A 144179-nucleotide genomic window follows, 5' to 3' on the forward strand; every position below is an offset into this window, starting at 1 on the left:
AGGTTGTTAGGTGTTTGAAAAATTAATTCTAAAGCACACTGCCTACAGAGTGGGGGTGCTGTACTCCCTTTTAGTGATTGTTCAAGAAATGTAGAAATGTTCAAGATGTACATCCTCTGATGTTTGTGTGCACTACTGATGTATGACAAGTCTTAAAAGCACTGTACCTGCTGATCCCAACATGCTTTGATCATGTCAATTTCTGACCGTCACTGTACACAGTAACTAGTCTCCAGTGTGATTGCTGCTCTTCAAAACAGCAGTGAAGGCATATTATTCTCAAAGGTAATGTTACGCCCGCAGCACAACCACAAGCACCTGGTCACAATCAGCGCAGCTGGGTATAGAGAGCACCAGTCCACCGTTCCCCAGTTGTGGAGTCTCTTAGAGACAACTGTCCCGCCTGTGTTCACGGCACCGCCACAGTGCCTTATCTGGCCTTTTCTGTGTATCTCCCTCCTTGTTCCCTCACCCGTCTCCTTGTCCCTTTTCCTGTCTCCTACGGCATCGAACCTCGCTTTGCTTCATTGACCACATCTTTGGATTCTTCTCTTGAACCATGTTTTCGCCTCAGATTTAACCATGCTTTTCCCCGACTACGAGTATTGCTTTGCTCCTTGTATCGTTGCAATAAACCATCCCGCAATTGGGTCTGCACCCGGGTCTCCAGTCTGCTCTATGCAACAGGTACATTTATGGAGCAGCAAAAATCCCAATGAAATCTAACAGGAAAAATATTAACATATATTATCAATATACTTATTAACTTTATTATTATAACATAATTAAAGATATAAACAATAGTTCCATATTATTTTGTCCTCCATATGATGGAACCTCAGAAGCTGCACTGAATGTTCGTTCATATTATTCCTGCTTCTCTGCAATGTTTGGCATTTTAACAGGATCACTTGGAGGCTGGAATTCAGGTGGTATAATTACTGTGGAATATTAACTTCCATTTGCAGCAATTACACCTTTTACTGAGGTAAACAGCTGAAGGGAGGCCCCACAATCTAAAAGCGGTACTTAGGGGCTCACACTAAAGCTAGAAATGTGTTGTTCTTTCTTTTAAAGTGCTTGTATAATTGAACTGTTTGGAGATGCCTCCCACACGGTACTTCTGCATTCAAACACAGTCAACGATATTTTATTACAACCGCCTTTGTGAGTCATGTCATGGGTCTGAGCCACCAATAGTAAAATTAATGCTCAGGAAATATGGCTGCTTCCTTTGATCTTAAACCACAGCGCCCCTAGTGGTGATACTGGTTATACTGTGATACTGCAGTAAAGTTTCACAGAGTTCCTGCTAAAAGCAATTCACAGCTACTTGCAGTCCAGACCATACTTTAATTCAGACCTCTGTCTCTCACTATGCATCATTATAGCACCTCCAAGTGATCCTAAAACAACATTGCAGTTTGAAAAACAATAAATCTTTGTCACGTAAGTTTCAGGTATATCAGTATATTCTCAGAGTACATAGAAGATTCTTAAACTTAAATTAAAAACCCACAATGGGGGGTGCGGTGGCGTGGTGGTGCAGTGGGTTGGACCGGGTCCTGCTGTCTGGTGGGTCTGGGGTTCAAGCCCTGCTTGGGGTGCCTTGCAACAGACTGGCGTCCTATCCTGCGTGTGTCCCCTCCCCCTCTGGCCTTATGCCCTCAGTTGCTGGGTTAGGCTCCGGTTCCCTGTGACCCCATATGGGACAAGTGGTTTAGAAAATGTGTGTGTGTGTGTGTAAAAACCCACAATAAATAACAATACAGAGACAGTCCATGTAGTGTTATCAGAAACATTTGTGTAAATTTTAAAAATCAGGCCACAAAGCTACAACTTTCTATGATAGCCAACCAATTTGTGCACATGATTTTGTGTGTTGAGTGTATTTTTTATGTAATGTTATTGAGAAAATCAGTCTCACTATGTATGTAAAGACATTTATTTTCCAGGGATACTGTCTGACTAAAAGTGCGTCAAGATACATAAGGGCTGCCTCATACATTATGTAACATCAAATGCCATAAACTTCAGTAGCACTTTTCAGTGTTATTTTGACAGAACAAACTAGCTCATGTGTTTTATACTTACACTTTATTACTTTGTTATGCATCAAGAATCTTAAACAGACACACACATCACCTGAAACCACTTGTCCCATACAGGGTCGCGGGGAGCCAAAGCCTAAACCGGCAACACAGTGTCTAAGGCCTGTAGGGGTAGGGGACACACCCAGGACAGGACGCCAGTCCGTCGCAAGGCATCCCAAGCAGGACTCGAACCCCAAACCCACTGAAAAGCAGGACCCAGTCAATCCCACTGCACCACCACACCCCCCCCAAAACAGGCATACTGGGCATTACAGACTTTGGGATTTTGTTGATGCATCAACTTCATTTTCTTGGAGATGAATACTGTAATTTTGCACTACCTTGTTTCACAGCACAGTTCAAGAATTTCTTACGTTTGGTTTTTAATTACTGGTTTGTGCATATTTGTTTATTATATTGGAAAGATGTTTTTTCTGTACTAGTAATGGTACAAAAGACACATGGTGGAAAAACGCATATGGTGGAAAGATACAAACTAACTGTACATCAGAATCACATGTCTGCAACTATGTCTCTTTCTCCTAATGTAATGCACAAATTATATTTTCTATGAGATGTAGGTTGCTTTGGAGAAAATCATCTGCTAAATGAGTAAATGTAAATGTAAATCAATGTATATGTAATAAAACAGTCAAGCAGTATGAGAAAAGCTGCAAGATTCTGGTGATTGTAGATGTTGTTTGTACATGAACAGTTTTTTAAACTGATAATGTAAAAAAATACTTAATCATATGTTCTAAAGAAAAGATAAAGGAACATCCGGTATACCTTAAATGATGAAGATTGCCATGGAAACGCTGGAAAAATCCAGCTTTCTTTCCATCGTCAGTGTCCCCATGGAAACGTGCACAGCATGCAGTAAAACTCAATAACTGCAGATTGACTCGGCATAGAACAGAGCTGAAAGAATGGCTGTGCCCCAAGCAGCGCCAGGAAGCAATGTTAATAACCATGACGTGACATGAGCATTTACCGCGGCACGTGCAAATAATAAGCCTTCTCATTCGGTCTCATCAAGTGCACCATGCAAACCGGCTGTTCCCTCATTTTCTGCAAGCAAGTAAGAATAACAAGCTCTGCATTTATTCACTAGCTAATGCCAACTCACAGAACCTTTACACAAATAAATCAGAATAATATATCTAAAATGAAATAATAACCAGGCCATTTATATAGTTCAATACAAATAATTTTTTTATATTGTGCTTCATCCTGAAGACAGAACACATTCACAATGTTAGATGAAGCAACTGACCAAGTAGGATGTCTATAAGAAATGTTACGTATTAAAGTAAGAACAACTAAGATAAGTGCTGAATAAATTAATAAATACTTCAGTAAACATACGGTTATTTCTGTTTATCTGTTTGCTGGATTTTAATTGAAGGATCTCCTCTCACAGAAGACCAAAGTAGTAAAAAAATATAAATTAGAAAATTTAGAATGAAATAATGAATTACAATATTTACATTAGTGTAAAAGATACAGCTCTGCAATGGATTGGCATGCTGTGCAGACTGTGCCCTGACAAACCTAGTGCTCTGTGCTTCCAAAATAGGCTCCAGTCTTTCACAACCCTGACTTAAGCAAGTGGTAAATGGAAGTGAACAAGTGAGTAAAAGGATATGGATCATATTTCAGTGTGGGACAATTCCGTTCTCAACATATCTGTACAATGCTAAATTAACAAGAAGAGCTAAATTGTCTGAAGGTGTGAATAAGATCAACAGGAAACAAGGTCAGCATCTCCTGGATAAAGTTACTCAACGCTGTGTCACTTGCAGTGTCACAAGAACAGCCCATATCCTGTTCCTTACAAAAGGCAAGGTCTCTGAGCTGCAAATAAAGGTGAAGGATCCTTTTAAATGAAATCCTCCACTTCCCACACAAACCTGTGTCCTTTTCCGCATGTATCTGTGGAAAAAAAGCACCACAGAGGTGTGCAGTGGAGCATCACTCTAACTTATGTCAAAAAAAAATACTATGAAAGAAAAAGACAAATGCTGCTAAGTTCACACTGGTTCTTCCGATTCTTTGCTCCCTTTCATTAACACGGTGTCTTCTGCTTGTTAGTCCAAAGTACATGTGTGACTCGTTCCTTTGTGTTACTGTACAGCACTGCATGACCTTTAGTTGCTGCATTTCATGGTTGCCAAGGAAACTCTTTCCTATTGCACCACAAAAAGTAGGTAGATGAGAAATTAAAGAAAGGGTGGGTTTGATTAAGTTATAACCAGACAGGAAGTCTTTGAAGTTGATCCAGATTGTCTTTGCAAACTTGCCTTTATCCTAAGATTATTGTATCATATTTATAATTATTTATTTGACATTTTTCTCCAAAGCACCATGAAGTCTTAAGTTGCATACAATGATTTATGTATACAGCTGGGTAATTTTTATTGTATCAATTCAAGGTTGATAAATGTCCTTGAAAAAGAGCACTGCAGCTGGCCCTACATATTACTGGATATTCCCACATATTTTAAAAAAATGTTGCCTGCAACAGTACCAACTGTACCTCAAAATAAACCCTGAGCAGAAAATGCTGTGGCACCATGTGAAAATTGAGTTACAATGAGGGCCCCTGGTATGGAGCACCACACTATTTGCATATATTCATTTAGCTGACATTTTTTCTCCAAAGCCACTTACACTGTTAAGCTACTTACAATTATTTAAACATTTACACAGCTGGGCAATTCTAGCAGAACAATTTAGAATAAAAACCAGGCATACAAGGGGGTGCAGCGGCGCAGTGGGTTGGACCGGGTCCAGCTCTCCAGTGGGTCTGGGGCTCAGGCCATCAGTCTGAGTCAAAGTTAAAACACAGCTGGGTGATGCAGCAAGACAATGATTCCAAACATTTAAGACAGTGAACATCAAAATGGTTAAAAAATGAGTTATGGAATTGCTTAGCCAAAGTGAATTTGACTTAAGGGTTGCATCAAAAGGGGCCACAGTGGCACAGCAGGTTTGGCTTGTGCCTGCTCTCTGGTGGGTCTGAGGTTTGAGTCCCTCTTGGGGTGCCTTGCAACAGACTGGCATCCTGTCCTGGGTGTGTCCCCTCCTCCTCCAGCCTTATGCCCTGTGTTGCCAGGTTAGGCTCTGGCTCCCTGCAACCCCAAATGGGACAAGCAGCTCAGACAATATGTGTATGTATGACCTTGCATACAGCTGGAGGCAGGTTTCAAATCCACAAGCTGTGGGTCCAAAGGCAGCAGCTCTAACCACTATGCTACCAGCTGCCCTATTGTGCAAGAATGTCATTCCCTTCTCACAACACTTTAATCCTGCAGATGCATTGCAAGTTGTTCTGAGCAATGTCTTTTATCTCAGAATTTAAGGTTACAAAAGCAAATATGTGTGCATTACACACACACATTTTCGGAACCGCTTGTCCCATACGGGGTCACGGAGCCTACCCGGTAACACAGGGCGTAGGGCCGGAGGGGGAGGGGACACACCCAGGATGGGACGCCAGTCCATCGCAAGGCACCCCAAGCGGGACTTGAACCCCAGACCTACTGGAGAGCAGGACTATGGTCCAACCCACTGTGCCACCACGCCCCCCCACTGTGTGCATTATATTTTATTTAAAACATATTGTCTTTTATGATTACAAAATAAGTTTTTGAAGAAAATTCTGCACAGAAGAAAATCTTCCGTTGTACAATTTTGTATTTGTTTTCCATGTGTTTGTTCTTATACTGCCATGTATGATGTTTTCATAATGTACATAGAGAATTCCAAAAGCAGGGACTCCACTCACCCCGCATACCACGTCTTCAAACTACCTCCCTCTGCAAGGCGATACAGGACAATTCACTCACACGCCACAAGAATGAAGAACAGCTTCTTCCCCAGAGCTGTGAAACAGCTAAGCACTGCTTAATTTTTATTGTATTATGTTGTATTATATTGTATTATACTGTATTATCTATTTATGTATTTATTCACTGTGTTGTTTCTTTAAACTGTTTAATTTTTATATTATATTGTTGTCTAACGAACTCAGGCAGTACCACTGTAATATACAATGACAATAGAGTCTTCAGTTCAATTCAATTCAAAATGTTTTGTTTTAAGATCCAACACTAAAAATTGCATTTTGTTTCAAAAATATCTATAGTTTTGATTACTGAGATATTTGAAGAGTGCTCAAACCACATAAACCTTTTCCATTAGTTCAAATTATTTCTTTGAATAACTAGTCCCACTATATGTCCTTTAGCTATAAGTCCAATCAACCAACCAATCAACCAATGTCAACAACTGCTTGTCCCAAGTGAGTCCGTAGCAAGCCGGAACCTAACCCAGCCACGCAGGGCACAAGGCCAAAGGGGGAGGGGACACACCCAGGACGGGATGCCATTCCATCACAAGACACCCCAAGCAGTTTTCAATACATATTAGCATTTTAATAAAGGAACTTCATCTATACACTTATGTATTTTTTGATTAAAAAGGCAGTATCAGGCAAACACTAGTTTAGCAGGGGCCTCAATGGCAGGGGTTTGACAAGCACGGGTCTATGGACATTGATGGTACTCCTGGTTACAGAGTGCCATCATCTGTCCAAGCAGTGTTACTGAAACAGCTTCTCTATAGCATGATTGTAGTTTTGTTGGCATATACTGCACCTACAAAACAGGAATATTAAGCTAACTGTTGTCCATTTGAGGGGGGCGCGGTGGTGGAGTGGGTTGGACTGGGTCCTGCTCTCCAGTGGGTCTGGGGTTCAAGTCCTGCTTGGGGTGCCTTGCGATGGACTGGCATCCCATCCTGGGTGTGTCCCCTCCTCCTCCAGCCTTACGGCCTGAGTTGCCGGCTCCGGCTCCCCATGACCCCATATGGGGCAAGCGGTTCAGAAAGTGTGTGTGTGTGTGTGTGTGTTGTCATCCATTGGCTACATAACATGAATACTATCTAATTGTTCATGAACTCTATAAGATCAAATGCAATAGATTTGCATATGCTTTTTTTTCTCTGATTTGTGTTGAGGGTACAGCTGACTCAATAGAGGCTTTCACAAACAAATCTGGATATGTCTGTCTGCCTCTGGCAGTCCTGTTGTCATGCATATATTTTAATTTGTATACAGTTTGTTTGCCTTACCATCCTGTGAAGCCAGGGCCCTTTTGGTGAAGCTTTATGCCTGGGTTCTGGATTCTGGGGAGGTCCATGCCTGGTTGTCCTGTTGGCTGGGGTGTGCTGAGATGGTATTACACACTTACACACACACACACACACACGCCATCTGAACCGCTTGTCCCATACAGGGTCATGGGGAGCTGGAGCCTAACCCGGCAACACAGGGCGTAAGGCCGGAGGGGGAGGGGACACACCCAGGACGGGACGCCAGTTCGTCGCAGGGCACCCCAAGTGGGAATCGAATCCCAGACCCACCGCAGAGCAGGACCCAGTCCAACCCACTGCGTCACTGCACACCCCCTGAGATGGTATTATACATTGCAAATTTGTAAATAGTCAGTTTGCCTATTGGACAAGAGCTTGGACATTTCTGTTATGTACCTGAACTTGTGTTATTGCTTTTTTTAACATTGCATTCTCTCTGTGGTTGAATTGACCCCAAAATTAAGTAGTGTTACTATCCAGGTTAACATAAATTTCTTCTGTTAATTTTTCTGTTCATATACAACCCATAAAACATATACACCAATATTAAACAGTACATGCAAATCATTTGTCATGCAAATGTCCTGTATTTCCAGTTTTTCGAAATTATTGGAAACATTGCGTTAAAAATTGAGATGGGCTGTTGTGCACATTATTCAGCCACTTGATACAGTGGTCTCAGCCGTTCAATGACAAAGAAAACGACGTAATGTATGTTCTAGCTGTCTCTGACACAAAATGCTGCGAAATACTCATACTGCTTCAGCCTTCAGGGTGGTGTAAATTCAGCAAAGATATCTGCCATCCACTTCACCGTAAAACAATTATCTAATCAGTGTTTAAATAACAGGAACCTAGTTAGTTTAAATGTAAATATGAAAATGTGTCTTCTTCTTGAGATTTCCGTTTACATGACTTGAAGCACAGACTTTCTGTGGGTTCTCAAACACTACTTGTGTTGTGTCCTGTTGCACCTCACCCTCTTTCAGCGACAAGTCAAGAAGCCGACTGTGACGTTTCACGGCGTTCATCTTCGTATAATACTGTACAGTATTCGTATGCAAATTTTCTACTACTTTCCACAAATTATTTTTCTTTGTACGTTTACTAATAGTTTACAAAAGTACTGTCTAATTAGCTCCTTTATACAATATCTGCGCTTTTCAGAGCACACCAGCAGGGTTATTTAATTCCATATGTTATGCTTACCCGGAAGTAGATAACTCGTAACTCTGAGTTCGCATTCGGGTGGCCACCAATTCGGAATTCTTTTAAACACAAGGACACTGCGAGAGCACGGGTTGTGTGCAGTCATGGCTCGGCTTTTGAGGATCAATTTTAGGGGATTTGTGGCCTCCCAGCTCAGAATGTCCTCGGATCAGGTAGTGAACAGTCTGTTACCGGTCTTGGAGCGCTTTTAGCGCAAAGATTTAAACGAAATAGTTGTAAATTTAGGCAGTAGCACCAGGCTGAATATACAGGCTTAGGCCTCTCCCGCTGTTGTTTGTGCGATGTTTTCAATACTGTTTTGTTTTCACACACTTACCTGGCTGTGATTTAACTTTCCGTGCTTTATGCCATAAATTATAGGAATGGCAGGCTGAGTGTCGCCGGTGTCCAGGAGAGCTGAGACGCAAACGCACGAAGTTAGACTGTGGCACATGAATTTTACACCAGTTTACTAGCGAGTACACACAGCGACACTTGTAAAAGACTCAGTGCACGGGGTTACATTTCAAAAATGTTTCTGAATAATAATAGACCTCCTAGAAATTCTTGTATTAGTTTTAGGTTTGTCTTTGTCAAATAAAAAATGTTCTGTCATTGATTGCCGAGACTACGCTTCTAATAAGATTCAGAATGTGAAGCACTGTTGTGTCAGTGCCAGTCCCTTGGTAGAAGCTTTGTTTTTCTTTTTTTTTTTTTATAAACCAACTCCTTAATCTTATGCCATATGCATACAATAAGTGATCAATAGAAAAGGAAATGATTTATTTGTGTGAGATGAGAAGCAGTAAGGTTATATAAACAAAATTTACTAACAACACTAACTCATCTTTTCACCTAGGACATTCAGTGACTAAGTTATTGAGAGTCCTCAGCTAAATATTTCAGTACAACATTTGCATTTATTAGTTTTTTGCTTTTATCCAAAGCAACACATCTCATAGAAAATACAATGTGTATATTACATTAGCAGAAAGAAAGACTTAGATCCAGATGTGATTCTAAAGTACAGTCAATTTGTTACTTTCCATCATATGAACTGATGTACATCACACGAGTGACTCCATAAAAGTTTATCTGAATAGCAACAATTCCTAACCACCTTCCTAAATTTTTTTTTTTCCCCTTCATTAAACAAACATAGCATGGGGGCAGAGTGGTTAGAGATGCCCAGCTCTTGAAAGAGACAAGTTCAGGTACTGCACAAATTGTATTTTCTATGAGATGCACATTGCTTTTGAGAAATGTCTGCTAAATGATCAAGAATACTACAGCAGAACATTTACATTTATTCAAGTTAGTTACCCTAGACTGACATAGTAAAAATGGCCCTGCTGTATTAAGTGGCAAATCAGTGCAAGTAAATCAATATTGTAAGTTGTTTTGGAGGAAAGCCTCAGATAAATTTTTTTTTTTTTTTTTTTTTGCACTTCACTGTGTTTTTCCATCTTAATATGGTTGGTATGCCACTTGTTTACACTGCTAAGCTGTAGCACTGTGCTATTCTCTGGGCTTCAGTTGGGTGAGCTGGGTAAAGGAGCAGGAAAAGGAGGTGGTGGAGGTGGGGCAGTAAGGGAGGCTGGAGGAGCCTTGGGCAAGAAAGGAGCAGCTGAGGAAGAGAGATATTTTAAGTAAGTAGATATTCCTGCATTTTTATCTTTGAACTTGACCAAAATCAGACACTTCATTATAACTTAAATAGGGAATTGGGAAATTCCAGTTAGTAGATCCACTCTCTGGTGTTGGTGCATAATTCAAGCCTGCTCAGAAAGCCCATTTCACCCCTGCAGACGCAAGGAACAGGAACAGCTGGCTGCCCTCCGGAAGCACCACGAGGAGGAGATTGACCACCACAAGAAGGAGATTGAACGCCTACAGCAGGAGATTGACCGTCACAAGGGCAAGATCAGGAAGCTCAAGCATGATGACTGAGCTCTTGAGCAGCCAGCACACCAGGCTCTCTGTGTTTGTCCTTGCCAATAGCCTGTGCTGCTGTCTTCAACACTGCACTTTTTGTGTGATTGTACATGCCTGAATTAATAAAAATAACTTGTACTATTTTTGGGAAACTGCAACTATGTTTTGGCTGTGATTCTCCCTCCCTCCCACCGAAGATTCTACTGGAGGAATGCACAGCTGGCAAAAAAAGTATGCTGGACTGGAAGTCAAAAGTTTCTGCCTATTTTGTAAAAGACCTTTTATTAAAAGGATCAAAGTGCAAAATAAGCAGTTTTTACCTAATTTTGAACACCTTTGTCGTTTTTAAAATCGTTGGTATATTCAAATTACAGGTCGTGTCCTAAGGCTTAGGATTATATGAAACAATGTTACTTATTTAGTAATGTTATATTAATTTGAAAAAAAACAACTGGAAACACTTGCTGCGCCAAGGCGTTCAATAACAGTTAAGAGGTAAAACGTGTTTTCCTAAAACACATAACTTTCCCTCAGTTTCTTGAACACTATCTGCCTTGAGTTATGCTTTTAAGATAGAAACCTTGCAAAGTCCCAATTAATCAAGCCGTAAAACCGTCATCGAAACTCGCTAGTGGGGCTACATGAGCGTTCTCGTCCAACGCGTAGCCTCGTTACTGACGCATGTTCGCATACTTGACGCACTGATCTTCAGCCCTGGCGGTGAAGTTGACCCCTCCGCCCCCGGTTCGTCTGTACGATTATTTTCTCCACGCTATTAGGTGCAATAGACGTGAAGGGTATCGACGGAGTCGTTCCTGCTGTGAAACACCGATTACAACTTTCCGTTTTTTTTTTAGGCAGCGGCCGACAACCTGAGTGTTCCAGAGGCTACCTTTTGCTGCGTCTCATCCAGGTTATTTAACGGCGCGGTGTACGCAGTAATTTTAGCATCGTCGGATATCCCGTGTAGTGTTCGGCGGGGGTGCAGACTGCCGCACAACTCGCGCTTTAAATTTCTGTCGCGAGTTTAGGTTCGCTCCTCTAGCTCGTTCAGAAGTGTTCGGTTTCTACTAGCACCTTGGTGTTTTTGTAACAAAAGCGTTTTGTTAAGCAGTGACTGTTCCCGAGTTGTCTGGCTTAAAATCAAAAATCAAATGTGCTCGTGTCGTGATGTGTTATGTGCGCATTATCATGTGATGTTCACGTTAATTTACCTTCTGCTTTGACCCTTCGAGCCTTCGTTTCTGAGTTACGTGGGAATTGACTTTCGGCTAAATTCGTTACCTAAACGAGTCCAGCTGTTTTGTCAGATGTACTTCTGCAGGCCTCAGGGCGTTATCGACGGTTCTGATTACAGTGGGGTACTATTATGTTAGATCCCTGCACATCGATGCTGGTGGAAGGCCTTCCTGTTGAACAAATATATTACATTGACATTTTTTTCATTTACCTCAGGACAGACTAGTCCTGATCACCTTCCATTAGGCTACTTTATATCTCAACCCTCTGCATTACAGTATGTGACACTAATGCTGAATTTGCATTGACTGGTTTGTTAATTGTTTGATATTCAAACTTGTACTTTTTGGATTACTTAATTGGATCATATGAAAAGCATGATTTGGGATCTTCCAGGAAGTCTTTGTAGCTCATTGGCAATGTAGTCAGATATGATACAACCTTTATTTTTAAATAAATGTTATACTTTTTCCTTTTACAGAATATTACTTGTTACATAGCTTTTTTTTCCCCTACAGGGCACATATTGTTCATCTTGTGTTTACAGCTGTTGCGGTAGGAACCTGCGGTCAAACTACATTCACAAGGCCTGCTATTTTCTTTGCTATCTATGCAATTAGTAGGACTGTAATAATAGATATGGTGGGGGGCGAGGTCTGGGCCAGACATCCCGCTCACCTAGGGAAAGTGCTCGCGCAATAGATTGTGTCTCCTTCCCAGTGTAGTGATCGCCGTGTGGCCATTGTCTGGCCTGCCAGGCAGGAGGTTCCTGCAAAGGGCCTCTCCTACACTACTGCGTCTGTAGCAACACCTTCTCCTCGGTCCCCCCCATTTTCATAGAGTTTGTGATATCATGGCATGACCGAGTGTTTGGCAGTATAACTAGATGTGCAGGCAGGACTCGTTAGCCTTGGTTGGCAGCCAGCTTAAGAGAAGGACAACTCTGACTCCAAACCCAGGCAGATGAAGCTTGTGAGCCCTGTCAGGCCATCCATCTAGGAGAAGGACACTCCGATATAACACCTACGATCCGGGGACCCCGCTGTCACTGTCCCAGCTTGCTAGACCATGGCAGATGAACCCCAGGTGTAAAGGCTGGGGCCAGTACTGCACACACTGCACTCCACCTAAAAACTCCACTGCGCAAGCTCGAAGGGCACACCCGCATCCATGAGCAACATCATCAGGCTTGCAGCAGACGTGGGCAGCCCCCTTCCTAAATCTTTGTTTGCGAAGCCAAACAATGAATAATATATTATATGCCTGGATTTATCCACTGGGTAGGTTCTATAGAAGTCTTGGATATAGCTATAACAAAAAAATAATAACATTTATTTAACTTACTACCACTGAACTCATCTAGTTCAGTGAGGAGGGAGCCCTCTGTGTGCTTTGCTACTTCATGGAGAGTGACTTGTCACATGTACAGGTGTTTTCTCCTCCACTGCCTCAATCTGAGTAAAAGAAAGTTTAAATTAGTAACAATTGTTTTTGGTCTTGCGGTACTGTGTTTCTCTTTCAGAATAAAAGTAGTTTTCTTTGTGGTGTCATCAAAACATACAGGGAGAGAGAGAAGCATGGGAGCAAAGAGCAGGAGTCTGCCAAGGGCCCCCATGAATCTAAAATAATGGTGAGTTATGGTCTTGTTGCAGATGGGATGTTTCCAGAGCCGAGGGAACTGCTTGGAATGCTCTCAGAGACACTCTTTGGAAAAGCTATGGCCTCTAGAGGAAAGGTACATTTCGCTTACGGGTTGTTGTAAGGTCTCTGCCAGCCTAGATCCTGATGTCATCAAATGTCACACTTCACCACAGGCTCTCCTGGAGAGAACAAGATATACCCTGGATGTCACCACTGGACAGAGGAAGTATGGGGGACCCCCATCAGAGGCGGTGTTTTCAGGGCCTGTGGAATGGGCACTGAGGCAAGGCGTCACATTTGAGTGGTGTTTCATTGTTCAATTTTGTATGAATAGAAGATTCAAGAGTCCTCTCTGGTGATGTCAGTTTTCATCTGTCATTTTCCTAAACAGTAATAAAATAACAATGTGTCTTTTTCCCGACAAGATGCCTTAATTCAGTTTTACCTGACTGCAAGAGGGATAGTTTTTGTTCATATGAAGTACTTTGTTCAAGGTTACTAAAGGAAGGACTCCAGACTCGCTTAGGGTTGGGAGCATGTCTGCAAATCATAGTTCGTCTTGTCTTTATGACAAATTAGTTTTTAGCTCTGCCCATGAACAATACAGTATGCTCTCTACTGAAAGCAAAGTATCTTAACTTCACATACATTTTTCAGCAGAGCATTAAAAATGGCATTTGCATCTGTGATAAAATTTAGTTTTTGACTTTTTTTTCCTAATTTCTTGACTGTTTTGCTTTGCTTTTTATGTAGGTATTTATGTGAAAGATTCCAAGGGATTTGTATGAAGAGGAGTTGGTTCCTGTCTTTGAGATGGCAGGTCCCATCAGGGACTTGTGCCTGATGATGGACTCGTTGTCCAGGGCAGAACCAGGGATATGCCTTCATCACGTTCTGCACCAAGGAGGCAGCTCAGCAGGCTGTAAAGCTTGTAAGGACCAGGGCCATAACTATGTGGTGGCCATAGGTGGCCAGTGCCACCCCTAACTGAAGCTTGACCACCCCTCTGGCCACCCCTGCTGGCCACCCCTGTTGTGCAAAACACTCTGACCACACTCACAGGTGACTTTTTTCGCCGCTCAGACTTGTATGACGCGCATAGTGTGCGGTGCTATTAGGCTGAAGAGCTGCAAACCGCCCGCACGGCACAAACCTGTGTGTGTAGAAGCGGTAAAATTCAATTTCGGTACCGTTACTCTGGCCATGTCCAGCGCAAGTGAGCAACGCAAGAGGATACGGTGATCAGGAGAGTAAAATTTGTTGTTTACCTTTTCACTACCATTTCGTGAAAGTTTGTTGAAGTTGAGGTACTGCAATGTTTCATCATGAGAAATAAATGTTAGCTAATATCGCACAACTTAGCTAATGTTAGCTAAAATTACTGCAGCTGCTAACTAGCTAATTTTTAAAAATAGTGTTACCACATCAACGTTACCACATCATACGCTTACATTATGAGCCTGTCGCTGTTTTTTTGTAAGTATCTATTCATGTAATAATAATAAGTGCTTCTTGATAGGTGTGTTTTACACTGTAGAGCATGAAAAAGAAAGCAGGGGAAGATAGGAAGATACTTTTCTTTTTTACAAACTGAGGACTAGTAGCAGTAAAACTGAAAATGACAAAGAGGCAGGGGAAAAGAATGGTACAGAGAGGGAAGAAGCAGCGGAAATGTGTGCTGCTAAGAGAGACAAGGAGGAAGCAGAGTACAGTCATAGAGGACCTTGTGGAGAAGCTCTACAGAGACGAACACACATCAGACCTGAATCAGAGATAATCAAAAACACTCATGTAGTCAGTCATTGCCCACCAGGTTTGTAGGTTACATATGTTGTATCTGCAAACAAAAAAAAAAATAATTTCCAATACCCAATTTACATTATCGAGAAGATTGGTGGTCTTTGTAGCTTGGGTTGTTGATTGAGGTGTTCAGCAGTTTGTGCACTGATGATGTCACCTCGACTGGTGATGAAACGTTTGCAATCTAAATGCCAAGCTCGGCGAACTGCTGAACACCTCACCCAATTTACATCATTAGCATCTAAATATACAAATAATGTAGAATAAGGGCGGTGGCGCAGTGGGTTGGACCGCAGTCCTGCTCTCTGGTGGGTCTGGGGTTCGAGTCCTGCTTGGGGTGCCTTGCGACGGACTGGCGTCCCGTCCTGGGCGTGTCCCCTTCCCCCTCCGGCCTTACGCCCTGTGTTGCCGGGTTGGCTCCGGTTCCCCGTGACCCCGTATGGGACAAGCGGTTCTGAAAATGTGTGTGTGTGTGTGTGTAGAATAAGGATCGTATTAAATGATATTGTAATGTTTTTACAGACATTTCTAAGTACTGTCACTGTAATTTCTTGTGTACATTTGTAATAAATTGTGTAGAATTTATAGAATTTGCTTTTGGTATAGCATGTCATAGTCAGTTATAATATTTTTTTTTTTCTGGCCACCCCAATGAAATCACTGGGTTTTACCTGGCCACTCCTAAAAAAAGTTCTGGCTACGCCCCTTCTTAGTACTGACTCAGACCTCTGGCATACATACCATACATTAAAATTAGGGGAAGAAGTAAGCAAATGCACATCTATGAAAACCACATTTTTAAAAAATTACTGACTTATCTGTTTATATAGTTATTTTACTACTGAAATTTTAGTATTTTCGGCAGGCTCCCTCCTTATGCTTAAAACAGCAACGTTTAGGTTTGAAGTCTATGTGCTTAACTACTGTGCTGCTTGTTGTAATGGTTGATAGGTTTAGTGTTATTATCCATTTAGCCTTTCTTTAACTTCCGCTGAAATTGTGAGCCTGCTCTCCTGAATTAACTCCAGCATTAAATCATCTTTTCTGTCCAGTCTTCTTGTTTTCAGTGTGATAATTATGAAATCCTATCAGGTAAATACTTGGTTGGGTGCATCTTCATTGCAAATTAATTTTTATTTGCTGGATCAATTCCAAAAAACAAGACCAGAGATATGACCTTGGAGGACTTTGACAAAGTAGCAGGTTAGGAAATAGTTTAGTACATTTACTGATTCATCAGAACAGCAAATATTGTTGGGCATACTAAGACATTTTCAGCTGAGCTCAGTTTGACAACACAGCAGGTTTTTGGGTAAATATCTAGATGAACATTGGGGGTCTTTGCACAATGATAAAAACCCAGTGTATGTTCAATACACCTTTCGATTTTAGTGTGTGCTTCCAATGTAGAAAAATCTCAAATTGCTGAATGAGCCCTGCAGTGCTTGGTTTTCTAGTAACATTAATAGACAGCATTCTTATTACAAACAAAACCTAAAACAAAAGCTGCAGCAGTACAGTTGCAGTGCAGCAGTTATCACTACAGATATATCAGTGAGTTTGAAAGTCAGCTTACTTTTTTACAAAACTAAAAGCAGCTGTGGCAGGGTAAAATCTCCATGACCGGTAGGTGACTACATGCTAGTGTCTGCAGGTCTGTACATATACATGTCTCCTGCCTTTCAGAGGGCCTGGTTGAGGTGATCCTGTACCAAGGATCGGAAGAAGAATTAAAACCGTGGCTTCCGTTTCCAGGACGGGAGTATGAGGACCGCAAGGCAGCTGTTGAGGCCCGAAGCTACCTCATGAGTGGCAAGGTCAAGGTGTGGGAGAACCCAGTTACTGTGGAGTGGGTTGACCTGATCAAAGGCCTGGAGATTATTGCCAAGGTGAGAAATTTACTCTTTTTCTGTATTGAGGAATGCAGCATATATGCCCAATAGCCTGGTTTGATGCATACCTCAGTGACATTCTTCTTGGGAAAGCAGTGCTTGTATGGATTGTTTTGTTGATGTTTTCAAAGAGTAGAATCTTTAGTAGCTTGTGTTCATATGGGAAGAATATCACACACTGGTATACTATTAGTGTTATCCCAGTTATACCGTTACAGTGGTAACATTAATGCTTTTACTCTGCTGATGTTCCCAGAAAGTATTATTTTATATATAGTTCTTCATGGGGGGTGCGGTGGCGCAGTGGCGCAGTGGGTTGGACCACAGTCCTGCTCTCTGGTGGGTCTGGGGTTCGAGTCCCACTTGGGGTGCCTTGCGATGGACTGGTGTCCTGTCCTGGGTGTGTCCCCTCCCCCTCCGGCCTTACGCCCTGTGTTACCGGGTAGGCTCCGCGACCCCGTATGGGACAAGCGGTTCTGAAAATGTGTGTGTGTGTGTGTGTGTGTATAGTTCTTCATGAGTCTTTCAACTGATACTTTTCTCCAAAGCGGTTTACAATATTAAGCTACATACAATTATTTACCCATTTATACAGCTGAGTTATTTTACTTGAACAATTGAGGGTAGGTATCTTGCTCAAGGGTACTACAGCTGCATGTGGGATTCACACGTGCAACCTTTGGGTCCAAACCTAACAGCTCTAACTACTATACTACTAGCTGCCCCTTAATATTCAATGTAATTCAGTTTATTTTTATAGAGTGCTCTTCTCACACAGGACACAGTGCTGAATAATGGCATAAGGCAAAGAAAGAAAGATGACAGTTGACTGCACACTAGTGTAATACATTATCCATGCATTTATTAAAGCTATACGTATGCCTACTGGCCATGGAGGAAAGGAACATAAAACGTCCAACTGAAAGTTAAGGGAGAAAAAAAACCCCTGGGGGTCCAAGTGACTGTGGTTGCACACCCCTCCTGGGCATTCTAGATTAAACAAGACTTCTAAGTCAGTTTACAACAAATAATATCATTGTTGATGGATGTTAACTTGATTTCCCAGTTCACGTAGACACGTCTCGTCCATCATGATGGTTGGTCATCGGCTTCAGTCAGCATGGGGTGCTTGTGTGACGGCCAGCCGGCCTCCTCAGGTCTTATTGTAGGGAAACAAGAAAGAAATGAGTATATATTAGTTTATAACTTAAATAAATTAGACAGTGTAATACAGAGGGGAAAAAACAGAAACAGATGCATGCATGCATTTTCAGAACCGCTTGTCCCATACGGGGTCGCGGGGAACCGGAGCCTACCCGGCAACACAGGGCGTAAGGCCGGAGGGGGAGGGGACACACCCAGGACGGGACGCCAGTCCGTCGCAAGGCACCCCAAGTGGGACTCGAACCCCAGACCCACCGGAAAGTAGGACCGTGGTCCAACCCACTGCGCCACCGCACCCCCTTAAACCCATTTCATTATTCACAATTCCTAGTGGTAAACATGCACTTGAAGGAAAATAAGAAAGTCTTGCAAGCATACAGCAATTGATTTGGAGATTAAATAAAAAAAATAAGGAGGTATGAAGATGGACAAAGTTTATTGTCTATAGCATGGGAACCAATTTTACCCGTATCGATTATAAATATGATGGTGAAGGATGCTGCACGTATAAAGGAGCACGTGATGATGCTGAATGGTGTGGGAGGAGGGGGAATCTGACATTTGTATCTTTTGACTTGCTTAAGGGGTTGAACGGTTATTTGCATCAGCTGAGGGGTGTCTGTTTGGGAACAGTTTGAGATACTAGGATCTTTTCTAAAATTTTGGATGAAAATGGTAGATTAGAGAGAGGTCTGTAATTACTTGGGTTATTACAATCAATTTGATTTCTTTAGTTCAGATCTAATAACAGTGACTTTAAAAGTGTTCAGAACACAGCCATTAAGTAATTACATATTAACAATATAGACAGTAGGTTCCACAACAACAGAAACTGTGGCTTTAAGTAATTTAGTAGGGATTGGGATGAAGGACAGGTAGTACCTTTCATCACGCAAATTAGCACGGTAATTTTCTCTACAGTTATTATGTCGAAGCTACTGAAAACAGTGTGGACAGCATCTAATATTATCATTGCCAGAAGTGCTTACACTGGCCTGGACCAAAGTAGAGAGCACGATGGACTCCCGAGTATTCTCTAAGTTATTATTGAAAAATGACAAATTCATTTGTAATAAAAGCTGAAATACATCGTTTGTCTTGGTGTTTACCAGTTAAATAAGCAATAGTATTAAAAAATTATTGTTCCGATTTTTATCAATAACCTTTGCGTAGTATTCGAATCTAACATTAAAACGTGCTTTATATTTTTTAGACAATTGGACCAGGCAACATAACAAACGTACAGTTTAGTTGAACGCCATTTACGCTCTAATTTACAACGTTCTAACTATAACACCAGTTGATTTGTTGACACACGATGAGTTTCTTAAAGTTCGAATAAGTTTAGTTTTTAGTGAAGCCTCAGAATCTAAGGCGAATGCAACATGAGAGCACACTGAATAGAACCTCCAACAGCGAATTTCACTACAAAATTATACTTAAAAGCAATTTGATCTATATCTGTGCTCAAAATCAGATTTGCTCATGTAATCGATAAATTTAACAATACTGTTTTGATTAATGGGGGGTGCGGTGGCGCAGTGGGTTGGACTGGTTCCTGTTCTCCAGTGGGTCTGGGGTTTGAGTCCCACTTGGGGTGCCTTTTGACGGACTGGCGTCCCGTCCTGGGTGTGTCCCCTCCCCCTCTGGCCTTACGCCCTGAGTTGCCGGGTTAGACTCCGGTTCCCTGCGCCCCCGTATGGGACAGGCGGTTCTGAAAATGTGTGTGTGTGTGTTTTCATTATATGCCGCACGATTTTGTCTTACTATTATCAAACGGCACCGGCAGGTGTAGATCAAAGGTTAAGTAGTGATTGGAAATAGTCTCATTTAAAGGAATAGTATTTACATTACGAACATTTATGCCGTAAGTTATGACGAGGTCAAGCGTATGGTTAAGGGAATGAGTAGGATTGTTAACAACTTGAGTAAAACCAACGGAATTTAAAAGAGACAAACTATTAGCGAGAGTTTCCGACATGTCTATATGAATATTGAAATGACCCATAAAAATAATTTTGGCACGAACAATGACAAAATCGGTTGTAACGTTGCTAATTAGAACTTCAAATTTCTGGGAAATTACTTGTAATCTATTATCAACAAGAATAGACAACTAGAAGAACAACTCAACTTCCATAATGCACAGACCGAGATTTATTGAAATTTTTATATCCCTCCGAAACAGCTTCAGTATAGCGGAATCATATCGGAGTCACGGAGCCAGTTTTCGGTAAGAAAGGAGGTTTACTTGTGAGTGAGCAAATATTTAACAGACAGCATCTTAGACTACTGTTTGGCTCCGGTGGTAATTTGAGAGTATTTGTTTTAATATATTTTAGGTTTCTGTTGCAAGCGCTCTTATCTCTAAGTCTAGTTAAAAGCTGTGGTCTTACTAGTTTGTGTTTTTTGGCTGCAGTTAACACTTTTATTTAAAATTTTGAGGTCACGGAACAAGAAGCCCCATCACATGAGAAATGGCTAATGGTACCATAACGAGTAACAGACCCATCCATAAACACAGCTGCTAAAAGAGACGGTCCATGGTTGAGTTATTCCTGCAACTTGCAGGCCAAGTTCTGGGACAGTACAAACAATCCCCTCCAGCTGGGATGTACTCAGACCTGCATGAAAAACCTGGACCTTTCCCAGAAATCATCCCATCCATCCATCCATCCATCCATCTTCCTCCGCTTTTATCCGGGGCCGGGTCGCGGGGGCAGCAGTCCGAGCAGAGTACTCCAGACTTCCCTCTCCCCGCACACCTCCTCCAGTTCCTCTGGGGGAACCCCAAGGCGTTCCCAGGCCAGCCGGGAGACATAGTCTCTCCAACGTGTCCTGGGTCTGCCCCGAGGCCTCCTCCCAGTGGGACAAGCCCGGAGCACCTCCCCAGGGAGGCGTCCAGGAGGCATCCGGAACAGATGCCCGAGCCACCTCAACTGGCTCCTCTCGATGCGGAGGAGCAGCGGCTCTACTCCGAGCTCCTCCCGGGTGACTGAGCTCCTCACCCTATCCCTAAGGGTGCGCCCAGCCACTCTGCGGAGGAAACTCATTTCTGCCGCTTGTATCCGCGATCTCATTCTTTCGGTCATGATCCAGAGTTCATGACCATAGGTGAGGGTAGGAACGTAGATCGACTGGTAAATTGAGAGCTTCGCCTTACGACTCAGCTCCCTCTTCACCACAACAGACCGGTACAATGACCGCATTACTGCGGACGCCGCACCGATCCGCCTGTCAACCTGCCGCTCCATTTTTCCCTCACTCGTGAACAAGACCCCGAGATACTTAAACTCCTCCACTTGAGGGAGCAACTCCCCCCTAACCCGGAGGGAGCAATCCACCTTTTTCCGACTGAGAACCATGGCCTCGGATTTGGAGGTGCTGATTCTCATCCCCGCCGCTTCGCACTTGGCTGCAAACCTCCCCAGTGCACGCTGCAAGTCTTGACTTGATGAAGCCAACAGGACCACATCGTCCGCAAAAAGCAGAGACGAGATCTCGCGGCCACCAAAACAGACACCCTCCGTTCCCTGACTGCGCCTAGAAATTCTGTCCATAAAAATAATGAACAGAATCGGTGACAAAGGGCAGCCCTGGCGGAGTCCAACATGCACCGGGAACAGGTCTGACTTACTGCCGGCAATGCGAACCAAGCTCCTGCTCCGGTCATACAGGGAACGAACAGCCCGTAGCAACGAGCCCCGAACCCCATAATCCCGAAGTACCCCCCACAGGATGCCACGAGGGACACGGTCGAATGCCTTCTCCAGGTCCACAAAACACATATGGACTGGTTGGGCAAACTCCCACGAACCCTCCAACACCCTAGTGAGGGTATAGAGCTGGTCCAGTGTTCCACGGCCAGGGCGAAAACCGCATTGCTCCTCCTGAATCCGAGGTTCGACTATCGGTCGGATTCTCCTTTCCAGTACCCTGGCATAGACTTTCCCAGGGAGGCTAAGGAGTGTGATCCCCCTGTAGTTGGAACACAATCTCCGGTCCCCCTTCTTAAAAAGAGGGACCACCACCCCGGTCTGCCAGTCCAGAGGCACCGTTCCCGAACTCCACGCGATGCTGCAGAGGCGTGTCAGCCAAGACAGCCCCACAACAAGACAGCCCCACTCCTCCGTGAACCGCCACCTTATCGTGGTGGAGGGGTTTGAGTGCCTGAATGAGTCCAGGAGCTATGTTGTCTGGGGCTACATGCCCCTGGTAGGGTCTCCCATGGCAGACAGGTCCTGGATGACAGACGAGACAAAGCGCGGTTCAAAAACCCCTTATGAAGGAAAAATCAAGGCGTCCGTTTACCCCGCCCGGTATGGGGTCACCGGGGCCCCACCCTGGAGCCAGGCCTGGGAGGGGGGGCTCGCATGCGAGCGCCTGGTGGCCAGGTCTATGCCCACGGGGCCTGGCCGGGCTCAGCCTGAAGCCATGACGTGGAGCCGCTCTTCGGTGGGCTCACCACCTGCCGGAGAAACCGTAAGGGGCCGGTGCATTGTGATTTGGGCAGTGGTCGGGGCCGAGTGCCCGGCCGACCCAAACCTCGGGCGCCAAGAAATCATCCCAGTTGTTGACAAATGATATGACAAACAATATGTGATTAAAGCGACACCATGTCTCCAACCACCTGTTAAAAGACACCAGTACACTGTCATCCATGAAGAGTCTAGGTATAGGACCAGACAATATTAGATTCCGACATTTCCTTTTGCCTTTATTACATATAGAAATAAAGTGGCTCTTTAACACCTCAGACTGCTGATAACAATTGTCATTACTGCCATCATGCACCATAAAAGTTGACACTGAATTATCGACCAGAGACCTGAGACAAGCCTTGACATGTATTCATGTGGAAAACACTTCGCTTGTACACTTTTTGATTCCCAGGCCCCTGAACCTCATCATCATCATCTTTCTCCGCTTATCAGGGGCTGGGTCGCGGGGTCAGCAGTCCAAGCAGAGTCCTCCAGACTTCCCTCTCCCCGCACACCTCCTCCAGTTCCTCTGGGGAAACCCCAAGGCGTTCCCAGGCCAGCCGGGAGACATAGTCTCTCCAATGTGTCCTGGGTCTGCCCCGAGGCCTTCTCCCAGTGGGACAAGCCCGGAACACCTCCCCAGGGAGGCATCCAGGAGGCATCCTGAACAGATGCTTGAGCCACCTCAACTGGCTCTTCTCGATGCGGAGGAGCAGCAGCTCTACTCCGAGCTCCTCCCGGGTGACTGAGCTCCTCACCCTATCCCTAAGGGTGCGCCCAGCCACTCTGCGGAGGAAACTCATTTCTGCTGCTTGTATCCGCGATCTCATTCTTTCGGTCATGATCCAGAGTTCATGACCATAGGTGAGGATAAGAACGTAGATTGACCGGTAAATTGAGAGCTTCGCCTTATGACTCAGCTCCTTCTTCACCACAACAGACCGGTACAATGACCGCATTACTTGTTACCGGTGGGCGGCATGGTGGCACAGTGAGTAGCACTGCCTTCTCACAGTGCCTGGGTGATGTGAGAGGACATGGGTTCAATCCTCACTCAGTCTGTGTGGAGTTTGCATGCTTTTCATGTGTCTGCATGGATTTCCTCTCACAGTCCACAGACATGCTGTTCAGGTTCACCCATAGTGTGTGAGTAACAGAGGGAGTGTGTTCCACTGATGTATGGATGAGTGACCCATTGTAAGTAGTATATCTAGCATTGTAAGTCACCTTGGTGAATAAGGTGTGTGGGCTGATAATACTACACAGAGTTTATTGGAATTTGTTTTGGAGAAAAGCATCTGCTAAATAAATGTAAATGTTACATCCAGAAGGGGCTGCCCCTGGGGGTCCAGTGTGATAATCATCATGGCTACGGAGGACCTTCCCAGCAGAAGAGGGGCAGGGGGACCAGGGGAAAACGATTGGGTGATGTGGGTACGAAGAGGAAGGCTGATGTGAATATAGATATTGTATTATGTTGAACAGCCAGACTCCAGATGACAGCAGTTTGGCAACCAGCAGAACTGGGGGCCCCAATCCATTGCCTAATAGCCTTTGCAGCAGGGTGCTGACTATTCTGGTAACTACGATTGCTGTAATGACAGTTTTGCATTTTCTCAGGATTCTTATGGCCAAGAATAGGAGTAGACACACGTAAGGCTGTCTGGCACCAATCTCGGATTGGCTTTATATTATTCATTTTTCATGTACAAATTAATTGCTATGGAAAAAAATCTACTGTTTTCATTGGTACCACAGTGTTTATTGGCTGGAGGTATATATTGACCTAATGATGAATGTATATCAGTTTTCCCTCAATCATTTTCTTATACACATATTTGGGAAAAGTCTCACAAAGCAAAAATATTTTTACCTTTTTTGGTTGGGATATTTTTTAAAGTGAACATCTTACATTTTAAAGGTGGAAACTTCGAAGGTTTACAAAGATAAAGTCATGAGTGTCCTGTTCTAGACTGAAACATTATTTTCATAGAGATTTGGGAAAATCATTTAAGAGAGGGGAAAACAGAAATTTTGTACTAGGAAATGCAGTTACTGTGTGTTCTTGTAGGTAGGTTGTTCCTATATGTACTAAAATCTCATCCTCAATATTTACCATTGGGAATTTGGTTTGGCCTACTCTAAGGAACACTAGTCTCTTCTGATGTTTGTATTTCAAATTTTGATTGCTGTATTTCAATAAAACTCAACCAAAAATCATTCAATTAGTAGCTACATCCAAATCAATTTCTTAAAATAGTTATTGTGCTATGTTTTTAAGGACAGTCTTCAAGTAAAAAAAAAAAAAAAATTGTAGGAAGGTTATCAGGATTCGTCTATCCTGCGTTTTATGCAGCTACTCAAGCGATGAACATCGGTGCATCAAGTGGAAAGTAACAAACTAGATTTACTTAATCACATGTCTGCAACTATGTTTCTTTCTCCTAATGTAATGCACACATTTTTATTTTCGCTGAGATGTCGCTTTTGAAAAAAGCATCTGCTAAATGAATAATGTAAATGTAAGTAGATATACATAACTTAAGTGATCCAGTTTATCCATAATGAAGAAAAACCAACTGAAGGCAGTTCAGAATTCAGCTTATGATACTTAACCAACTTTTTTACAAAAAAATATTAAACCAATCAGAATGACTCACCCAAGCCATTTGATAAGCAAGGCACATGATGTAGAGGATTTCAATAAAGGCATTTCAGGCCCTTTGCTCTCATATTAAGTATGCTGTTCAGATGGCATTTGTCTCATATGAAAGAACTACTATGTGATGTTCTAAAATGCTGATCTTTAAAGCTAATCTTTATTTCAGCTGTTAGTGTAGTGGTTAGAGCTACTGCCTTTGAACCCAAAGGTTGCAGGTTTGATCTCCACTTCTGGCTATATTATACTTGACCAAGGCACTTACTCGGGTCATCAGAGAGTCAAAGCACGTACATGCCCAGAGAATCCACAGTCACTTCAAGAACAGTGGTGACACGCAGCTCGTGCGGAAGGACATCCAGGCCATCGCCAACCACAGGACAACATCATTGACATCAACAACAGTGATGCCCCCCTTCCAGATGCGCTGGAACAACTTCTACACTCAGTTTGAGACACAGAATGACGTGGCGGCAGGAAGACTCCTCCCAACAACCAGGTGCTGCATCTTACCATGTAAGGGAAAACTCTACGCAGAGTCAACCCACGGTAAGCTGCTGGACCAGACAACATTCTTGGCAGAGTACTCAGAGGATGTGCAGACCAACTGGCAGATGTTCTCACTGATATCTTCAACATCTCCCTAAGCAGTGCTGTCATTCCAACATGCTTCAAGGCCACCACCATCGTCCCTGTGCTAAAGAAGTCTTCTGTGTCCTGCCTCAACAACTACCATTCCATCGGACTTGCATCCATCGTCATGAAGTGCTTCGAGAGGCTTGTCATGAGGTACATTAAGATCTGCTGCCCCCCTCACTGGACCCCCTGCAGTTTGCGTATCATTCCAAGAGCTCAACAGACGACACCATTGCCATCACCCTCCATCTTGCCCTCACCCACCTGGACAAAAAGGTCATGTATGTTTGAAAGCAGTTCATAGACTTCAGTTCAGCATTCAGTACAATCATTCCTCAGCACCTGATTGGAAAGTTGTGCCTGCTAGGCCTGAACACCTCCCTCTACAGTTAGATCCTAGACTTCCTGACTGGGAGACCTCAGTCAGTCTGGATTAGAAGCAAAATCTCCAACACCACCACACTGAGGACTGGGACCTGCCAGAGCTGTGTGCTCAGTCCACTGCTGTTCATTCTGCTTGACTCACGATTGTGCAGCAATGCACAGCTCGAACCACATCGTGAAGTTTGCAGACGATATGACTGTGGTGAGTCTCATCAGCAAGAACAACGAGTTGGCTTACAGAGAAAAGGTGCAGCAGCTAATGGACTGGTGCAGAGCCAACAACCTGTCTCTGAACGTGGACAAAACAAAAGAGGTGGTTGTTGACTTCAGGGGAGCCCGAAATGGCAACTCTCCGCTGAATATTGATGACTCCTCCATGGAGATCAAGAGCACCAAATTCCTTGGTTTTCCCGTGGCGGAGAACCTCTCCTGGTCCCTCAACACCAACTCCATAGCCAAGAAAGCCCAGCAGTGTCTCTACTTTCTGTGAAGGTTTAGAAAAGCCCATCTCCCACACCCCATCCTCACCGCATTCTACAGAGGGACTATCGAGAGCATCCTGAGCAATTGTATCACTGCCTGGATTGGAAATTGCAGCGTTTCCGACCGAAAGACCCTGCAGCCGATAGTGAGGACAGTTGAGGTCATCAGGGTCTCTTCCCTCCATCACAGACATTTACACCACACACTGCACCTGCAAAGTCATCAGCGTTGCACATGACGCCACGCACCCCGTACATAAACTCTTCATCCTCCTGTCATCTGGCAAAAGGTACCAAAGCATTTGGGCCATCATGGTCAGACTGTGTAACAATTTCTTTCCTCAAGCCATCGGACTCCTCAATACCCAGGATCTGGACAGACACAAACCCACACACACCCGTACTCAACTAAACACCGTTCCATGCACTTTGCAATTTTTTTTTACAATGATGTTTACATTTTTACGGCATTTATTATACTGTAAGGTATAGTTTTTTTTGTAATTGTATATTGGAACATATTGTTTTATGTAGCACCATGGTCCTGGATGGACGTTTCGTTTCACTGTACACTGTACCAGCTGTATATGGTTGAAATGACAATAAAGCCACTTTGACTTGACCCTACATTGCTCAAGTAAAAACTTCCCAGCTGTATAAATAGGTAAATAATTATAAGCTTGTAATCCTTAACATTATAAGTTGCTTTGGAGAAAAGTATTAGCTAAATTAATACATGTAATGTAAATGTTTTTAAGAATGAGGCTTTACTTTATACAACTTCATTGTGATCAGTAACAGCTAGGATCCAACTTAATGTCAAATCAGTTTTACAAAATTCCGTGCCTGTGGGTGTTGCTTAGCTTTTACTGAATGTTCAACAACTGGTTTTCAGTTCAGCCCCATATACCTCCTTTCTTGAACGCCAGAGAGTTTAACCTCTTATCCGACATTTGACAGACTTTTCATGGAAAATAGACATTGTCTTGTGTAGCGAAGAATGAAGCACATGTAGCTTGCTTTTCTTTCTTTGGAGTTTTCCTCACTTTTGTGATGGACATTCTGTGTATTAAACATGGCCTTTTATTCCAACTCACCTGGTGTCAATAGAAGAGGGGAACTGCTAGTGAGAAGAACACATCTCTGCTGCATTCTTACTAAAGGGTGCGCTGCTTTACCTCTTTGCTGCTGGAAGTGGCCGCCTTTTCCCGTTGGTTGCAACTTCACATCTTCACTCTGATCCTGTCCACTTCAGTTACTAACAGTTTGAACCAGGTGCTTGTATGTATTTTGCAGACAGTAAAGTTACTATGAATGGAAAATATATTTGTTCAGAAAATCTTTGTAAATTCTTTGGCCCTTAGGCAGTTGCCTGAGAAGTATGTGTTACCCATGTCAGTGGCCTGACTTTTGCTTTTGTCTTCTCAAATAAATGTTCTGCATTACTACATGTTTAATGGATAGATTCAAGATAGACAGTCTCTTTACCCCTCCCCTCTCTGACCTTCTGAAATTTGTCATTTAGAACTCTCCATTCTTGAACTTCAAACAGTAGTTTTTTTGGTGTCCTGACTGGCTGTATAGGTTGGCTTTGTTGAATCTGTAGATTGGCCCTGCTGGTAAGCAGCTGAAGGATGTTCAGGTTCTGCTGCACTTGCACTTGTACTTACACACTGACTGGATTCCCCTTGTTTCCCCACAATGCTTTTATCCCATGTAAGATAAATGTACAGAGTCTACCAACAAGACCTTCATTCATTCTGAGTACAAGGAGAATTTATACATCCAACAACTGTTTCTAATATCCTACTTATGGACTTGTATTGGTGTAAATATTTTAAATACTCTTTTGTCAAAATTTGCACATCTACATTGTGCTTATATGTAAGCAGGGTTTAAATGGTCTGAATAACAATTGGCCATTAACTGGAATGTATTTAAAAAGCTACCGACCTTGAAAATAGCTTAGTGGGTTCTGGATATTCTCAGTATTTTAAGGGCATATTCCAAATGCCCTGTGTGCATGATCTGACTTGGAGAAATGATTATTTTTACATGTAAACTGAGATACTCTTAAGGTGCCAAAAGGCATGTGTAAGTTATGATTGTGTGTGTATAAAGTCCAGGACAAAGATACCTGTGGTCTTACCTCTTCCAAAGCCGTTTGAAGACTGTTCCTGATCATCTTTCATCTTTCAAGATCAAAAACATTAGGAATTTATTGTTCACAAGTTAGCATTTGTGCATCGCAGAATTAGGATGAGACTTCAGCCTGGATTAGTAAGACAGAGGACAGCTTTTTCCAAGGATTGCTTTTTATGATCATTACTTTTTATTTTGTTTGCTTATAGTTACCTAGTCCTAAAAACGTAGAAATTGGACAAACGTATGGCATATGGTTTCTGCATCTGAAGAACTGGTACAAAAGCTGATGTAGAACTGTAGAGGTGGTGAAAGGAAAAGGACAGAATAAAAAATGTAATGGTCTTACCTTGTCAATGAAAAATATGGGGTAACTGTCTGCAGCAGAAATTTTAATGTCCAAAATGTGTACTGTATGTACGTGTAGCAGTGATGAGACCCAGACATAATGTTCAAGTGATAAATTATTAAAACTGAAATGCTGAAGTTTGTTATTTTTGCTCTGAATTAGCCAAAAACATACATACACATACATACACTTTCTGAACCGCTTGTCCCATACGGGGTCACGGAGCCTAACCCGGCAACACAGGGCGTAAGGCCGGAGGGGGAGGGGACACACCCAGGACGGGACGCCAGTCCGTCGCAAGGCACCCCAAGCAGGACTCGAACCCCAGACCCACCAGGACCCGGTTCAACCCACTGCACCACCGCACCTTAGCCAAAACAGTCTGTTATTAATGGTACTCTCATGTATGCTTTCTGTCTGGCAGATACTTGAATATGGTACAGCTATAAAAGGTGTGCTCACTTACAGGCCCTGTTACACCTGGTTGTATTGTGGTTTTCCTCTTATGTCAACACCGGAAAACACCTTTGCACAAATGAATGGTCCAGCAATCCTTTACATTGTGTAGTTCATAGAAATATGATGGAAATTATGTACATTTCAAGTTGCCTTTTGTACATTTTTGAGTCATATGTTTCTTTATGTTATTAGGAATAAAATGGAGCAGTTACAAACTTTTAGATAAAATAGACTTTTTCAGCCTTCTATTCTAAGTCTGATAAATTTCATCCTTTTTTTCAACTCCCTGAGAATGTTTCCACCTCTAAATTTGTACTACTTTTTGTCAGTCAACTTGTACATTGATTATCAGTTCAGCTGATTATTTTTCATAACATTACTTAACAGTTGTTAAACTAAGTTCCATTCGTGAAAATGTTCTTTCACAAAGAAGACATTTATTTAGTTTCACCAAGAGCATAATTCACTGTATTGCAGTTTCATAAATGACATTTTATGACAGTGTCTGAAAATGAGTTGACATAACATGACATTGCAAAGGCAAGTTCCGCGTGTGCACACAAGCCAACCTACTTGAAGGGGCGAGATTAAAAAACGAGCCATCAGTCAGACTGGAGATGCAACAGCCGAGTGCCAGATATCAAGCCCACGTCTCTCTACTCTCAGCTGCACAAATGCAGACAACCTGCTGTCATATTGGTTCTGAGCCCTTTTCCCATCATTAGTTTAAAGTACAGTAACATAAGAACAGGAAGACAGCAGGTGGTGTAGTGGATAGAGTGGCTGCATTGTGCTTACAGGACCTGGGATTGAGTCCTACCTCCTGCTATAGTATCCTTAGGATCCATCCTGAAATTATAGTGGAAAAGTGGAAAAAAAAAAAAGGTTGGCAGGGTCTATGCTTAGTTCCAGGCACAAATTTGTTGCAATGATTAAATAAAAGGGTAAATGTTAGGTGCTGGGGAGTGGGGGGAGACATATTGATCACTATTCAAGTTCAGGCATGTTGGGTTATCTTCGGGCATAATCATGAAAAAATGTATGTGAATATGTACACTAAAAGTGTAAAAGAGCATAAGAAGCAAAAAAAAAAAAGTAAATTATATTTTAATTAAAGTGCTAGCATTATCCCAAATTAGTTCCACTGTCCCCTGGGTAACCTGCCCAGCGGAAATGATTGCGCGATGGAAATACGTAATGATCCGGCGACACCGGCTGACCAAATGACGTCACGTGCTGCGGATTTGAGCCAAGATGGCGGCTGCGGGTGGAGAGTCTGGGCTTTTAACTGAATCGATGGACGACGCATTTCAGATATTTTATTCCGAGGTAAGAAACATAACGGATTCTGTAATGACAATGAAACGTCTTCGGTTTGTTTCCTAGAAGGCGGTGAGGTTTAGGCTACATCTCGGGGAGCCGGAGGTCCGGTCGGGGAAGGCTGGTGGAGCGAGGTGCTGAGCAGCTGCAGTGAGGCTGAGGCCTAGGGCCAGTGCCACTCGCAGTGGAATACTGTGTGTATCGTTTTGTCCATGTAGCCACACTGCAGCTACAGAGTAGCGTGAAATGGCTTCAAAACTGGTCGCCGACTGCTGCTGCCATCGTCCGTGTGCCTTGTTGAAGAAGTGTCGGTGTGAGACTGGGAAGTTCAAGTTGTTGTGTGTGTTGTCTGTTGTAAACATGATCATCATGTTAATTGCGAGGTTTTTCTGTCCCCAGGTGAAGCAGATTGAGAAGAGGGACTCGGTGTTGACCTCCAAGCAGCAGATAGACCGACTGCTGAGACCGGGATCGTCCTACTTCAACCTAAATCCGTTCGAGGTACGTGTGAGTGAGAGTGTGTTCCACTGATGTATGGATGACTGGTGTATCTAGCATTCATTGTAAGTCACCTTAATAGGTATGTGGCCTGATAAGAGTTCATTGGAAGTCGCTTTGGAGAAAAGTGTCTAAATATAAATGTGTGCGTCTCCTCTTATTTGTACTTGCAGTGAACGTAAAACCTGAGTCTTTATACGCCCCCTATCTTCCCATAATAGGGTTCATTTGAAAATCTTTAATTTTGTGGGTTAATTTGAAATCATTTAAATGTGACATTGTTGTTGTTTTTTTTCATAACTTTTGGACACACTTTTTTAATTTTTGGAAAAATGTCACCTAAAATTCATTAAAATACCAAAAAAGCAACAGTTATCAAACAATTCCACCAACATATTTTGTTATCTTTACTTCCTGTGTGTGTCAGAGTGATTTAGGGTAAGCACCTTACTCAAGAGTACTATAGCAGTACTACCCTTTTTCAGCTGTCATATTTTTGCCCTAATTGAGGGTTTATGATTGGCTGAGTCTTTCAACCAATGTACAGTGCATACAGACTGTATATAGGGTACCTTGTGTTTGTAACAGTTGTTACATATTTTCAAAAGTAAAGTCCAGTTTGTTTCTAATGTATTTTAAAAAAAATTCTGCTTTTCCACCTTCTGCCTATAGAATAGCAAAACCCTCAAAGAAAGTGTTATGTTAAGTGTTATGCTTCCATGTTTTGCCATCACATCAAGGTTGTATCCTGTATCATGCCTGCTTCCTGGGTATGATGCAGACTGTAACTCTGCATTTGTTAAAGGATGGATAGAAGTCTTTTTTTTATTTTTTTATTAAATGCTAGAGTTCTGTCTTTTTACAAGATATGAAAAGGCTGGTCAGACATATTTATGTATTGTTAACATTTTATTTTATTAGTTGTGTTGAATTATAACCCTGTTGTGTGAATATTCTCAACCTGTTATTGCAGTTTATTGTACAACTGCCTATTGTATAAGAGCTGAGTGTACTTTTCTGCTGAAACAAAATATCCATCACATATAATTTTGTGCACTATTGTGAAAAATTAAGCTGACAGTGGGGATTATTTGCACAGTACATTTATTACATTGGTTACTGCACACTTTTGTTCAGCTATTGCCTGTTGTTTAAGGTATTGCAGATTGACCCAGATGTTACAGATGAAGACATAAAGAAAAGGTTCCGACAGGTATCTAGACATGTCAGCTCTTCTTTTTCATAGATTTTTTTAATTACTTATTGAAATAGTCATATCACTTAATAGTATGTATGTTTTCAAAGTTATATTGTTTTTCAGCTGTCAATTCTAGTCCATCCAGATAAGAACCAGGATGATGCGGAGCGAGCTCAGAAAGCTTTTGAAGGTATGACATTTCAGTATTTGTATTAGTGAATATCAGATGAATCAATACTTTTTTTTGCAGTACTACTCTAGTTTATAATGCATGTAAAATTAATTATATGTTGGATTGCTTATTGTTGGCTTCTAGCTGTGGACAAGGCTTACAGATTGCTTCTGGACTCGGAGCAGAAGAAACGTGCTGTTGATGTGATCCAGGCAGGAAAGGAGTATATTGAGCATATGGTGAGTTCTGAATGATGATTTTTTTTCAATCAAAAATTATTTCTAAGGATATGTCTGCTGGGCTTCACATTTACTTATGTCTTATTGTCGATTGCATTTAGCACATATTTTACTTTCCGTTTTTTTGTTTTGTTTTTTTTTTTTTTAAAAATCGTGTGTACTACCCCAGGTAGGATTTACATTACATTTATTCATTTAGTTGATGCTTTTCTCCACAGCAATTTAATGTTATGGTACTTACAATTATTTACCTGTTTACACAACTTGGTAATGTTTTTGGTGCAATTTATGTAAATACCTTGCTCAAGGGTTTGATTAGGACCTTTGAGTCCAAAGGCAGCAGGTCTAACCACTACACTACCAGAGATTTTGACATATTTGAGATCATGTTTCTCATACTAAAAGGTCTGGATTCAAATATTTGTGTTTTCTTGTGTAATTTCTGACATATCAGATGAAGGAGAAGAAGAAACAGCTGAAGAAGGAAGGAAAGCCTACAACTGTTGAGGAGGACGATCCTGAAGTGGTGTGTTACTGTTAGACTTCCACATTGGGCTTATCACCCAACAGCTCTGGTCAGATTCACCTCATCAGACAGTTAAATAGAAGAAATCCTGGACCTGCATTTAGAGTTAATTTTTCCATGTAATGTAGGAGATCAGAGCATTATGTATATCTATAGAGAAAGAAAGGATTTTAAGATTTAAAGTGTAGCAAATTAATGGCAGTATAATTCTCTGACCTGTGCTCAGGCAACCAATGCTGCGTTGTTGAAGAAAAAATTATAAAGAATGTGGCTCTGTTGTGGTCTTATTGTCCCTTTGGTCTCTGTCATTCTCAGTTCAAACAGGCAGTTTACAAGCAGACGATGAAGCTTTTTGCTGAGCTTGAGATCAAGAGGAAGGAGAGGGAGGCCAAAGAGATGCATGAGAGGTAAAGAACTGACCTAGTAATTACAGATAATTACTCTAATAGACCAGGCCTCAACAACATGGTTTGGTGAAGATTGCGGTGCATTGAGGGTGTGAATTGGTGACTCGGCTGTGATTTATGACTAGTGGATGTGAACATTTTAAAATTTAGAGCTGTACCAGGTGTCAGTGCAGTGCAAAAGAAGGGGACATGCTTTCTAGGTAGTGGAAGTACTTCCAAGTTTGTGAGTGATAACGCAGGGATTGGGTTTGACTTTGACTTCTGTAAAGTCAGTGGTGTATTACAAGCACTGGGGCAGGATTGTGGTAAAGTGCACAGCCATGGCTGCCTTCAGTGTTAAAAGGCCTGTGTGCCCAGCTTGTGCATCTGCATTCAGCATCCGTGTTTCCTTGTATTAATGAAAGCAGTATACTGCCCAGCACTTTTGTACAGCATAACATGAGGTGAACATTCATTAATATGTACAATATCTGAAAACAGATTTTTTTTGGCTTTTTCTAGGAAACGACAGAGGGAGGAAGAGATTGAGTCACAGGAGAAGGCAAAGAGAGAGAGAGAATGGCAGAAGAATTTTGAGGTATTTTCTCTTAAGATCATTCAGTAGCAGCCTGTTTTGGAAGGAAGCTATTAAGAGAATATATTTATTTATTAGTTTTTCTTTTCACATGGATGATGCAGTGGAAATTTTTCTAAATTGCCTGACTTTGGTTTTAACGTCTAGCGTTGCACGACGGTAAAGTGAGATATATTTGAAGAATTTCAAGTACTTGGAGTAAATGAGTTGCGACTATGAATGGGATGCAAGATACTGTGGCCATCTGTTTGTCCAAATTATATATATGTATATATGCAGTTTTCTGATGGTGTCATACTGTTACATCTGTGTGCTCATCAGGAATCAAGGGATGGACGGGTAGACAGCTGGAGGAATTTTCAAGCTAAAGGCAAGAGCAGCAAAGAGAAGAAAATGCGCTCCTTCCTGAAACCTCCAAAAGTGAAAATGGAGCAGAGGGAGTGACTTCCAGGCCAGGGGTGGGAAGTGTTTGTTAGGGGAGGGCAGGTTAATGGTGGCTTTGGGGTGGCAAAGTCCTATTATAGTGTGAGAAGGATCTCACAAGACTATTCCTGTGCTGTACTATATGGCAGAATCCATCAGATAAAGTATAGTCCTGTCTTCAGACAGTGTGTAGTGTGGTGTTTTTTATTTGCTTGTATTTATAATAATCAGTTATCTGACTCAGTGCACTGTCTCAGTAGAATAAATACAAATCTTACCTTTTTTGTTTACTGTTACTTTGTCTACCACAGCCCTATCTCATAGTAGACTCCCATTCCCCTGCACTGATTCTGTAGTTTTCCTTCCTTTTCCAGTTGGTCGGGTGGGAGTGTACACCATCTCTCGCTGTTCTTTTTCTATGAACACAGTGAAGGTGTGTGAGCAGATCCTGTGCGTGTTATGTGCTGCTACAGAGCCCCAGCTGGTACAAATACTGTCAGCATCTCTTCTGGACATCATCTCCCCATAAATCAGTGATGTCTTTCTGGTTCCTGAAGTTCCACTCTTCACCTTTTTGTGTTATGTTAAATGTCAGATTCTGTAACTCATGCTATATTAATAAAAAAATTACATCTTTTCTTAAGTGGCTTTTGGTGTGTTTTATGGTGGTGGTTAAATGTCCAAAGAGTTTCTTTGTAATCCGTTGGTTCAGATCTGCTCAAGTCATGCATCTGTAGCACAAACAGCACAGTGACAACTTTTTTCAGGGTGAGACTTTGGGTCCACTTGGGAGATGTTCTTAGGACAATTCTCTCATGTCCACTGGCATTCTGTCTCTTAAAGGGTAGTCTTAATATTTACATCTTGTAAGCATTTTGGGATAAAACATGTCGTACTTCTAGCTAATAATAGTCCGGAGCAGCATCTTGTCTAGCAGCCCAGCTAAGAGTTTATTTTTATTGCGCATACTGAACACAGTAATTGAGCACTGCTTCAGCAGCTGGCAAAAATAGCTCAAGTAAAACCTGTTCGGCGTCCTGCCTTCACTCGAACCCCATTGGCCGGTAGGCATAGCCGAATTTTTCTACACAAAAAATGGTTGGTCAACCTACGGGACGTCGATGAAATATTATCCCTCCCTTTTTTGCGAACGGCTCTGATGTTCGTAATATTAATGGTTTATTTCTCCTTCAATCACAATGAGCGACAGCTGCCTTAGATCTGATTGGCGACACGAACTGCCAGTCAGCCCTTTCCGTGCAATACGTCGAGGCGTATGGAGCCTGCGCTAAAGCAAAGGAGGAGGGTCTTCTTTGGAGTGTTTTTATTTATTTCTTTGTTTCCGGAGAAATAATAATAACAGCGACGTATTTCACGCTATACTGTATTATTTATTTTTGCCCGTGTAAGATAAAAAGCTGGAAGAGGTTCGCAGAGTGTGTGGAAGACCCAAGCGAGAGGGAGGAGGATGAAGCGGCGCAATGCGGACTGCAGCAAACTCCGACGGCCGTTAAAACGGAACAGAATCGCTGAGGGTATTTATGGCAGGTACGTACAGGGAAGCGAGCAGCGGGCTCGGCTAGAGCGCAGACACGGACACTGTAACTCACAGAGACACGTTGCGTGGCCCGCGCGGGGGGTGGGGGTCCCTGTCACACAGGCCGAGCTCGGCTCCTCAGGTTCAGGTTGCGGTGCGGGACAGCTGCTGCCGGCTGGGCCCGGGACAGGGCCCACAGCTCGGGTCTGGAGTCCTGGCTGCGAGCAAACCGACAGCTCGGTGAAAGAGCTGGAACACGCAGAGCGCACAGAAACACCGACTGGAAACACAAACGTCTGCGAGCGGGGGACGCGCGGGACCCAGCTGCCACGCGCTCTGCGTGGTGGAGTCTGGAGAACGCAGGGGGGTCAGGCGGGATAGATAGTCGGACTGGACTCAAAACCATTCATAACAAGTCATAACGAGCTTCTGACACGGTGTGTCTCCGCTAGTCTTCCTGCGCCTCGGGAGTCGCGCGCACGACTGAACATCCGGAGAAGTTTCTCCGCCTTTGAGCCACTTGGGGAGAAACGCCCAAGTATGTGCTATATGAAACAGTGCTTGGACCCTTATCGTGCTGCTGAGCACGTGACAAATTCATGTCAATGACAGCACCGTACACAACGCTCCACACCAGGGAAATTTGCAGTGAAACACTGTTGTCACATCTCTCCTTTCAGGCTTCATTCACATAGTTCTGCAACTGACAGAAAGATCTGGTTATATTTAATGTCGAAAGCTGCAAAACCAGATAAAATTGGAAGGGGGGGGGGGATACTTTCACAGCACTGTACTTGTGTTTAATCCCAGTGAGTCTGTCCTGCAGTGCAGGGGGAACTGGGTTTGTTCACTTCAGTAGTGGACCAAGGAGTTGGTTTACATTTCTGTTGGAAGTTTTTATTTCTGAAATCTTTATCAAAGGTCTTGACACCTGTGGGAGTTGAACAGTGTGTTCTCCACCCCCCCCCCCCCAGGAAATAACCCAGCGACGACAGCTGTGTGGAAGGTTATATGATGTGCAGATTGAATCTGTGTTGTAGGACATATGTGAACAGCACACGCTGTTCCTGCTAGAGAGGGAGGAAGTTGACAGCGCTCCTGCTGGCCTTTTTCATGACCCCTGATTTCGTAGCCGTATACTTGCCCTGCTGTAGCTGTGGGTGCTCTCTTAACAAAGCCTTGTCACCTGAAGGTTATAAAGGGTGCCAGTCAGTCAGAGTGCAATCTCTTTCACTCTCTCTCTCTCTCTCTCACACACACACACCACAGGTGATTCAGAGTCATCAGTCCACCTAAAACACATATCTTTGGGCTGTGGGAGAGAACCAGAGCATGAGGGTGAATTGTTTTGTATAAATATTAATATTCTTATTGCACATGCTGAGGTTTCTGCCAGGTGTTCAGACCTTCATCCTATGCTCTGGGGAATGTGTGTGAGATGTGGATGTCCTCTGGGCTGTTTCTCACTCCGTTTCTCTCGACTCTCTCAACAGCACCTTCCTGTACCTCAAGTTCCTGGTCGTGTGGGCGCTGGTACTGCTAGCAGACTTTGTGCTGGAGTTCAGGTTCGAATACCTCTGGCCCTTTTGGCTCTTCATTCGCAGTGTGTACGACTCCTTCAGATACCAGGGGCTGGTAAGTGTCTCTTCGCACACTTGGCCTGAAATAGCATTGGAATGTGACTTGTTTTCCTGGGCTGTCTTAAAGAGTTGGGCATCCAGATGGCGTAGTAACAGTGCTGTAGTGTACATTAGTCACCATTATCAGCCTATATGGGAATGGCGGAGGGCCTGGAGACAAGGAACCATTTGTAATATAACCTGTGTTTGGCAGCAGATTTTTGTACAGGCTCAGTAATGGGGGGGGAAGTTCACTTATTCATTTACAACCCTAGGCTGTATTCATCATTTCAGTGTTTTTAAAATAAAACCTGAAGCAGAATAAAATTCATCCAGTTATTACACTGCCACAGTTCAGCGCACAACTAAAGAAGGTTTTTAAAAAAAAAAAAAAAAAAAAAAAAGACTGTGGAGAGGGGAGAACAGCACTTCTTGGTGCTGCACAGAGTTCTGAACTGGAGAGATTTTAACTCAGGCATTTTCCATAACATCTGGTGTAAAAAGGACAAAAAATACTTGCAACCAGAGAATGGGGGCTCTACTCTGTATTAATCCAGGTTAAAATGTTTCTTCTGAGGGAAACGGGGTGCTATTGTTAGAGCTGCCACCTTGTGCTCAAAGCACCTCTGTCATATAAATAACCGGAGAGTCATCTTTTAAGCTGCTGACCAAGAGTACAGCGAGCACACAAGTAACCCACCGCAACCCCAACAATGGAGGTACAGGGCTGTGGGATGGGCATGGGGCCTCCAGGGTTTCCTTGTTCTCTGTTGAACCTAACCCTTGGTTACCGTGTGGATTGCTTTACCCACTTGGCAGTTACGTGTCTCCAGGAGGTTGAAGTGTGCAAGTAAAGTGCGCTGTCTAGTGTCTTGGAATCCGTCCCCATGACCCTTTAGTAGGACGGTGTAGACAGAGGTACAGCTGTCTCCACTATCTTCTCAGTAGAGTGTATATCTTCTATCCAGTACTGTTGTGTTTTTTTTTTTTTTTTTTTTTAAATTTTTCTATATATATATATATATATATATATATATATATATATATATATATATAAATAAAAAAATGCTGTGTGGCATTTTTGCATTCCTCTAATTGGGATGCCTTCCTGGGATCCATGTCCTTTTGCTGGTTTTGTTGCAGCTGAGCAGCTTCTGAAGAAGCTCCACTGTGCTGTTTCGACTGCCATCTGAGGGTAACTTGACATTTCCGTCAAGAACAAAGAGAATTTACTCTGTTCATTAACACTGAAGGAAACATGTTCTTTAAGTTTTTTTTGGGGGGCTTTTTGTGCCTTTTGATAGGTTTTGCAGTTTTGCATCATGATTTGTTTCTTTTTCTTAACCTGTTGACTATTAATATAGTGATTTATTGTATTTTGGCTTTATAGTAACTTAAGCCTTTTTCTTTTAGGGACAAAAATGAGACAAGACCCTTTTTTTTTTTTTTTTCTTCCTCAAAACTTTTTCCAGTATAGACATGACTGTTACTCTTTTACCTGTAGCTTACATTTATTCATTTAGCTCATGGTTTTCTCCAAAGCAACTTATATTGCTTAGATAGTTATAGTGATTTACCCATTTATACAGCTGGGCAGTTTTACTGGATCAATTTATGGTAGGAGATGGGATTTGAACGTGCCACCTTTGAGTCCAAAGTTAGCAACTCTAACCACTACACTCCCAGCTGCCCCCAGTGTTGCCAGCTTCCAGCACTTGAGAGGTCTGTTCTCTAAAAAACAAGTTGTTTGGCGGTAATTTGTAGTGAAAACAAGCAAACGGAACCCCACAGGATTTAGAAAATCTGTTCTAACTTTTAGCTGTGTTTAATTCCCCTTTTTCCTCAATATTGTTTACAGTATAGTATGTGCGTAACTCGGTGCAAGTAACAAGAGTTTCTCCGTTGCTGTGCCCTGCAGGCCTTCTCTGTGTTCTTTGTCTGTGTCGCGTTCACGTCGGACATCATATGCCTCCTGTTCATCCCCGTTCAGTGGCTGTTCTTCGCTGCCAGCACATATGTTTGGGTGCAGTATGTGTGGCACACAGGTGAGTGTGGTGTTCCTTTCCTCAAATTGGTGTTTCTCGCACCCCGGTGTCAGTCTCGCTGTGTCAGGTTGGCAGGAAGAAGGATGTTGGAGTTGTCTGCTTTTATTTGACGTATCAGAACCAGAATGCTTCCTCTGACATGAATTAAAATGCGCAAAGATTCTTTCTTGGAGGTTGAGCTGTGAACTGTGGCCCTTTTCATCTCCCCTGTGCAGAGCGAGGTGTGTGCCTTCCCACGGTGTCACTATGGATACTCTTTGTGTACATAGAGGCTGCAATCCGATTCAAAGATTTGAAGAACTTCCATGTTGACTTGTGTCGCCCGTTTGCTGCACACTGGTGAGTAGACCCCCCCGAACGTTGCTTTGACCCTAAAAAAAAAGTTTACGCCATGTCGTTCAGTACTGCGTGGCACTTGCGGCATTCTGCTCTTTGGCCCATTATTGGATGTAATTCAGCTTTACTTCACTAATGTTGTGTGTTTAACTGTCTTGCACAGCATTTCTCTACTTCTTTAAGTGGATTGTCTTCAGCAGTAATTTTGAAGCAATGGATGAATTCATGAAGTTAACTGTTTAAATAGTTACATACAACGCATCATGGATAAATATACAGTAGGCCCTTCAGCTGACCTGAGTAAAGCTTTTGCTGTTCTTGTCTTAAAGGAAAATGGGCTCACTGGGTCAGAAAAATTACTCTTTAAAAGGATTTGTATTTGAAGTCAATTGCTCTACTTGCTGCGTTAAAAGACAAACACTGTACCAAACTATCTAAAATTCAGACCATTCAAATCATAGTTAGAGGTATGAAAGGTGTATAATTTTTGTGCTTCATCCTTACTGAACTAATTCCCTGAATCTATTTATCAATTTTTTAAAGAAAAAAAAAAAAAGGCGGAATAATTTTCATGGCTACCTGCAGCCTTTATCCAAAGTAATTTTTCAGTTTACCTTTTGTACTGTACTAATTTACACAAGTGCCCTTATCCACAGTACAGCAGCTCATACTACAAGGCTATGTCCTTATCTGCTGTGTTACCTGTTGGATTTCTGTACACCAGGAGGAAAAAAGAAGTCAGTGCTCTCTAGATCCTGTGTTTATGCATATTAGCGCAAGACTAACCCTCACCTGGACCTGATGGTAGATCTAACCTCATGTGACATATGTAATAGATTTTACTTGTCATTAATGTTCAACCAAAAATAAGTCAACATGTGGAAGCCATACTGTGTGTGATAAAGCATGCTCTAGGACTTAGAAGTTTTGGGAACAACTTTTAGCTACAGCAAACTGGAGTCATTATTTCCTCTATGAGTTTATCAGTAATTGGGGATCCTGCCCCACTCTTCAACAAAACTGCTTTGTATCATTGAGGTTTAAGGTCTTGCTACATTTCAGTGGGATTGAGGTTTGGTCTCTAACTTTGTAACTGCAAAATGTTGATTCTTCTCTTTTTGAACTGTTCAGTTGTACATTTAGTGGTGTGCTTAGGTTCCATGTCCAGTTTCATGGTCTGCTTTCAGTCAAGCTTTGGCTGTTGGGCACATGGTGCCACACTGTCCTCTAAAGTACTGTGGTACAAAGCGGTGTTCATGGTGGATCCAGTGATTGTGAGGTGTCCTGGGGCAGCAACACAGTGCTGACTCATCACCCTTCCACCACTAGGCCTGACAGTTGATGTGAGGTTCTTATGGTGATGTGCAGTGCTCTACATTACACCAAAACAACGGGTCTTGTGTGTCTGGAAATCATCCAGGTGTGTTTTGCAAACCTAAGGGATGCTGCGATGTTCTTAGAGACAAAGTCTTCTCTCCTGGTTGCCCTTCCTTTCAAGTTGTGTCTTTTCTTAATAGTGGATTGATTAACTCCAATATTTACTGTGTTTGCTGAGCCCTGTAGATCCTTGGATGTGGCTTTTGGATTCTTTACCTTTTTCCTGAATATTGGACAGTCTCATCTTGGGCTGAGTTTGCTGGAACACTCCCTGCTGGGTGCTCTGAACACCCCATTTGTAAATGATCCTTCTCCCTGTGGATGACAAACTCATGTACTTTGTAGCTCTTCCCGCACTGAGGTGCAGCAGTGGGAGGGATCATCGGTTACCCTTTGTCCTTGAAATGCTGAGTAAACACCAACCTGAACCTCTGGACCAAACTCTCATCGTTTCTACTGACAGAAAAGGGTCATAACCTCCTGATGACCAACTCACTGTGTTCACTTGCCTGGCAGCACTTGATTCTTATTACTTTCTTAATGGATGTGGGTGCACTTATTTTGGTTGAATACAAAATAACAATGTAAAATTTGTTCTGGCTCCCCCCCTCCATGAGTTAGATTTGTAAAGCATTAGGTCTTGATGAGGACTTGGGTGAGTTATGTCCTACACTGGAAACTCGGTGTTAGAGTTGAAACCAATGAAAGATAGTTGACTCTTTGTAGATCACTGTACTGAGGGCTTTCTCTCAGAATTGTGTAGTCCAGGTCCCCCTTCAACAGTTTTCCACCACCCCTCCACAGCATCGGCTATCCTGTGGTGACGCTGGGCTTTGGCTTTAAGAGCTACGTGAGCTACAAGATGCGCCTGCGCAAGCAGAAGGAGGTGCAGAAGGAGAACGAGTTTTACATGCAGCTTCTACAGCAGGCACTTCCTCCTGAGCAGCAGCTGCTCCAGAGGCAGGAGCGTGAGGCTGACGAAGGTGAGTCCGCTGCACAGGTGAAGGCGTCTTCAGCAGCCCTGCCTCTCTCTTACTGATTGGCAACAGATGAAGTCACTGAGCCCATCTTGATCTTGTGGACGTGTAGGTGTTGGTAGGTTGGGCTTTGTCTAGTGAAGGTTCTAACGAGCCTAAACAATGTGTCTCTACTGTCCTAAGGGTATGTTTCAGACCTATATGGGGTTCCAGTTCACTGGAGAGCTTGGCTTGGTAACCAGACTCTTCTGAAATGACCATCACAGCTGATGTCAGTTTTTAAAATGCCATGTGGTCTGGTGATGGTTATTACACTCATTTCTCCCATTGCAAGGTTAATTTGTTGTGAGGTGGTCAAATCACCTTCATTTCATCTAGGAAAATAATAGCTTTCTGGATGAAAGAAATGATATATAAAAACGTATTTTTTTTGGTTTATTTATTTCAATTTGCCTTTCTCTGACTTTGCAGTCCATTGAAAAAGCATTAAAAACACCTTATTTTCAATTACTCTAGGAGACATTTCAATAATTTGGCTCAGGATCCTTATGATATAAAAAGTAAAGTTCACAAGGTTATTCATTTCTTTCACTCTGCAAGGCATACAGACACCATGCCGTTAGAGGGGACGTTTGGAGTTACTGAAAAATGTTTGTTTGGCACAAGGTGATCTTTATTTGATCTTGAGATTATGATTGACAGTTAAAAACATCATTGATCCAAGATTAAATGAAAGCTTTATTCATACTAGTGGTCATTGTTTCCAGGGTATTGTTGAGGTCAGTACCCCAGATTCAGCTGGAAAACTGCTAGACTGATGCCACAGAGGAACCAAAGCATTTTCAGTTTGAGAAAATTGTGTTTCTCTCATCAAGCTTCTTATGCAAATATAGTTGCAAATATTAAAATACCTGTTGTACAAGCGAACTGACCATCTAACTGCGAAAATGTCAATGTCATTGAATTGGGAAAACTTGTATGAAAATGGATATTATATTTTCCTAAGCTGTTTCAGCAGTTGAGGGTAAGTTTTTATGATGGTTATTTACGTGGAAGTGCGGTGTTTGACTGTGCAGGCCTGATTCATGTTGCACATATAGCACATGGTGCCTAATACAATCGTAAAATATAATCCTTTAATCTCATACAATTCATCCACGTGAAGACAGCTGGTAGTGTAGTGCTAAGGACTACTGCCTTTGGACCCAGAGATCACAAGTTCAATTGCCACCTCCGACTATAGTACGCTTGAGCAAGGTGTGCATAAAATTGCTCCAGTAAAATTACCCAGCTGTATAAATGGGTAAATAATTGTAGGACTGTAAGTTGCTTTGGAAAAAAAGTGTAGCTAAATGAATAAACGTAAACTTGGGTGACTGGATATTGGAGTGACAGTCCAGTGTGTCACAATATTAATTTTTAAATATTTTTCCATATATATGAAGCGTTCAAAAATTAATTGGCAAAATTACACCTAAATTGCTAAAAAAAAAAAAAAACACTTTAAATATTTGCAGTAATTTTCAAGCATATTTCAACTCTTACTACATAACTTAAACGTGTTTTTTGGAAATCCATCAGCCTCCACTGTCTCTGAGATTTTTTGGTAATTTTTCTCTCTAGCCGTTGGAATACTGGGCAAAACTAAATACAATTTGTGCAAAAGTAGCTTGAAATAAATGTTTTTCACATTAGCAATTACTTTAACTTACACATTTTGTGTACATGTATAAAAATAATTTAATAAAACTCCCTATTCGTGAGCTGGGTGTGGGTAATTAACAATTGTCCCCCCCACCCTCAAACCACCACAGGTGTGTCAACCAAAGGGGTCTCGGACGTGGACATCCCTCCCATCTCGCAGAATGGCGCTCCTGCTGGCAAGAAAGCTTTGCTGCCAGAGCTCGAGTACCGGGATAAAGGGAGGGAGCACAAAAAGCAGAGTGTGGGCATAAACAATAACATCCTGCAGGCAGTGGACTCAAGGCTTCAGGAAATCGAGTACATGGAGAACCAGCTGAACAGCAAGAGACTGAATAACGAGCTGGCGGGCAGCACTGAAAGCCTGCTTCTAAAGGAGGAGGTGGCCTCTGGAAGCACTGCCTCCAAGAACTACAAGAACTCTGCTGGGGGCATAGCCAACTCATCGCCCCGCGGCCACAGCGCCAGCAACGGCACCGTGCCCATCTCCACCTACTCCTCCTCTTCCTCCTCCTCCAACAAGAATGAGAAGAAGCAGAAGTTCCCAGGCAAGGGCCTGGCACCCCACAGGGACGTCATGGAGAACTGCATCCCCAACAACCAGCTGAGCAAGCCGGATGCACTTGTACGGTAGGGAGCCCCACCCTTGTCTCCGTGCAGCCTGTCAGCAGTCGTGTTGCACTCTGCCATCCTCTCTCAGTGCTGGGGTATTTGCAGCCTTCAGTGTTGTATTTCTACATGTGCCATTTCCTCTACTCAGTTCATGTTTGTATTGTGTAATTTATTCTGCATGTGCTGTGTTCTCCTGAACCATTGAGTCACATTGTATTTACGTTGCTTTTTTCCTAAGTTTGTTTGTGGTCAGTTAGGTTTCACATTTCAATATGTCAAGTGTTCTGTAAACACAACGAACCAGTCGCTTCCACCACAATTGCACTGGATCCTCCTCTTATGAACACAGAACCTGTTTCTAACTCTGTTTGTTTGTAACTTCACAACCACTTTTACCAAAGCTCTTGACACCTGCAAGAGTTGCTGATCCATATGCTTATCCACTTCTTAACAGGCTAGGTTCCATCAAAACTGCTTAGAAAGCTATAATGAATAAAATGTATACTCTGTCACATTTGAATCCATCTATCCATTATCCAAATTGCCTGTTCTGGATGATTAGACAGCAGTTACTGTGGGGTTGTGTGTACGACAGCCGCTGTGCACTGAAATGGTTATTGAGTGAGTGGGGCGCTCACTCTGCTTGTGTCGTTGTTGCTGTGGTGTCGGGTCTTGTAGGAAGCGCAAAGATGAGAGTGACTGAAAAGGCACACTCCAGTCAGTTCTCCACCATGACTGTGTGGGCGGGATTGGGGCTGGGTTCAAGAGTAAGCTAACACCACTATGGTTCTGTCCAGTATTTGTGAGATACTGTGTTCATGCTGATTAGGCATATTGCACTATGTTGTGTGTTATGAGTTTGTGCAGAAGTTATGAATGTTTTAACGCCTTGCTTAGTAAGTTAATCTTGTGTCCATGGCGCTTCCTTCAAAGAAAGTTTTGTGATCGTGAATTTTTAACTTAATTTGTTGTAAAAAGATTTCCATCATTAATCTGAGCTGATATGAACTGATGTTGTATACTTTTTGGTTTTACAGCCAGAGGGTATGTATTCACATACATACATGGTCTTCTGCACACCCTAGTCCGTATTACCATACCCCAAGATTTAATAGATCCCCTGTTGAATGTGATTCCCCCTGTTGGACAGAAAGTGAGTTGGCTGAAGCTGTAAAGATGAAGGAAGAATATGCCTTCGTTCAGCGTTCTTTGTCACTGTGTAAGAATAGTGCTCTATAAAAATGAATTGAATTGAAATACTCTCACTGAACATCTCTGTAGCACACAGTGTTAAAACCTTGTGTGGGTGGTGTCGGGCAGATGGTGCGATGTGGCTTTTTTTTTTTTTTTTTTTTTTTTACAAGACATTTATTTTTAAATCCACTGCTTCCTTGCAGACCCTATTGCTGACTTTGTGCTGCTGTTATGTACTTTTTTTTTCTTTTCCTCCCCTTTCCCCACCCGGCTTGGTGGTTGCCTTTTGCTCAGAGCTGTGCTAGAACTATGGTGGGGAAAAATGCTGGTGCTGCTGCACACTTTGGCCAATGAAGTGCAGGCCAGTAGTTCTCAAATGTCTCTCTGGGGATCTTGTGAGGTAATAATGGGGGGGGGGCTGCTGCTGTGGGAAGTGATTATGTACATGTGGTTCAGTTGTGGGACCTCACCCCAGTGGTGTCCCTAACAGGTTAGAGCAGGACATTAAGAAGCTGAAGGCAGACCTGCAGGCGAGCCGCCAAGTGGAACAGGAGCTGCGCAGTCAGATCGGCTCGCTCAGCAGCACAGAGAGGAGCGTCCGCTCAGAGCTGGCCCAGCTCCGGCAGGACAACGAACTGCTGCAGAGCAAGTAAGGCTGAAAGGAGGTGGGGGCAGGAGGTGGTGGGTGAAAGGGCAGGTCACTCTGCTGGAATGACTTCCAAAGTGTGATCTGTGGAACTTGTAAATGTGCTGACACGATCTGAGTCATATTATATACCTCCTGGGACTGGAATCCTCATGGGACATCTTCCTGTCATTCACCCCAATAAAATTAGTTTTTCCACAATTGCACAACAGTACAATATTTTTTCTTTATATATTGTCCAGACTTAAAAAAAAAAAAAAAAAACAGTTGGAACACAAATTATTGAAAAGAATTCTTTATTTTGATATTTGAAGTGATTTACTTGCATTAAACTTAATCATGAAATTTTAACATGTTATAAATGCAGAATTGGTAAGGAGGTGCTGTAAATGCTGTGCCATCTTCCAGCATCAGTCGTTAGTTATTTTTACCTGAAATCATTGAATCAGCAAAATAATACCCAAATTGTTTAAAAAAAATCCCATAATTTAAATGGAATTTAATAAAGAAAAACCCTTTTATGTACATATTTTTAGATTATATATGTACTATTTACATATAGCAATATTACTGTTATGTCAAAATGATTAAAGATCACATATGACCATTCCTCCCCCATCAGTGTAGTAGGGTGAGGTACACATGTGTAGCCCACGTGTTTGCATGGTGCTGCAGTCTGACATGTGACATGCTGCATGTGTCCCCCCCACCCTTCATGCAGACTTCACAGCGCCGTTCAGGCCAAGCAAAAGGACAAGCAGACCATCAGCCAGCTGGAGAAGAGGCTCAAGGCTGAGCAAGAGGCCCGTGCTGCCGCTGAGAAGCAGCTGGCTGAGGAGAAGAAGCGCAAGAAGATTGAGGAGGCGAGTGCCGCCAGGGCTGTGGCCCTCGCAGCGGCATCCAGGTACCACAGTCCACCTGCAGTCTGCTCACTTACCCATGATGCAGTGCTGCTGTATTGCTATGGGCTTTTTTTTTTTTTTTCACGTTTATCAGAGGAACGGCTCAGCCCCAGTGTCACCCCCATTTGGTGCTTCTTAACCAGTAGCTCACCATGACAGAGTGGCTTGTTACAGTAAACAGTGAAGTTTAAACTAATGAGTTGTTTGAATGTATGGTCCCATCTTTTTAGGCTCTGAACAATTCACTTACTTAAATTGTAAATTGAACAGTTAAAATTTAGATGACATACTCTACTGCACTTTTTGTATTGTTCTTTGTGATTTACGTTGCTTTGGAGAAAAGTGACTGCTAAATTAATAAATGTAAATGTTCCCATACATGCAGTACCTAATTTATACTTAAAGCAAATTCCTTTTTTTTGATAATTTATTAGTATAAACACACTAGGAAACCATTTGTATCTTTGGAGGTATCATGTGAGATCATCATGACTTCCATTTTACTTAATTGAAAGCTTATCAGGTTCACTGGAACCTTGTTTGAGTTATGCTCTTTTGTGTATGTCAGTTATCCACTAAACACTTGAAACAAAAACAGCAGAAACTCGACATCTTCAAGAGCTGCATTTAGAGTTGCTCTGCTATATATACTTGTCAGAAAATAGTTTTTCCTTTTTATAAACAATAAAACTGCAGCCCCTTCAAGAAAGTGTCCTAGCAGATGTCTGTGTACAGTGTATAAGCACAGTGAACGAGCGGAGCTGGAGGATGAGTGTGCTGTGTTTTTACACAGAGGAGAGAGCTCTGACGTGCTCAGGGGCCGCATCCGTGAGCTGGAGACCGAGTGCAAGAAGCTCAGCGTGGACATGAAGCTGAAGGAGGAACAAATTCGGGAGCTTGAGGTGAAAGCCCAGGTAACACTAAGGCTCTGGTGCCTCCTTGGTTTCCCAGAAAGTGCTCTTGTATGACAAACGCTGTATCGCATTGCTTGTAGTTTCACCTGTCACTCATGGCGCTGATATTTTTGCTGACGCAGTTTCAAGCCGAAGTGTTTTTCTCAAGTGTCCATCAGTGGTGCCCCTGCTGCATTCTGAACTGCAAGTGTTTTGTTCACTTTTTCAGTTCTCACCCTTAAATTTGCTAAGCTGCAGTGTCCAGATGAAACTGATAAATTGTATGTATGTTGCTTGTACGGTTCTGATAAGTTTAAATGGTAACATGTTGTCTCTGCTAGTTAGTGGTTTATAAAAGTATTCAGACCCTTGACCTGTTCTCTGCACTACATTGTAATGACCCTCCAGTGGTCAAACAGAATGAATTTTCTACTGGGGACAGTCAGTTTTTCACTGACTAAAATGAATGTTAAGATTCTTTTTAAGAATGATGTGTAAGAAATTGTACAAAGGTACAATCAGGTAACAGAGATGGAGGCTTACTAAGATATGGTGGCAGCGGGGCAGTAAGTCCGCCACAGTCCTGACAGCACCTGTTCTGATGTTTCTCTCATCAACCTCTAGGAGCTGCGCAAGTACAAGGAAAATGAGAAGGACACGGAGGTGCTGATGTCGGCACTCTCCGCCATGCAGGACAAGACACAGCACCTAGAGAACAGCTTGAGTGCTGAGACTCGCATCAAGTTGGATCTCTTCTCTGCACTAGGTGATGCCAAGAGGCAGCTGGAAATTGCCCAAGGTCTGATTCCTTCTCACCAGTGTGATCTTATTGTTTATTTTTGAAAGCAACTTCAAACAGATATTTCCAGATGTACCCTAAAGTCAAATGGATTTCAGCTGCTGGGGAGGGGAGTTTCTCTGTACAGTCTGGCACATATGTACTAATGTACTAATCACCTAATGCACTGTTCCTTCATCTGACAGGGTCCTGTACAATGAAATACTGGCGGGGGGTGTGTGTGTGTGTGTGTGTGTGTGTGTGTGTGTGTGTGTGTGTGTGTGTGTGTGTGTGTGTGTGTGTGTGTGTGTGCGCGCGCGCGCGTGTTACACTCACACATATACACACACTTTGTTTCAAACAACAGGCTTTTTATTCAGTACAATGGCACTTTTCCCAGTTGACAAGGTAATTTTAGATCCACAGCAGGTATTTTCCTTTGCCTATCATGTGTTTCACTCTACAAATCACATGAACGCTATTCTTATTATGTAAAAAAAAAAAAAAAACTTCCCATCACATTAACAGTCTCAACCAATTACAGCATTGATTTGCATATGGTAAAGCAAGCTCACAGTTAAAATAGCAGGGTGGATTTCATGGAACAAAATATGACTTGGGTGTATATATTGTGAACACAGATGCATATTGTAAGCACATAATGTTTCAGGTACATGTTCTTTATGGTGATGCCAAAGACAGAAGTTCCCATCAGGGTTGGGAGGATCACCCCATCCTGTTTTGTTTGGCATCCACCTTGTGATGGCATCATAATAACTGATAAGACACATGGGTCAGTTTGAGGGCAGATTAAATTCTAAGTTTGGCTGTTTTTTCTTCTTATTTTTCTGCTGCAGGTCAGATCCTCCAGAAAGACCAGGAAATCAAGGACCTGAAACAGAAAATAGCCGAAGTGATGGCAGTCATGCCGAGCATCGCGTACACAGCAGACACCAATAACCTGGGTCCCGTGGCCCCCCATTACTCCTCCAAGTTCATGGACACCAGCCCCTCAGGCCTAGACCCCAATGCATCTGTTTACCAGCCCCTCAAGAAATGAATGCACAGCACTTCCCCACCCCCATCCCTGCCCCTCAGCCCTGTTTAAGGTGAACATGGTGTGTTAGCTGCTGACGTTGTCCTGATTCCTTTCTTGGTTTAGAGGACTTTGTGTTGTATGAATGCTTGCTTTGGTTCAGGCAGAGGATAAGAAGGGACACCACGTCGGCTGAGATTGTCCACTGTTCTTTTTTTATCTGTAACCTTGAGAAAACCGGAAGTAACAGCTTTTGTTCCTGGTCAATGCATAAAAAGCCTCATATTTTGGTTCTTCCATTGCCTGTTTTTCACACTCAGACTTTTTTCCTGATCAGACCAGTTTGTTAATTTCATGCAGAAATATCAAGTGCAGTGCAGTGTCAGGAAGTCTAAAAATCATATCTGATTTGAAGTGTGTTTGACTATGAGATGTTGCCTTTGGTGTTTACAGACTTCAGTGCAAACCATCCATGGTTGTGGTTTCATTTTTCTAAACCCTCAGCTCTATATGAACATCTCAAATGGTTTCTATGTTGCCAGTATTGATACCCTCTGATCCCTGGGACTGGTGTTCCCTCCAAACACAGGAAGCTACTGAGCTCAGTTACGCCCCATCAGGCACTGTTATTTCTCACTTCTTTGTACTAGTATTTCATTCACTGTTTGGCCTCTTTGGTTATCTTTAGTTGGTGTCTCCTTCCAAGATGGACCGGACTGTCAGGTGTAATGACCTGCTGCCAAGAAATATGTTCACTGATTTTTGTATTAATATGGATATTAAACCTTTGTTTTGTTGGTTCACGAGATGCGAAAGTTAAAATACTGTCTAGTTTTAGGAGGAAAATGTGTTGCATCAAACTTGTTTCCCCCCCCACCCCTTCTCTACTGGACCAAACTGAACGTAAGGAATTTTACCATAATTATTAAATTTGTCTTCTGCAGAGAACCAAGCTAATTTCACAGTTGAATCTTGTATTTTCCTGCTAGCTGTCATTTACAGTGCCTTGCAACAACACTTTTATTCTTTATTATTTTGGAATTAAGGGGCCCCTCTCCAACCAGCACCTCCAACTGATAATTTTAAACAGTGGTTTTCAGTTTCTTCCCAGCTGAACCTTGGATCACAGCCTCTACTTTCTTCTTGTTCCTTCTGCCTGGCACCCGAAGGAATGTTGCTGCAAAGGGAAAAAGAACAATGAGATGAATTTCATGCAGTTTGTATTTAAAAAGGTTGAAGGAGGGGAAAAAAAAAAAAAAAAGGTACCTATCAAATGTGGCACTTGTGGAGTGTTTTCCCCCCCCCCCCCCTTTCACAAAAGGAAAGTTTATGGAGTTTATGAATGCCCTTCTGAAGCTGAATATTTGATTTTTATTAAAGTGCCAGGTGTTTTTCTTTTCCATGCAATGCATGTTTACAGATATTGTATTTGGTGCATTATTTTGTTACAGTATAGTATACCCCAGGTGCTAAACAGTTAAATTTTTGTGCAACAAAACTTCTCCTGTAAAGGCAATAAGAATCGTATTGTCAAAACTTTATGTATACTTTTTCGGCACTCCTCTCAATAAGTTTATATGGCATAACCACCTGAAAGACATTTAAATGTAGTTTCTAGTTTTTCCTCTTACCTTCTGGCTAAAAGCTCTCCCAAGATCTTGCTCTTGAAAAAAATCATTTACCTTTTTTTTTGGATTTACATGGAAAAGTGTCTCTTTCCAGGAAAGTTATGAGTTTTTGCAGTTCTGCACCATTTCAGTAAAGCGATCCTATGTGCTATCCCTCGACCACTTTGTTACCTCTGCAATTAAAGCGTTTCCCAGTTCTCTCCCTCACTGAGGGATTTACACTGAGCTGAACAGTTCCCACTTCCCCTGATGATGCTGCATCATGTCTCACAACATCTACTCGGTCTGTGGCAGAGGGTGAATAGCGGTATAACGCTAGAAGCTGAAGATGTGTAGGACTGACTGCTGCAGGAGGGTTAATTTTTAAAATTTTTTTTTTTTTTATTATTTTTTATTTTTTAAACCACTCTTAGGTATGGTTCGCTCATGGTCAGGGGTATTAGAACAGTACTTCAGCACAGAGTCCATCTTGGGGGTTTTTTTTTTTTTTTTTTTTTTTACATGAATAAATTATAATAAGCACATAATGCCTGGAGTTGTGTGTGCCCTTTGTAATGCTGATGATTATCTATTTAGTCAAGTGCAAAAACAGAAAAAATACTGAATCTTGGAAGGGGTGCAGGAATAATGTGGAAAATAATCATATCCATGGGTCACCTCTGAGGTTCTGAGAAAAGAGGAGCTAATATGTGCTTTGGGTCAGTCTGAGGGATTTGAGTTTGAATCCCAGTCCTGTTGTATGCATCATGAGTTGCTATAGTGAGAATACCATGCAATATAAGGGGTAAATCACTGTACGGTTGCTGATCTAACAATTCAGTCAGAAGTATGTTTGTAACTAACCCCTATGTCACAGTCAGTGAAAGTTAAATGATACAAAGGAGTATGTCTGGGACACAATCTGTCACTGAATCTTTGTCTTTTTTTTTTTCTTTTTTTTTTTAAAAACCACACCTCTGTTTACCCCTAGTGCAGAACCTATGGCTTCAGGTCATAGGAATTATGAGTGTGAGTATTAACCTTCTGCTTCAAGGTGTTACAGTACTAAGCCCTTCTGCTGTAATGTGGTGGCACAGCGAGTAGTGCTGCTGTTTCACAGCACCTGGCTGGTGCTAGAGGACATGGGTTTGGTCCCTGCTCAGTCTGCGTGGAGTTTGCATGTTCTCCCTTATCTCTGTGGGTTTTCTCCAGGTGCTCTGGTTTCTTTCCACAGTCCAAAGACATGCTGTTCAGGTTCACCCATAGTGTGTGAATGATGGAGACAGTGTGTTCCACTGATGTATGGATGAGTGACCCATTGTAAGTAGTGTATCTAGCAGTGTAAGTCACCTTCATGAATAATGCGTGTGGACTGATAACACTGCATAGAGTTCATTGGAAGTCGCTTTGGAGAAAAGCATCTACTGAATAAATATATGTAACCTGTGGTTACAGTCAAGCTGTAGATGCTACACCAGTTACCAGTTAGGTTTTAGCCCCTCCAGCTTCCAGTGCTTTTCTCCACATATGGAGTGATATCTCCGAGCATGACGACAGCCTACCTTCCAGCACTCTATCATTTTCTATGAAAACACATCTATGACCGTGTTGTGATCAGAAAAAGCCAATGCTGATGCAGCTCTACTTTTCTATTTCTGTGCTGGGTGAAGTGGGGGCTCAAACACTGTGCATATTGAACAGCTCAGTAGCACTGAGGCACAGGTTTACCTGCTCTACCACCATGTCCTCATGACAGGCATCATATTGTGTGTAATAAATTAAAATGTGTGTTTCACCAGCAGGGGGAAGCAGGTCCACATGTCTGGTTTGCCCTGTGTTTATGGAGCAGCTGAAAATGATTAATTCTATCCATCAGTCAAATACTGCCTTTTCCTATTTTTGTTGAAACTTTATAAACTTTCTGTAGCTGTCCTGTGACTATTAATAAGGAGGGAGGTATGCCTGGCAGTGCCACATGGCACTCGTGTGGCAGTCATTCTTTTGTTCCCCTGATCTGTAGATCAGTCCAAGTCCTGTTCGGACACCTTGGCTGATCGTGTGGCTCATGTGGCCTTCGTATCTGGAGTTCTAATAGTCAACTTTTAAATATACTGTAATCATACAAAGCAATGATGTCACCAAACTTTTCAGACAGAGAAGGGCTGAATTGAAATTTAAGTTGCATTAACAGAAATATTCAGTAATACCTATGAACAACTGATGTCATGACTGTTATCCTCATTTAATTTTTGCTCAGCTCACGTTTCTCCAAAGTTCCCTGTCCATTTATGCCGATGGGTGTTCTAGAAGAGCCCTGTGTGACACAACTAATGTGGGAATACACATTTAATTGATGTATTGATGAGTGATACATTGTAAGTAGTGTATCTAGAAGTGTAAGTCACCTTGGTGAATAAGGTGTGTTGGCTGATAACACCACATAGAGTTCATTGGAAGTTGCTTTGGAGAAAAGCATCTACTAAATAAATGTAAATGTTAATTTGTTGAGAAAGTCTCCAAAATTATTATGTGCAATGATAGTGTCTCTGAGGCTGTGGATGAAGACAAGTGAGCTGTGGGTCCAAAGTAGCACCACCTGGACAGACTGGTTTCTCGTCAACCCTGCTCTTGTGTAATAAATGGCCCTGCTGTGTCCTGTTATAAAATACCGCATTGGTCTAATTGGGAAAAAGAAAGAAGGAGCCAAACATTTGTGACTGATGCTATACCTGACACCTGGGCATGCGGTGTGCATTAACTATAGTACACTGCACCCTAAGGAAAATGACCACATGTTCAGAGCTGCTGCCAATTTTGTATTTGGTGGAAGTAGAGGGAATTTCTGCATTTGCAGGAGAACTACTCTTCTGGTTGTCTTTACCCTAGTTGTCCTGAAAGCCCTGTCTAAAACTGCGCTCACTGTGTGACCCCTGGCCAGGACCTCGAACTAAGGCAACTCCAGCTCATTTATTTAGTGCTGAAGTTGCAGGCACATTGGCACTGTGCGTGTGTGAGCCGAGAAATTGAGAAATGCAAAAGGCTGTTATCGCTTAATGACACTATGTAAGAATAAATAAGCTGGTTATTTGATAATATTTTGAGTAACAATAGTGGAAAATAAGTGCTTTTGAAAGACTGGAAGAAGCAGTGAGTCCATTGTTGTGTTTTTATTATATTTATATTCATATTGCTGTTGAACATTAAGTAAAAGCTAAGCAACATCCATAGGCATGGACTTTTTCCAAAACTGATTTGACATTAGTCCCATCCTAGCTATTGAACTTGTATAAAGCCTCATTCTTAAATACATTTACCTGATGCTTTTCTCCAAAGCAACTTCAGTGTTACAGTTCTTACAAGCTTACAATTATTTACCCATACAGCTGGGTAATTTTAGTGGAGCAATTTAGGTTAAGTACGTGCTCAAGGTACTACAGCCGGAGGTGGGGATTAAACCCGCGACCGTTGAGGCAGTAGCTCTAACCCTTACAGTTTTTACATTACATTAGCATTGCTGTCCTAGCTGCTGTCCTAGCTGTCTAACTCTGCTGCACTAGTGCTGTCTGCACTATAAACCTAAACCATTTGTTTAATTGCAGCGCATATTATAGCACCAAACCATTTCGAAACATTCACTGCAATATGTATTACGACTAAACAATTTTGCATAATTGTAACGTGTATTATAGCACTAAATCAGTGCATCTCGTTAAGAAGGAGCAACGTGGTTCTAATGATGTCAGCGGGATGATCATCACACACAGCAAATCGTCGCGTTTTTTTCGTTTTATTTCCAGTAGACTGAGGGCCCAACGTGCTAGACGCACATTATCTCACTCCACTTCCCTTCAAAAAAGCACCCGCTTCCGGTTCGTCGTTGAAATTGTTTGCACTGGGCATCACTTCTAGAATTACAGTCCAACTTTTCGCAGCACTGCAAGGGTTCACTGTTTCAAAGATTTGTATGGAGCGTGTGCCGTAGAGCAATGCGGGCTAAGAGCGAGGGATTCTGGGAAACCGCCTCCTCCCAGCACCTCTTGGCAGCCACCAGGCGACGTCGCTTCCTCATTGTAAACGGCGCGAAGACGCAGCTCGTTTCATACTGGAGAAATGTCGCGATTGCTTTTGTCACCGCGGTCTGCCGTCCTGCTCTGGACATTTAATGGAACATGGAGTGTACATACTTTTTTTTTTTTTTTTTTTTTTTCCCCTCCCCTCTACTGCCACAAGAGTGTGATGTTTGCAAATAGCTGTAACTATTTTTAACGCCTCAGTCTGAATTTGTTGTGTAAGCTAAGCCAGCCGTGTAGCTCGAACCGTAGACGTTTCTTCCTTTTCACCATTTTGTTTGGAGAAGCTTTGCGCTTTTGTGCGCGTAGATTGGTAGAACTGAATTGCTCATAAATTCAGTGATTTGTGGGCTAAATTATGAACATTCGTAACATTTGTCTGCTGTAGGTCGTCAACGTTTTAATCCCAAAGTCCAAATAAATCTGAGCACACACTTCAGCAAATATAACTAGGTTTTAAGTTGCTGACGCTTTCGAGCCTCTTAAAAATAATACGTGTAGTTTTCTGGCTAGAATTTATTTTTATTTATATATCATATTTGTACTCTTATTTATATAAGACGCGTGTACTTTTCTTTCTCTAGAATTAATTTTGTTTATATATAAATGTTTGTACTTTTCTTCCTCAAGAATTAATTTTCTTGTACATTCCTTCCTCCAGAAATTAATTTTATTTATATTGGGGCGCACAACGGTCAGCGTTCATAATAAATGTGTTATTTGAACACCCGCACAGAAGGAAATAATGCTCTCGGTCCGAGAACCCCGTTTACTCAAGGGCCTATCTCAAGCCATTCTTTCCAATATACTTATCTTTATCTCCCGCTAGCAAACACGGTCACCCCTTTATTTTGCCCGTAACTCCCCCTACGTATTGCACACTTTATTCATATTTCCCATAATGTAACTATTTACATTAAACTGGTTTCCCGCTCAAACTCGCGATAACGCGAGTCGTTACAATATATAATACTTGTACTTTTCTTCCTCCACTATTTATTTATATATCATACTTGTACTGTTCATCCTCCACTATTTATTTTTATTTATGTATGCTTGTACTCTTGGAATCTGAGGAAGGTGATGATGTAGTAGAACTTTGAATTGTGTCACTGGGTGTCAAGGCTCTTTGATCTGTTTAAGTGTCCCTCAGTTAATAAAAGTACAAGATTTTAAACTGCACTTGGCTGGCTCTGATAGAGGAAATGAAGGGGGAGAAAGAGCAATAACATGTCCCTTCATTTATAAACAGGGCATTTAATGTTCATCACTTTAATTTTCGAAGTAAACAAACCATACAAACGTAATGGTACAAATAGCTTAATGTGATTAATGAATAAATAAGGGTTAATATGATTAATGAATAATTGCAACTAATTGTTATTTACAGAGAGGGGGGGCGCGGTGGCGCAGTGGGTTGGACCACAGTCCTGCTCTCCGGTGGGTCTGGGGTTCGAGTCCCGCTTGGGGTGCCTTGCGACGGACTGGCGTCCCGTCCTGGGTGTATCCCCTCCCTCTCCAGCCTTACGCCCTGAGTTGCCGGGTAGGCTCCGGTTCCCCGTGACTCCGTATGGGACAAGCGGTTCTGATAATGTGTATTATTTACAGTAGGTGCATGTGTATATGATAAATGTACACTCACTGGCCACTTTATTAGGTACAGATGTTCAACTGCTCTTTAATGCAAATATCTAATCAGCCAATCACATGGCAGGATTTCAATGCATGTAGACATGGTCAAGACGATCTGCTGAAGTTCAAACTGACCATCAGAATGGGGAAGAAAAGTGATTTAAGTGACTTTGAACGTGGCATTGTTATTGGTGCCAGAGGGGCTGGTCTGAGTATTTCAGAAACTACTGATCTACTGGGATTTTCACTCAACCATCTCTAGGGTTCATAGAGAATGGTCAGAAAAAGAAAAAATATCCAGTGAGCGGCAGTTCTGTGGGCGAAAATGCCTTGTTGATGCCAGAGGTCAGAGGAGAATGGTCAGACTGGTTCGAGCTGATAGAAAGGCAACAGTAACTCAAATAACTACTCGTTACAACTGAGGCATGCAGAAGAGCATCTCTGAACACAGAATATGTCAAACCTTGAAGCAGATGGACTACAGCAGCAGAAGGCCACAGCAGGTGCCACTCCTGTCAGCTAAGAACAGGAAACTGAGGCTACAATTTGCACAGGCTCACCAAAATTGGACAACAGAAGATTGGAAAAACGTCTGGTCTGATGAGTCTCGATTTCTGCTGCAACATTCAGATGGTAGGGTCAGAATTTGGCATGGATCCATCCTGCCTTGTATCAACGGTTCAGGCTGGTGGTGGTGGTGGTGGTGGTGGTGTAATGATATGGGGAATATTTTCTTGGCACACTTTGGGCCCCTTAGTACCAATTGAGCATTGTTTAAATGCCACAGCCTACCTGAGTATTGTTGCTGACCATGTCCACCCTTTATGATCACAGTGTACCCATGTTCTGATGGCTACTTCCAGCAGGATAATGTGTCATGTCACAAAGCTCAAATCATCTCAAACTGGTTTCTTGAACATGACAATGAGTTCCCTCTACTCAAATGGCCTCCACAGTCACCAGATCTCAATCCAATAGAGCATCTTTGGGTTGTGGTGGAATGGGAGATGCACCCCATGGATGTGCAGCCGACAAATCTGCAGCAACTGCATGATGCTATCATGTCAATATGGACCAAAATCTCTGAGCAATGTTTCCAGCACCTTGTTGAATCTATGCCACGAAGAGTTAAGGTAGTACTGAAGGCAAAAGGGAGTCCAACCTAGCACTAGCAAGGTGTACCTAATAAAGTGGCCAGTGAGTGTATATGGTAACATGGAAATATATTTCATTTCAGTTTTTAAAACTGTTAAAAAATGCTTAACAAATATAGTTTACATCAAGTTCATTGTTGTGGGAAGTCAAAGGCAGCTTTTGTTATTTGCTGGTCAGAAGGAAAATAACCATCACAGTTTACGTGCAAGAACAGCAGCTGTTGACCATCATGTGAACCACGTGCTTTTACTGACATTCTTGTGAATGTCAAGGTGCCTCACATGTTCCTCCAGTTATACACAAGGACCCCTCTCTCTGGTTACATTTACTCATTTAGCTGATGCTTTTCTCCAAAGTCACTTACAGTGTCAAGCTGCCAACAATTATTTACCCATTTATACAGCTGGGTAATTTTAGTGGAGCAATTACCTGCTGTCCCCAGTTGGCTGTATATACAGGTACATCAGCTGAGGATGCATACTTTACAGTACAAATTATTTATTCTGTCTTTTTAAACAAGGGGGGCGCAGGGGGCACAGCAGGCTTGGCCAGGCCCTGCTCTCTGGTGGGTCTGGGGTTCGAGTCCTGCTTGGGGTGCCTTGTGACGGACTGGCATCCCGTCCTGGGTGTGTCCTCTCCCCCTCCAGCCTTGCGCCCTGTGTTGCTGGGTTAAGCTCCGGTTTGCCGCGACCCCGCTTGGGCCAAGCAGTTTCAGACAATGTGTGTGTGTGTGTGGGTGTGTGTCTTTTTACACAGAAGTCTTAGTGTGTTGATATATAGAGAACAAAAAATTCAATATAATAAAGCTGTGACAGATGTTTTAAAGTAAAAAATATTCCATCCATACATGCACATGACTTTGATTAAATTTACAGTCATTTATAGCTAATAATACTTTACAAATTGTTGAGCACAGAGGGGTGCAAGTGTTATGAATAATTACATCATGCATTAAGAAAATGGTCTTGATAGGTAGTAACACTACAGCAACAACAACAATAATAATCATAACAATAATAATAGCATAATAATTCTCTATTATTAATAACTTGGCTAAATTAGGGTTACTGTGGTCTGAAGCCTGTCCTGGAAGCACTGCACCCTATAGACTAAGCAGGGACACGTTTGGTGGCATGCCAGTCCATCACGGGGATACCACACACACGCAACAGCAGGTAGTGGTGGTGTGTAGTTAGTTATTTTGTTAGTTAGTTTTGTTTACATGTTTTCCCAGTGTTTGTGTAAAAGTACTCTGGATCACATGCACAGTCTAAATGTATATGTTTGAAGTGGCCTATAGTCTCTAAAGTGGCTTTTCTGTGTGTCTATGTGTTTGGTGGCTACCCTGTGATGGACCGGCATCCCATCCAGGAAATACCCCCAGACTTTTGTCTAGTGATTCCAAGATAAGCTCCTGATCTCCACGACCCTGATCAGGACAAGTGGTTGTTGAAACTGCATGGATGGATGGAAGAAATGAACACCCAGAATCTCCCAGCGCTCTGGTATCTTTCGCTGTGTGCTGCTTCAAAGGTACGATTCAGTGAGCATTAAAGTAGAAATTTATTTCATGATTCCACACCATGTGAAATTGCATCATTTGTGAGCTTAATTTCAAATGGAAAATTAAATGTCTTCATTACATTAGCTTATGCTCTCTTTTGCCATATGATGTCAATATTAATGCCATTGTCACTTGTCTTGTGGGTGTTTATAGGTATCAGGCTGGGAAAAGGAGAGAAGATCTTTACACAGCAGACTATGAAAGGAACCACTTGAAATGATATTAACGTGGACATGTTTGTGAAAGCTCTATTTGATATGCGTATGCAGGCAGCGCTCCCACGCAGAGGACACGTCTGCGTCGGCGTCTTCTTGACAGTGACTGATCTCCTTGGTAATTGGCTCAAGGGCAGAGGCTCTAGAGGCCATGGTGAATGAACACCAGCCCCCATGCTATTGATCACAAGCACCACATTTTGTTCCTGGTGCCTTTTTCTTCCTGAGTTGACTTCTGTAACATGTATGAAGGTCTGTGTGTGTGTGTGTGTGTGTGTGTGTGTGTGTGTGTGTGTGTGTGTGTGTGTGTGTGTGTGGCGGGGGGGGGGGTTTCACTTCACCAGCAGGGAACAATCTTTTTTCACAGTTTTAGTGTGATCCCCTTTACGACAGAACAGACAGTCAGTAAACATTTTTAATTTTGGCTTCTAACAATGCAATGCTTTCTTGTGTAGGCATAGGCTAAGAAAGAAGACTATTGTTGAAAATGTTAGATACCTTTATTAAATTTTACATTTAATACATAATTAGACATGTATGCAGGTCTTAAAAGGGAAACGGTAACTTTTTTTTGTGTACAGATACAGAATCATGCTAGCCCTCATTAAAGCAGCTGTTATGAATTTCATACATTACATTAAAATTGGACATTGACATAAGATTTGCCCCAGTTCATGCATTTCTGAAAACAGTTGTGGTTTTCAAGGTTCCCGTTTCATCAGTGTGAGGGGTACCAGAGATGCTCTGTCACACGACAAGCGGCATGGCCTCAGCTTCTACCCAAGGTGGAGAAAAGAGACTCCCATCTTCAAGACAGATGTTCTTGATGTTTTCACACCTGATGCAGTCAGTGTTTTTCTGCCCGCAGCCACAGCTGTGTGTGCCATGACAACACGTTGTCTGTCACAGTGGAATGATGGAGGTGCTGAGCTGCTACAGCTGGGTTTTCACTGTTTCCTGCCACCTCTGTAATGCGAGTCATAGGTGTGTGTGTGTGTGTGTGTGTGTGTGTGTGTGTGTATCCGTGTTTATGTCTGTGCATGTGCAAGTGACTCTCTCCTGAATGCTGTCCGAGGGTAACCTGGAGCTCTCTCGCAGGGGTCAGAATTAGTGGAAGGGGGATAGTCAGCATGGTGACATTTAGGTGAGTGAGTACACCTGTCTTAAAAACTCTTTGTAATTAACTGGCTATTAATACCTGAACACTGTAATATACAATTCATAGCTTACATTTTGTGTAGGTTCACTACTTTATAATATAGATATTGAATTTTTCTTTTAAATACACTTAAAATCGATACTAATTTTGCTTCTTGTTTTGGTATATTTTACTGAATCTTTATTTTTTATAGTTACTTAGAATTGACACTAAAACTGTTTTTGTCTCCTTATATTTTATTAAGTTCTTATTTTACAGTTGCTTAATATTGATACTATTATTTTAGTTCTATTTTATTCAGTCACCGAAATCCTTAGTTGTAATAAAGTGCCATGCTAAATAATAAGAACTTTTGTTTAGTTTTGTTGCACTGCATGGATGTTTTAGCGGAGGCGTTTTTTTTAGAAAGTGAGTTGATTAAAAAAGAAACGTTCATTTGCTCTATCTATACATTGTTTACTGCTGATGTCAGAACAAAGTAAAAGAAACACTCCAAAATCATGTTTCTCTACACAGAAATCTAAAGTGGGATTATTCCATGTTAAAGAAAGGGACATGAAAATTCAGTGTTATGGTAGTGGAATAAGTAATATTTATGAAATGCAGGGCTCTTACAGAGGGGTCCCTGACTGTGTGCTTCTGGACCTAATGGTGCCCGTTAAAAGCACCGAAGTGAGAGGATGCTGAGCCGGTTGCACTGATGGCACCTCAGCACCCTGCTGAGGACATACAGTACACCACACTTCGCTGGTTGGTAAGCATACATGCATTAAAAGACATTAATTTTTTAGTTCTTTGTTCTTAATTTGTTACATTTTTCTAGTTGTATATACATACTGTAAAATTCAGTAATCTTGGGAGGGTTCCTGCTACTCAAATTAACACTTTTTAAAAATGTTGATACTAGACATAATTGGTCAGTGGACATAACTTGTCCACTTGTAGATTTCATATTTGTCAGTTGTACTAAGATTAAAAATGCCTCTAAGATATACAATTTTGTCTAAATGTATACATTTGGTTTATTAGCGGATTTTTTCTGAGAGGGACAAACAAATTGTATTTTCATAGATGGACGTACATCTGGGATTGTAAATACCGAGCTACTCGTAGAGCAGCGCAGAATGACATGTGCTCATGGGAAATATTACTGTAACCAGTATGCTTCTGATCATGAGTTGGGGCACTTAACTGTGATTTCACTGCAGATATTTCATTTATGACTTGACTGTAGGGATTTCATTCTTTTATATGAAATGTGCTTCAAGTTGATAAGTGCATGCGTGTAATCATCATACCACTTGGTTGCTGCTTTCCCTAGTTCTCACTTTATTATGCAGCTGCTTATTTTACTATAGTAACTCAGGTCAAGTACTTGGCTGGAAGGTGTCACCACAGGGACTAGTACATAACCTGACCCAACAACCCTTGGGTTACAAGGCCATGCCCTTAACTATACTGCCAGTTACTGTGCGTATGCTGTGTGGAAACATTGGCGCCGTATCCCTCAGATGCTGGTTTTCAGAAGTGACGCTGCGGGAGATGGGAGGAGTCGGGCGGAGGCTCGAGTTGAGCAGTGGAAAAGTTTGGCAGCGCCAAGCCATCAGTCAGCCATCCCACCCCCACCTCCTGTTTGCTTATATAAGCTGCCTGGGCTGAATATTGATATTGCACATTTCTCATGTCACTGCCTACCATTTCCCTGGCAGCCAAGGTTAATTATGAGCTGTTAAAAGCAGAAATACTCAGTTCCGGATGACAAAATGGTAGTGGGAGCTGTAGGTGCAAATATGGTCAGGAGTGGCAGGAAGGTGTCGGAGTGTATGAGGGTTAGAGAAAAGCAAACGGGCAAGAAATGGCCTCAGAATGGTACAAAACCTCAAAATGCACATTTTTGAAAGCCAGGTGGCCACACGTTTCAATGAGTGACTGAAATGCACAGAGGACACAAAGGAGTGGAGTGTGATGCAGTGCGTGAACAGTGTGTGAATCAGCACAGCTGCAAGCTGCTGGGGGCCATTTCTCGATTGCTGACAGCACCTCATGAGCTCCAGCCCTAGCTGCGCTCACTGGTCTCTCTGTATGGACCGCGGCTAAGAAGAGAGTCCTCCTTCTGCTTTCATGGCTGTTCTGCAAATGACACGTGCTCAGGCCTTGTTGTGTCAGGGAAAAGATTTTAGAAATTGGGGGAAAAAAAAGGGAAAAATCTGTAAAAAGAGCATTTTTTTAAATGACAGATTTGGTACATGAGACATTTGGACATTCACTTGGAAATGAGACAGTGAATGATATTATGTACATTTCTCTAAAAACAGCTAAGAAAAAGGTTATCTGGGGTCACGCATGCAGTGCATGGTCAGACAGAGAGATCGCCTCTGACCATATCGGTGTGATCTCTGTGGCACCGAACTGCATCACGCTTCATACTCCTCAGCTGTTGCTCTCGAGGATATTGCTCAGAGACAATCTGCCCAGCCACGTGACACTGCGTCCATCTCTTTAGAACTGTGGCAATAAGCAGTCTTTCCGTTCCATCACACCCGAACCTTTGTCCTTTACTTCAATGTAATGCATCAGTTTAAATATCAGTGAGTGAACACCTCTCTGCAGTGTCCTGTGGAATGGACACCCACACGAAGCTGTCAACACAAGTCTCAGAAAACAAGGGAGACACTGTTACAGAAACGGGCAAAAAGGCATCTTCAGAAATGGGTCTGTTTTTAAAACCGACCCCAGCATCAGTTGGTTATTTCTACTAACAAGAGCAATTGATTGCAATTAAAGTTAAGTAAGTATACATGACAAAAATGATCATGTCTGAAGTACAACAAACGTTGCTAAGTGCTGCATGATTATGTGCTTATTAAAGTCATCCCTCCCAATATGCCCAGAAATGTCACACTCTGGAACGCTACACAGCATAAAATACATACTGGATATAGTCTCACATGGACTCCTTGAACATGCACTCATAAATGTGTCTAAGGGAGAAGTGCAAAGGTCTAACTGTCTGTGTTCCCTCTGCACAAAACCTGGGTGCCCTAAAAGTGAAAATGGGACTTTAAATGTTCCCAGGCTCCAGAATCCATGACAACAAATTTAGAGCAATTCAAGGACTTTGTCCTTCAAGGTGGCACCTTGACCCAAACTGTAACTGCAGCCCGGCCCAATGATCAACATTATAGTGAGCGAGAGAATGGGGGAGGGGTGGGATGCTTCTCCGGCACCCACAGAGGAACGGTCCTGCTTGCCACCTGGTTAAAGAAGGAAAAAAAAAAACGCACCTTCTTCCTGTAATGTGATGCTTGCATCCAAAGTCCACAGAATCTAGAGTGTCGAGGTGCTTCATGGGTGATGCACCAGCCCTTGAAAAACCACAGGTGGTATGTAGCTTGTGTGTGAACCTCAACATAGGGACCCGGCGACGTGGCCCTCGAGGTCGGAGCCCTTCTCATTGCAGTGCAGCGAAGGCCTCTGTGTGCAGAACGATCTGATGCATTCTGGTCCCATGGCTCTTCCCAGCATGCACAGGGGCACTCAGGCCGCTTGGTTTTTCTAGAAAGTCTGTTTTGTGAAGATGAGCAGTCAGACCTCAATGATGTTCACTGATGGCTTCTGGGAAAACTGTAAAGGCAAAAACAAATTCAATTTATATATATATATATATATATATACGCATGCACATATAGACTCAAATGCACACACAAAACTATACCAGCAAGCAGTAATACTACGGTACTGTGAAAAAGTCTTTGCCCACAGTTTTCTCTGTATTTATAGTTTTTAAAATAAATTTGATCAGATCTTTCTGTCAGTTTCAGTACTCTATGAACGAGATAATGAGGAAAAAGCGACACTAGTACTGTTTCACCGTCCTTTCCTTGGTGTGGAAGGTAATGAAATGTATAGTCATTAATTGCCAGTAAATCACTGGCTGTGTCACCTTCAGCTGCAATGACTGCAACTAAACCCTTCCTGTAGTTGTCAACCAGGCTTTCACATCACTTTGGAGGAGTTTGGTTCCACTGGTCCATTCAGAACTGCTGTAGCTAAGCACCATTTGCAAGTTTTCAGGTCAGTCACATTCATGTCTAGCCATTCCATAGCTACAGTTTTATTTTTTCAGCAAAGTCACTACTGACTTACATTTTTGGGATTGTTGTTTTACTGCATGACTCATGAGCAAGGTGACCAGGTTGTTTGGCACCAGAACATCCCTACACCATCACTGCCATCACCATGCTTGACTGTTAGCAGAAGATTCCTACTCTGAAATGTTGTATTTGGTTTTTGCCCGATGTAACGGTTCATGTTGTCCAAAATGTTTGACTTATGATTCATCAGTCCTTGGAAAATTCTTCCAAAAGTCTTGAGAAACATCCAGGTGCTTTTTGGCAGACTGCAGATGAGCTTTTATGTTCTTTTTCATGAGCAGGGTTATTCTTTCCAAGTTGACTTTTAAATAGCTGAAAATGATACTGAACAGTGCTCCACAATCATGCCAGATTCAAACAGCCAACTCTAATTACCCTTTTAATGGAGTTGATTAAAATTAGGGGAGAATTAATTTTTCACACCTATGATTGTACATTTCATTATCTTATACACCAAGGAGATTGTATAAAGACAATTCATGTTGTACGGACAGCATTGTTGTTACTTCTCTCTCCAGCTTCATATACCACTAGAAGTGATGAAAAGATCAGATCAAAGGTCATAAAGCTGCAACACCAGAGAAAAGTGTAAAGAGGTCAGTTCTTTTTCCCAGGACTGTACTGTGTGCCATGCTAATCTCAACCAATAGGAAGTGACTTTGTGTGTTTGGGTGACTGCCTAAACAAAATGTATTAGCCTGTTACAGCATCAGAACCCCTGGTGTTTAACTCATTATCTGCAGACCAAACCTTTACAGTAGGGATCAGTGGCTTTGTGGATTTTCAGCCTTTTGTATGTATGAAATTTTAATAAGGACACAGTTTTTCTCAGATTTGACAGCAGCTGCACAGAAAGACTGGAATACTGCGCCCCCAACAGATGCACCCGCTTGAAGGATTTGGCACAGGGACGAATCTGGTACCTGTCCAACAAGTCCCCAAGAGTGCTGAAGTAATAGATGATACTGGGTTGGTGTTCCCTGTGGAAAGGGGGCCATAAAGCTTGTATTAATGTGTCACTGTGTTGAATGCAGGCATACTGTCCCAGGTTGTGCTAAAGCCTCATGGCCACCACAGCATGAACAAGGACTTGTGACTCCCACTACAAAGAGTAGATGGAGAAACAGTCTTTGAAAAATATGCTTCTGCGTGATGGCCTGGACATGCTCATGCAAATGAACTCAGAAGTGAACAATGTGATTGGTTGACTGGGGATTTAACTCTTCTAGTCATAGTGGGTGGTCCTGATAGGTGGTGCCCCTGCTGTGTTTTCCACTTGCACTGTATCTTTCGTGTTACAGGTTGGCTCGTTGAACTGAGCTTCCATGAGAGGCAGTCGGATCGTTGTGGGTCTGACGCGAAGACTCGCAATGAGAGGTGTCCAGTTTCTTGATAGTTTGAAACCCCCCTCCCGATTGACGTTGTCGAGGTGCTTCTCTATCTCGATTGCCTCTCTTACTACGCGGCTCCTGTATCCGGGAACAGGTGCAAGAACTGTGGTCTGTGTATGGCCTCCGAACCCAATCCTGCCCATAAATACACCCACCCTTGTTTAACACTCCAGTTCACATCTAGCCTTTATGAGATGTGGCAGCTCCCTGACGATGCTTCCAACAGGGGAAGCGAAATGTTGGAACCAATGTCCTACACGACGCAATCTAATCCAGAAGAGTTAAATCCCCAGTCAGTTGACACCAGCCGCGAAAACCTATGAATTTTGAAATGTGACTGGTTGCCCTTCCAGGGAGCTCGAGTCTGCGGCCATGATTGTTGTATAAATTGGGATCAGAGCATTAGTGTCCTACATGTTAACCTGAGATCAATTTACAATAAGCATAATAAAAATGTATCCCTTGATACAGAAATTATATTGCACAAATATTTAGTCACCTCAGTGCTGACTTTGATATAACAGATGATTCCCTTCTCACATTTACATTTACATGTAGTACTTTAGATTTATTCAGTAAGCAGCTTTCCTCCAAAGCGATGTGCCACTCAACGTGAACCAAAGCGCCTTTCACAACAGACAAAGAGTTTTAGATACAGACATGTTATGGTTGAAGCTCAGTCAGTGTTGATCCTATGTTGGCCCATCTAGATCAGTGTTAAAGTGATCCTCTAATCCAGACTATCATTTTCAAGAAGTGCAGATCTCTGACAACTGTCCCAGTTTTATCTCTGGTTAACTATGGAGTTACAGGGTATGTTGTTGGGGCCACTGCTGTTTTCTCTGAATATAATATCACTAGGGAGGTTCATAAAGAGACATACAGGAAGTTTTCATTCTATACGTATGACACATATATACTTATTTATTTGTATATATTTATTTATACATCCAAGTGACTCTGCCTATGGCAAATGTTTCATGAGATTAAAGATGGATAAATGAAAGCCGTCTTTGAATACAGAAAAGGCAGAGCATAATATTTTCTTTAATTTTTTTCATTGTTCTGCAGAAAAAATAACTTATTTTGGTAAGATATTTGTTCATCAGTTTTGGGCAAACTTTAAAATCTTACCTGTAAGGCTGTAAAGGGTTTACACACACACACAGGCTGAAACCACTTGTCCTAAGTGCGGTCGCGGCAAACCGGAACCTAACCCAGCAACACAGGGCGCAAGGCTGGAGGGGGAGGGGACACACCCAGGACAGGGTGCCAGTCCATTGCAAGGCACCCCAAGCAGGACTTGAACTCCAGCCCCACCAGAGAGCAGGACCCAGCCAAGCCTACTGCACCATCGCACCCCCTGTTGTAAACAATTTAGCCTCTTCTTATTTATCAGAACTTGATGATTTATATGAACTAAAACTCCTTCAGAATACAAAGTTGCACATAATTTGTAGAATAAATTAAAAAGTTACAGCAGGTGGGAAGGCCTTCAGACTCCAGGGGGAACGGTGCTGAGACCTGCAAGCCCTTGATGTGTCTCACGGGACCCAATGGGAGCATCCTCATAAGTCAGGTAACACCACAGCTTTGTGAGCCTCAGGACTTATCTTTCTTCTTGTTTTTTTTTATCTTCTGTTTTTTCCACACTTCTACAGACCTGTCTGTTATTGTTGTTACTAATTGTTGCATGTCCCTCTTTCATTTGCAATATTCTGTGTTACACATGCTGAGACATCCTGCTGTTGAGAATTAAATGAATAGAATGAACTGAGCAGATCTGCATTTCATATGCACAAGAGCGGACCACGTCGAGATAACTGGATCTGTCCAATGCATCACAGTATTTTATATATATATATATGTATATATTAGCCAGAATGGAAAAAAAACATAAAAAAATCTGCAATTTTTCACTTAAATATTCAGTTAGTTGGTTAAATGAAACCCAAATTGTTTTTTTTAAAATGTTACTGCACTATCAAAACAATTTGAAAAATCACAGATATGACAGGAATAAGCACTCAATTAAGAACCTCCCCCTTTTGCTTTGGTCATATGAGGATGAACTGTACAGCATGATCTGTTGAAAGTGCCCACCAGATTTGACTCTGTCCCTCTGCTACCACACTACGGCTCGATAGATGTGGTACTGGTCACCTATGATCATGTGCACTTGCATCCAACTGGAAGTTGTGGTATGGTGACACTGGGTGATGGGGAAGGGCTAGAGCACACAACATTCCCACAACTTTTCTGTGACCTCGGGATGTGCTGCAGCCAAACTGTACCACAGTTGTTGTGGGGGGGATGTGTGCCAAACCCACGGTGGGAGGCGGCATGCAGATGGTACTGTCATTGTGCTCAGTGTGGGGTGGAGAGAGGCAATCACACACAAGGTGTTAGAAAAATACTGTTCACCTGCCCTGGACTTCAGCGTTGCGGAGGTGGGGTGGGGGGCGGTGGATTATACCTTGCTTCGTAACAGCCCCCCTGTTGGGTGCTCTGGGGTGCTGCACTCAGAGGAGTTCTTGGTTTTGTCCTTATTGTTGTTGGGCTCGTTGTCTTTGATGATGTCATACTGGCGGCAGAAGAGAGCAATCACCCCTGCAGAGGAACAAGGTTGAGTGTTGATGGCTGGCCAGAGCATAACACTACAGCAGTTCTCTCATCACCCACCGATAAGGGTCAGAGAGACACTGAGGTGAACTGGGGTTTCATAACACATAAAAAATGCACTAGATTTTCTTAATTGCAATGCTATGAAATGGATTAACCTATTTTTAAAAGTATTCTGCTCTATTCACAGCTCCCTATTTTCACCTCAGGACACTGTAAATCAAAGTAAAAAATATATATGCTATTCATATTGTGATTGCTGTTTGCTTATTTACATCTCATTAAGACCCAGGGCTTCCAACTGCCTGCTGCCAAAGAGCATAACACTTATCTGATTTGTAATAGAAAACAACCAGCTGAACAGCTGGCCTCCTGCAAGATGAGCCCAAACTGGACCACCCTTCCCCTGGTCATCGTCAGCTCTGATAATGACATTAAGGGTTGGAGGGCACTGAGTCGAGCACTGAAATCTCATCAAGTGTAAGCATATACATGCATTAATATTTACATTTACAAGTGTAGTACCTGTTCTTATCAGTTTAATATCATGTACTGTATAGACTGAGAAGGAATTGCAAGTAAATATCTATGTTAAAAGCAAACACAGTTTATTTTTATGTGGTTCAAGTAGAAGTTTGCTCAGAGATGAGGTTCCTCCTGACATCTTGTCCCCCCGGTCATGGTCTACCTGCCCACATTATGAGCACCACGACGATGATGATAAGCTCCCCCGCCCTCAGCTGAGCAGCCTGTCCCACTTCTTCCATTGTGACCTCCTCTGTGGTGGGACATGAAAAACACATTGATCACAGTGTTTGTCTGCAGAAACTATGGGTTCCATAAACCATGTGGTGCTTCTGGGGTTACTGGGGACTTCATGAGTCTAATCTTCAGGGATGGGTGGGCTCCTCAGACTCAACCTATTGTTAACCCATGGCCCCCCCACTGTGGGTGCATGCTTGGCTGTGTTCAGAGCCACTCTCTGTGCACCAAAGTGTGACCCATTTACTGCAATAACAGCCACATTTGCTGCAGTCCCGCGGTGCCGATTTTCCGACAGATTGTGCTCCAAATGAGCCCACTAAAAAGTCCACTTTTTACCATGATTAGTTTAATTGACCTATTTTTTCTGTCTTTGTAGAGAATTACTCAAAAACGAATAGGAAAAAATCTATGGAGAGCAGCCCTACACGTACGGAATAACAGGCCACAGATATTTACACCCTTTTTTTGCCATAGTCAGAAATTCAAATACAGGCCTATACTGGACAAATGTGTTACATATAGACTAGTTACATAGTGTGTCATGGTAGAACAAACCAGTCAACTCTTTGGCACGAACAGGGGTAATTTAGGGTAATCTACAAAATGCCTGACATTACAAACACAAGAGATCATGTAATAGATGAGCTCGATTAGATACTTTTTTGATGAGCCCTTTCTCCTTGGAAGGGAGTGCGCAGCAGCGCAGTGGATTTGGCCAGGGCCTGCTGTGTGGTTGGTCTGGGGTTCAAGTCCTGCTTGGGGTTCCTTGCAGCAGACTGGCATTCCATCCTGGGTGTATCCCCTCCCTCTCCATCCTTGCACCCTGTGTTGCCAGGTTAGGCTTCAGTTTGCTGTGACCCTGCTTGAGACAAGTGGCTGTAGACATTATGTGTGTGTCTTTCTCCTTGTACTTTAATTCAGATTTTAAACAGAAACGGCCATTTATAATGCAAAACCAACCGCACAATTGCAGCAAAATTAGGCAGAATAATAATTATTTGAAACCTGATCTGTCTGTGATCTGCGATGATCTATCTGCGATCATCCACTTAATGCTGACTGTACATCTCTAATATCACACTAGTAAAATGCAAGTGTCCGAACATTATAAGATATTGTTTACACTACGTAAAATCATTAAACGTGAACTTCTCATTTTGCAGCCTTCTGTGTCACTCACATTTGAAGGCTTCCCAGAGGACATGTTTGTGTCACTACAGGTGGTCCCTGACTTATGATGGGGTTATGTTCGCGAAACCCATTGTAAGTTGAAAATATCGTAAGTCGAAAATACATTTAATACACTTAACCAACCAAACATCACAACCCAGCATACATGTAATGGCCATTACGAACTTGCCGCCTTCATGCTGGGCAATTATCTTGAGTTTTTGCTCAAGAGTAATTGCCCCCCTCTTCATCCCACCAGTAGCAGGAGACACAGATGCACAAAATGGATGCACTAAACACAATGTAGATACGGGGGGGAATGTGTATAGCAACCGCATGACAAACTGGGAGATGCGGATCTCTGCCGCTGCCCAGCATTACTGCATATCGCTTTCCCGGGAAAAAATCAATATCAAAATTCCAAGTATGTGTATGTGTCTCAGCCCAGGGTCCAAGACAGACCCTGCTGTAGTAGTTATGATTGGGTTTTTTCAAAATGTCAAACTGTATAAGTTACCTTGACTGGGGAAGTAAGCAAAAATATCCAGCCGTATAATGGGTAAAACTGTAGGATGCATAAAACAAAAGCATGAATTATGTATAAAATAACAGCATACCAGTATCTCTGTGAACCTCAGGACAGAATGTTGTGGGAGCAGATCAGCTGGTGGCTTCTGTCTCATTCTGCATCCCCTGCTTGGCATTCCCTCTCCCTGGATCTGCTATTGCTCAGCTGCCCAGTCTTGGCTGTTACACGTATGTGTCAGCTTGGGGTGCTGGGGTCCGAAGATGTGGGCCATGGAGATATCACCATGGCAGCAGCTCCGCTGCATTTCTATCAGAGACCTGTACGCCATCTCCTCATGTCTCACTGTGCTTCAGATGAGGGACGGTCTGAAAGTCAGCCTCGTCTGAAAGGGTCTTTCCCGGTGTCTTTCTCTTCCTCTTTTGACAGGAATCTGCTCTTTCTCTTCAGTGCTGCAGGGTTAAAATGGTAAAACTGGGTGCTGCTGCTTCTCAGGGTTGTGTACATGACGGTTCTGCACTCCCCGCTGTTCTTTGACTATTACAGTACAAAATGTGTTTTAAAATGTTGTCCTGTATGTTCTACAGAATAAAAAAAAAAAATTGTCTCTCCATGTAAAACCACTTAGATGCATTTCATGATTTCAAGGGTTTAACTTTTTTAATAAAGCCAGGGGGTAAGGAGGCACATGGTGTGAAAAATGATGCTTTGTCTCAACCAGCTTCATACTGATTCATGCTCAGGTTCACAGCAGGATCTCCTTGAGGCCACAATGGCCTGTGTGACTACAGTCCCTGGCTGTAGGGCCAAACTGACACTGAGGACAGAAGCCAACCAGTTTGCCGTGGTAACAAGGCTGCTGCCCCTGCCACTGGATCTTTCTGCGTGCTACAGAGAACCAGCAGCACCTTCTGCCTATGACTATGACCATGTTTCCATTTGAATTCTTCTCAGGCTCATTTTTTAGTGCTAATGACAAGCTGTTCTCCTTGGTGAGCTGACTGAGTGACGCCATCAGCTGGGTCAATTTACACAGTGTGAGTGATAGGGAGGGAGGTGGAGGTATGACAACAAAAGGTGGCTGTTAGTCTTAAGATTCAGTTCTCTATTTTCTTCCGGTCCTGTATTTCTTTTTTAATTTTTTTTCTTTGCTAATGAAGAAGCTTGTTTTTCAGCTGTTGGGTCTTAGTCACAGCTCAGCCGAAGCACCCACACAGAGCCTGGTGGTCCTCCTCTCTGGCTCCTTGGATTGAGCTGAATTTAAACAAAATCCTGTTTGTTCAGAGGGGAAGTACTAAGATAAGTTTATCCAATGGGGGAAAGGCAACACGGGCAAAAAATAAGCTGTTTAATGTATGAATAGATGATAGTAAAAAAATTTCCTTTCATTGGGCAGGTTAAACGAACAACATGAGAGCAGCAATTTTGAAACAAAATAATGCCCCCTTTATTAGTATTCAGCTGGTTTACAGTGTTTGCAGTTCTTTTTTGAACCTTATAATACTTCTATTTAAAAGTTTTACCTCAGAGTGCAGAGACATTTCTTTCATATTATAAATACTTAGCACTGTAAAAGAAGCCATTTTTCTCAGATAAGTATCACACACACACACACACACACACAGTCTGAAACCATTTATCCCAAGCAGGGTTGCAGCAAGCCTGAGCCTAACCTGGGGACACAGAGCATAAGGCTGGAGGAGGACACACCCAGGACAGGACACCAGTCCATCACAAGGCACCCCAAGCGGGACTCGAACCCCAGACCTGCCAAGCCCACTGCACCCCCTCTCAGATAAGTATATTACTCATAAAAATGTTATATTAGAAAAAAGTTATTGAAACACTGTGCAATAATCCCCCTCATTTCCACTTCAATCATTTGTCTATCTTGACTGAAAATGGCAACACTACAGTTCTAAAAAGTAACAGTACAATACAATAAATAAATTTTATGGCGAATGCTTAATGATCTAGAATAAGGGCTTAACAGCCTCAACTTGTCTGTTCTGAAGAAAACATTTTTTTCACTAAATAAATAGTGTAAAATAATCTCCCCTTTACCAGTGAGTGGTGACTGGCAAAGCATTGAAGGGTCTGCTGCTGAAAGTCATCTTCATAAAAATGTCATTCATAATTATTTCCTTTTTTTTACAATGAATGTTATTCAACAGTTCATTGACACCTGTGGCACGCCCAGGCTGAGGGAGAGGGGGTGGTGTGGAGGATTGACTTTACCCCACCTGTGGGTAATAATCGGCCCTATTTTATCGTGTCTTCCCAAACAGTAGGTGAGACCAACTCGGGAGTTCCAGACGGACGCCAGACCTGAGAAACTGATCGAAACATGAACCTCAGACCCTGAAGGTTCAATGCCCTCCACCAAAAGCACAACACGGCACAAACACAACAAGAGAACACTCCTACCCTGTTCACAGTTCCCCTTCACTGACATACTGCACGTGTGAATAAAAAAATCTTCTACTGAACGAGTCCTGCGTGTTTGTGCCACAACACCTTTTAGCAGTACCATTAAATGCAAGATACATATAGTGATCTTGTGAACACTCACTTCTTTCTTTTCAAATTATCAAACTGTATCTGCCTGTATCTGTTTCACACCCTATGCTTGATAGACTCCAATTGTTCATAAGGTACGAATGAAGGAAATATAACATTTCATCTGTAATATTTAATATTATAAAATAAGTTCCCATCATTGTCATGCATTAAAAATACTTTTCGTTTTGGTATTTTCATTGGAAAAAGTGATGTGTTTTTCATCCAAGAACTGATTATTTTTTCCTTGAAACATAATGGTAATTTGATACACTCACAACAGGTATGACACCCACAACCACACCCCAGATACAAGCACTTGGCAGTAATCAGCAAGGTCCAGTACAAAGGTTGCCGCACCACCACACCTAAGCTGTGGAATCTCTTTGAGACAACTGTCCCACCTGCATTCTCAACCTTCTCCTTGGGCTTGCTTGAACCTCGCCCTGTGTCTCCCCTTCTTGCCCCCCTGTCCACTTCATTGTCCCTATGCCCAGCTTCCCCATGGCTTCGACCTCTGCCTTGCTTCATTAATCACGACATTGGATCATCCCTCAGAAGAAAGTTCATACCTCGTTTCGGCCCACGCCTGTTCCTCACCACAAGTATTGCTTTGCCCATCAAAGCTCGAGATAAAAGATCCTGCATTTGGGTCCTGCCTCCGGCCCTTGTGTATAAAAGGTATTGTCCCAACGGTGAGGGGATTTTATGCAAAAGAGTGAGAAATTGGTACATTTTAAACATACATCTTTACTTAAATCTTCTGGAAATCTTTAAAAACGTGTATATTGTATATTAATATACGGTATGGATATCTTCATCAAAAATTCTTTCATGATATGCTATGTTACACACACACATTGTCTGAAATCGCTTATCCCAAGTGGGGTCATGGTGAGCCGAAGCCTAACCTGGCAACACAGGGTGCAAGGCTGAAGGGGTGGGGACACACCCAGGGCGGGACACCAGTCCGTCACAAGGCACACCAAGCAGGACTTCAATCCCAGACCCACCAGAGAGCAGGCACAGGCCAAACCCGCTGCACCACCTATGCTATGTTAAATACCTAAAATTATGCATGTATACATAGCAAATAACCAACCTTTAAAACTCACATGGCCAAAGCCACATTAGGCTCATTGCTTAAAATACTCCAATCTGTGACAATAGAAACATTTGGCTTATAGATAATACAGTTAGGTCCATAGGTATTGGGGCAGTGATACAATGGTCCCAATACTTATTTACATTTATTCATTTAGCAGATACTTTTCTCCAAAGCGACTTCCAATGAACTCTATGTAGTGTTATCAGCCAACACACCTTATTCACCAAGGTGATTTATACTGCTAAATACACTACATACAATGGGTCACTCATCCATATATTGGTATTTGGCCCTGTATGCTACCACAATGAATTTGAAACAAAACAATCAAGATGTGCTTTAAGTGTAGACTTTCAGCTTTAATTTGAGAGTGTATTGTAGGGATTACGGGGGCTGTGGTGGTGCAGCGAGTTGACTGGGGCCTGCTCTGTGGTGGGTCTGGGGTTCAAGCCCTGCTTGGGGTGCCTTGTGGCAGACTGACGTCCTATCCAGAGTGTGTCCCCTCCCCCCTCCAGCCCTGCGCCCTCCGTTGCTGGGTTAGCTCCGGCTCACAGCGACCCTGCTTGGGACAAGTGGTTGTAGACATTGTGTGTGTGTAGGAATTAAAACACTTGTCATATGTGGTCTGTCAAAAGACCAAAAGTATTTAAACAATTGATTGTTCAGCTGTTTAATGACTGCATGTGTTATTCCTTCATTATTTCATGTACAAGTAAGCAGATTAAAGGTCTACAGTTGATTTCAAGTGTGGATTTTGCACAATCTGTTGCTGTTAACTCTCAATATAAAGTCCAAAGAGCTGCCACTGCCAATGAAGCAAGCCATCATTAGGCTGAAAAATCAAAACAAAGCCATTAGAAACATATGAAAAACATTAGGTATAGCCAAATTAACAATTTGATGGAATTTTTAGGAAGAAAATGTACTGGTGAGCTCAGGAACACCAAAAGGTCTGGGAGATCATGGATAATAACTGTGAAAGATGACAGAATTCTTTCCCTGGTAAAGAAAAACCCCTTCACAACAGTTGGCCACCAGGTACAGACATATCTGTGTCAAAGTCAAAAATCAAGAGAAAACTTCACAAGAGTAAATGCAGAAGGTTTACCACAAGATGTAAACCATTGGTAAGCCTCAAAAACAGGAAGACAAGATTAGAGTTAGCCAAAAAACATCTAAGAAAAAAAAAAGCCTGTACAGTTCTAGAACAATATCTTATGGACAGATGAGAGAAAAGTGAGCTTATACCAGAATAATGGGAAAAGAATAGTACCAAGAAAGGAAAAAGAAACTGCTCATGATCTTCAGCATACCACCTCATGTGTAAAGCATGGTGGGGGAGGTGTTATGGCGTGGGCATGTATGGCTGCCAGTGGAAGTGGTTCCCTCATATTTACTATTGATGTGACTGATGACAAAAGCAGCAGAATAAATTCTGAAGTGTATATGGCTATGTTATCTTCTCAGATTCAACCAAATGCTTCAAAACTCATTGGGGCTTTACAGTGCAGACCAACAATTAACCTAAAAATATTGGGTTGATACGAAAGCAACCCGATATTTTTTTTTAAGGCAAACAAGTGGAATGTTCTGCAATGGCCCAGTCAATCACTTGACCTGAATCCAGTTTAATATGCATTTCTCTTGCTAAAGCCAAAGCTGAAACCAAAATGCCCCAAAAACAAGCAGGAACTGAAGACTGCCGCAGTGAAAGCCTGGCGGAGCATCACCATGGAAGAAACCCAGCATCTGATGATGCCTGAAGTCTGGAATCCACAGACAATTACTGACTGCAAAGGAGTTGCAACAAAATAATTAAAATTACAATTTAACTTATGATAATATTAATTTGTCCAATTACTTCTGAGCCCCTAAAATTGGTGGGCTACAGACAAAAATGGTTGTAATTCCTACACAGTTCTTATAATATTTTTGACAAAACTTTTAAAACAAAGCTTAAAGTCTACACTTGAAGTACATCTTCAATGTTTAATTTCAAATCCATTGTGGTGGCATACATATCCAAAATGATCAAAATTGTGTCACTGTCAAAATACCTATGGACCTAACTGCATAACCTCATATTCACTCTGTATACTCACTAAGTTGCCTGCCACAATTTCTTGTTATCAAAAGTAACAAGTTTGAATCTGGAACTGGGAAACTCATAATACACCAGACAAGGTGTTACTGCTTATTAACCAGTGAAAATCCTGAGATTGAGTAGATTGAAGAAGGGTGTATAATTTCAGGCAAATCATCAGGGACCACTTTGTGCAATGAAATATTAATATACTCTTAATTACTCTAATGGGTATGATACTGCTGAATGATAATTACATATCTGCCTACTGTAAGAACTATTACTTTCACTCTCAAATAGCAGCTGCACGGTTTTCAGACACAGAGAATGCAGCCATCAAAAAGGTACCAAACAACACAATTTCGGTGCCAGTTTCACCTTGCCCTGCTGCTTTCTTTTTCAGTTTGGGCATTGTTTATCGATCGATGCCTATACAGTGAACCCTACAAATTGCAGAGCACACATCATCCTCCACCCTGTTGTTCTCTGAGTATAAATGCTTAAAATGGCTGTTGCCCAGAAAAAATGTTCCAGTTTCCATATTAAGTCAGAGGAAGTGGGCCATCGCTTTCTGGGCATCCAGACAGCACAGCTTCTTGTTCAGTTATTTTCGTTATTATTATTTTTTTTGTTAACCAAGTTTTTACCCATTTATACAGGCTGACATTTTTACATGAGCAGCTGAAGTTAAGCATAATAACTGGATTCTCTTGAAAATACAGTAATGTTGGAAGAACTGGAGGAAGAAGTCAAAGAGGATGAAGAGCAACCACATGGATGGACACAGTGCTAGTGACAGCATACACATCACTTTCTAAACTGAGGACAGGAGAGAAGTGCAGAACATTCTTGAAGCAACAACTGCAGATACAGAACTGGGACATCAGCTATCAACATTCAGGACACAGGACTGTCTTTATTTCCTGCACTGCCTGCTCCCTTCCCTTAGTTCTCTCTCTCCTGGTTTTAAGCATGTCAGTGTTTTTATTACACATTTTAGGTATTACTATTTTAATTCAATCAGGGGATATAATAAAGCAACATGTTGCAGGAGGATGACAAGACCAGAACATGTGAGTTGTTAACTGACAATCATTTACATCCTTTTTACCGTCAGTGTTCAAAATCGAAAAAAATAAATAAATAAATAAATAAACGTACTGTTTCTTTTTGTTTTTGTCTATATTGAAAAAGTCCATCAAAACATGTGTAATTATCTGAATGCAAAGTGTATTAAAATTGAAGTTGAGGATTACAACCCACTGCAGACACTTGAACAAGGAATGACATGATGAGCAGATTCTACCTGCAGTTCATTTAAACTGTTTTATTAATGAGACCCTGTAATGCATTCATAAAATCCAAACTATTACCCGTGAATGTGAATCACCACTGAATGCTAGTAATACCCTCATTTTTAGAAAACAGCTCTTTGTATTAAATGAACCAATAACTTGCCTTTTGAGTGTAATACATTAGAGATGAAGTAGAGAGGAAGCATTAGGTATTAACACACAATATTTTTCGTTAATGTTTTTTTAAGCAGAATTATGTATTCCTATTACTCATTAGGTATTAAAATAATTACACTTACTGTTAATATTAATTTCACAATGTTTGTAAAACAGCTTTATCTGAGTAAGAAAAGGGCAAACTTTACCATAAATAAAAATACCATTCTAAACAATGTGCACATTTCAGCTAATATTGAAATATTAAACTGTCGCTGGAGACATGGTGGCACAGTTTCTGAACTGCTCTGGAGGCATGAGGTTCAATTCCTGTTCAGAGTGTGCAGAGTTTGCATGTTCTTCCCATGTTTGCACCTTGCAAATGTGCATGGGAGAAGCACCACTGAATGTTCACTATGTCAGCTTCCATCCAACATTAGAGTCATTGCCTCATGGGACACTTCCTTAGCATGCATTCAGTGAGAAATAAACAAAATATACTCATACATTTAAATTTGTTCAACAGTAATGTCTACTGAAGACCCGAGTTCCTCATGTTGAGTTGGGTATGCAGCTCTGCCTCTCAAGGATTTATTAAAATGATTTAGTTGGACAGTTGGCCATTGCATCGTTATTACCAGTGTAAATCTCCAGAATGTTGCTCTCTGAAACATCCAGGACTCCAGATTTTGAGCACTAGAGCTGAGCATCTGCTGGTGTTGCTAGCAGCTGTAAGGGACGTTGGACATGAAGGACGTAGGTGCTGCTGGAAATGTAAACTTTTAGGCGAAGCTATACCTGGACTTTTAGATGCCAGCTTCTCTGCCTCCCTCGGTGTGCGGAAGAGGACAGGCTCGCTGGGGGGGCTGGTGCCACGCATGCTGATGGACTGCACATGGACTATGTACTCCGTGTCCTCCTCCAAGTCCCACAGCGCACAGGAGCGAGTGGTGGTGTTCACTTCCTGAATGAAGCGCAACATCCTCACGTCCTTCTTCTGGTACCGATGACATGGACAGGACGCGATTCTCAGGAAGGAGCTACAGTCACAGTTTTACATAAAGTCACACACACACACACACACACACACACACACACACACACACACACAGGCTAGGCAAAGCTCTTTCATACTGTCTGAGCCAATTTGTGCCATTTAAGGTGGCACTTTTAATTTTCCTTTACCTTTTAGCTGATTTCCTTATCTCCTTAAAGACACTGGTTGAGAGTGGTTGGTATTTTAATGGATATGCTGTGCTATATCCAAAATTGTTGCAAAACCAACAGAGTTCCTTTAATGGTATTGGTTCCCCTGGGTTGGCTCTATGTATAAAAACAGCACTGTAAATATTACATCACACCCCTTCCAGGGTATACCCCCCTCAGCCTTATACCCAGTGATTCTGGGGCAGGACCCAGACCCCCATGATCCTGCTCAGGACAAGCGGTTAATGAAAATGGGTGGGTGGATGAATGAAAATTTAAGATCACATTGTCTTTAATGAACAACTCAGCATTCATTAAACAATATATATATATATATATATATTTTTTCACAACTGCACTTATTGAGTATTGTATTTACCTGAATCACTACAGTAAAAATCACCCTGCTGTCTAAATGAGTAAATCACTGTAAGGTACTGTGGAGAAAAGTGTTAGCTGAATGAAGGAAAAAATAACACATTTGCAAATATGAAAGTGTAAATGAGTGTTTGAGAGAATAAACTATGAATGAAACACATTTTAAGGGGGCGCAGTGGCGCAGTGGGTTGGACTGGGTCCTGCTCTCCGGGGGGTCTAGGGTTTGAGTCCTACTTGGGGTGCCTTGCGATGGACTGGCGTCCCGTCCTGGGTGTGTCCCCTCCCCCTCCAGCCTTACGCTCTATGTTGCCGGATAGGCTCCGGTTCCTTGCGACCTCGTATGGGACAAGCGGTTCAGAAAATGTGTGCGTGTGTGAGAAACACATTTTAATTTGTTTTAAAAATACTGAAATGTGTATGTCAGGTGTTACGTGGTTGGGAAGATTCAGAGTTAAGGCAAACTTCAAAAGACATGTTTTGTATAACACTATTTTCAAGAATTTCAAGAAAATAAAGCTAAGTGGATGGTTTAGTCAGGGGCTGCTGCACTACGTCATGTCTGCAAAGAATAAATTATACCTCAAAAAAGAGCTACATTTCTATAAACAGTGCAAATATGACACAAATGGACCAGTCCTGTCTGGGGGTCTCTGAATGTGCTGCTGGGTGATATCACAATTTGAAAATAATGACTGTGATATTGTTAAAAAATAACAGCACAGACAGAACATAATGGAGGTGAAGGGACTTCACCAACATATGCAACACAAATAAACAAGCATACACACACAGAAAGCCACACACTCATTCACACTTACAAAATTCCTATACACTTTAGCAGTGGTGTGAACGTGTGTGACAGCGACTAATGGCTCTGTGCTCCACCAGGCCATAGTTACACCTCAGGCTGTTGCAGACTGTGCTTGTGTGCTGAATAAGGAGCGAACAGCAGCAGGCACTTGAAAGCCCATACGACATACCTCTTCCCTGACACCAGCACCTCCATAACACTGTGTATTCTTACGTGTGTGTGTGTGTGTGTGTGTGTGTGTGTGTGTGTGTGTGTATTCCATGGCCTTGGCTTCATGGAGACTAAAGGGGAACTCTATCCTTGTGCTCTGTGAAGAATTCCCACGGCTGCAGCGCAAACATGGAGTACATATTTTTTGTGGACTGTTGCACAGCAGAAAAATAACAGCAAAAACAGGACCCATTGTGTGATGAATGTTCCTTGTTTCAGTAAATGTACTGTGGTAACATTGCATTCATGTGCAATGCAAATAAGGAACCCCATAACTATACATTCTATAACAGCATACATTATTTCATTTAAAGAATCCAGACTTCTTTCATTTATTTCAATCCGCCATTAAGTGGTCAGTGGAGCCACTATTTCAAATTGTATTTTTACATATCATTCAAACTCGCTATCTGTAAGCAAATCATTCAACTGCAATTTTAATTGTATTTTATTGCTTAATTAGCTAACTATACAATATGTAGTCAGTTACTGGTCTTGCTGTTGTCATTTTTACATTTATTTATTCTGCTGGTGCTTTTCTCCAAAGTGACTAATATCGTTAAGCTACAATTTACCCATTTATACAGCAGGGTAATTTTTGCTTTATCAGTTCAGGGCAAATACCCTGATCAAGGGCATGGTAAGAGGAGATGGGATTTGAACCTACAGCCTCCATGTCCGAAGGGAGTGGCTCTAATAACTACAATTAGCATGTGTCTGGCATCAGTTTTCACATAGCTGCATGAAACCATTTGTATGTCTGAATTATAAAAAGACAAAGTTATTATTGGCTGAGAATAAAAAGAGGGTATTTTTTAGTTGGGTTTAGTCATCCTCAGTCTCACTGTGTTCCATCACTGGAAGATACCAGTCTGAACTCGGTCATAAAGGAATGTATTTCTCTCATGTGGACAGGATCCCAGTGATGAGGGACAGGAGCAATGTGGCCTCCTACCTGCTGGGTGATGGCGAAGCCGATGACCGGGTCACCCTCAAGAATGTCCCACGTGACCACAGCCGAGTTGACCTTCAGCGCCCGGATCGTCACGTTGAGGGGGGCTGACAGGCCGTCTGGAAGCACACAGGCAAGATGGAGGGAGGGAATGTAAACCAGCCCTTGCATTGGTTCACTGTGCTCATGGTCGCGTGTATATGTGTGTGCACCCCTGCATGCTTGGACTGCTGTAAAACCCCACTCAAGAGAACAAGGTCTCGTAAATAGGGTGAGCAATCACCTGTTCCTGATGCGATAACAACAATAGTGTTATTATAATATCACATATATCCCCAGCTCATTTACATAGTCCATCTGATTCCACTATACCTCTGTATGACAATACCAGGGGCAACTTGGCTGTGTGTCAAGTGTGAAGTGGCTCGATGCACTCTGATGCTCCTCTTCCCAGAATATGACAGGTTGCAAGTTCATTAAATATGTACACATTTGCACACATGCACACATATAGGAGTTTATTTTTATTTTTCTTCTTAAACCAGGACACAAAATATTTTTAAAATGGAGATATGAAGCAGATGTTTTCTTTTACAGATTTCTCAATGAAATATATTTTATTGTTATAGATTATACAGGACCTTCTTTTTATAAATACAGCGTCATGCTAACTACAGGAGATGGATGCATTGGACCCAACTGCAGGTGATTTGTTCAACAAACCAGTAAGGAACAGGTAGAGGCGTAGTCCAGAACAGGCAGGAAGTCGTCGAGGGGCAAATGTCATTCAAGGGAGAAAACCAGAGACGGGGTCCAGGGAACAGAGCCAAGGGTCGAAAGCCAGAGAAATGGATCAGGGATGCACAGGGACACGGAATCCAGGAAAACAAGGAGAAGAGGTCGTGGATTTGTTGTCACTGATGCTGCGGTGGCTCAAAATGAGGTTCCGTGAACAGGTGCGTTGGAGCAGTCCCTTTATACTCTGTTTCCCCGATTCACTGCAGGTACAGTTGTCTGGCACAAGGTTGTGCGCGTGACATACAGTATGGTGATGACCAAAGTTATTGACTTTTTCTGCTGGAAGAAATAGCATTTAATCAATCTTATAATTTAGCTGAATTTTGGAATGTCTGGATACCTGTTTGGATACTCACAGACAGCAGTACATGAACAGGCCTGTGACTTCCTCAAACATTCTCCCCGTTTTGTGTGTGTGGTGTGATTCTATTAAATCAGGGAGACAGACATAAACAACGTGTGTGGGATTTGTGTGTGGGACAGACAAGCACACAAACAAACAAACAGGCTATGCTGTGTAGTAAAGACCAGGTGCAGAGGCTGAATTTTTCTCGGTCGTGAGCCATTAGCAAGCTAGCTGAGCGAAGCCATTGACTTCGGTCTAAAGTGTCGTGGCAGACAGTGCAGACCTTTGAAAAGCAGAACAGCTCATTGTAAAGTATCTTTTTGTTTACAATGATAATTACCATGAGAGAAAAAAATAACATGTAGAAATGTGCAGGAATTCAGCATCAGCCCATTAACTCACCTAGCCATGTCCCTGAGTGAAATACATTAAAATACAGAACAGTATAGTACAATGGAGTACGATACATTATTTAGCTGACACTTTTCTTCAAAGCAACTTAGAGTGTTAAGCTACTTACAAATATTTAATTAAAAGCGTTTTCTAACAAAAGAAAGTCTTGTAGTGAAGGGTTTGTACTCAACCAGCCGTCATTTCTGTGTCGATGCCTGAGGTAAGAATGTGTGTCGGCGCCATGTGACATGCAGGAAGCTGTTCACTGGCGCCTATTAAAAGATTGCAGTGATGGAATTGCTGATGGCAGAATAAACAGCATCATTAGCGTCACCTTGTACTGCAGTAATGACTATCTGCCATTTAATTTCCTCCGGTGTCTCTCAGGCCTCCTGAGATTCATTAAAGAGGAGAACAAAGTAGTGTGCTCTTCCGTGAAGAAACCTCTTCGTTTGGACACTTAGTGTCCTCAGTTAATTAGCACTGGGGGTAATTAGCATTGCTGTAGCTGCAAGAGGGTGGGGTTAACGCTTTCTCAGCATCCCCACTGTGGCTATCATTGCTGTTCATGGACCAGTTTCAATGCCACTGTACGCATTGCATGATCCTTTGTCAGATCACACTGTGGTGCTCCCATTTCTCCACTTTTTTCAGAAATCCATTTTATCTCCCACTGCCTACCAACCAGCAAAATACTCTCAGCATTCTGTTACTTGGAACCCTGTACCAAGTGGATATGACACCGTGGGTTATATGATGGGTATTGTTCCCTTCCAGCGGTAATTAAATACAAAACAACAGCTACAAACCGCAGAGAAAAAAGGTCCTTCAGCACAACATGAACTGCACAGAAACACCAGACCAGCACAATGCAACAATGATTTTCTCTCCAGAAAAGAGCAGAGTAGTCAAACTCGAAGCAGAGCCCGTACCCTGACCTTCAGGGAGCCCTGACCAGGTGCAGCTGTCAATCTAGGAAAGAGTGCATGTCCTAGACTGCAGGCAACAGTTATAGTGAAGTATAGCGTGAAGAGAAAATTAATATAAAAATGAACACACTTTTCACGTGTGAGTCATGTTACCATTTTATGCTAATTAATCTTCTCTTAATTTATGGATTTCTCATTATGTTGCTTACACTAATTTACCGATTTCTGTAGCTGGGTAATTTTTACTGTATCAGTTCAGGGTAAATACCCATCATTGATCAAGGACACAACAAGAGGAGAAAATTCAATGGCAACAGCTCTAACCACTGTGCCACCTTCGGGCTCCAGCTACTTTGATTTTTGTTCTTTCACAAAAATTGGTAACAGTTGCAGATACTTTGTAAAAAAAAAAAAAAAAAATTGAAGTCATGAAAAATTGGGCAGTGGCAGTTTTGAACAGTACGTGCCAGTAACCGCACTGATCAGGGAATCCGTGGACGGGACTACATGATATAACACCCCAGCTGGAGTAGAGGTGAACAATTTAGCTGGGAAGCAGGAGCAAATTAAGTTCACGCCACTTTAGTTGGATCATGGCCCCCTGAGGTAAACTACTAATTAAACAGAACATGCCTGCTTACGTGCCCTTGCCTGATACAGAGCTCAACAGTATCAATGAGATTAGATCTGTTCAACCGAGAAATTAAGAGGCTCCTAGGAACTGTTATGACTTTTTTGAAGCAATGGCTTTCTCTAAACTAAAAAATCACCAGAAAAATGTCTTGGGTTAGTAACAGGGCCAAGGAAAAAGACAAGGAGGTGACTCGTGACAATCATCCGGACAACCACTTAGATCACAATGTATGAGGGTTTGGAGGAGCAAGTTTTCAAAATTAAGAATGTTGAGTTTCAGCTTAATGTTTTCTTTTTCCCCATCAATAGCCCTGCTCTTGTATCTCTCAGAAAGTCACAACTGAAAGTACTACTGTAAAATAGTAGGTGTGATAATTGAGTTCACTGAGTGGGAAAAACACAATTAAACTGCAAAAATAAGACCAGAAACTAAATTGTGTGTTTTCTTACATACTTAATAACAACAACCCTACTTATCTGCATTTGTTCATTTAGCTGAAACTTTTCTCCAAAATGACTTACAATGTTAAGATACCTGTTTAAGGGTAATTTTACTGGACTAATTCAGGGTAAGTACCTTACTCAAGGGTACTACAGCAGTAGGCAAAATTTGAACTGGAAAGTTTCGGACTGAAATCCATCCACTCTAACCACTATATTATCAGTCTGTGGCACGCTGAGGCGGCCAGGGTTCGGGTTCAGCTGAGCATGTTGGCTCTCCTCCTCCGTCTCTCTCCCTCACTGCCGGACACAGGGGAAGAAATAAGGTGTGTAATTAGCCCCAGCTGTGATGGCTTCGTCGCCCTCTCTACCTCCTTGCCCGGCCGCCTTGGCGTGCCACACAGCCATCAGAAGTTATTAACTTGAAAATAAATAAAAGTATAGGCATCAAACAAAACTGTCTTTATGTCCCACACAAACTTTGGCAGAAATACATATGCTGCAGATACAGGTATGGCGAACTACTACAACTGTCTCCTGTTTGGCCTTCCAGCCTTTTCCATCCAACCTCTCCAGCTGATACAGAATGAGTTGTTTCACCAGCAGAAGCATTCCCATGTGTCCCCTGTTCACGTCTCTCTCCTTTGGTGTCCTATAGCTGCTTGGATCAAATTCAAGTCTCTGGTTGCACTCTACAAAACCCCCAACAGATCTGCTCCCCAATATCTACAAGACATGGTCACTTGCTACACTCCAACCAGACTGCTATGTTCTAGCACCTCTGGGCTGCTTGGTGGTGTCACGCACAAGGTCCAAAATCGAAAGCACAAAGGTTTTCAGTTCTGGGTTCGATGTGGTGGAATGATCTACATTGAGAGATTCTTGATCACATTCTATGACCTCCATCAGAGTTTCTGAATCCCTCAAAACATCTGACAACAGTAACTGAATTTCTGTATTATGAATTACTGGGTTGGAAACTCATCAATAACAGCTCATTTGACATGAGTGGAAATCCGGACCCATTCTGAAGCAGGACCCATGTGGCGTAAGGTAGGGCACACACTGCATGTCCATCACAGGGAGCTTTCTACAAACCCATTATCTTATCTTATCTTATCTTGAGTTTCCTAGAGGGTGCGCCCAAAGTTTTGCCTTTCCCAGGCCTTGCATTCACTAGTCTCTGATGCATCACTGACAGATTGAGTACCTGAAGCCCCAACATGCATTGCAAGTGCATCGTGAATGACTCTCTGCCTCTCTGGCGATAGCATCCCCCATCCACTAGCTGTCAAGGTTGGGATGCAGTGGAGGACACACACTGCTGAGCATGCACCTCACGCACTCTGGTGCCAGTTAAGCAACACCTAGCCAAGTCTCCACTATAAGTTTCCTTCACTGATGACAGCACCTGCTGTAAAGTAAATGGAGCTTTCTTGCAGGATACCACAGTACACAACATGTAAAGTGGTATCCATGTTGCCTGAGATATGAGCCAATGACAGAAAGCCACCCAGCAGTTCTGCTCTGTTAACATGAAGTTGCATCCCAGCTGCAGAAAGATTTAAGGAAACACCAGATGTGTGGTGAAGAATAAATACTAAAAACTTGGAATGTACCGGAAAAAGACCCAGAATGTTATATATTTTACATTACTCACCCTAACCCAAACCCTAACCAGCCATCCGATGGGACTCCAAGACAGTTGCCACAGATGTTAACATTCAGTATTCAAACTCCTTTCTGAACTCTACACAACAAACTTTCCTGTTAAGATCAGAAAACAAGAACAAAAAAATGCATAATGGTAAAGTGACATTTCCCTTCAGCAGTAATTGTTTGCTTTGTTCTTCACATATCATCTGAAGCCACTTGCCCCATACAGGGCTGCAGGGAGCCAGAGCCTAATCTGGTAACACAGGGTGCAAGGCTGGAGGGTGAGGGGAAACACTAGGATGGGACGCCAGTCCATCACAAGGCACCCCAAGTGGGACTTGAACCCCCGACCCACCAGAAAGCAGGACCTGGTCCAACCCACTGCACCACTACGCCCCCTTTCCTTGTTTTTCTAGTTTTGCTATTTCTTCAGTAAAACACAGAACTCCTGCCAAATGTTCTCTGCCGGACTGGGATGAGAGAGATTGCTCTTCTGTGTTGCTGAGCTGTCGCAGGAGGCGCTCTCACACAGCTGGTGGAAGTCTGGCTCCCACACAGTGAACATCACAACAAGAGCAGTCAGGGGCACAGTGTTTTAGTTTATTATTCTGTTCTTTACTGTATTGTGCTATGCTGCACACATCAAAGGCAAGAAAGAGTACAGTTTGATTCTACAGCAGTTGACATTCTCCTAAAGAACAAGAATACACATCAGTTCCTTTTTTTAAAACACTTTAAACTTAGCAGAGTAAGGTGCCTTGGTGTCAGTTGAAATAATTTACAAAGACAGATAGACAAACAAAGGAACGAGCATACAGGCAGGCAGATAGATACATAGATAGATAGATAGATAGATAGATGAACCAGTGAACAAACAATTTGTCACTTTGTCTGTGGTTCTGTGCATGTCAGCTTAAAATTTATTGAATGGAGCCACAAATTACTTTGCTGTTTAGTGCAGACCTTTACATTAAGTAAACTTAAACTGTACAATAGAAGTACAAATTGTTTACAAACTGAAATTGTTTGTTTACAAACATCTCTGTTAACCCCCTGTTCCCATCGCTGTCCCTTAGCTGCTGAAATGCCACTTTGTGGTGGAAGAAGTCCTTTCCACGGCCCTTATTTCTGAGGCACACAGAGCTCAGTGTGTAAACCCCACTCTCCAGCTAATCCCTTTTTAACCCAAAACAGCCGACAGGCTTCAAGTTCCATTTAGAGAGCTGACCTGTTCTAATTAGAGCTCTAAACCCAGCGCCTGGAAGTGGGACGTCGCACTGGGATCTCATCAGAGTGTTGTGTCCTTCACAGCTACACATCATGGACCCCATCATGAAAACCACACATGAACACATCCTATGAACATGCAGCATATATGACTGTGTGGGTGTGTGTGCATGTGTGTGAGCATGAGTGTCTTCTCATTGAGCAGCAACCCAGCCAGAGTATGTTCTGCCTTACACCCTCTGACTCTCCCATTGAGGTAGCGGAGATACAGATGCTGCTTCTGCCTACTGTTCTTTCAGAAACTGAATTCCAACAAAACCCAGGTGGGACCAATTCTGACTCTGACTCTATACTCATGAGTGTGTTTGCACTGCTGGTCCCTATTGCTGCCCCCATCCTGCCCTCCATTTCCCGCCAAACACTCGTTATCCACTCCAAACGTGATAACATAATGGCAGAGGGATGTTAAATGTGAACATCAGACTGTGCAACAAAGGGCCGGAAAATGAAAAGCAAAGGGGCTCTCAGAATTTTTGGGCCTCTGATGGGGGTCTGAGGTGTGTGCTGTTACTTACCCCTAGCAGGACCAATTCCTGCTAAGAGTATTGATCAAAGCTGCAAGAACCTGTTAAAAATTACAGGTATTTCTTATGACTGTAAATCAATGTAATGCAAATCATTGTATGATTAAGTGCCTGAAAATGTATTTTACAGAACTAATAAATAAAATAACATTGCATCAGATACCTTTCTAAAGCATTCTCCATAAATGTGCAGGCACTGCTGTGAGGCTCTGTCTTTCATGAGACATTCAGGAGCCGCACTTGTTTTAAAGCCACAGCTCTAATGAGAGTGACCACTGCATACTGCACACTCCAGCGGGTCCAAAGAGCTGAGAACGGGCCAGAGCACTAAGCTCTTTGACTTCTCACAGGTTGTTAACCATTCAAAGCTTCACTGGTGGCCCGTGCTTTGTAAATATTCTTGAAACTGAAAAGCTGACACTTCACTGGTATTTCTCAACGTATCAGGGAAATATCAAAGCTGCACATAATGGATCATTTCCAAACATGCTAAACATTGGCTCTATAAATTTTTCTTAACTGTAAAGAGTTTATTACAATAGGAGATAAATGCATATACATATATATACTGTATATGCACATATACATGCATTTATGTATAAGTGGGATATATATATATATATATATATATATATATATCCATCTCACCCCCACATGGGATGGTATGTGTGTCTTCTTGAAGCTTGGGTCTTCTTCTGGAGAAAGACTTCAGATGTTGTTTCCTGGAATCTGCTGAAGCCATTCTCCCAGTTTGGGAGTCACATCCCCAAGTGCTTCTTCAGTCCTTGGTACTTCTCAATCTTCTCATGCTCCTTCTTTCTGATATTGCTGTCATTTGGGATTGCTACATTTATCACAATTGCTCTCTCCTCCTCCTTGTCGACCATCACTATGTCTGGTTGGTTAGTCAGCAACTGCTTGTCAGTCTGGAACTTGAAGTCCCACAGGACCTTGACTCTGCTGTTTTCATCAACCTTTGGTGGTGTCTCCCATTTTGACCTGGAGACGTCTAGTCCATATTCTGCACAGATGTTCCTATACACTATCCTGGCCACTTGGTTATACTGCTCAGTGTTTTCTTGAATCTTACACCCTGCTACTATGTGCTGGACTGTTTCAGGGGCATCTTTGCACAACCTGCACCTTGGGTCCTGCCTGCTATGGCAGACTCCGGCCTCTATGGATCAATCCATACAATCCCATCCACAAAATTCACTGTGCCTTATTAGTAAAGCATAGCTTACTGCCAAATTCCTTAGAAATGAATAACAGGGCTCTATTTTTATGTTATCACTCCATCTGCATGTTTTATCATGTATGTGTCACTGCATATCTATTGGCATTTTTAGTTAATCTACACCTGCAGGTAAGTGAGTATTAATTTGAATAACAAATTTCAAAGGAAAAGTAAATAGTTTTTAATACAGATTTATGGAATTATTACGAAAAAATAAGCTGTTCCAACTCAAATGTTTTCTCCTGCTAATAAGATTGTTGCTTGAAATTATGGTTGGGTTCCAACTGTGTTTTTAAAACCATTATTTTTGTGAATATGCTTCTTACTGATTCATGATTTTAAAACAAATATAGCAAAAGATACAGTGGTCCCCATACATATTGTATTAACAAAGTGCTGAATAAACATGTTATGATTATGGAAGGTGGGGAAAATGCATAATGAACAATACCAAGCAGTTCTTTAATGCAACACCAACTTCTAAAGCAACACTTATTTGCGGCTCTTGGAATTATGAATCTTTGAATAATAATAATACTAATAATAATAATAATAATAATAACAATAATAATCTCCTTCGGGTCTTCGAATGATCTATTACCAATATTGAACAAAATGTAAAAAAAACTTAGTCGATTAAATTTTAATTAAATAATAGGGTGCAATGAGAAAACGCTGTAATTCGCATGGTTTCTTTTCGTTCGCAAAGGTTACTAGAGAGTTTAGGAAAATTATGTCAGTCCACCTCCTTGAGGAAGAGCCACAGAACGGCCTTAGTAAAGCGGGCAAAAAATCTACAATGCATAAATAACACTTGTCTCACAAGCTGCCTGTAAGACTTTGCTCCTCTCGTCTGTTTTTCTGGTGCGGTCCTTTAAAATGAAACACAGCTGCGTGACTGACGATATTTCTTTTTCACACACCGAGGTCGTAGATCGAGCACCTGCGAAGGTCAACAGTTCTGCGCACCAGAAGACATTCATAAACTCACTTATAAACTCAGCCATAAACTCTGGTTTTTTGTGTCTCTCCTCTGGCCCTGTCACACAAACACACAGCCGCAGCGGCCCGTCGGAGGCGCCGAGACGGGGACGCGCATCTACCTGTTTCACGCACCGGCTGCCTGTCAGCATCAGCGCGGTCCGGTTCGCTCAATCAACGTCCGCTCCTCACGTCACGGTTATCGATATTTAACACATATTCCACAGTTATGAAGTTTCTCCCTGTGGTGCTCATGATGAAAGCAGCGGTACATACATGAAGGCAGGCAGGAAAAACGCCAAAGACGCCATTGGAAGGAACGGTGGGTTTCACTGTAACTGTGGTAACACACACAGACACACGCGCGCGCGCTTATGCCTATGCACAGTGCATTGCCGGTTAAGCGCGCGAGAGCTGATCATTATGGATCATTTATGTAGATGCTTCACGCGCCCAGCACAGCCTTTCTTCGCAATACGATACACGTGCAGCATATCCTGCTAACATACCCGCTGGGGCTCAGCGTCCCTTTTCAAAGGCAGGAGCGATGCAGACTTACCAGCGCGAACCCGGGACACGCAGAGGGCGCTGAGCACAAGCAGCGCGGCTGTCTTCTCCATGCTTCGCGCGCTGTTCACATGCCGTCCACAGGACGCGTAGTCCCATTGACTCGCAGCGGCGTCTGCGCCCACCTCCCCCGCGCCACACTCACTTACTGAGTCTTTACGTCAGTCCCCCCCGATCCGGTGGGGCGATCCGTCACGTCCCGCCCTCGACCGCCGCTCCGTCTCAGTCGGCAGAGCTGCGGCAAAGACGCATTTCCCCTTCAGCACCGCGGACAGTGCACCGGGCGCCACGCGCTCGCTACTCCGCGGATGGCGGGTGCCGAGAGAGTCTCGCGGCAGACCGCAGCCTATTGCGAAAGCCCGGTTGCCTCCGACCAGCGCCCCACCCCCTTCCCTAGCCCGTACCCCAGTCGGCTGAAGGAGGCGCTCTGGACTGCGGAGGGAAACGCGGGTTTTCTGCTCCAGCTGGAACAGGGCGGTCAACTGTCTTACGACGTCTCGTTATACGTTGTTTCGCACATACGTCGCTCCTTTTTTAGCTGCACATCTCGCAATAGAACTGCTTTCCAGAAAAAAAACAATGCTTTTATGCTTTAATTTTAAAAAATATACTTACGAGTACATTTGTCAGGTTTAAAATGTCACTTTTGCGTGATATATAAAAGTGATATTTTCACTTCTTTAGTCTGAATTATTGAGAGCCGCTTAAGAGCGCCGTCTCCTAAATGAATAAACGTAAATCTATATATAAATATATATAATGTAAATATAAATTTATATATAAATAGATATAGATACAGGGGTGCGGTGGCGCAGTGGCGCAGTGGGTTGGACCACGGTCCTGCTCTCCAGTGGGTCTGGGGTTCAAGTCCCGCTTGGGGTGCTTTGCGACGGATTGGCGTCCCGTCCTGGGTGTGTCCCCTCCTCCTCCGGCCTTGCGCCCTGTGTTACCGGGTAGGCTCCGGTTCCCCGTGACCCCGTATGGGACGAGCGGTTCTGAAAATGTGTGTGTGTGTGTGTGTGTGTAGATATAGATACCAAGGTATACTCAAAGATACATACATCATACAATGACATACTGTACAATATTTCACTCATCAGAGCTTGGCCAACAAAGTAATATTTGTGCAAGAACAGGGTCATAAAGGGTCATACCCTCTCCTGGACGCTGACGGTCAGTTGCCGCCACCACAGGAGCAGTGTGGAGTGTAGTTGTAGAAAGAGCCTTATTCTTATTGAGACAGCCTGACATGTTTCATTTAAATGTTTCATGACTTTAACAGAGGAGAGAAAACCCTTTGTGCAATTACTTTTTTATGTTCACATAAATCATTTCTCTCTCATACCATATACACAGGGAAACTGACTGTGTTTAATTCATTCAGACACATTATATTTACCGTGTGTTTAAATTAAATTAACGCATCTCAGTGGACTCACACACACCGTCAGAAAAAAGCTTGCCCCACGTAGAGTCACAGAAAACCAGAGCCTAACCCAGCAACACCTGAGCATAAGGGGACACACCCAGGATGGGATACCACTCTGTCACAAGGCACCCCAAGCAGGACTCAAACCCCAGTAGCTAGGCAGACTCTGAGTTTACATTTATCCATTTTTAGGTGACTCTTTTCTTCAAAGTGACTTACAATGTTAAGGTCATGATTTTTACAGTCACTTACCCATTTACACAGCTGGGTAGTTTTACTGGAGCAATTCAGGGTAAGTACCTTGTTCAAGGATACTACAGCTAGAGATGGGGATCAAACCTGTAACTTCTCAGTCTAAAGGCAGTAGCCCTAACCACTACACTACCAGCTGTCAAGTGATTAAACCTGTACACATGTGCTTCTCTGTATTTACCTTTACATATTTTTCGCAGAGTAAAGGATTGTAGTATAAAGCTGTTAGAAATGTATGTCAATCTTAATTTTTCTTGTGTGAATGACATTCTGATGGGTGATTATAAATGTCCATCCAGTTCAACCCAAGACACAGTTTACACAGCTGGAATGTAACAAAATGACTTGTTTTGAGAAACAATCTTTCAGCCGACATATCTACTGACATTTCTCTGACAGGTGAGTCACTTTGGAGAACAGCATCTACTTAATGAATAAGTGTAAATGTAAGTGGGTTTGGGTCTAAAGGTGGGTTCCAGCCACTGGCTTCTCTCTTGTTCCCATCCTCTGTCTGAGCAGGTGCCACTGGGGAAATGGGATTCCAGCGGCAGCGATAGCTTCAATAATTCAGCTGTCATGTAGACAAAGTTCCACATTTCTCTTCCCTCTCGATCTCTACCAGCCAGGTGCATGTGTTTGTGTGTCACACAGGAGACCTTATGATGTGTTTTAAAGGAGAACCTTTCTGCTGGATTGTTTCTTGTAGCCTTTTCTGCACAATAGGAAAATAGTATGGTTGTTTCCATCTAAGAAAATGAACCTGGTTATAATATGAATAGCTAATTTAGTGATGACCACATGAGAATCAACATGCCACCAGTCTTAACCTAATAAATTGTTGTTTAGTGACCTTGAGGTAGTTCAAATACCTCTTTATTCCTGTGTACTGATTCCTGTCAGTAAAGCACCTACAAGTTCTGACACAGTAGCCCATAGAGTTTTCTTCTGATAAAAAGAAATGTATTTAGTCATGTTTAATACCGGCAAGAAGGGGGTGCGGTGGCGCAGTGGGTTGGACCGCAGTCCTGCTCTCCGGTGGGTCTGGGGTTCAAGTGCTGCTTGGGGTGCCTTGCGGCGGACTGGCGTCGCGTCCTGGGTGTGTCCCCTTCCCCCTCCGGCCTTACGCCCTGTGTTACCGGGTAGGCTCCGGTTCCCCGTGACCCCGTAAGGGACAAGCGGTTCTGAAAATGTGTGTGTGTGTAATACCGGCAAAATATTAGTTCATGTGCATTTATATTATTGAATGTTTTTTATCCAAAGCAGCATACAGTATTACTACTTACACTGATCCCCACATGTATACACAGGTTAATTTTTATTGCATCAATTCAGAGTAATCAGCAACAGGAGGTGGGGTTCAGACCTGTGTCCTTCAAGTCCTAAGGGAGCAGCTGTACTTGGGAAAGGGGCTTGAGTACTGGTTGTAGTCTACTGAATCTTTAAGCAAAATTCCAAATTTATCCTGTTTGACTTTGTAGCCATTTTAAAAATGGTGTATTTCAGTGGAAATGGTGGATGGTGCATGCAGTTCATCCATGGCCTGGTGTGTCACGACCCCCAGGGGTAATATCCCTACAGGACAGAGGAGGCGCCACTCCCTGCTGCTGACCCAGAACCAAGCACCTGTTCACAATTAGATACTTGCTGTGGTATAAAAGGAGCAAGCGGCAGATGGTGGGTTGTGGATTCTTGATCAATGTTTTCATTGTACTGTCCTTGTGATTAGTGGCCTCCTGTTTCCTCAGTTTGTTCCATAGGTATTTATGTTCTACTCTCGAGTGCCTGTCCTGTCAACTCCTGCCTCTTGTTCTCCAGTCCTGGTCCAGGGTTCCAGTCCAGTATTTCGTCACGCCTCTGGGTTTGAGTCGTACTCACAGATTTGCGTTTCACAGTTCACCATGTGCAAACACACTGTGTGTTTCTTTGTCCTGCATTTCTTGTTTCACCTCCCCCGAGTGCTTTACAGTTTGCATAGTGCACTTCTAATATCACTCTACACGTGGGGTCATTTTACTTTTCGTCTGTGTTCGGAAGTAACAGCAATGCGTGTCTGTGTCAGACTCCCATCTGGACGCTACAGAAGAATCCACCTACAAGACCTCAGCAGTATTGCATGCACTTGGGGAGCAGATAGAGGTGAACTTAAAACGGCTCGCGGGGTATCAAAACACCCTTCTCTGCATTACGGAGTCCGTGGAGGTGTTCAAACGCACCAGACTCCTTGTTATTGGCATCAATCCAGTCCGTGCACTATCACGCAGGCAGACACCTTTGACCACCTCATATTTCAGTGCTGAACATAGGGCTGCCCCATATGACAGAGAGTTGGGAGACGCACGCAGCAATCTGAACTGCATGACGTTTGACAAACCACACATGAAACAGGGAGCAGTCCGACTACGAAATGGACAGGAGGAGGAGTGGAGGCACCATTTCCTGCAGCACCTGTGTTTTTACTGCAGAACTGCAGACCACCTTCAGGTCGCTTGTTCAGTACGGCCATCCGGTGGATCCCGACGACCCAATCTACTGGTGAGCGTTGTCTCTCACAGTGCCTCCCAGTTGTTATTGCTGATTACGTTAACCTGGGGTTCGCAGATACATGAAGTGAAAGCTCTGGTGGACAGATTGTGATATTGCTGTGTCTTGGGGGTTGCCCTGCACCCCGTGCTCAAAGCCCCTGGCTATTAGCAGTATTGGTGGAAGATCAGTTGGGTCCAGGCAGGTGGAACAGCATAAAGAACCAGTTACTCTTCAGGTGGGGCCGCTCCATAGGGAACAGATATGGTTTTATTTGGTCAAGTCCCCCTTTAACCCCATTATACTAGGATATCCCTGGTTGACCAACCATGACCCAATGTTCTCTTGGAGTACCAGTGTGCAGAACACCTCCAGGATATGCCTTGTTGTGCCACATCCATAGAGAGTCCTAATGCAAACATGCCCCTACAGGTCCCTGGGGAATATTCAGACCTAGCAGAGGTGTTTAGCAAATACAAAGCTGCTGCACTACCCCTTCATAGGCCTTGGGATTGTGCCACAGACCTCCTGCCTGGCACGAAGCCCCCTAGAGGACGGGTTTATCCCATTTCCCAATTAGAACATAAGGCTATGGAGGCTTATATTGCGGAGGCACTGGAAGCCGGAATAATCCGTCCATCTACTTCTCCAGTGTCCGCTTTTGGCTTTTTCTTTATTGAAAAGAAAGATGGGGGTTTGCATCCTTGTATTGATAATTGGAGGCTGAACACCATTACTGTGAGGTACCTCACCCCTTACCCCTTATCACCTCGGCTCTGGAACAGGTCTCAGGAGCTAAGATCTTTACAAAACTGGACCTCCAGGGTGCGTACAACCTGATCCGTACCTGGGAGGGGGACGAGTGGAAGACTGCCTTTAGTATCACCCTAGGGGAGAAATGCCAGTTCCACATGGAGTCAGTTACCTTTCTAGGTTTCGTCCTTTCAGCTAATGGGGTTACTATGGACCCAAAGAAGGTCTCAGCAGTCCAGTCTTGGCCTCAACCCAAGACCATCAAAGACCTGGAAAGGTTCCTGGGGTTTGCGAATTTTTACAGACGGTTCATAAGGAACTTCAGTTCCGTAGCTTCCCCTTTCACAGTGCTGTTATGTGGAGTGCCCAGGCAACTTACCTGGACTCCTGATGCTGAGCAGGCTTTTGAAGACCTGAAAAAGTGTTTTACCCCTACCCCAATCTTAAAGCACCCTGACCCCAAGTTGCTGTTCATTCCTGAAGTGGATGCATCGGAAGTCAGGGTAGGGGCAGTGCTCTCCCAGCACCAGGGAAATCCCCTGAAGCTGTACCCCTGTGCATATTTTTTGCACAAATTGTCTCCCACAGAAAGGAATTATGATGTGGGAAACAGGGAGCTCCCAGCCATCAAGTTAGCCCTAGTGGAATGGAGGCATTGGTTAGAGAGCGCCACTCACCCATTCCTAGTGTTAACCGACCATAGGAACCTGGAGTATCTCCAGAAAGCCAAAAGGCTCAATTCCAGACAGGCACATTGGGCCCTTTTCTTCACCAGGTTCCACTTTATGGTTACTTATCACCCTGGCTCCAAGAACGGCAAGGCTGATGCTCTTTCCCAATTGTTCACACCCCCAGACACCATCCTGTCACCGGCACAGTTTGTAGCTCCTATTCATTGGGCTCTATCGAATGACATGAAAGCAGCCCAACTTCTGGAACCCCATCTCAGTGAACAGCCACAAGACAAAGAATATGTCCCGACCACCCTCTGGTCCAAGCTCTTACACTGGGCCCATGATGGTCCCAGTGCAGGGCACCCAGGGATTACCTGCACATGTAGACTCCTCTCCGAGTGCTTCTGACGGCTGTCTGTGAAGCAAGACGTAAGAGACTTCGTCCTTGCATTTACCACATGTGCCCAGACCAAGGTTCTGCAACAACTTCCAGCAGGGCTTCTTGAACTGCTACCAGTCCTGAATCACCCGTGGTCCCATGTCGCAGTTGACTTCATCACAAATTTCTCTCGTTCAGATGGGAACACCACCATACTGGTAGTTATCGATCGCTTCTCTAAAGCCTGTTGGCTTATCCCATTGCAAGGATTGCCCACTGCCATGAAGACCACAGAACTGTTGTTGCAAAACGTCTTCTGATCATATGGCATACCAGAGGATGTTGTGTCTGACAGGGAACCCCAGTTCACCTCAAGAGTCTGGAAGACCTTCTTTTCCCGATTAGGTGTCTCTGTCAGCCTCTCCTCTGGCTATCATCCGCAGTCCAATGGGCATGTGGAACACCTCAATCAGGAGATTAGATGGTACCTGCGGACCTACAGTGGCGAAAATCAAACGGATTGAAACCAATTCCTTCCCTGGGCAGAGTATGCCCAGAACTCCTCAATTCATTCCTCTACTAACCTCACCCCTTTCCAGTGTGTGCTAGGTTATCAGCCTTCTTTGTTCCTGTGGACGGCATAAACCAGCGAGGTGCTGGCTGTAGATGACTAGTACAAGAGGAGTGAAGCGGTGTGGGAGTCTGCACATCACTGACTTCTGGAGACTGTGTCCTCCCAAAGGAAAAAGGCCAACAGAAGGTGCAGGATGGTATTGTATCAACCAGGATCAGCCAGGGCAAAGAGTGTGGTTGCCTATGTGGGACCTCAAACTGTGTCTGCCTTCCCAGAAATTAACCCCCCGTTTCATCGGCCCTTTCAAAATATTGAAAAGGATCAACCCAGTTATCTATCACTTACAGTTACCCCTGCATTACCGTATCTGCCCTACGTTCCACATCTCACACCTCAAGCCTCACTGTGTTTCCACCTTGCAGTGCCTAGCAGTATCCCCTCCTCCACCTCTGGACATCAACGGTTCTCCTGCCTACTCTGTTAGGGACCTCTTGGATTCCAAATGATGCAGGGGCACATTGTACTACTTGGTTGACTGGGAAAGGTATGGTCTGGAGGAGCAATCCTAAGTACCGGTGTAACCTTGTAAATATATTGCAGAATATATTACATGATTATCAGATTTAAAATAAATTAAAAAGTTGATTCATGTAATAAAATATGGATAAAGAATAAACTCAGGATAATTAAAGAGGAATTTTATTGTATGTTTTTATTTTTTTCCTCTTAATTTATTATTGAGTTGATTGACTTGAACCAATCATCCATGGAGGTGAGAGCAAAACTGGAAGTCCCGCCTTTCTACGCAGCAGTTTTATGGGGAGCGCCATTTTGATTCATTCTTTGAGAAATGATAACGTTGTGAGTAGATTGCACACACAGAAACTTTTGACTGAGCAGGATAAAATTCAAGGAATTGAGAACATTGTTCAAATGTTGTTTCCTGTTGCATATAGATTTGGTCAGTTTTTATTCTTATCTGGAACAAACAATGAACTTTTACAAAGACAGATGGCGAGCCACCCGAAGAACCAAGCCTTCTTGGAGACAGACTGAGATCCTACATTCCAGAAGTTTCATGAGTGTGGTAGGAAAGTTCTGAACTGCGTATTCACAGCTTTGGAAAGGATTCAACTTCCATCCAATTTCTTGCGTAACTTAGACGGATGATTTCGACCTTCGAGTCGAGGAGTTTGTCATAACTTGTTGTAACGAACACTACTTGTTCCCTCATCTTGGAGTTGTACATATATCCCTCAGCTGTAATAGTTGAGAACTGTTGGAACTTTGAACTGGTGATCGTTGAACTGTTGAAACTGGAACCACTAAGAGAAATTAATACTTGAACTGTTGATACTGAGTGTTTTCACTAACAACAGTGGTGCGTTTAAACATTGTCAAAGTGTATTAGCTTGGGTGTATGCCTAATTATTAGGGTGCACCCTAGTTGTTACATTTTGCATTGTTGTGTAACTAAGTTGTGATTTTCTTTGCCTTAAGTTACCAAAGAGTTCAGTTTCATGTTATTCAATGAAGGTAATGGTTTACTGAAAATTATATACATATATATATAAAACCAAAAGGGAAACAGAGTTTTTGGTAAAGTTTAACACAGTCTTTAATTGCCCAAGTTGAGTGGTCCTTTGTTATTTATGCCTCCGCAGACAAACCTATTGGCCTAAGGAGAACGCATTACATTATGTGTTGCGTGTTATACCAGCACAGGACATACTGGACCCTATGCTCCTTGCGGACTTCCACAGGTGCCATCCAAAGCGGCTGATCCGCAGCAGAGGGGGTGGCCTCCTGCCCATCGGCCTCACACGGCTGGAGTTGCTCCTTGTCGGGGGGTACTGTCATGACCCCCAGGGGTAATACCACTACAGGCCAGAGGAGGTGCCACTTCCTGCTGTTGACCCAGAACTAAGCACCTGTTCTCAATTAGATACTTGCTGAGGTATAAAGGGAGCAAGTGGCGGATGGTGGGTTGTGGATTCTTGGTCAGTGTTTTCATTGTACTGTCCTTGTGATTAGTGGGCTTCTGTTTCCTCAGTTTGTTCCATAGGTGTTTATGTTCCAGTCCCGAGTGCCTGTCCTGTCAACTCCTGCCTCTTGTTCTCCAGTCCTGGTCCAGTGTTCCAGTCTGGTATTTCATCACACCTCTGGGTTCGAGTCGTACTCACAGATTCGCGTTTCACTGTTCACCTTTGTGTGAAGACACTGTGTGTTTCTTTGTCCCGCTATTCTTGTTTCACCTCCACCTAGTGCTTTACAGTTTGCTCGGAGCACTTCTAATATCACTCTGCACGTGGGGTCATTTTACTTTTTGTCTGTGTTCAGACGTAACAGCAATGCGCGTCCATGTCAGACTCCCATCTGGATGGTACATGGTGAAGCAGTCCCTAACATAGTGGAGGAAAAGAGCAGGTCCTAAAGGGGAGCAGAACTCACCAGGGACACTAACAGGGCTTCTTAGAGAGGAACAGAACTCATTAAGGTCAGCCTATAAACTTTTTATGAAGAATAGCAGAGGCAGCATCAGCCACACCCAGCTTAGGACAAGTTTGTCCTGTGTGAGTAGAACAGATGGGGGTGGAGCATAGCCTGTAGATCAATGGGGAGTTGGGAATGGGAACACTGCCTTTATAGAGTAGGTGCTGCCACGCCAGTGGCAGTGATGAGCTAAGAAATGGGAGATGTGGTGTCCTGCTAGGTCACCATTCATCCAGAGCTGTGGTGTGCCCTGAATGGTCAACCAGAAATGATCACTTTCACATACCATGACAACCAGCATCTTTGTTTTTTAAATTTACTGCTGGAGAATTGCTGCAAAATACACAACTAGGTTTTCACATCACGTTTAGTTTGAAGAAATATGTGACCCCGCCCAAGGGTAAACCTAAAACAGCCCTGAACCATCTTCCCATGTGCTGCCCCAGTTTCTGAGAGAAGAATATCACCGTGTCCTGTGCTTTACACAGAGATAGCCAGGCAGGATGGCACGGTGGGAACTCATTTCAGCTGTTCCACATTACATTTTTCATAGGACATTGAGAAGGAATCCCCATCTCTGCTGTAATAAATTACCTTAATCATTTTGAGATGAATCTGTAAACCCAGAACCATCAGTTACTGCTGCTCATCTCCACCTTGGCTAATAAAGTGACACACGTGTTCTCTAAGTCCCTGTGATGCTTACATGTATGACCACATACATCTTTGTGACAAAAGAGCTGCATAAACACCTAAAATTACTACTAATTTTCAGGAAGCAAATGTGAAATGAAATATAGGGCCTCCAAAATTTTTGGCATCCTGGACAGAGAAGTCCTTTCCTATACACAAGCCTATAAAGACAATGGGTTACAGCAAACCACAATGTACAAAATCTATAAAGGGGAATCTCTCTTGCAAAAGCCCTGGATGTGAAGCAGAAACCCCCCAGTGAAAGTTCCTCAGCCGTCCTTTCTCATATTTTTTTGGTTGGTCACACTGTTTCAAACCCAGAACAACAACAGATGGGTGGAGCAATGACAGTGCTTCCCAGGGAGCACGCTAGGGTTAGAATACCACTGTGGGGTTTCCAGAAGTTTTCTCCTTAGCCTGTGTCCATATGTTTAGCTCATTTTAACTGTGCTGAAGAAGGAAAGCACTGTTTTTCTGTCACACACACACACACACACACACACACACACACTCTTGGTATACATAATTTTTAACCCAGCATTCATGTAAGGAGTGTTGACAGTAATGACTTGAGTGCAGTTTCCTTGCTGGCTGTGTTCTGTTTCCTGCACTTGGATTATACTGGCATTTTCTCCCCCATTAACAGATAAGGCAAAAATATTGAAAAAGAACAGGCAAACCTTTGTTCCTCAGGAGTGCATCATTGATATTTTTCCATTTAAGTAAATGGTGATTAAGAGTTAGTTTTATGAGAATTCACCTTACAAGTAGATTTTCTGGAACAGTTTTCTCTGTGGAAGCTGCCAGAGTCAGAGGATGGTGCCAAAGAAAACTGAAGAGAGTCTTATATTAGAGCTACCCCACTCTCCTTGCATTGTCTGTACACGCTGCTTTACCCATTTGTACAGCTGGGTATTTTTACTGCATCCGTTCAGGGCAAGTACCTTTGCCAAGTACTTGGATTTAAACTCAGGTTCTTTGAGTGCAGGATGGCAGCACAAGTTGATTCTTAGGGGACAGTTAGTAGTGGTTAGTGTTGCTGCCTTTGGACCCAAAAGTCACAAGTTTGATCCCCACCTCTGGCTGTAATACCCTTGAGCAAAGTGCTTACCCTAAGATGTTCCAGTGAAATTACCAAGCTGTATAAATGGGTAAATAATTGTAACCTTAACATTGTAAGTTGCTTTAGAGGAAAGCATTGGATAAATGTAAATACACAACCCAGTGTTTGTTTGGGGGGTGTGGTGGTGCAGTGGGTTGGACCGGGTCCTGCTCTCCGGTTGGTCTGGGGTTCGAGTCCCGCTTGGGGTACCTTGCGATGGACTGGCATCCTGTCCTGGGTGTGTCCCCTCCCCCTCCGGCCTTATGCCCTGTGTTACCGGGTAGGCTCCAGTTCCCCGTGACCCCGTATGGGACAAGCGGTTCAGAAAATGTGTGTGTGTGTTTGTTTGCTGTTTTCTTTGGCTTCCAAGGTCCAGCCACTTATACAGAGTGTTTAAGTGGTCAACACTCTGGCTGATTAGTTGATTATGGCTGTCAGTTTGCAGAGTAGGTATTCCCTGGCTGCAACCTGCTGCAAGGACATTCATTCTTTGTCTTAATATAGGCTCTTTATGACCCTTGGAGGGGGGCGCGGTGGCGCAGTGGGTTGGACCACCGTCCTGCTCTCCGGTGTGTCTGGGGTTCAAGTCCTGCTTGGGGTGCCTTGCAACGGACTGGTGTCCCGTCCTGGGTGTGTCCCCTCCCCCTCCGGCCTTACGCCCTATGTTACCGGGTAGGCTCCGGTTCCCCGTGACCCCGTATGGGACAAGTGGTTCTGAAAATGTGTGTGTGTGTGTGTGTGTGTGTGTGTGTGTGTGTGTGTGTGTATGACCCTTGGGAGTGTGTCAGTATGTTTTCTAAACTCCATCCATTTAATCTGAAGTAAAAATACACAAAAATAGTTTGAAATTTACAGCCATAGAATAATTTTTACTGCCAAAAGACATTTAATCTAAGAATGTCTTCCAAGACTTCATTGTTCTTCTTTCATGTTCACATTTGGTGAAAAGCAGCAACATCTTCACCTGGGCTTGAAGACAGGAAAGACAAGTAGTGAAGCAAAGATTTTATCTGGGCTACCTGTATAAGTTTTCTATATTAATATACATACACACACACATTTTCAGAACCGCTTGTCCCTTACAGGGTCACGGAGCCTACCCGACAACACAGGGCGTAAGGCCGGAGGGGGAAGGGGACACACCCAGGACGGGACACCAGTCCGTCACAAGGCACCCCAAGCGGGACTCGAACCCCAGACCCACCGGAGAGTAGGACTGCGGTCCAACCCACTGCGCCACCGCACCCCCTATATTAATATAGTGACTGACTTTTCTATAAAAGTAAATCTAGCAGATGGCAAATTTCTGTCAGCAATCTGTTCCTGTTCATGATGGTGCAACAGTTAGACATCGATACAAAATGATCAATTATTGGTTTCCAAAATGAAAACAGAAAGGTTGCTTAAATAATTCAAAGGAAAAATTTTCCAAGACATTCATATTCTGTAAGCCTGACGCCACTGAGGTACCAAGGCCATCCATGTGAGAACCTGTATGTGAGAAAGTGAGCTCACGCTTTGAGACTCACAGCCATTTTCGAATTATTTTTAGTTTGATATATGTGACAAAACTGAATTAAAACTAAAATTCAGTCCAGCAAATCTGAATGATGAATTGATTATAATGACTCTAACTGTGTCAGTTTTATTTGATGAGTCCCCAGCCCAATCTCCTCCTGTTCTGGTTCAGCAGATTTGCTGCTCAGATTCTTGCTAGATAATTTCTTATTCCTCTGACCTATTCAAACCTCCCAATGTCCTCAATCAGACTTTTCAGAAGTTTTAAAAAGTAGTAGTAGAACCTGTAACCTCTTCTCTCTTTTCCCCTGTAGTTCTAGATGTGTCCCCTCATATCACAGTTTATATTTACTAAAATTTATTTCTTTAGCAGACACTTTTCTCCAAAGTGACTTTCAACAAACACTAGTAGTTTGTTGAAGGTATTTAGTCCACGCTGTTAACTTGCACAGTTGAATATAACTGGTAAGATAATGGTTAGACTTGCGGTCTTTGGACCAAATGTTTCAGCTTTGACCCCATCTTCAGCTGTAGTACCCTTGCACAAGGTACTTACATTTTTTCAGCTCTGTAAAGAGTTATAATTTAAAATTGTCACTTATTAATGTAATGCACAAATTCTATTTCTCTGAGATGTTCATCGCTTTGGAGAAAAGCGTTTGCTAACTGAAAGTGTCAGCTAAATAATAAATGCAGATACACTACCTTCAAATGAGTCATTCATCTACACACCACTGGAGCACACTGTTACACACATTTGGGCACTGTCAAGTTACAAATCCACCTGGTCTGCATGTCTTTATCCTGTGGGAGGAAACCCACACAAATGCAAGGAGAACATACAAACTCCACAGAGACTGAGCAAGGGTCGAACCCAATCTTCATACCTTGCCCATCTGCTGAGAAACTCTGCACCACCATGTTACCTCTTAGACATCTGTGCTTGGATGTCTGATCACTATCTACAATTCACCTTCTCCAAAACATCTTTCACCTCCACCCTGGTCAATCCACCTTTTGGGTATTCTATCAAACTGGACAACTAGCTCATTTCATCTGCTTTATCAGTTAAGAGCTTGGGACTAATGACGGATTCAATTCTGTTTTGTCTTAACCCTTAAACAGGCAGGAGTGGAAAATGAGTTGTAAAAAGTAATTTAATGTTACTACTTGTCTCATTTCCACCTAAGTAAACCATTTCCACACATATTTTTAAAATAATTTGTATATTTTGGATTTTCTGAGTTGTATCTCCCAGGATACATTACCCTATTAAGGTGTAAACAGAGTCAAAATGGTAAACATTTTAATGTTGTATTTGATGAAGAGCAGTGAATCGTTCTTGTTTTCCCTGGTCATTTACATCATACATACTAGTTTTTAAATTGATTTTATAATTTCTATCAGAGTATAGGCCTACCACAACCTTCAGTTCTTCCAATACAGTTCTACCAAGTGAATAGCAACCACATAAAAATAACAAGAGTACATTGCAAAAAGGACAAGGCACATAAAAATGAACAACCACAATGTCTCTCTTCCTCTCTCTAATTTTTTGTGGAATTTTTGGAAGCAGTTGTGTGGGCTTTTCCCACTGACAATGCACAAACAAACACCACATTTCTGACAGGAGATGGTTGTCTGTCCATCTGGGCAGAACCTGTACCTTCCCTTGTCAGTAAAAACTGGGAAGTGATTCACTTCGTGTCTTGGGGTTATTGATCTTCAGATGCATCTGGTGGACACATCCTCCTCCCTTCCCCTGGAGCGCCTTCACTTCTTTCCACCGTGGATAAATGTGTCTGCAACCTCCAGCCTAAATGTCTTGAGCTTTTTCTGCTTTTGCACACCAAGGCTTTTGGCATCTCGGTGAAACAGCATCCATCCATTGTTGATTGCTATTTCAGCCATTTTCCAAAAGAGGCAAGGGACCATCATGTCAAGTATTGAGAACTGGTTCTTGCTATCAATTTTCAGACATTTCTTCCTTATGTGTTCCAGCACTGGTGTGACTGTGCAGAGCCGATCCTGGACAGGGTATGATGTGTCATTATCTTGAAAGCTGATGAACCTTGAGGGGCATTTAAACCTTTTAATCGGAATCACATTGGCTATCCTCTCCATGAACCGCCACCTTAACGTGGTGGAGGGGTTTGAGTGCCTGAATGATCTCAGGAGCTATGTTGCCTGGGTGACAGACGAGACAAAGCGCGGTTCAAAACCCCCTTATGACTATTAAATCAAGGTTCTCGTTTACCCTGCCCGGTATGGGGTCACTGGAGCCAGGCCTCGGGGGGGAGGCTCGCATGCAAGCGCCTGGTGGCCAGGTTTATGCCCATGGGGCCTGGCGGGGCTTAGCCCGAAGCCAAGACGTGGAGCCACTCTTCGGTGGGCTCACCACCTGCCGGAGAGTTGTGATTTGGGCGGTGGTTGGGGCTGAGTGCCCGGCTGACCCAAACCTCGGGCGCCAACTCTGGCTTTTGGGGCTTGGAATGTCACCTCACTGGCGGGGAAGGAGCCTGAGCTAGTGCAGGAGGTTAAGAGATACCGTCTAGATATAGTCGGGCTCACTTCCACTCACAGCTTGGGTTCTGGAACCACTCTTCTCGATCAAGGGTGGACTCTCCACTATTCTGGCGTTGCCCAGGGTGAGAGGCGGCGGGCGGGTGTGGGCTTATTAATAGCCCCCCAGTTCAGCCGCCATGTGTTGGAGTCTACCCCGGTGAATGAGAGGGTCGTCTCCCTACGCCTTCGGGTCAGGGAACGGTCTCTCACTGTCGTTTGTGCTTATGCGCCTAGCGACAGTGCAGACTACCCGGCCTTTTTAGAGTCCCTGGGGGGCGTGCTGGAAAGCGCTCCCACTGGGGACTCTGTCGTTCTACTGGGGGACTTTAACGCCCATGCGGGCAGCGACAGTGACACCTGGAGGGGTGTGATTGGGAGGAACGGCCTCCCTAATCTGAACCTGAGTGGTGAGTTGTTATTGGATTTCTGTGCTAGTCACGGTTTGTCCATAACAAACACCATGTTCATGCATAAGGGTGTCCATCAGTGCACTTGGCACCAGGACACCCTAGGTCGGAGGTCGATGATCGACTTTGTAGTCGTTTCTTCTGACCTTCGGCCATATGTTTTGGACACTCGGGTGAAGAGAGGGGCTGAGCTGTCAACTGATCACCACCTGGTGGTGAGTTGGATTCGATGGCGGGGGAAAAAGCTGGACAGACCTGGCAGGCCCAAACGCATAGCGAGGGTCTGTTGGGAACGTTTGGCGGAGGCCCTTGTCAGAGAGGTCTTCAACTCCCACCTCCGACAGAGCTTCAACCAGGTCCCGAGGGAGACTGGGGACATTGAGTCCATTGTTGGGGTGGCGGTTCGGAGCTGCGGCCATAAAGTCTCCGGCGCCTGTCGCGGCGGCAATCCCCGAACACGGTAGTGCACACCGGAGGTAAGGGATGCCATCAAGCTGAAGGAGGAGTTCTATCGGGCCTGGCTGGCTCATGGGACTCCTGAAGCAGCTGACGGGTACCGGCGGGCCAGACGGAATGCGGCTCTGGTAGTTGCCGCGGCAAAAACTCGGGCCTGAGAGGAGTTCGGTGAGGCCATGGAGGAGAACTTTCGGTCGGCCTCAAAGAGATTCTGGCAAACCATCCGGTGACTCAGAGGGGGGAAGCAGTGTTCCGCCAACACTGTTTACAGTGGAAGTGGTGCGCTGCTGACCTCAACTGAGGATGTCCTCGGCGGTGGAAGGAGTACTTTGAGGATCTCCTCAATCCCTCCGACACGCCTTCCGTAGAGGAAGCTGAGGCTGGGGACTCGGAGGGGACCCTGGCTGAAGTTGCTGAGGTAGTCAAAAAAACTCCTCGGTGGCAAGGCTCTGGGGGTGGATGAGATCCGCCCCGAGTTTCTCAAGTCTCTGGATGTTGTGGGGCTGTCTTGGCTGACACGCCTCTGCAGCATTGCGTGGAGCTCAATGCGTGCAGCATTGTACCGGTCCGTTGTGGTGAAGAAGGAGCTGAGTCGTAAGGCGAAGCTCTCAATTTACCGGTCGATCTACGTTCCTACCCTCACCTATGGTCATGAACTCTGGATCATGACCAAAAGAATGAGATCGCGGATACAAGCGGCAGAAATGAGTTTCCTCCCCTGAGTGGCTGGGTGCACCCTTAGGGATAGGGTGAGGAGCTCAGTCACCCAAGAAGAGCTCGGAGTAGAGCCGCTGCTCCTCCGCATCGAGAGGAGCCAGTTGAGGTGGCTCGGGCATATGTTCCGGATGCCTTCTGGACGCCTCCCTGGTGAGGTGTTCCGGGCATGTCCCACTGGGCGGAGGCGGAGGAAGCTGGATGGATGGATGGACATTGGCTATTTTGGGACAGCGTGTTCCTTCTGCCCAGTAATCATCCATAGATGCCACTCTCACCACCATGATTAGCTTTATCCCAACAAATTACTTCAGCTCATCCACAGTGGTGTTAATGCTGGCTCCAATTAGCTGACAGCTGTAGAGATTTGTCTGTTCAACAATAAACTGGAACAGATTGTCATCAAAAAATCGGACAAAGCAGCAACAAGGAGAACAGAGCTCATCAGGTCCTCTGAATTCAGAACTATCCTCACTCGCTGACTCTGTCTCTCCATCCATCCATCCATCCATCCATCTTCCTCCGCTTTAATTCGGGGCCGGGTCGCGGGGGCAGCAGTCCGAGCAGAGTCCTCCAGACTTCCCTCTCCCCGCACACCTCCTCCAGTTCCTCTGGGGGAACCCCAAGGCGTTCCCAGGCCAGCCGGGAGACGTAGTCTCTCCAACGTGTCCTGGGTCTGCCCCGAGGCCTCCTCCCAGTGGGACAAGCCCGGAACACCTCCCCTGGGAGGCGTCCAGGAGGCATCCGGAACAGATGCCCGAGCCACCTCAACTGGCTCCTCTCGATGCGGAGGAGCAGCGGCTCTACTCCGAGCTCCTCCCGGGTGACTGAGCTCCTCACCCTATCCCTAAGGGTGCGCCCAGCCACTCTGCGGAGGAAACTCATTTCTGCCGCTTGTATCCGCGATCTCATTCTTTCGGTCATGATCCAGAGTTCATACCATAGGTGAGGGTAGGAACGTAGATCGACCGGTAAATTGAGAGCTTCGCCTTACGACTCAGCTCCCTCTTCACCACAACAGACCGGTACAATGACCGCATTTCTGCGGACGCCGCACCGATCCGTCTGTCAACCTGCCACTCCATTTTTCCCTCACTCGTGAACAAGACCCCGAGATACTTAAACTCCTCCACTTGAGGGAGGAGCTCCCCCCTAACCCGGAGGGGGCAATCCACCTTTTTCCGACTGAGAACCATGGCCTCGGATTTGGAGGTGCTGATTCTCATCCCCGCCGCTTCGCACTCGGCTGCAAACCTCCCCAGTGCACGCTGCAAGTCTTGACTTGATGAAGCCAACAGGACCACATTGTCCGCAAAAAGCAGAGACGAGATCTCGCGGCCACCAAAACAGACACCCTCCGTTCCCTGACTGCGCCTAGAAATTCTGTCCATAAAAATAATGAACAGAATCGGTGACAAAGGGCAGCCCTGGCGGAGTCCAACATGCACCGGGAACAGGTCTGACTTACTGCCGGCAATGCGAACCAAGCTCCTGCTCCGGTCATACAGGGAACGAACAGCCCGTAGCAACGAGCCCCGAACCCCATAATCCCGAAGTACCCCCCACAGGATGCCACGAGGGACACGGTCGAATGCCTTCTCCAGGTCCACAAAACACATATGGACTGGTTGGGCAAACTCCCACGAACCCTCCAGCACCCTAGTGAGGGTATAGAGCTGGTCCAGTGTTCCATGGCCAGGGCGAAAACCGCATTGATCCTCCTGAATCCGAGGTTCGACTATCGGTCGGATTCTCCTTTCCAGTACCCTGGCATAGACTTTCCCAGGGAGGCTAAGGAGTGTGATCCCCCTGTAGTTGGAACACAATCTCCAGTCCCCCTTCTTAAAAAGAGGGACCACCACCCCGGTCTGCCGGTCCAGAGGCACCGTTCCCGAACTCCACGCGATGCTGCAGAGGCGTGTCAGCCAAGACAGCCCCACAACATCCAGAGACTTGAGAAACTCGGGGCGGATCTCATCCACCCCCGGAGCCTTGCCACCGAGGAGTTTTTTGACTACCTCAGCAACTTCAGCCAGGGTAATGAACGAGTCCCCCTCCAAGTCCCCAGCCTCAGCTTCCTCTACGGAAGGCGTGTCGGAGGGATTGAGGAGATCCTCAAAGTACTCCTTCCACCGCCCAAGAACATCCTCAGCTGAGGTCAGCAGCGCACCACTTCCACTGTAAACAGTGTTCGTGGAACACCGCTTCCCCCCTCTGAGTCGCCGGACGGTTTGCCAGAATCTCTTTGAGGCCGACCGAAAGTCTTCCTCCATGGCCTCACCGAACTCCTCCCAAGCCCGAGTTTTTGCCGCGGCGACTGCCAGAGCCGCGCTCCGTTTGGCCCGTCGGTACCTGTCAGCTGCTTCAGGAGTCCCATGAGCCAGCCAGGCCCGATAGAACTCCTTCTTCAGCTTGACGGCATCCCTTACTTCCGGTGTCCACCACCGTGTTCGGGGATTGCCGCCGCGACAGGCGCCGGAGACCTTATGGCCGCAGCTCCGAACCGCCGCCCCGACAATGGAGGCGCGGAACATAGTCCATTCAGACTCAATGTCCCCCACCTCCCTCGGGACCTGGTTGAAGCTCTGTCGGAGGTGGGAGTTGAAGACCTCTCTGACAGGGGCCTCTGCCAAACGTTCCCAACAGACCCTCGCTATGCGTTTGGGCCTGCCAGGTCTGTCCAGCTTTTTCCCCCGCCATCGAATCCAACTCACCACCAGGTGGTGATCAGTTGACAGCTCAGCCCCTCTCTTCACCCGAGTGTCCAAGACATATGGCCGAAGGTCAGAAGAAACGACTACAAAGTCGATCATTGACCTCCGACCTAGGGTGTCCTGGTGCCAAGTGCACTGATGGACACCCTTATGCATGAACATGGTGTTCGTTATGGATAAACTGCGACTAGCACAGAAATCCAATAACAACTCACCGCTCGGGTTCAGATCAGGGAGGCCGTTCCTCCCAATCACGCCCCTCCAGGTATCACTGTCGCTGCCCACGTGGGCGTTAAAGTCCCCCAGTAGAACGACAGAGTCCCCAGTGGGAGCGCTTTCCAGCACGCCCCCCAGGGACTCTAAAAAGGCTGGGTACTCTACACTGCCGCTAGGCGCATAAGCACAAACGACAGTGAGAGACCGTTCCCTGACCCGAAGGCGTAGGGAGACGACCCTCTCATTCACCGGGGTAGACTCCAACACATGGCGGCTGAACTGGGGGCTATTAATAAGCCCACACCAGCCCGCCGCCTCTCACCTTGGGCAACGCCAGAATAGTGGAGAGTCCACCCTTGATCGAGAAGAGTGGTTCCAGAACCCAAGCTGTGAGTGGAAGTGAGCCCGACTATATCTAGACGGTATCTCTCAACTTCCCGCACCAGCTCAGGCTCCTTCCCCGCCAGTGAGGTGACATTCCAAGTCCCAAAAACCAGAGTTGGCGCCCGAGGTTTGGGTTGGCCGGGCACTCGGCCCCGACCACCGCCCAAATCACAATGCACCGGCCCCTTACGGTTTCTCCGGCAGGTGGTGAGCCCACCGAAGAGCGGCTCCACGTCATGGCTTCGGGCTGAGCCCGGCCAGGCCCCGTGGGCATAGACCTGGCCACCAGGCGCTCGCATGCGAGCCCACCCCCCCAGGCCTGGCCCCGGTGACCCCATACCGGGCGGGGTAAACGAAAGCCTTGATTTTTCCTTCATAAGGGGTTTTTGAACCGCGCTTTGTCTCGTCTGTCATCCAGGACCTGTCTGCCATGGGAGACCCTACCAGGGGCAGCCCCAGACAATATAGCTCCTGGACTCATTCAGGCACTCAAACCCCTCCACCACGGTAAGGTGGCGGTTCACGGAGGAGTCTGTCTCTCCATGCTGCCTGAAAACGATTTCCTCATTTTCATCACTGGAGTCTGAAGAGCTTGCCGGGATCTTCTCTATCACTCTCCTCCTCTCTCTTGTTCCTGTACTCCCCTTTCTTTTGCCATAAAATGAGCTGTGATGCCCTGCAGGAAAAGTTATAGTTATACTGTCATAATGTGCATACCTGTGCATGATGCTATCAGTTTTTTCAGTGAATATTAACATGTCTTCCTGTTTGAAACTACATTTTGAATACTACACATTGACCAACTTTCTACCCTTAATCTGGCAATGTATCTCAGGGGATACATACATTTCAAAAGTTGCTGAATAACAACACAAACACATTAGAGCATTTTTTCTTCATCAGCATAATAAGACAATAGTCATAATTATTTTTATGAATTAATGTTTTTGTTTTATTCAAAATAACTACAATTAATATATAATTATTTACAACCTAGTCAGCATGTCCTGCACACCTGGCAGCCGTGATGATTTCTGATCAGACTGACTAAAGAATGACAGATAACTTGAACCAAGTCATGTGACCTAGGTGCTAATACCAGAGAAGACTTTTGATAAATCATAACTTTTGTGGTAGGAAAGAACAACATCAACTTCTCTCTCAGGTTACAGAAGCTTTTAATGCAATACGTGCGCACAGGTGAGCCTCCTGGGAGAGTCACACTGAGGCAGGCAGGCAAGCAGGCAGATGTTTATACATACAGGGGCGGGGTGTTACTTCAACCCCAGGCTTGTCTGTAGATGTAGGCGCAAAAGACATCCTTTCATCATAACATACCAGTCACGTTTAGTCACGTACGCAGGTCCTCATTTTAGGACACTCTAACCCTATTCTAAACACACATGCCCTTAACCGAAACCGTTGCGATTTCTGGTCTCGCGCTAGGGCGTTCTCGTACAAGCACATGTTCCCTTATCTTAGAGGAACAGTGTTCATACAAACAACGGCTCAAAAAACATGTACAAAGTTCACGATTACTGCACAACAACTTAATGTTACAGAGTAGACTAAGCAAAACAGAATTTCATTCCACACTTTATTGGGTGAAACCCTTCAATCATGCCCCCTACAGGATGTTAATGAGTTTGTATCTCCTGGTGCACTTTGACTATTTAAGGGTTAACATATCAAAAGCCTGGATAATGTCTACAGGATCCACTCCATCTCACAATAAACTCTACGCAACTCCTCAACCAGGCCATGTTGATATCCTGCCTGGACTACTGCAGCTCTCTCCTGCTGACCTTCTGGGCTCTGCCATCATACCTTTCCAGTTGATACAAAATGCTGCTGCACGAATTTTGTTTGACCCACCAAAGTGTTCCCATATATCCCTCCAGCTCATCTCTCTCTTCATTGCCTTCCTGTTTCTGCGTGTATGATGTTCAACTCTCTGGTTACACTCTACAAGACGGTCAAAGGATCTGCACCCAGTACTACCCAGAAAGAACACTGAGCTTCTCCACCTCCGGCTGTTCAGTGGTGCCACTCGCATGGTTCCAAATCAAAAGTGTGCTGATGGAGTGTGAGCTTCTGAAACCCTCACAACAATCAAGAAGGGTCTCAAACTGACCTCTTTCAGACCCACTTCACTCCTGATTCAATTTAATTTAATTTATTTTTATAGAGCGCTCTTCTCACACAGTGACACAGAGCGCTTTAGTACAGACATAAGGCAAAAAAAACAAATACATCAAATAAGAAACAAAGAAGACAGTTGACTAATGACTACCATAATATAGTACTTTTATAGAGCTATAAGTATGCCTACTGGCCACGGAGGAAAGGAACAGTAACTCCCAACTGAAAATCGAAGAAGAAAAAACACCTCTGGGGGTCCAAGGGCCAGTAATTGCCCACCCCTCCTGGGCATTCTAGATTAAGTAACAATTCTAAGCCAGTTAAGAAGTAATAATGATATTGTTGCTATATGGTATCTTGAATCTCCAGCTCAGCATGGTACGTCTCGTCCGTCATGGCAGTTGGTCATCATCTTCAGTCAGCATGGGATTCGTCTGTCATCACTGGCTGGCCTGCTCAGGTCTTATGTAGCGAGACAATGCCCAACAAGAAGAAAGAACAGAGTTAGTAATTTGTAACTATAACAAGTCAATTTAATATGCATTTGTACAAAGGTGGTAAAAACAGGCAAGTGGAATTGCATTTCGAGGTGGAATGCCTGAGTGAACATGTAAGTCTTTAGTCTGGATTTGTATACAGAAACAGATGGGGCATTTCTGACAGTAACTGGCAAAGTATTCCACAGTTTAAGTGCTCTGTAACTAAACGTGCAACCTCCTACTGAGGTCTTATTGATCACAGGTACTTTAAGGTAACCTGCATATAATGAACAAAGATATCATCCTGAGATATAAGAATCAATAATCTCACAAAGGTAAGCAGGAGCAATACCATGTACTGCCTTACAGGTCAAAAGTAGGATTTTATAATCAACTCTAAATGTGGCTGGGAGCTAATGTAACAATTTAAGTACCTGTGTTAAATGGTCGTACTTTTTAGTTCTAGTGACAATTCTCGCAGCAGCATTTTGTAGCAACTGTAGCCTGCATACAGTCTGGTATGGACAACCCGACAATAAAGCATTACAGTAATCCAGCCTGCTGGAAACAAAAGCATGAACCAGTTTCTCAGCATCCCGTCTACATACGAATTGCCGTAATTTAGCTATGTTTCTTAACTGAAGAAAGCACGACTTAGTCAAAGCATTTACATGAGATACAAATGACAGCTTCCCATCCAAAAGGACACCCAAATCCTTGACACAATCTGTATGCTTGAAGCTAATACCATTTGTTATAAAGATTGGCGTGATTATGTCGAGAGTTTTGGCATCACCACCCACCACCTCTGTTTTAATGGCATTTAGAGATAAAAAAAAAAAAAAAAATTACTCATCCATGATTTTCTACTGGTAAAACAATTAGCTAAAGACACCACATGTGGTGGATCATCAGGCTTGAACGATACATACAGCTGTGTGTCATCGGCATACTAATGGAAATTCACATTGTGTTTGCGAATAATGTCACCCAATGGGTGAGAACAGTAATGGACCCAACACAGAGCCCTGTGGCACACCATACTGAACCATAGTTGAGATGAAAGGGGTGCAGTCATCAGATTTCAGTACAAATTGTTCATGGTTTGCTAAATACGAGTCAAACCACTTCAGAACGGTACCCCTTAGTCCAACCAGGTTTTCAAGTCTGCTCAGTAGGAAACTATGGTCTACGGTCCTGATCTCCTGACAGCTGCATAAACTTGCAGAAAACCATCTGTCACCATCACTTCTGTATTTCCTATCAGTTCTAACAAGTAATGTATGGTGGAAAAAACAATGCTGTTGAACACACTGACTAAGCTTTAACAAGTACGTGTCTGTGTTGATTACTCTTTTTATGAAATGCACTGTTCACTCTGAGCTGCATGCTGTTTGAGAAAACTGCTGAACAACTAAATGTAAATATAAATTTACCCTAGATAAAATTCTCTCCCTGCTGCACTGTGAACAAAATCCAAAATTTGTCATTTATTTACATCATACATTTAGTCACAGAATAAGCTGGAAGGCTATATCTGTCTCAGTGAGACTTCAGCTTTTATGTGAAAAGGAAATGAGAAAAGTCAAGCAGTGATGGAGTTAAAATCACTTGCTGTTTGAAGTTGAGAGAGAATTTGTTAGAAATGGTCAATAAACAGAGCTTGTATGAGTTTTTATTCACCTTTTTAGGATTTTAGAGGTTCTTGAATCAATGCCTTTTCCTGGACTTTTCTTAATCTTGTCACCTCACTCTCGCTCATTTAGGATTACTGATTAATGCTCGTCCTAACAGAGGGTCGCGATGTCACATTGTTATATTTTTGTGAAATACTTCACAATTAATTACTCAGTGTGGGATAGTCATTACATTGCCTTCATCATTAACAATAAGAAAGTGTAGATGGTCCGTGAATATTTTTGTTATATTTTGCATCATTAGAATTAACACTTGCCAGTGGTGCTGTTTACTCCTGTGTTCTTACTGCGCTTGCCTCTAGTTACAGGCTTCATTACTTTGACTGATAGCACAGTGCAGGTTACTGCAGCAATGCTGTTTACTGAGATTAAAAGGAGAAACACACTTTATCATGTGGGTGATGGGCACAGTGCAGAAGGAGGACCTCTGGGCATGGAGTAGGGGACTGGCTGCTACACATCATGCATTCATAACTAATACATAAACACATATTTGAAAAAAATAATATAAGAAAGAAATAATGGATGAAGAGCTGGAACAATGTTTATGCTCTGCATAATTCCTTAGCATGCCTGTTACTTTAAAACCACTCGCTTTGCTGTCATTGATAGAGAAGGGCAGAGGCACCAGGTGCTGATGCTGGAATCCTGTTTCCAGGTCTTGTCTGTCCTCGGCGAGGGCTGTGGTGCAAACTGAGACTTCATTTAACTCTGTAAGAACTTCCTCTTCAACTTTGTCAGCCAGCACTTCTTACAATAACTTCTTACAGATTCCTAGGAGTCACCCTCACTGCCAAACTCACACGGACTGAGCACACAGCATCAATCATCAAAAAGGCCCATCAAGGCCTCCACTTCCTCAGGCGTCTGAAGAAAGCCAGGATGTCCACTACAGTCCTCACCACTTCCTACACGTATGCTGTGGAGTCTGTCCTCACAGGGTGTATTACATCCTGGTGTGGCAGCTGCTCTATACAGGACAAGAAAGCCCTGCAGAGGGTAGTCAAAACAGCTCAGGAAATCATCGGCACACAGCTACCAGGACACCTACACTACACGCTGCCTCAGAAAGATGATGTGCATCATGAAAGATCACAGTCACCCTGCACGGGCACTTTTCTCTTCTCTGCCATCTGCAAAGCGGCTCAGATCTATTTGAACCCGCACTGCTAGGTACAGGAACAGCTTTTACCCCACTGCTGTAAGAGTATACAACACTCACCAATGTGCCACCTTTAGTGAATAGAGTTGGACTGTTACTTCCAAGCACATTGGTAAATTACACTTGCCACTTTAAGCATTCGCATTCTCATTCTCATGTTCTGAGTTCCCTGACTGTCTATTGGCATTATTGTTATTACTGTTACCGTTATTTATTGTTATTGTTATTGCTATTGCATTATTCACTGTCATTGTCATTGTTTTGTTTTATGCAGTATTTGTATTGTCTCTGTCCTGTCCATAGTCTGTGGAGAAGCATTCAAGAAGAATTTCATGATACTTGTACACGGTACTTGTACCTATGAGAATAAACTTGAAACTTGAATAAAACAGCCTACTAACCCCGCATTTAATATCCAAAGAGATTATATTCAAGTATCCACTGAGTCAGAGGGAATGGAGAAATGAGGTGGAACCTTCCTCAAGAAGCAATAAACACTGTGTCTGTGATAGTGGAAATCACCCACAGCAGCACAAAGCTGAGCCCATTAGCATCTCAGTGCTGCCCAACAGCAGGCAACTCCTTCCCTCCCCCCTCCTTATCCAGGGCACAGGAGTAGTGCCACTCATCTCATGTGCTGCCAATATTCTCCTTGCTGAAACAGAGCAGTCTAAAGTGTGTCCACCATTTCACAATACCTGAATAGGCATTACCTCATCAATAGACACATCTCTTCATATATTTTTGGTTCTGTCAGTTCATTTAGCTGACCCTTTTCTCCAAAGCAACTCACAATGTCAAGTTACTTACAATTATTTACCCATTTATACAGCTGGGTAATTTTACTGGAGCAATTCAGGGTAAGTACCTTGTTCAAGGGTACTACAGCTGGAGGTGGAAATCAGACCTGCTATCTTTGGATCAAAATGCATTAGCTTAACATTAGCTCTTACCATTACACTACCAGCTGAACTTCTGCTCAATAGAATAGAATAGAATATACTTTATTGTCCCATTTCTGGGAAATTTGTCTTGGACAGCCATGACACGGCCAGTGCACAACATTGGACTCACATAAAACAATACATACCATAACATACAAGAAGACATATACATACGCAACATAACACATACACATTTGTTGCTTATGCTTAGCTGCTCAACAAAACTCGTGTGTGATGGGCACCAGATGCTGGCTGAAATCCCTCTTTTCATGCTCATCTATAATATATTCTTGGACATGTCAGCTAGGACTTCAGCTTTTTATGCTAACAATTCTGTCCAGGCAAGTGATGCTGCTGAAGAACAGGGTATGCTTCGCCCTTGTGTTCATATTGCCCCAGCTGCCTCTTTGTTATAATTATTGACATTTATTCATTTAGCAGATGCTTTTCTCCAAAGCACTAAACACTATCTAGTGTTATCAGCCCACACGTTTTTCACCCAAGCTGATTTACAATGCACTACGTACAATGAGTCACTCATCCATATAACACTGAAACACACTTTCTCTCTGTCGCTCACAAAGAATGGGTGATTCTGAGTCACCTGAAAAGCATGGGAGGGAATGAGTGCACCTGGTAGAAAGTCACACAGAGGGAGGACCGGCAAATGCAACACAGACTGAACAGGTACTGAACCCTTTATATGAGACGCACGGCGCTTTGGAGAACAGCGTCTGCTAATGAATAAATGTAAATGTGAACCCATATCCTGTTACATCACACATGGACTATGAGACAGCAACACTTCTCGCTGTGCCACTGTGCTGCCCTGTTGCTATTATTGTAGAAATAATAATAATAATAATAATAATAATAATAATAATAATAATTTATCTGTGCTTAATTCTTATGTACCTTCTGTATTTCAGCTTCACTGGAGCTGGTGTTGCTTTGACACTAGGTGGTTAAAAAAGCAGAGAGGGACACTAAAACACAGATTTTTCAAAAAAAAAAAAAATTCAAAAAAGAATAACGATAATAAGAAAAAGTGTGGCTTACCCATTAGAGAGAGCCGCCCTAGGCCCGCTGCAGCGTTACTCACATGTGCTCATCCCTTCTGGAAAATCACATTAATTTTTGAACAGCTTATTTCCCACATCAGGAGGCACAGGGAGAGAGAGTAACAGTCAGGGGCCAGAGGCTAAACAGACCCGCAGTGCAGCTCAACCCATCACTACTAGAACTCTGCAGCCTCTTCTGCTGTGCTCAACATCAACTGTTCTCCCTAAGACCCTTGGGTCTTCTGCAGCTGGAAGCTGAACCCCTGACTCACAGTGTTGCAAAGAGTCCCTTCTTATACAGCTATATAACACACACACACGGTCTGAAGCTGCTTGTTCCAAGGGAGGTTGCAGGGAGCCAGAGCCTAACCTGGCAACACAGGGTGTAACGGTGGAGGGAGAGGAGACACACTCAGGACAGGACGCCAGTCCATCACAAGGCACCCCAAGCGGGACTTGAACCCCAGACCCACCAGAGAGCAGGACCCAGTCAAACCCACTGTGCCACTGCACCCCCCTGAATAGAACGTAAAACCATAAAATACTGCAGTTCAGCACCTCTTGCGACTTTGTGAAATTACTTTCTTAGTACAGTATATATTTTAGTTTAAAATATCATACACTTCCAGGGTAAAAATTACATATTTGACATTTTATAAACTAAGAATCTTCTGGCATCTGAAACACACACACACACACACACACTGGCTGAAGGTGCTGCTCCCAAGTCGGGGGTCACAGCGAGATGGAGCCTGGCCCAGTAGCAGAGGGTGTGAGGTGTGGGGTTAGATGGGGACACCCCAAGCAGAACTCAAACCCCAGATCCACCAGAGAGCAGGCCCTGGCCAAGCCTGCTGAGCCACTGTGCCCCCCCACTATCTGAAAAATACCTAATGTGATACGTATGCACATAGGGCCACTTCCACCCCACTGATCCAGATGATTTTGTGTCTCCTTACGGAAGTGTGACACCCACACCACCTCGGGGGCGGGGTTCTCCTGACACAGGAAGTGCCACTTGCCTGGGTTCCTGCAGTAAGGCACTCTGTAATTTGCCATGTCGCTGCTGGGGGACCCCATCTGTTTCATGTTTGTCGAGAGCACTTCTGAAAAGCGCTGGATGGACTCATGAAGACATCAGTGGTGCACTTTCATCTGTAGTCAGCTTCCTCCTTGGAAAGAGACACAGCCATTGAGGAGATATCCCAGTTCAGCCATAATAGCTTTGATCTTGTCACCGCGTATTGACGACTCCTTCATATGCAACATTTCCTCCAGGGCACATCACAGGTACTTTAATTGGCTTCATTTCCATTATCAAAATGTTTTTGCTATGGGCAGGAAAAGGTGTCTTGAGTACAGAAGGCCATAAATGCAGTTGGTGGAAAGGAGTGAAAGACCCAGAATTATTTCCATATTGTTCATGGATGTTGTTAACAAAGTCAAATGTAATTAATCAGTTTTTCTAAGCATCTTCCTCTGTCTCCTTGGGAAAACAACTTTATTGTTTATGTTATCATTTTGGGTTTTTCGGGTTGTTGTTCAGGTATCTTGGAGGTACTGGACTGTGCATTTGAACACAGGTTCTAATCTGGCAGTGTCTGTGTGATGTTTGCATGTGCTCTTCATGCTTGTGCAGGTTTCTTCCAGCTGCTCTGGTTTCCTGCCACAATCCAAAGATGTATTTTTCAGTTGAACTGGTGACTCTAAAATGCCCATATTGTGTATGAGAGATTATTTCTTGTTCCATCTAGAAAACACACTGTAATTTGCCTTTTAAAATGGATGTAAAATGTATAAATATGTTAAGAAATCATTTCTGTTGAAAGTTCTAACTAAGCCACAAAACAATATGTGCTGAAGTTCACACACACATCTTCTGAACCGCTTATCCCATATGGGGTCACGGGGAACCGGAGCCTATCCGGTAACACAGGGCGTAAGGCCGGAGGGGGAGGGGACACACCCGGGACGGGATGCCAGTCCGTCGCAAGGCACCCCAAGCGGGACTTGAACCCCAGACCCACCGGAGAGGAGGACTGTGGCTCAACCCACTGAAGTCCTACCTACAAAATTGTTTTGGGATTCATAATACATACGAGCAGATGATCACATGATAATCACACCCTGCTGGAAATATATTTTTCAGCTTCATACAGCTAATTGTGTAGTACAGCAGAATATTGTTTGTACAGATGACCTTCAATAAGATCTGATATTCTTCACACTGTGAGTGAATGTCACTCTGCTTACCTCTGGCAACTGTCTTCTGCCCAACTTGGAATTCACTTGGTCTTTACTTTAGTCCTGTTCTAGCTGCTCTGAATCAAAACATTCTCTAAATAATTTCTTAATTTTTAAATTATTAGCTGCTCCAGAACTCCGAGGGGTCAGTTCAGTTATGGGGTTTCATACCTGTCAGGAAGACCCGTGATGAAATGATCGGAAGACTATGTCATGTCCTGTCATGATTATGGAGTGGACTTTTATTATTTTTAGTCGCCTTTTTATTTTTTTACTTTCTCATCATTAGGATTTGCTCTTTACTATTTACTCTTAATTATTATTTATTATAATTTATTATAATTACAATACCTATGCCTGTCCCTGTATTTCCCTAGTTGCTTTTCCCTTTCGCTTTCGACTGCTGTCTAGTTGCCGAAGACGATCACGCAATTGAGTCCGTCGCTCAATGCCGTCCGGGCGGCAATGATGGACATGACAAAAGGTTCCGCTATACTAGCAGACTCAGCAGAGACCGCTCGCCTGGAGGTGGCTGTTTCAGCTCAAGATGCTTTACTCGGGGCACATGAGCAGAGGCTGAAACTGACTGAGGGGGTGCCTAACGGGCTGATGACTGCGCTTTAGAGCAAAGGGGTGTTCCAAGCCACGGAGAACGCCTCTGAGACTGCCCTTCACGGTAACCCACCCTTGGTCCCTCCGAGTGTGCCTATCCCTGGTCCCCACATCGCAAACACTGAACAGTATAATAGATCGCCTGAGGATTGTCAGGCTTTTCTGATGCAATGTGAGCTCCTGTTCTCAAGCTATCCCCAGGTGTACCAAGCCGATGAGACCAACATAGCGTTCCTGGTGGCGTTACTAACTGAGCCGATGCAGCGGTGGGCTACAGTGGATTAGCACACCCATCCCAAAACCACCTACCAGGAGTTCCGAAAGCGGTTTGAGGCCATCTTTGATCACCTGCTCTCAGCATACAGCTCCAGCGATCGGCTCCCATGGATCTGGCAGGGCAACCGCTCAGTGGCTGACTATGTGTTGGATATCCAAACCCTGGCTGAACAGAGTGGATGGGACGATGCATCTCTCTTTGCCTGTTTTCGGAACGGCTTTCAACCATGTCTGCAGACCGAACTCTCATACCGCAGAGAAGATAGGCCCTTCAACTGCTTTGTGGAAACTGTTGCAGTTGACAACCTCGCCCGAGAACACACCCCAGGACAATGGGAAGGGATCGCTGAGCCCAGGCAGATTGGGCACAGCCAGCTGGACCCCAAGGAAAGATGCCACCACCTGCAAGACCAGTTATGTCTTTACTGTGGCGCCCCTGGACACTTCAGTGCCTCCTGTCCGATGCAACACCCCCACAGGAACTGGTCAGGACTCCCAGGTTAGTAGGTTAGGTAGCTCAGGGCAGCACTCAGTTCCCATCACCATCATCTGGCTGGGAAATCAGCTGAGCACCCTCGCCCTTATCGACTTAGGTGGCAGGGTGTTTTATGGATGCTGGGTTTGCGCAAGCGAACCACATTCCTGGGAAGAATTGTGACATAGCGTTGTGGGTGAACACTCTCAATGGGCAGCCCCTTGGCTCTGGGGTTGTGGAAACCTGTACACGAGTACTCCACATGATGGTGGCCATTTGTCACGAGGAGGATGCAGTGTTTTTTCTCATTCAGGCCCCAGACACCCGTCATACTCGGTTTTAACTGGCTGATGAGATGCGATCCGGTGTTCCATTGGAGTACGGGGGAGTTGGTGTGCCAGGGGACCCAGTGCAAGCGAACCTGCTTATGCCTTCCCTGCCATGTCCATAGATGGGGTGGAGGGGGCTCCCCAGCAGAAGATTCCCTACGAGTATGCGGATCTTTTTCGTGTCAAAGAAGGATGGGGGGTTGCATCCATGTATTGACTACTGCGGTCTCAATGCCATTACAGTCCAGTACCCACACCCCTTGCCATCAAACTTTTACTGCAGGTTCATCAGAGAGTTCAGCACAATCGCCGCCAAATTCACAGCCCTCACTGCCAGTACGGAAACCCGGCTGGCCTAGACTGACTCTGCTGACTGCACCTTCAAGGAACTGTGGACCCACTTCACATCAGCACTGGTCCTGAGTCACCCTGACCCCTCTCGTAAGTTGACCCCAGCCAAAAGGAACTACGACATTGGTAACCTCATGCTAGCATTAGAGGAATGGTGGCACTGGCTAGAGAGTGTGATCCACCCCTTCCTAGTTCTAACGGACCACCGGAATCTAGAGTAGTTACAAAAGGCTTGGCGTCTCAATACCCGACAGGGCCATTGGGCATTGTTCTTCACTCGGTTCAGGTTTACCGTATCATATAGGCCCGGCTCCGAGAACACCAAGGTGGACGCCTTGTCCCAAGTGCACGACCTGGAACTTACACCCGATCATCCTGAGATGATCCTGCCCTAGCACTGTGTACTCCCCCCCGTCAGGTGATGTTTCTTTCAGGAATTACAGGACACCCAGGACACCGAGGCTGGCCCGTTTGACTGTCCTGACGGAAAGGACTGTGTACCCACAAGATTGCGACCGTCCCTGTTGCAGCGGGTGCAAAACTCCCCCGTGACTGGACACCCGGGATTCTGCCAGACTTTCTCCCAGCTGCAAGGGTGCTTCTGGTGGCTGTCCATGAGGGAGGATGTACAGGAGTATGTAGAGGCCTGCTCCACCTGTGCCCAGACGAGGACCATGGCACAAAAGCCTGCAGGCCTGTTAAAACCACTGCCAATCTCTACCTGTCCTTGGTGGCACGTGGTGGTGGATGTCTTGACCGAGTTTCCTCCATCAGACAGTAAGACTGTCATACTCTCTTTGATCGACTGCTTTTCCAAAGCCTGTCACCTTATTCCCCTACCCAAGCTGCCGTCCGCACTGTTCCAGAACGTTTTCCGGCTGTACGGTCTGCAGGAATTGTGTCAGACCAAGGCCCACAGTTCATGTCATGAGTGTGTCAGGCATTCTGGGACAAACTGGGGGTCAAGGTCAACCTGATGTCAGGGTACCATCCACAGGTAAATGGTTAAGTGGAAAGGCTGCAACAGGACATGTCCTGGTTCCTACAGTCCTATTGTGCCTAGAACCAGTACCAGTGGGTGAGATTCTTGCCATGAGCGGAATATGTCCACAATGGCCTGTCCAATATGTCCACAGGCCCTGTTCCATCGTGTTTTAGGTTATTAGCCAGCTGTCTTCCCTTGGCGACCACTCCCTAGTCAAGTTTCGGCAGTCGATGACTGGTACAAACGGAGCGGAGACACCTGGCAAGCCATTTGAGACCACCTCCAGAAATGAAGCAAGAGATACAAACAGCATTCTGACCGCCTCTGGCGCACCTTGTTGTTTGTACCCCGGTAAAGAGTTTGGCTCACCACCAGGGCTTTAAAGATGCGGCTCCCCTCGAAGAACCTCAGCCCCTGATACAATGGGCCCTTCAAGATCCTTTGGTGGGTCACCCAGATTATGTACAAGATGCAGCTGCCCCCAGGGATGCATGTCTTCCGTACATTCCATGTGTCCCTGCTCAAGTCCTGTGGGACCTCCCTCCTGCACTTGGGCACAGCAGACATGCCTCCTCCACCGGTGCAATTGGATGGGGGGCCTGTGTACATGGTACGGTCTCTGTTGGATTCCCGCTGACGGAAAGGGATGCTGGAATATCTGGTGGATTGGGAGGGCTATAGCCCGGAGGAGCGTTCATGGGTCATTCTGTACCTCTCACTGATCAGAGACTTTCACCAATACCACCCGGACTGGCCAGCGCCTCATCCATGGGGTTGTCCCCCTTCTCAGCATGGGGCTGCTGGAGCTGCCTGTCTGGGGGGGAGGGGAGTATTATCAAGCCCTCACCCATTAGCTCATTGGCAACACCAGGAACCATTCATAGAGGCACGGTATAAGAAGGCGTGCCAAACTCTGTTCAAACGCAAAACCACCCCAGAGCAACTGCAGTGACCTGTGGTTATTGATAACCTGTCCGCTTTTCCTGGCTGTGACCTGTGCTTTGCATTTCTTCGACTATGACTCTGGTGTTCTCTTCTGGTGTCGTCTGCCATGCAATCGACCTGTGCCTGTCCCTGCTTTTCCCTTTGGCTTTTGACTGCTGGCTAGTAGCCGAAGACGAGGGTGCAATTGAGTCCGTCACTCAGTTCCGTCCAAGCAGCAATGACGGGCATGACATAATTGTTTATTATAATTAATTATTATTTTCTATATCATTCATTACTTTATCCTACAGCATTCATTTATTTATTTACTCTGCATATTTACTTTACTATTATGTGTTCTTCAGTATATCCCTTGTTTACTTTTTACTTTATTCAATGTGTATATAGCTGTGATATAGCCTGCTGTAGAAACTTCTAGCATAAAAGCACCTTTATTACTGTTAAATTCCACTAACTGGGATTGGATGCCAGAAATGTGAGTTTTAGGGTGTATTAAAAGGCAGAGCTGAGACATGCAAGACATCAGTGATAGACACCTGGTGAGAATCATTTTTAAGTTTTATTGCACATTGTACGTTACGCCCTGTGTTGCCGGGAAGGCTCCGGTTCCCCGCGACCCCGTATGGGACAAGCGGTTCAGAAAATGTGTGTGTGTGTGTGTTACTGAGTCTCCAAAAAACTAGAAATGTCCGACAAAGATCAGCTTCAGCAACCAGTTTGACCATCAATAATTCATCTCTAGAGGGATGCATTGGTGCAGCAGGTTTGGCCTGTGCTTGCTCTTGGGTGGGTCTGGGGTTCAAGTCCTGCTTGGGGTGCCTTGTGATGGACTGGCATCCCATCCTGGGTGTGTTCCCTCCCCCTCCAACCTTGCACTGTATGTTGCTGGGTTAAGCTCCAGCTTGCTGCAACCCTGCGTGGGATAAGTGGTTTCAGTCTATGTGTGTGTGTGTGTCTGTATGTAATTCATCTCTACCTTTCCCAAGAATGCTTGCACCAACCCCCCCCCCCCAGCAGTGCTCTCATCACTGCCAGCATGTCCTCATTCCAACCAAACTGAAATATGTTCCCCTCTGGGGGGTTGAAGAAGAAGGCTTGCTTTCTACTTCTTCATTTGACACCTGGTCTTTGGCAAGGCTAAGACTGCAGCATCAGCTCCTGAATCCAAAGCACTTGGCAAGGGCTGAAGATTTTGGCTTTCCTGTGCTTGGTCCCCCTGGAGAAGGTTCAACTCCTACACCCCTTCCTGCTGACCTGTAAACACATCATCTCCTTGGAGCCACAAGCTCTGTCCACACTGGAGTCCCATTCAGACCAAAAAGTGGATGGGCTACATTACCTCACTAAGGAATAAAGTCTGAGTATGACATGGAATTTGTCATGTTTTTACTGGTGTAGGGTGTATTAACTACACTCAAACACGAATAAAGATAAGACACGATGGATTATGTTTTCTCTTTCTTTACTGAACCATGTGCAGCACAACTCTTCTACACTTTCTGTGCATATTACCTGGCCAACCAAACTCTAACCCATGGTACTATTAAGAGTGCCCTATTAACACTTATTCCTGAGTTTTCACAATATTCAATACACAACAACTCCTCCCCTCTAGATAAAGAAACCTAAGCCAACCAATGCCACTGTCACAGAATTTTACACCTGTCACCAACAAACAACCCATAACAATGACATAACTGCAAGTCCCTTTGCATGACGTCTTCGCCTCGGTTGTATTCAAAACCTATAAAGTAAGATGGTCTGGGGGTTTCCGTGTACGGGTAGGGTAACGTTTCTCCTCACAAGTTGGGATAGGTATTTGTGGCACTTCCTGTCAAGACATCGTGGCGTCTTGTGGTGTCGTTGTGTCGCTGCCATTGGAAGGGGCAACAGTAGACGTGAACGGCACATTTCCTGGAACACTTTCCAAAGGAATATCTGTCTTTCTCAACTGATCAATATGCTGTCTCCAGGTGGTGTCTGGTCCAATCTCTACTGTGTAAGAAAGTGGTTCTGTTCTTTCTTTTACCTTCGCAGGCATCCACTTGTGATCCCCACGGTAGTCCCTAGCGAGCACACTCTCACCAATTTCCAACTCTCGTACTGGTCCGTCTCTTTGCGATTGTCTCAGTTGTTTGTCCTGCACAACCCTCTTCACATTCGATCGCAACAGGTCCAGCCTTGAACATAAAGGTCTTCCCAAGAACAACATAGCTGGCGTTCGATTCGTGGTAGCATGTGCTGCGTTACGATACGCAAACAAAAACCTTTGCAACTTATGGGTTAACGTAATCTTGTCACCCACCACGGCACACAACGCATTCTCAAACTTTGTACAAATCGCTCCACTAATCCGTTCGTACCGGGATGGTATTGGGCAGAGGTCACATGCCTGATCCCATTGTTCTTTAGAAAGATCTGGAACTCCTCGTCACTCACCAGTTGTTCTGGGACACCAGTTCTCGCAAAAAGTTCTCTCAGCACTGTTATAGTTTTGGATAGGGGTTGTGGATGACATGCTAAACACTTCTGGCCACTTTGAACATGCATCAACAACCACCAGAAATGTAGTGCCCATGAAAGGTCCTGCAAAGTCAACATGAATCCTTTGCCACGGCACAGCAGGCCATTCCCAAGGGTGCAACGGTACAGGTTTTGGCATATTTTGACCCTGTTGGCATCCTGGGCAGTGTATGGTGAGCTGCTCGATCTGCTGATCAATTCCTGGCCACCACACAAAACTTCTAGCAAGTGATTTCATCTTCACCACTCCTAGGTGACCAGCATGAAGCTCTTCCAAGACTTGAGCTTGCAACTTCGGAGGTATAATGATCCTTAATCCCCACATGAGGCAACCTCCGTCCAGCGTCAGTTCATCTCGGCGCTGATAGAACTGCGGAAACTGTATCTTCTGTTCTTCATTCCAGCCAGTCTGAGTAACCGTGTAAACTCAGGACAACATTGGATCTCTCCTGGTTCCCCTCTGAATCATTTCAGCTGTAACAGGGGAACTCTCAAGCTGAGCAAGAGTGAAAACATCCAAGGGAGTGCTTCCTTTTGCTGGATTTGCATCATCATCTCCGTCTAATGGTAGCCGTGATAGTCCATCAGCATTTGCATGACTGTGAGTTCTTTTGAACTCAATCTGGTATCTATGTCCTCCCAAAAACAACGCCCACCGCTGCATTCGCGCTGCTGCTGTCAGTGGAACACCTTTCCGTGGATTAAAAATGGAAACCAATGGTTGGTGATCAGTAACCAAAGTAAATTCATTTCCATACAAATACTGATTGAATTGTTTCACATCCCACACTAGACTCAAAGCCTCTCTATCAATTTGTGCATAATTTCTTTCTGCAGCATTGAGAGCGCGTGATGCAAAAGCTATGGGGCGTTCAGTTCCATCACCCATGACATGCGATAACACTGCTCCAATACTATATGACGAAGCATCACAGGCTAGCTCGATGGGTTTGCGTGGCTCAAAATGGGTCAACACTGTTTCTGATACCACCAGTTTCTTCGCTTCCTGAAATGCTCGTTCACACTGTTTTGTCCATATCCATTTCTGTCCTGCTCGCAATAACGCATTCGGGGGTGGAGAACAGTGGCGAGGTTTGCCAAAAACCAGTTATAATAATTAACAAATCCAAGGAACGACCTCAATTATGAGACATCTTTCGGTCATGGGGCCTCTGCAACAGCGCTTATCTTATCATGAAACTTGTGCAAGCCATTTACATCAATTTCATGTCCACAATACGTAATAGTACTCCTGAAAAACTCACACTTATCACGCCTTGCACACAGTCCATAATCTCTTAGTCTCTGTAGGACACGTGTCAGGTTCTCCAAATGACTGTCGTCATCCTCTCCAGTGACTATAATATCATCAAGGTAGCACTGGGTCCCTGGACATCCTTGAAGTACCTGCTCTATCGCTCGTTGCCATAATGCTAGCGCTGAGGCAACACCAAAAACCAGTCTGTTGTATCGATACAAGCCTTTGTGAGTGTTAATGGTCAGGAACACATTTGAGTCTTCCTCCATTTCCATCTGCAAATATGCTTCTGCCAGATCTATTTTACTGAAAAACTGTCCTCCAGATAAGGAAGCAAAGATATCCTCTATTCTTGGTAGTGGATATTGTTCTGCTTGTAGTTCAGAGTTGATGGAGACTTTAAAATCCCCGCACAGTCTTACAGTTCCATCCTTCTTGGCAACAGGAACAAGTGGCATTGCCCAGGGGCTCCAGTCAACTTTGGACAGTATTCCTTCAGCTCCCAGCTGATACAGCTCTATTTCCGCTTTCTGGCGAATAGCATAGGGAACTGGGTGTGCTTTGTGAAATTTAGGTACTGCGCCCTCATTCAGGGTTATTTTCGCTTTAATATGCTTCAACGTTCCTATATTTGGTTGGAATACCACTGCAGCATCATCCAACACCTTTTTCAGTTTCTCTTGAGTGCCCGGCAAAACAGGAACTGAGACTTGTAGACTTTTTATAGATTTCCAGTCCAGCTGTAACTTTCTCAACCAGTCACGTCTCCAAAGTGCTGGTCCTGCCGTCGGAACTATGTACAGATCTAGTTTGCGCAGTTAATCTTTGTACCTTACAGTCACTGGCATCACACCCAGAGGAACTGGGTTCACCAGTATATGTTTTCAATTTAACAGGCGATGGCTTTAGTTTTGCTTTTGTGAAATGTCTTTCAAACTCAGTCTATGACATGGCAGATATGGCAGCGCCTGTGTCCAGCTCCATTCTGATTGTCTTTCCATTCACTCGTGGTGTTAGCTAGATGGCTTGTTTCAAGTCACCTTTCAGACTGTAGATTTCCAGAGTTGCCAACCCTGTGTCGCTTTCTTCATCAGATTTTTGAGCAAAAGCATGCACATCTCTACTTTTCTTTCTCTGAGCCTTGTATTGTTTGTTCTTCTTGTGGTGTGAAATAACAGAACGACATGCTCTTTGTATGTATCCAACTTTGTTGCATTTTCTGCATGTTTCGGTTTTGAATCTGCACTGGTTTGCTTTGTGCCTGCCCTTGCCACAATGGTAGCACAATTCTGCATTTTGCACTGTCCCTTTTAATTTACACACAGTGGTCACTTTGTTCACCGACATTTTTACTCCGGATCGCAACTCTACAGCGTCTCTGGCAGCTGTTTCCATGGCGACAGCAATTTCAGCTGCACCTTTTGAATGTGAGATCCGACTCTGTAAGAAATCTTTTCTGGATACTGTCTTGTAAAATACCACAGAGTCTAGACGGTCTCTCAGCGCATCATTCAGTCCATCTCCAAACTGACAGTGTTCTGACAGCTTCTTTAATTCAGCCACATAAGGTGCGATCATAGACTCTCCTTCGTTTTGGTTACGTTTATGAAACCTAAAACGTTCCGCTATAAGCAGTGGTTTTGGCGCTAAATGAACCCACAGTGTTTGCACAATATTATCAAAGCTGAGGTCTGCAGGCTTTGTGGGGGCAGTGAGAAATACACTTTTCCACCCATCGCACTTACAGCACCGACACCACTTGACTTGTCGGCAATGCTGTTGGCTTTAAAATACTGTTTGATTTGCTCAGAGTACATCGTGCAATCATCCGTAGCACTGTCAAATGCATCAATTTGTCCAATATATCCAGCCATCTTTCTTTTCTTATATGTTATTTCACTTACAGGTCTGTATTGCGCTTCTCCCTCTCTGATCCGGATCTGTCACACTACTCCCGGTAAAGAAAATATCCATTCAAAAAAACTAGGAGAAACTTCAGGGCAATATCCGAAAAATCCTCGTCATCAACTGTCGTGTTTTTACGGGTGTATTAACTACACTCGAACACGAATAAAGATAAGACACGATGGATCATGTTTTCTCTTTTTTTACTGAACCACGTGCAGCACAGCTCTTCTACACTTTCTGTGCATATATTACCTGGCCAACCAAACTCTAACCCATGATACTATTAAGAGTGGCCTATTAACACTTATCCCTGAGTTTTCACAACATTCAATACACAACAGAATTAAAGCAAATTCATGCATTTTCCATTTTAGTTCGGAGGCGCGGTGGCATGGCGTCCTTGGCCAGGTCCAGCTTCGAGCCCTACTTGGCGTGCCTTGTGACGGACTGATGTCCCTTCCTGGGTGTCCCCTCTCCCTAAAACCTTGCACCCTGTGTTGCCGGGTTAGGTGTTCGCCGACACCCTGCTTGGGACAAACGGTTTCAGCCTGTGTGTGTGTGCTTCAGTTTAATGTAGGACATGTTTCAATTAATCATTCAGTTATAAAGATCCCCTCTTTTGTTTTACCCAGAGGGCTGAAGGTATCATGGACAAATGTAATTGAAAATGACAATGCAGGATACCTATGACAACCGTTTGGACATCCTTCTGACTTTCTGGAGTTCAGAGGCTTGCAAGGAGGACGGTTAAGGATCTGGAGCACTCATTTGTCCTTAGACTGTGAGCACAGCTTCCTCTCCTCCATCCATCTTCATTCCCTGGCCATGTGTGACCTATTATGACATCAGCACCAGTTACAAGCCATGGTCTGAGATGTGACCTCAGTTAAGAAAGAAAGCAACACACTCAGACAAACAAAGACTTTCACAACAACATCGACTAATGGGAAAGCCCCAGATGGATGTCTCCCCAATCAGTCTTTATTGCTTGCTTTTATTTGCCAAGCTCATACATAATTCATTGCAGAGTGTTACAACAGGTGTGTTCAGTGTTTTCCCGCCTTTTTCTTTAGTGAATTTCCACTTCTTTTGTTCTCAGAACCCTCACCCTAAAGCCAAACCATCCAACCCCCATCATCCAGCTTACCTTAAACTGACCTCTCTCCAGGCAAGCCAGGACCATCAGCCTTTTATGACATGCTGTTGGTGTCCACAGCCTGCCTTTATCAGATAACCTCTGACCTGGTGCCTGGTACAGCCTGCTTCTCCCAAAATGGTTTTACATTCCACAGCACAGAACACAGCCTTAAACCCAGCACAAAAATATTATCAGTTACCATGCTTAACAATTTCTGCGACTACTAAATTTTGACATCACATGTACAAGTACTGTGTACAAAGTGCTATGAAATTCTTACTTTAATGCTTCTTCACAGACTATAGACAAGACAAGATACAACTACAAAAAATGCATATACACAGAGATAACAATGAATAACTAAAATAATTTCCAGACAATAAAGTGACAGTGCAAGTAATGAGCTGGGAGAGACCAGTGTAAAGACGAGTTGCAAAAGTGACAGTGTAGAGTCCAGTATCATTATTGATATTGCACATTAGTGTGTGTTGAACATTCTTTCAGCCATGGGTTAAAACCTATTTCTGAATCTGGCAGTGCGGGTTTGAATAGTCCTGAGTCACTTACCAGAGGGCAGACAAAAGAGAAGTGCCCATGCAGGGTGACTGTGGTCTTCTATGATGCACTTTGCCTTTCTGAGGCAGGGTGTGGTGTAGATGTCCTGTACTACTGGTAGCTATTATTTTCTGAGCTGTTTTAACCGCCTTCTGTAGGGCTTTCTTGTCCTGTATGGAACAACTTCCATACCAGGATGTAATACACCCTGTGAGGACAGACTCCACAGCACACCTGTAAAAAGTGGTGAGGACTGTAGTAGACATCCGCGCTTTCTTCAGACACTGAGAAGGTGAAGGCATTCATGTGTCTTTTTGATGATGGATGCTGTGTGCTCAATCCATGTGAGTTTAGCAGTGAGGGTGACCTCTAGGAATCTGAAGCTTTGACCCTTTCTGCAATGTCCCCTCCGATGTAGATGGGTGCATGAACTGTATCCTGATCCCTGAAGTCAACCACCAGCTCCTTAGTTTTACTGACATTGAGAGACAGATTGTTGTCCTGGCACCACTCTGCCAGGAGTCTCACCTCCTCTCTGTAGGCCATCTCATCGTTATTGGTGATCAGACCCACAATGGTGGTATCGTCAGCAAACTTTATGATGGTGTTGGAGCTGTGACTGGCCACACAGTCGTGTGTGAACAAGGAATACAGCACTGGGCTCAGGACTCTTCCCTGTGGAGTTCCAGTGTTGAGGATTAGTGGGGAGAAGGTATTTCTGCCAATCTGCACATACTGGGGTCTGTTGATCCAGGATCCAATTGCACCATGTGGCATTCAGTCCCAGATCTAGTAGTTTGTGGATCAGCTTGGTTGGGAAGACAATGTTAAATGCCCAGTTATAATCCACAGATAATAGCCTCAGATAGCACTTTTTATTGTCCTGGTGAGCCAGAGTGTTATGAAGTGTGTGTGATATCATCCTCAGTGGATCTGTTGTGGCAGTAGGCAAACTGCAGTGGGTCCAAAGTGTCTGGGATGGTGTTCTTAATTTGTCCCAACACTAGCCTCTCAAAGCATTTCATTGCAATGGGGGTTAGTGCCAATGGGCAATAGTCATTAAGGCAGCTCCTGTCAGTAGCTGTCCCTGCTTCAGTGTGGACTTTTCTATGAGCCCTACAGCTGCAGATACCTTTGGCCAAAGTGAATCATCAGTTGCAGAACGGACTGAGATATCCACACTGATTCCTCTCCCAGCCAGCTGGAGTGTTAAGAACATGAATTATAAGCAACCTTAGAGCTGTTCCTCCATTACAAACAGAGACGGACTGCATGTGTGAGATCCTGCACAGGTACTTTAAAGGCAATCTCTGGAGTTTAGTCCTACCCAGGGATTTTGCAAAACAGACCTGTTTTTCCACTTTGGTGTGAAAGGGTGAGAGAACAAAACATATCTGTGATGGATTATCAAAGCAGGTTGAGATGTCTATCAAAGTTTAAGAGGCTGGTGGTGAAAATAGCTTAAATATCCGGTCCACTTGAAACAGTTCATTGTGCTCTTCATCCCAATTCCAAGCCCTTGTCAGATGGGTCCAAGCCTAGAGGACATCATTATTACATACTCCTTCTGTCTGGGTTCTGCAAGCTCAGACTGGTTTACCACATGTGCAACCATGTTCATTAATGCATTAGCAGAAATAATTAGTCAAAGTTGCTTCAGTTAGTATTTTTTCATAAAAACCCTGTCAATCATCAGATCCTAGTTTCCAATGTAGGACAGTTTGGATTCGAAGGATCAGCTATGAAATGGTTTGAAATTTAATCTGTTAAAGGGATCTTACCAGGAAGATCGGCTCCCTGTCTTTCCCTCAGTCTCTGTCAGCTGGTGTTCAATGGCTCAGTACTGGGTATCCTGCTCTAATCCATCTATACTTCTTTCCTTGGCTCTGTCTTCACCTCTCATGGGTTCTCTCGGCATTGCTATTTCTTTCCTCCTGCAGGTACAGACGTATCCTCAAATATCACAGCCTACCTCTCAGTCATCTCTGGTTGGATGACTGATCACCATCTACAATTTAACCTCTCCAGAACCAAGATCTTTCACCTTCCAGCTGCTCTGTCCCCCCTGTCAAGGACTCTCCATCAAACAGAACTTCACTGGTTAAAACCCTGGAAGTAACAATCGACTCAAACTTCTGCTTCTCTCAACAAAATTATACCATAATCGAGTCCTAACATCCTCTATAACATCCACAGAATCCACTCTTATCTCATAACAAACTATACAGCCTCTGGCTGGCACTACCACAACTCTCCTGTCCTGTCTTAGTGGTTTCATTCAAAATGGTTCAAAATCAAAAGCCCATATATACTTATCACACCCACATCATCGGCGCAACGAGGAACACCTGAGGCAGTGCACGGAACAGGAGCATAAAAGGCATGAGCAGAGCAGGGGCGAACACGGAACCTCATTCAGCCTAGTGACTTGCTCATCTGTGTTACTCAGCCTTCTTACCTTCCCTGTCCTCTCGTCCTTGACCTTGTTTCCATGCCCCTCTCCTGTATTCCCACAACTTCTTGATATCTTCAACCTCTTGCTAGTTTTAATGGATTACAGCTTTTGGATTGTCCTTTTGACCATGTACGCTCATCGGTGACCATTTGCCTGTCTTGTGACTACAACTCTTGGATTCCCCCAATAAACAGTGTTGCGCTGCACTTGGGTCTGATGACTTCCTTCCGGAACGAAACATGGCAACATCCAAAACAAAAGAAATTCAATGCAGCATTTGTACACCTTCTAAACAGCTGGATTCTTTGTTTAATTCAGGTGCACTACAGCAGGGATAAACTGTGCTTGGATATACACCCTTCAGGTGTCCAGCCTGTATCCTCTGTGCTACCTGCAGCCAAAGTAGTACTTCTTCCATGACACTTCTTTATGTCATTAAAAAAAAAAAAAACATTACATAGACCTTCTTTTTTTTTTTTTTCAAACCCACAATAAGATTCTCCTGTACTTCAGAAATTTGACCTCTTCCTCCTTTTTATGACAATACTCAGTTTTTCTTTTGACGGAGTAGAACAAGGGTCAAAGTACATTTTCTTTCTTGACCTTATAATTTCAGCGTAAAACTGCATAACACCATCTCTCATAATCACCTCTGTATTTCCTATAAATTTCACATAAATTTTCTCTGTAATGTGTAATGTTGATAAAAATGGTGCCATTGGACACATTGACTGACAGGTGTAGTTAAAGATTTTTCTCTACTGTGAAATGCACCTCTGGTTACTCTGAGATGTACATCTCTTTGGAACAAAGCTTGTGCTAAATGAATAAATGTAAATGTAAATGTAAATGTGTTTTATAGTCTACTATTAACACATCTTGATACTTAACGGGGGGCAGTTTGCGGACCTACCAACTTTCACTTACAAGTTTCCGAAGACCCAACAGTAGCATTTACTGATGGCGGTCTGATCTGCTTAGAACCTTTCAGAGGGAATTTGTGGTATTTGTTCTCAGCTCCATTTAGTTTTGTTAGAATGAACTTAAGGTCATATCCCCAGTAATGCACACCAACAAAATATATGATTCTTTGGACGAAATAAGAAACATGATTACCAGTAATGAATTAAAACCATAATCACTATGAAGAGTGCTCTGTTATTTCACCAAGGAGATTTAAAAAAAGCAGAAATACGATAATTCATGAAAGCAAAAGCCCTCACTGTCACTCGCTAGATATCACCTGGGGATACAGAGGAATGATTCAAATTTTATCTTAGGAATACCAGACTGTTTTTAAAAAGTAGGACAAAGGTTAATCTCTCAGGTCAGATAATTTATAATAATAGTGACCATAATAAAACTCCGCCATGGACGGTCCCAAGCCCAGCTGAAAAAGGAGGAGGACTGGGCGTGGGGCTAGCTACCACATGCTGTAAAATCCTTGCCAGCTACAGAAATGCAAACAAGGAAACTACAAGGGGTCTGAGCTGAAGCACAGTGCTGATTGACATTATTCACCTTTCAGTTCCCTTGTAGTTGTGAAAACTATGAAAAACACAGTTACACCCCACTGCCATTTATTATATATGGGTTTTTTATTAACACACATACACACACATTTTCTGAACCGCTCATCCCAATTGGGGTCGCGGGGAGCCAGAGCCTAACCTGGCAACACAGGGCATAAGGCTGGAGGGGGAGGGGACACACCCAGTTTGTTGCAAGGCACCCCAAGCAGGACTCGAACCCCAGACCCACCGGAGAGCAGGACCCGGTCCAACCTACCGCGCCCCCTTTTTATTAACATGTTAATAATATTTACAGGGCACATTTCTGAAGCTATACCCTCTTCTGGAAAGGGATCTGCTCTGAGCTTTCAGAGAAGACATTCTGCATACGTTCTGTGTGTCCAGTACGTTGTTATTCCCTGCATCTGAATACGTTTCAGGGGATGGCCTTCATGCTAATACTATCTATCCCTTTCCAGAGCCACTGAGATTGCAGAGAACCTGCCTCTCCTTTCTGTGTGCAGAAGCTGTGTTAATAATATAAAATGAGCTGCATGCAAACCTTTGCTATGTATTTTACAGATTTATTAGCATTCTGATTGAATGTGTCCGGTGAATAAAATGATCAGATCTTTGAGTTGCTCAGTAGGACTGCAGGCAAACTGCATGATGATCCTGTCAGCCGAAACCACTCTGACTGTGGTAACCGATAAGTTAATTCACTCAATCATTTTATTTATTTTTGGTAACTGCATTTATCTGAAGGCATTGGCATTTAATGAGGGACCAGAGCATGATGATAGAACACCAGATTTCATTGTTTCTTTTTTCTTCACATATATTCATTTAGCTGATACTTTTTTCCAAAGCGACTGTGTTATGCTACAGTGTTATGCTACTGACAGTTATTTACCCATTTATACAGCTTGGTAATTTTTCTGAAGCAATTCTAAGCTAATTAGAACTGAAGGTGGGATCAGACCTGAGATCTTTGGGTTCAAATGCATTAGCTCTCACCACTACAATACTGGTTTCACAGCATCTCCAATTGGTTCTCAAAGCTTTCAAAGGTAAAGGGTAGCAGTCAGTGTCATTGTTCAAAAATGCACATTGGTAAACAGAGGGTTGCCAGTTCAAGTCTCTTGAAGGGCACTGCTGAAGCACTGTTGAGCAATGTACTCAGATCATGAGTGGACACACCCAGGATGGGATGCCAGTCTGTCACAAGGCATTCCAAGCAGGACTTGAATCCCAGGCTTGCCACTGAGTAGCACCTGCAAACCTGCTGCACCCACCCCCCCCAACACACAAACAAACAAATATAGTATTTAAGTGCAGAATTCATGATCAGATCTAATGGCAACGACACATGCTGGTTCCGCTTGAGACCATGATGATTTATTGGTTTTCATTGTGTGGGCAGAGATGTTGAAACCTGTAGTCTCAACATTCACACACTTCCTGCTGGGAATCTCTGCTGCAAAGAATTCATAGATTTGTACATTCAAATCTGCAACATGGTAAATATGAGGTTTCACTTTAGCTTTCTAAGTTATGAAAAGCCTACATGTCTGATGGCCATATGCCACACAAGGTAACCATCCATAAAAACAGACATTCTGTGACCAAGGGGTCTGAGGCGAAGCAGAGTGCTGATTGACATTTCTTACCTTTCAATTCCACAGTTACAGAAGAATTTACAGCAAGTGATTCTTTCAACTGGGGGCGCAGTGGCTCAATGGGTTGGACTGGCTCCTGCTCTCCGCTGGGTCTGGGGTTCGAGTCGCGCTCGGGGTGCCTTGCGACGGACTGGCGTCCTGTCCTGGGTGTGTCCCCTCCCCCTCCGGCCTTACGCCCTGTGTTGCCGGGTAGGCTCCGGTTCCTCGCGACCCCGTATGGGACAAGCGGTTCAGAAAATGTGTGTGTGTGTGATTCTTTCAATGAAGCACAGTCTGAACATCAGTGTACCGGTGTTATATACAGCAATATTTATTGTTGTAAAATTCCTGCTTCTCAGTGAAAACAAGACCTCTGGCTGTCACCTGGAGGCCATTGAGTCACTGCAGATCTGATAATCCAGCCTGCGGGACCTGAAGGCTGTAATCTCCGATCTGTTTATTCTTTATTTCATCTGGACTTTATATTCCTTCATTCAGCCAAATGTGATTGTGTCCCTTGTTCTTAGGACATCTCAGGAGGGATTGGAGAATGGAGCTGAGGCCTTGAGGTTAACACTGTGGCAAATGTAATAAACGGTGGACAAATTCCTCTGTGAAGGTGATGGATTGGGTGGGAATCAGAGGGCAGACCAGTGGTGAAAACTCAATTACATCTTCATTAGACCCTGTCTTCAAGAGCTCAAACTCCTCTTGGTTTGCCTTCAACTGGAGGTTTCAAATGGCTCCTTTCATTTCAGCAGCTCTTTACCCTCTTCTCCTACCTATGCTGCATGCTACCACTTAATATGCATGTGAAGACATAAATAATCCTTCCCAGTTTACATTTAGCATAAACTTTTCTCTAAAGCAACTTTCAATGAACTGTGTAGTGTTATCAGCCCACACACCTTATTCACCAAGGTGACTTATGCTGCTTGATACACTACTTACAATGGCTCACTCATCCATACATTAGTGGAACACACTCTCTCTCTCACTCATATACTAAGGGGGAATGTGAACAGCATGTCTTTGCACTGTGGGAGGAAACCCACACAGACAAAGAGAGAACTCCACACAAATTGAGCAGAGATTGAACCCATGCCCTCTCGCCTCACCCAGGCACTGTGAGACAGCAACACTAATCGCTGTGCCATCGTGCCACCTAGTTTACGCTATTATAAATTCTCAAAAGCTAAAAACAGTGCTTACTAACTAGTATTAGCACAAACACACACAAAACAGGCAGTTTACAGTCTCCAGTGCACTGGAAACAGATATCTTTGAAAGGAAACATGCTTGAACATAGGGAGAACATGCAAACTCTGAACAGACGAAGCCAGATTCTAACCCAAATGCTCAAGCACTTTGAGGCACCAGTTATACACACTGATCCACCAGACATCAGCATGTGTAACTAGCAGCACTGTTGATTCAGTGTTTCAGGTGACAGGTCGAAGGGAAGGACTCTGCTGTGAGAGAAATCACTCCTCCGCAAGGGTCACAACTCAAACTGTGATTTATTACTTCCACAGAAGTGAGCATGGAGTAACTATTCCCCTGTCATAGTAAACAACAAGGAGGAAAACAAAAAAAAAATACATTATTGACCTTCAAGCCTGGGACTGATGTGGGAATGAAAGCTTCAATGATGCCTCTCTCTTCTAATGTGAAATGTCCTGAGCCAGGGTGATCTGGTTCGGGGCCACACGTGTAAAAACCACAGTAAGTGCTCACATACTCTATCTTATATATCGAAATGCCATCTGGCCGGCGCTACAGAGCACTGTGCACCAGGACAGCCAGGCATAAGAAAAGTTTCTTTCCTCAGGCCATCTACCTCATGAACACCTAAATCTCTCCCCTAGAGAGTAAACCGTGCAATACATAATGCTATTTATATTTATAACTATTTATCACATTTCTCTTACACTCCCTTGCATTTGTATCTAGCGACTATTTTTGTATATTGGGTACTTTATATTTTTTAAATATTTTTTATCCCTTTCTCACATACTCTATCTTCTCATCTGTGTCTTGTCACTGTCATTCTGTCTGTGCTGTGGTAGTTCCTGTCACCAAGACAAATTCCTTGTATGTGCGAACATACTTGGCAATAAAGCTCGTTCTGATTCTGATTCTGATTCTGAAATTTGAAAAAAAAAAAAATCTTTACAGGTTAATGATGCAGTAGTGATTAAAAACAAGATGTAAGGGGACACACCCAGTCCATCACAAGGTACCCCAAGCGAGACTCGAACCCTAGACCCACCACAGAGCAGGCACAGGCCAAACCTGCTGCATCACCGTGCCCCCCATTATATAGACACTTTATTTCCTAAATAATAAACAAGATCGGGAGTGTGGTGGCGCAGTGGGTTGGACCACAGTTCTGCTGTCTGGGGTTCGAGTCCCGCTTGGGGTACCTTGCGACGGACTGGCATCCCATCCTGGGTGTGTCCCCTCCCCCTCCGGCCTTACCCCCTGTGTTGCCGGGTAGGCTCCGGTTCCCCGCAACCCCGTATGGGACAAGCGGTTCTGAAAATGTGTGTGTGTGTGTGTGTAATGAACAAGACCCTGGTTATGAATTAAGTAGAAACATGAAGCTGATTCTCCAGATGACTGCCCATCTGCAGCATTCATAGTAAGTTTAGTATATTTTTAATAATGGCCTGCGTTTTGTGCAATGTGCGGTAAGTGGTAAGTGTCACGCCCCCCACGGCTGTGCAACAGTGAACACCTGTTCCGAATTAGCAAGCACAAGATTAAAAAGACAGGACAAAAGAACATAGCCCAATGCGGAACCTTGTTCAGCCTTATTGATCACTCGTGCTCCTAGTCTTGCTCCTCGATCCTCGTTCCTCGCCCTGCTCCTCTCTCCTCATCCTCACCCTGCTCCACGCTCCTCGCCCTACTCCTCATCTCGACTCACTGGTTTGCCTAATCACTCGCCTGTCTCTTGGATTACAGTTCTTGGATTTACCCCTTTGGATTCTGTTTGTAAATCGGTGACCCTTTGCCTGTTCCCTGACAATGTCTACTAATGAAAGCCTTTCAGCGTTTCTTAGGTTTTTCCAATTTTTATTGCCGTTTCATCTGGTCTTTTAGCACTGTGGCTGCCCCTTTAACTGCTCTAACCTCCTCCAAGAGGTCCAGACTCAGCTGGACGAAGGAGGATCAAGAAGCCTTTGACACTCTAAAACAAAGATTTACTAGTGCTCCCATACTCCGACACCCTGATCCTGAACTCCTGTTTGTGGTGGAAGTGAATGCTTCAGAGATGGGGGTGGGTGCTGTCCTGTCTCAACGCCATGGAAACCCATTTAAACTGTACCCTTGTGCCTTCTTTTCAAAGAAAATGTCCCCACCTGAGAGAAACTATGACATTGGGAATTGTGAGCTCCTCGCTATGAAAACGGCCCTGGAGGAATGGAGGCACTGGCTGGATAGGGCCCGATATCCTTTCGTCGTCCTCACTGACAACAAGAACATAGAATATCTGCAGATGGCGAGATGACTCAACCCCCATCAAACCAGGTGGGCCCTCTTTTTCACGAGGTTTAACTTTACTGTCACTTATCATCCTGGCAGCAAGAATATGAAGGCAGATGCCCTATCCTGCATCCATGAGCAGGAGTCCCTAGAACGAGACCACAAGTACTTCTTGCCCCGGTCCTGTCTCGTCGCCCCGGTGCATTGGGACTTCAGTGACGACCTTGCCCAAGCCCAGGCCACCGAGCCTGAACCACCAGGGAAGCCCACCAGCAAGCAGTATGTTCCCCGGGATTGAGAGCCACGATTCTACAATGGGCTCATGATCATCCTGCTGCTGGTCACCCTGGCTTTAGTAAAACCCAGGCTCTGCTCCAGAGGCATTTCTGGTGGCCATCATTACCCAGCGACGTGTAAGACTATGTCTGGGCATGCCAGGTGTGTGCCCAGGTGAAGGCATCCACCCAAAAACTGGCAGGACTCCTGGAGCCCTTACCCGTGCCTAATTGTCCCTGGTCGCACATTGCTTTGGATTTCCTTGTAGATCTCCCCGTATCAGACGGCAAGACTGTCATCATGACTATTGTTGACAGGTTTTCCAAAGCCTGTCGGTTGATTCCTCTCTCCAAGCTCCCTACAGTCGTAGAGACTGCTGAGCTCTTATTTCTGTACGTCTTCCATTTCTACGGCTTGCCGGAAGACATCGTGTTGGACCGTGGACCCCAGTTCACCTCCAGGCTGTGGAAGGCCTTCTGGCGCAAGTTGGGAGTAACGGTAAGCCTGACTTCAGGATATCACCCTCAAGGAAATGGGCAGGTGGAAAG

The 144179-nt window shown here is 43.8% G+C and overlaps 4 protein-coding genes across 6 annotated transcripts; 3 read left to right on the top strand and 1 right to left on the bottom strand.

Moving 5' to 3' along the window:
- Positions 1-8504: 8504 nt before the first annotated feature.
- Positions 8505-10552, top strand: LOC108942514 (ATPase inhibitor B, mitochondrial-like). The gene is made up of 3 exons (XM_018765921.2): positions 8505-8632; positions 9996-10108; positions 10268-10552. The coding sequence occupies exons 1-3, from the start codon at positions 8564-8566 to the stop codon at positions 10407-10409; spliced, it is 324 nt and encodes a 107-aa protein (XP_018621437.1). The 5' UTR covers positions 8505-8563; the 3' UTR covers positions 10410-10552.
- A 20408-nt stretch (positions 10553-30960) lies between these two features.
- dnajc8 (DnaJ (Hsp40) homolog, subfamily C, member 8) lies at positions 30961-35931 on the top strand. The gene is made up of 9 exons (XM_018765886.2): positions 30961-31051; positions 31442-31543; positions 32697-32753; positions 32862-32928; positions 33055-33149; positions 33604-33675; positions 33991-34082; positions 34584-34659; positions 34978-35931. Exons 1-9 carry the CDS (start codon positions 30977-30979, stop codon positions 35098-35100), a joined length of 759 nt encoding a protein of 252 aa, XP_018621402.1. The 5' UTR covers positions 30961-30976; the 3' UTR covers positions 35101-35931.
- A 378-nt stretch (positions 35932-36309) lies between these two features.
- Positions 36310-52050, top strand: LOC108942477 (macoilin-1-like). The gene is made up of 11 exons (XM_029248519.1): positions 36310-36627; positions 38110-38251; positions 40154-40280; positions 40496-40619; positions 42798-42976; positions 44785-45301; positions 46968-47126; positions 47845-48027; positions 48819-48939; positions 49543-49717; positions 50554-52050. The coding sequence occupies exons 1-11, from the start codon at positions 36548-36550 to the stop codon at positions 50754-50756; spliced, it is 2010 nt and encodes a 669-aa protein (XP_029104352.1). The 5' UTR covers positions 36310-36547; the 3' UTR covers positions 50757-52050.
- Positions 52051-61465: 9415 nt separating this feature from the next.
- LOC108942528 (fibronectin type III domain-containing protein 5) lies at positions 61466-93728 on the bottom strand. 3 transcript variants are annotated; one of them, XM_018765938.2, is made up of 6 exons: positions 93305-93728; positions 83524-83639; positions 80762-80960; positions 70990-71079; positions 70156-70289; positions 61466-65758 (listed from the first exon to the last, which is right to left on the bottom strand). In XM_018765938.2, exons 1-6 carry the CDS (start codon positions 93363-93365, stop codon positions 65720-65722), a joined length of 639 nt encoding a protein of 212 aa, XP_018621454.1. In that variant the 5' UTR covers positions 93366-93728; the 3' UTR covers positions 61466-65719. The 3 variants fall into 3 exon arrangements, with proteins under 3 accessions (XP_018621454.1, XP_018621455.1, XP_018621456.1); XM_018765939.2 differs by having other exon boundaries at positions 70104-70289; XM_018765940.2 differs by lacking the exon at positions 61466-65758 and having other exon boundaries at positions 70208-70723.
- Positions 93729-144179: the final 50451 nt, after the last annotated feature.

Source organism: Scleropages formosus, chromosome 23 (assembly GCF_900964775.1).
Source record: "Scleropages formosus chromosome 23, fSclFor1.1, whole genome shotgun sequence".
In the NCBI taxonomy this organism is placed as follows: Eukaryota; Metazoa; Chordata; class Actinopteri; order Osteoglossiformes; family Osteoglossidae; genus Scleropages; species Scleropages formosus.

Coding starts and splice junctions, on each gene's coding strand:
- LOC108942514 (XM_018765921.2), top strand. CDS start 8,564: ATGGCTCGGCTTTTGAGGATCAATTTTAGGGGATTTGTGGCCTCCCAG. Junction 8,633..9,995: donor TCAGAATGTCCTCGGATCAG/GTAGTGAACAGT, acceptor TCTGGGCTTCAG/TTGGGTGAGCTGGGTAAAGG. Junction 10,109..10,267: donor GAGGAAGAGAGATATTTTAA/GTAAGTAGATAT, acceptor TCACCCCTGCAG/ACGCAAGGAACAGGAACAGC.
- dnajc8 (XM_018765886.2), top strand. CDS start 30,977: ATGGCGGCTGCGGGTGGAGAGTCTGGGCTTTTAACTGAATCGATGGAC. Junction 31,544..32,696: donor TCAACCTAAATCCGTTCGAG/GTACGTGTGAGT, acceptor CTGTTGTTTAAG/GTATTGCAGATTGACCCAGA. Junction 32,929..33,054: donor AGCTCAGAAAGCTTTTGAAG/GTATGACATTTC, acceptor GTTGGCTTCTAG/CTGTGGACAAGGCTTACAGA.
- LOC108942477 (XM_029248519.1), top strand. CDS start 36,548: ATGAAGCGGCGCAATGCGGACTGCAGCAAACTCCGACGGCCGTTAAAA. Junction 40,620..42,797: donor CGCCCGTTTGCTGCACACTG/GTGAGTAGACCC, acceptor ACCCCTCCACAG/CATCGGCTATCCTGTGGTGA. Junction 49,718..50,553: donor GCAGCTGGAAATTGCCCAAG/GTCTGATTCCTT, acceptor TTTCTGCTGCAG/GTCAGATCCTCCAGAAAGAC.
- LOC108942528 (XM_018765938.2), bottom strand. CDS start 93,365: ATGGAGAAGACAGCCGCGCTGCTTGTGCTCAGCGCCCTCTGCGTGTCC. Junction 83,640..93,304: donor CGTGTCCCGGGTTCGCGCTG/GTAAGTCTGCAT, acceptor GTGTGCTTCCAG/ACGGCCTGTCAGCCCCCCTC. Junction 80,961..83,523: donor GCTTCGCCATCACCCAGCAG/GTAGGAGGCCAC, acceptor CATCGGTACCAG/AAGAAGGACGTGAGGATGTT.